This window comes from Xenopus laevis, chromosome 2L (genome assembly GCF_017654675.1).
Source record: "Xenopus laevis strain J_2021 chromosome 2L, Xenopus_laevis_v10.1, whole genome shotgun sequence".
In the NCBI taxonomy this organism is placed as follows: domain Eukaryota; kingdom Metazoa; phylum Chordata; class Amphibia; order Anura; family Pipidae; genus Xenopus; species Xenopus laevis.
In genome coordinates, this window is record NC_054373.1 from 119,331,165 (window position 1) to 119,475,343 (window position 144,179).

General features: G+C 38.9%; 4 protein-coding genes across 7 annotated transcripts in view; all 4 read right to left on the reverse strand.

Annotated features, from left to right (window-relative positions):
* The window catches only part of cyfip1.L (cytoplasmic FMR1 interacting protein 1 L homeolog), a 64,061-nt gene extending 60,357 nt beyond the window's left edge, over positions 1 to 3,704 (reverse strand). The window contains exon 1 of one of the 2 annotated variants that reach the window (XM_018247134.2): positions 3,345 to 3,704. The gene's annotated coding sequence lies outside the window, so the exon portion shown is untranslated. The remainder of the gene's footprint in view (positions 1 to 3,344) is intronic. The other variant, XM_018247133.2, reaches the window with a different exon arrangement.
* A 7,809-nt stretch (positions 3,705 to 11,513) lies between these two features.
* LOC108708438 (gamma-tubulin complex component 5) lies at positions 11,514 to 29,461 on the reverse strand. Of its 2 annotated transcripts, none has more exons than XM_018247138.2 (23): positions 29,189 to 29,461; positions 27,058 to 27,111; positions 26,865 to 26,973; positions 26,451 to 26,547; positions 25,882 to 25,961; positions 25,279 to 25,384; positions 24,916 to 25,033; positions 24,498 to 24,587; positions 22,376 to 22,469; positions 21,359 to 21,605; positions 21,067 to 21,269; positions 20,728 to 20,843; positions 20,189 to 20,454; positions 19,202 to 19,400; positions 18,513 to 18,701; positions 18,157 to 18,339; positions 17,930 to 18,014; positions 17,205 to 17,325; positions 16,649 to 16,827; positions 15,172 to 15,297; positions 14,452 to 14,540; positions 13,512 to 13,612; positions 11,514 to 12,494 (listed from the first exon to the last, which is right to left on the reverse strand). In XM_018247138.2, the coding sequence occupies exons 1-23, from the start codon at positions 29,320 to 29,322 to the stop codon at positions 12,448 to 12,450; spliced, it is 3,033 nt and encodes a 1,010-aa protein (XP_018102627.1). In that variant the 5' UTR covers positions 29,323 to 29,461; the 3' UTR covers positions 11,514 to 12,447. The 2 variants fall into 2 exon arrangements, with proteins under 2 accessions (XP_018102627.1, XP_018102626.1); XM_018247137.2 differs by having other exon boundaries at positions 25,252 to 25,384.
* An 11,172-nt stretch (positions 29,462 to 40,633) lies between these two features.
* chst7.L (carbohydrate (N-acetylglucosamine 6-O) sulfotransferase 7 L homeolog) lies at positions 40,634 to 42,276 on the reverse strand. Its single transcript, NM_001096351.1, is given in 1 exon segment — positions 40,634 to 42,276. A coding segment is annotated over 1 exon segment (1,263 nt). The 5' UTR covers positions 42,189 to 42,276; the 3' UTR covers positions 40,634 to 40,925.
* Positions 42,277 to 55,412: 13,136 nt separating this feature from the next.
* LOC108708439 (sodium/hydrogen exchanger 7) lies at positions 55,413 to 108,738 on the reverse strand. 2 transcript variants are annotated; one of them, XM_041582383.1, is made up of 17 exons: positions 108,222 to 108,738; positions 91,236 to 91,435; positions 85,318 to 85,395; positions 83,672 to 83,748; positions 82,605 to 82,717; positions 80,884 to 80,989; positions 79,531 to 79,672; positions 79,110 to 79,215; positions 77,144 to 77,232; positions 74,410 to 74,523; positions 72,934 to 73,045; positions 70,100 to 70,253; positions 68,418 to 68,477; positions 64,464 to 64,527; positions 63,260 to 63,342; positions 57,259 to 57,364; positions 55,413 to 56,119 (listed from the first exon to the last, which is right to left on the reverse strand). In XM_041582383.1, the coding sequence occupies exons 1-17, from the start codon at positions 108,451 to 108,453 to the stop codon at positions 55,871 to 55,873; spliced, it is 2,085 nt and encodes a 694-aa protein (XP_041438317.1). In that variant the 5' UTR covers positions 108,454 to 108,738; the 3' UTR covers positions 55,413 to 55,870. The 2 variants fall into 2 exon arrangements, with proteins under 2 accessions (XP_041438317.1, XP_018102630.1); XM_018247141.2 differs by lacking the exon at positions 68,418 to 68,477 and having other exon boundaries at positions 108,222 to 108,722.
* Positions 108,739 to 144,179: the final 35,441 nt, after the last annotated feature.

Sequence of the window (144,179 nt, forward strand, 5' to 3'; positions counted from 1 at the left end):
AGATGTTCCAGGACTTTCCTCACTCTCTTGTGATTAAAGGGGATGTTCACCTTCAAAGTACAAATCTTATGAAACCTCTAACAATGCTCTCGATGTGTTAGAAAATAAATTTTCCATAACAAAAAGTAAAAAGGCCATTGTAAAAGATGATTTTTATTAGGGATGCACCGAATCCACTTTTTTGGATTCGGCCGAACCCCCGAATCCTTCACGAAGGATTTGGCCGAATACCGAACCCTAATTTGCATATGCAAATTAGGGGTGGGAAGGGGAAAACATTTTTTACTTCCTTGTTTTCTGACAAAAAGTCACGCAATTTCTCTCCTCGCCCCTAATTTGGGGCATATGCAAATTAGGATTCGGTTCGGCTGGGCAGAAGGATTCGGCCAAATCCGAATCTTGCTGAAAAAGGCCGAATCCTGGCCGAATCCCGAACCTTATCCTGGATTCGGTGCATCCCTAATTTTTATACCTGTTAACTGCTAACCTATTAGTCCCTCTCCTGTCACTCTGATCAGGGATGGGAGTGGCCTATTTTGAACCTGACAAACTGAGAACTTCCTATATGATGACATCATCACTCTCAGGCTTTGCCCTTACTTGTTTCCTTTTGGACATTGATACTGCCCTCCTCCTTGTAATTCATTGGTTGCTTTTGCCCTGTAACCAGTCACATCATTTGAATGGTCATTGGTTGATTACTCAATTGTAATGACATAGGTAAATGGATGCAGCACATAAGAAACCTGCCTTGCAACAAACAGCTATGCAGACAATTACTGCAGAACAGGAGGGTGCCACCTTGTTCTCCCAATTATTGCATTCTCCTTCTGCCTAGGCTAGAACTAACTGAATGGAGTGCCAAAGGGGTGCTACCTATTCAGTCTCTAAACTGTTACAATTTTGCAACATTTAGTTGATACATTTCTCAGCAGCATCTCTGTATCAATTCTAACAGCTGCCTTTAATGAAACTCAGGGATTCTGCTCAACAGTGACAAAGATGAGAAATGTATCAACTAAATGTATCAATTTAAAACAGTCTAGAGACGACCCCCCTCCCAGAGCTGCTTTACAATAGAATATAGAAAGTAATTGGAAAAAGTCGTTATTTTTGGTGATTTATCTGAAACCAACTAGTTGTTTGAAGGTCAACAACCTTTTTAATAACTTTGGCATTAAGCATAATTTCAGTAATGTACAAAATCGCATCAAAACCTGCACTGACTTGCTTAGAAACGTATGTAACTTACATATCAAGCAATGAAAGAGAGAGCAATGTGGCAATGGCAGGTAGGTTTAACCCTTTACATACATTCAGTGCCAGCTGTTTATTGAACATGTTGTGCTCTCTCCCTTTAGAAGCATTGTTTGAGTGTTCCACTTCTGGAACAAGATTTAGAGCTCTAAATACCAAAAAATTTAAAATTCATGATATAGGGATTTATACCAGAAAATATGTTACTTTTAGGGTTGCCACGTCACCCCTTTAAAACACATATGAAATCCACAGCCTGCATGGCTAATTAGCAATTCATTTAGACGCATGCTACAGACTGAACGGATTTATGTGCAGCCATGCATCATGCATCTAAATGAATTGCTAATTAGCCATGCAGGCTGTGGATTTCATATGTGTTCACTTATGAAGGGGTGATAATCCTACCAATACCAGATATGTATAGTTTTATGGAGATTTCGGAGTTCTATAGATGACATGAAGGTAGCACATACAAATGGTCTCGGAAGTCAAGTCAGCTACTGAATAATGATTTTTTTTATAGGGTAAAAACACAAAATAATAAATTGACCCCCCCCCCACCAAAATAATATATTTCTGGAAAGTACACATTCAGCCCCAATGCTTTCCCAAAATTGTCAGTTTTGACAAAATACCTGAAATGGCTTTGAAGCTTCAACAAAAAAAAAGCTATAAAATTGTGGCTTAGGGTGAACTGCGCTTACCCCTAGTTCCCCAGTTAAGTGACAGTTAGTTAGAAAATTTTAGCGTAACATCAGCTGTTTCTATTGGGATCTATGTACTGAATGATAAGTCTCTCCTACATGAACTTTCCAGCAGTGGGAATGACTGGTTATTATCGTCACATCAGCTGTATCTATTGGGATCTATTACTGAGTGACACAATGTCCCCCAGCCCAATATCCCCTCTGCATACCCCTGCACATCTCAACCTCATGTACATCTCAATCACCCCATCTGCGCTACTCGATGCCCATCTGCAAACCTCAAACTTTGGAAAAAGTTGTCTCCTTTGGCATAGATTCTAACAGCATGCTTTCTGGCAGCCCAAATATGTATGTTGATCCTCAGTCCCTGCACAGCAGAAGTTTTTCCAACACACCGCCTGAACTTGTAACAGGATCCTCTCTGCCTGTGCACAGTTGAAGTCTCTGCAGCACATAGCCCACACTCCCCCTCCCTCTCACAAACGTGTAAAGCTGGCCATAGTCGTGCAGATTTACCTTCACATTGGACGAAAGATTGTTCATTTGGTGCCATCTCCTGACCTGCCACTAACCATTCAGATCAAATAAAGTAGAAAAGAACAGATCAGCCAATGTTCTGCCCCTGACAGCAATCGTACGATAGTTATGTCCTACAAACCTAGTGACTGCCACTAAAAACCTAGTCTCCCACTGAAAATCGTACTACCGGCAATACATGCAGAGATATCATCGGCAGCTGATAGAAATTTTCTAACCCTTCCGATCGCTACGGCATGAAAAATGTCAGGACACTCCACAAACGCCAAAGATGAAATATTTGAGTCTATGTCCATCTTACAGTTTCTCTAATCGCCGACCCCCCCCCCCCATGGAACTGAAGGATTAGTACAGGGAAGCTTCTGAGGTGAATATCTCTGCAACTACTTTTTTGTTTACTATTTGTTTGTGAACCATTAGATTTGAGCAATTGTTACAAAGATGAACAACCCCTTTAATATGAAGCTTTACTATTGGGTAGAAACATCAGCACCGACGAGTAAAGGCACATTTCACATACAGACAAAGGGATGGACTATAATATTTCACAGACAGTTATTTACAGGATTGCATACAGAAGCTGCTCAGAAGCAAACTAAACAAAGGCTCTTGCACTAGCAGCGCTAATTGTGACTAGCTCTAGACTGCAGCACTCAGGGATTCTGGGAGTTGTAGTGCAACAGCTGAAGAGCCGCAGTTAAACCATTTCTCGTTCAGTTAAGCCCTATACCAGCAATAAAGTAGTAGCAAGGAAAGAGGCGGATAGACCGGAGTCGCGGAAGTTAATCAGGGAGTGGTGGAACGAGCAGTGATTACAGAAGTGGTTCCGAGGTCTCTTACCCTGGGTGTATGGGAGGTATCCGGCCCCTGTTTCAGGAAATGGACTCTTCCCACGGCGCTGCCTGCTCTTTACTTTGCTTACATGAAGGGCAGCGGGTGGCACCAGGATTAAGGGGTGCGCTTAGTCGCTACTGACTGGTCCTGCAGGCATAAACTTCCAAACACTCGGCCACCACGGAACAAGTTTCAGTAGGAACCACCCTTCCTCCCAGGACAAACTGGGGGCAGGAGCACAGTTCCAGTTCCAGTTCCAGGTCCGGCTCCTCCTCCCTAACCTCAGGGCAGGCCTCCCCTCCTCCAGCTCTGTGGCTGCTGAGCGCTCCCTCCTCACTCCCAGGGCATTGCAGGCAGACAGGGGAGGGGGTGGCACCCACATTGACTATTCTGTCGCTCTGTATTCTGTCAGTGAAGCACCTGGCTAGGAACTTGCGCATAGAAATACTCGCAGTCTGTGCTGAGTTCAGCCTAGGGTTTGAGTTTGTAATCAGAGCAAAGCTCGGAGGAGGCAGTTGCTGGGCGACAGTTACTGAGGAAATATTTGTGCCTTCTAAAACTAGTATTTTTGTAAAAAAGTGAAGTGCCAGGGTGAGGGTCAGTTGGGCCTCTGTTATCATTATTGTGGCTGATATTCTGCATCTAACTGACTGGCCCATAGACCAGAGCTTCATTCATTCTTGAAGGGGATGTTCACCTTTAAAGGGATACTGTCATGGGAAGAAAAAATTTTCAAAACGCATCAGTTAATAGTGCTGCAATGCAATAAGGGAGACTGCGTGCACACTGTTGATGAAAGCCATCAATTGTTTCAGTTGTAACAAACTTTTGATCAAGTGCACGGAACATCGATCTGAGTAGATCCGTAATTAAATGTTCATGAGAAGAGGAAAGCGATACATCATCGCAGCTGTGGTGTAAGTCGCCAGTAAGGTGCCACGGAATTAAGCACCTTACTGGCGACTTACACCACAGCTGCGATGATATATCGCTTTCCTCTTCTCATGAACATTTAATTACGGATCTACTCAGATCGATGTTCCGTGCACTTGATCAAAAGTTTGTTACAACTGAAACAATTGGTGGCTTCCATCAACAGTGTGCACGCAGTCTCCCTTATTGAATTGTATTTAATAGTGAGAAATAATAGGGATAATGGGATCCCCACCCCCCAAGCAGCGCTGCTTATTTGAAATGGTTTTAGTAATTTTGGCATGGTGATAATAAATATTGCTTTTTAATACTATTTTGTATGGCCTTGGTTATCTAGCATTGTTCATTTGCATTTGGAGGCTAAGTCCCATATTGGTGTGGGTAAATATGGTTCCAAAAGTTAGGCACCCCCAAGTGATCGCATGTACTTACCCCAGGCCAGTGTTCCTATCAGCAGAAAACTGCACCAGCACAGGATTGTTCCAGCAAGCACCACAGAGTGATTGTCTTCCAGCTTCTTCTATCTTCAAATTTCCCTAGACAGACGCACGTGTAAATAGCTGACTTTTTCATTAAAGTTCGGCTTTCCACTCTACTGCACAGCCGCAAAAAAAAAGTAGAAGCAAGAAGACAATCACTCTGTGGTGCTTGCTGGAAGGATCCAATTAAATTTTTTTATGGTTTTACTTAGCATTTAATTCAGCAGCTCTCCATTTTGCAGTTTTTTGCTATCTGGTTGCTGGGGTTCCAATTACCCTAGCAACCACTCTTTTGCATAAGAGACCGGAATATGAAAAGGAGAGGGCCTGAATAGAAAAATGAGTAACAGAAAGTACATAAATGTGTAGCCTTACAGAGCATTTGTTTTTTATATGGGGTCTGTGAAATCTGGAAAGATTCAGAATCAAAAGGCAGGTAGTTCAAAACCTATATAAAAAAAAGAAGACCAACTGAAAAGCTGCTTAGAATTAGTCATACTATAAAATTTTTAACCACTCCTTTAATGAATCAGATGAAAGTGAGCGTAGGACTGGCAAGACCAGGGATGACTGATGTAGTTGGCTGGCTTGAATATATTGCAATATATGGACAAACAATTTCTGTTTAGTTTAAAGGGGATGGCATTTTTGGTAGCTTAATGCACAAAATGCCTTACTGACTTTAGCATATTGATTATGATTGAGTTCAGAGCATGTGAAAATACATATTTTGTATTTGTATCTTTTTATAAACATAACCATTAATTTTGAGTTCTGTTGTCTCACGAATATGTGCCAACCGCCAAAAATGCAGCATGTTGCATTCAAAAAACCCCACAAAGAAACGTATAAGACAGTTCTGTACACAGTAGTGCAAACAGCCAGAATATAATTCAAGGGCCATTCTGCCATGAGGCAATGTAAGAAACTTGCCACAGGTGGCAGAGCCCCACAAATTACCAGGGGGTGTCACAAAGCTATTTTATTGCTGTGAGGGCCCCTCTGGCGGTCTAAAGGTAAGCGGGGGCAGCATCACAGAAGCTACTTGAGGCTCAAAGGAGGATGGCCTGAAAACACAAAAGCAAGGATTTTCAGGCCGACCTCCATTCCAATGCAAGTGACTGCATGCAGGCGGAAGCAGTTCAGATGAAAGTAGATGGGACATGGAGCAGATCTGCTTCTCTTAGCCTGACAAAAAAAAAAAATGCAGGTTGAGAGCAGCGGAGCCTACGTTCCGTGTGCCCTTGCCCTAAAGTTGCTGGGTGATTACTGTCATGCAATAGTATGTACTATTGAGTATCAGACAGCTGCTATTTTACGGGACAGCTAATGAAGCCCCAACCCTGCCTCATCTTAAAACGGGATGACCGATCTATCATTTGCTGTTTGTGTTTGATTTCACTTTTATGTTTGTGTTTATTTTATGTCTGTATTTCCTTTACATCCATCCTATCAGGTAGCAGGATAAGCTAATAAAGCTTAAATTAATATAAACATTCATTACACCTTACAACTTAGTATTCTTTTCTCCTCTATTTGCTTTAGTTTCTAGCAAAGTTTTACCGACTGTTGCCCTCTAGGTGTGCCCAAATCTAGATCATCAGGCTCCTTGCTTATATTTAATTCTGTACTTTGGCGCCCCCTGGGATTGACCTATCTTTATTCTTATTCTAACTGGAAAAGCTACAAAAAAATCCACTTTATTTCCCCGTTCCGGCATGCAGAGACTGAAGGCTGCAGCTCTGTTAAAAAGCTAATGAAGTGGGTTCAACATTATCGTTTTTTGGCTCATGTTATGTTTTATATTTTTACACTTAGCCTTCTTTCTCTTTGTTGCATGTCAGGCCATTGGAAGAGGAAGGGAAAGCAGAAACCCAATATCTGGGCTCATTCTTCCTGAGTCTTGCACTCACAACTTATGTGAGAAGCAGTCAGAAAAAAACAGAGGCAACAGTCAACAAATTACTGATTTAAAGGATAAACAAACCCGTAAAATAAAAAAACCCGAACAACTGTGCATGTGCCGAAAGTCACTAAATGACTTTCGGCACATGCGCAATTGTTCGGGATCGGAAAATTACTCCAACTGCGCATGCGCCGAAAACGAAGGTCTGCTTCCAAACTTTAACGAAGAAAAGAAGATGGCTGCCATGAACTGCGGGAACAGAATCTGCACCGAGGGGTAAGTAAAAAGTTAGGGGCATTTGCCTAAGGTGTAGCCAGTGCCTTAAATACACTCATCTGGTGAGCCAAGAAGATGCAGGGGGTTGAAAACTAGGGTTTACATAGGCATAGACATAGGGTTGAAAACTAGGGTTTACATAGGCATAGTGACACATTCTTGTTAAACCTGAAACATGTCACTATCCCTATAGGAATTCAATAAGTATTTCATGTTAATATGAATTGTTGTAATGTGGAGATATTGAAAATGTAACAGAACTATATAAAACAAGTGTGTTGCTCATCCTTCCCAAGCATTTATTTGGACACTATGGATGCACAGGGCAACTTTAAGGCATTGGTGGTCCCACAGCAACAATTCCATTTTTAGGCTCCTGAAGTGAGATTTGCCTAGACTGTATATTAGAACTGTCTTTCAAAATAACTGATCAATGGAGGGCAATCTAATATGGTATATAGTAACAAATCAAAGTAATAGGTTAAAAAAAAAAGTCCAAAAGCAACCCCATAGAAGGTAGCTCACACATAAACCTTTCCCATAATGGACTTGCAAAAATAATTTCTTTGGAGAAAACATCATAAATAGTACAAATAGGAGCCTATTTATCATGCTGTGTAAACCATTGGATGCAAACATGTTGCCCATAGCAACAAATCAGCACTTAGATTTGAACAGTTACCTACAAGTTAGGTAGGTATGAGCAATATCATCAACGACTTTTGTCTCCAATGTTTGTTTTTTTTAACATCTTTTTATTAGTTTTATTACATTACAACAATAAAGAAACAATAAAATAAAAAAAATAAAAAAAAAGAAAGAGAGGGGGGAGGGGGATATCCCTAATACTGCCTAGGCATTAATCCTAATTACGCCAATCTGCTAAATAAATTTAGAAAACATAAGAACTGTTGGTTTCGATATTAAAAAGCCAAAGCATCTAAATATTTCTGAATTTTCCATACATCCTCTAGAGAGATAAGTTGCTTTATAATACGGTATAGCCTAATTAACCGCAGCCTTCCATTCTGCCAAGGATGGTGTGTCACCCCTATTCCATTTGAAAATTATTTGCTTTTTTGCGTAATACATAAGCAGTTGACATAGTATTCTCCCCTCCACTGAAGAAACTATGCCTTTGGTCAGCCCCAATAGTGCCACTGCCAGATCTGGCTGAATTGTAAGCACCAGTACCTTAGAAATAAAGGCAAATACTTGCGACCAGTAATTTACCAGCCTAGGGCACATCCATACAGTGTAAAACCATGAGCCTCGGGACCCACACCCATGAGAACAACAAAAATCCCTTGCAAGGTTCATCCGATGGAGACGCTCAGGGGTCAAATATGATCGATGAATAAATTTAATCTGTATCAATTTATCTCTGGATGATATAGTAAATGTCAACAAGTGCCTCAGTATCTCACCCCACTTGTCCTGGTCTAGGTCCCCAATGTCCTGGGCCCATTTATAATAGCAAGTAAGTTATTTTTTTTCCTCTGTGGACAAAAGCGTTTGGTATATAGTTGACAGTGGCTTAAGGACCATCTGACATTGTAGGCCCATTTCCAGGGTAGTAGCTGCCATCCTAATGTGTGGAGTCGAAAACTAGTGCAGCATGACAGATTTGCAGATATCTAAATTGAGCTGCATATTTCACTTGGAATGAGCATTTTATCTGATCAAAAGTTAGAAGTTCATCCTCTGGATATAAATCCCTAATCAACTTAAGTTCCACCTTGGCCCAAAACTGGGAGTATGTCATGTCCATAAAGTGCCAGAGAGTACTATTGTGCCATAGAGGAGCATGTGGCGAGCAGTACTGTAATCCAGGGGGTGTTAAAAGTTTCTGAGCCGCCTTCCAGGCTCTGAGCGTAGTTTTCATAGATCTATATTACTGGGTGTGCCTCCCTGCCCCTATAAGGTAGCAACCTCAAAGGTTCTCTAGAGCCCAACAAAGCGGCTTCCAGAGTTACTGCCAGATTAGTACAATCTGATTCAAACGGGAACTCACGAATACAGCCACCAAATTATAAAAATACAAATTTGGCAATGCAAGCCCCCCTGTCAAAGCAGATAGCTGCAGGATAGTCGCACTAATCCGGGATTGTTTTCCAGCCCAAATGAATGTGTTTATCACCACACCAGGTTGGTGTATTTCTAAATACAAATAGAAATTTAGGGATATATTTAATTTTTAACAGATTAATTCTGCCCTATAGCGACAGTGGCAAATGAGCCCAGTGTCTAAGCTTAAGTTTCAGATCAGTTAAAATGGGATCAACATTAACAACTTTATATTGAGTAATTTCTTTGGTAATCTGGACCCCGAGATAATCAAAGGAGTCAACCCACTGAAGGGGTGAATCCGGGTATAGACAAGACAGGGCTCCTTGATCAACTGGAAACAAAGTGGACTTATGCCAATTTACCCAAAGGCACAAATATTTCCCATTAGCGTTTATCACATGCAAGAGACTAGTCAAGGCATCACCTGGATTATCAAGATATACTAACATATCGTCCGCATACAGAGAAATTTTTTCAATGAGGTTGCCCTTAACAAGACATACACTATCTCTGTTGTATTCCGTATTGTCTCTGCTAGTGGCTCAATGGCTAGACAAAAAAGAAGAGGGGACAATGGACATCCCTGTCTAGTACCTCGTTCCAAGGCTAAAACTGGAGAAAGCCTGTTATTAGCTCTTATTTGAGCAGTAGGAGTAATATAGTGCCTGTATCCTTCTCAAGTACTGGGGCCCCAAGCCAAACCTCCATAGAGTTTGCAACAGGTAGGGCCATTCAACCGAGTCAAAAGCTTTCTCGGCATCTAACGTAACAATGGCCCTAGTGCCTATATTTTCATCTGCAAATAGGTAAATAGCCTTTGTATATTTATATCCGTATCCCTAGATGAAATAAAACCAATCTGATCTGGATGCACAAGATCTTTCATATATGGTTGCAATCTATTCGCTAAGACCTTGGCCAATATCTTAGCACCACAATTAATAAGGGAAATGGGCCGATACGAGGAACATAGCTGTGGGTCTTTCCCTTTTTTTGGTATTATAGTAATATATGCTTGAGACCTGGTTTCTGACCTCTATTCACAATTTTGTTATAGACAGTAGTCAAAGGGCCTAACAGCAAGGGCAGATGGCGTTTGTAAAATTCGGCCGGTATGCCTTCTGGTCCTGGGGACTTACCAGTAGGAAGAGCCTTAACCACCCCCTCCACCTCCTCTGGTGTAATAGGTTCATCTAACTGGCTTCAGGTTTGATCAGATAGGTAGGGCAACGGAATGGCTCCCAAATAATTTATTAAATCTGCTTCACAGCAGGTAAATTTAGAGGCATATAGATCTTGATAAAAAAAACTTTAAATGTATCTAGAATTTGACTTGGCTGTGTTACCAAGTCTCCTCTTTCTTTTTTTTATACAAGGAATAGTGGCTACCTTCCGGTCATCCCTGACCAACATGGCTAAATATCTATAGGCCTGTCGCTGTATTTGAGCCTGGGCCTTTTCTATGTTGGCCAATGAAAGCTGAGGTGTGGCCTGAAGCCATTCATTCCTGGTATCGTCTGTAGGATCAGCTAAATATGCTAGCTCTTTATCTGATGCTTCTCGCTCAAATGTATTAATTGTATTCCTCAATAACTTCTTAGCCTGGGAAATGCCTGAAATATATCACCACGTGTGATCGCCTTAAAACTATACATGGTTCAGCTGTTCCAGGATTTAACTGCCAGTATTGGGACAACGCCGGTTCTACAACAGACTCGACATTGGTAGAGCCAATCCAGTTGGAGGGTAACCTCCAAATCCTGTTTTGGTGTAAAGCCTTTATCAAGCGGAATTCCAAATATATCTTTTTGTAATACTACCTTGTCTGTTTTATTTAGTGTGCAAGCCCATTATAGGACACAAAGCTGTATGTAGGGAGACAGTCTGCTGAGAGCTAACTTGATTTTTGTATAATTGTAATTGATTTAGTGTGCAAGCCCATTATAAGTGTTTTACCAGTTAATACAAAATAATTACATCTTAAATTGTAGTGGCACTAAACTCTGTAAAATAGTTTATTATTTCCATTGGATGATACAAATCGTAAATGTTTTTTTTTTTTGCAATAATCCTTTCAACAAAACCAAGTGTTGTTTTACCACCAATAACATATTAAATTTGGCATCATACACAGATGAATAAGCTTAATTCAAAAACATATGCATGAAGCTCAAAAACAGCATAAGGGAACAGCTAACGCAAAGCAATATCTTGTTGCCAAATAGTACATGGTGTCTGATCTAAATAAAATATGCAGTTTACAATTTAATATTATGTTCGTTTTCTTAAGGAAAATGATCTAAGAAATTTAAGGCATGCAACTAAAATTGGCTGTTTTAGAGTTTAGCGCCTCTACAATTTAATATATAATTATTTTGTATTAACTAGTAAAACGCTGATCTGATGTAACACTGTTTTCATTAAGAGTGAGAGTTAAAAATCTCTAAACAGGTTTTCTTTCTTTCTGCTGTGGAATCAGGTTTTAAGAAGAGGACACAGAAAAAGGCCAACTTAAAAAATGCAAATCAGTATACATTTATTGCAGTACAAGCACTTTAAACGATTTACATTTACATGAGTATTTACATATGTATAGATGACAGGTCAAAGTGATACAGGATGTAGACAATATACAATTATACTTTTGCTTAAAGAATGTGTCATTTAATGTGAAATGTGAAAAATTCATAAAACTGAAGGAAATGAAAAATGTAATAAATATTTATTATTTATATTTGTGACCTACTTTTTTATTAGCTGTAAACAACACACTTAAGGGGCGTATTTACAAACATCACTGGTGATGTTCCCATAGCAACTTATCAGCAATTAAATTTGAACAGTCACCTACAAGTTAGAAAACAAAGGGAAAGTTTTGATTGGTTGCTATGGGCAACATTACCCATGATGTTTGTCTCCAGTGTTGCTAACTGTTTCCTAGGTGGTTGTCACCTACAGATTTCATGTGGCTTTAGAGGGAAAGTCCAGCATGAGCCAGTGACTTGCAGTCCCTAAAGCTGATGATACATGGGGTGTGTATTATCCACTGCTATATTTCAGCCAAAAGGCATACTGCCCTGCCTCTTCTCCTTTGTGTGAATGGGAAACACCTGACAGCACTAGAACTGGCATTTTTCAGTCTGAAGATACACTTGTGAATGTCTGAAACTGTCAGATATTCCCTACTTAAGAGAATGGGAGGAGGCAGAGGCCCTTTTCCATCCCATGAAATAAGTCAGCAGAGAAAATGCCACCTGCAAAAAGAAAAAGTCAAAGACTAATAATTCATTTATAGGTTTGTGAAAAAAATGAATTATTAAAAATCCATCCCAATCTGGAAGCATCGCTGTAGCACTGACAGTTCTACTTTAATTTGTGTTTTATACACATATATACATTTGTTTGCTCCGAGACAAGCTGATAATAGATTATATCCTGGTTCTTGCTAACTTTGCTCCATTCCAGCCATCAGAGACAACGCAAGAGACTCCACTGTTAAAGCAAAAATTAGAATTTTAAGAGCCATGTACAATACTTTTAAAACCACTTAACTATGATAAAAATATACATAACAGGAAGTTGGAAATGAATGTGGCCAGAGAAAAGAGAATGGAAAATACCCAACTTGTGTAAGTGACAGATTAAAATGTTAATGCACTATATGCCTGAATAACTTATATCATATGTCCTGGGTGCCGGAGGATGTCCCATGGACAATACCAGACTGGCTATTGTAGGGTTTTTATTTTCTCCTTCCTCACTGGATATTTATCTCATGTGACCTGTAGCAAGTCCTACGTGCTGCCTGTATAGATGTTTTCGGCAAGTCCCATGGTTTCCAAGCCCAGCAATGATGGAGGAAAACAAAGACGTTGAATCACTTAGAAGGCCAACATAGCAGTGCCAGTAGAAGGAGAAGGGCAAACCTCTTATAGAAAAGGCTCTAGGCTAATAAAGTCTGCAGCAAGTCATTTCGCTATATATTTTTTTACGACACAACTTTCAATAAATTTTTAAAGTGGAAATGAGTTGAGGCATAATGAAACAAGAGTTGTTATTTTTACACACAAACCCACTTCCGCGTAGGAAAAAACAAAATCATCTATAAAAGGTGCATACACCACAGTAATGGCAAAGGCCACTGACGAGAACTGAAAAAAACAGCCTAAAGGGGAAGTTCATCTTTTTAATTAGCTTTCAGTATGTTACAATCATGTTTTCTAAGCAACTTAACTTATCTTTAATTTATATAGTTTTTTAACTATCGGCACTTCTATTAGGGTCATGGATCCAAGCAAAATTCACACTGACCCTGGCTTCAGTGTTATACTTTTTTTTTTCTCTTTATTTTCCACTTAACTAAAAAATGTACTTTACACAGTGCTTGGTGTTAAAAAATCAGTGCAAGAAAATGTTTGAGCTGCTTTTTACAGCACTTTATAAATATCTATGCTTGTAAGTCTTCCAAACAAGTGATATATATGTGTATAGACTAAGCTGGTTACTTACAGTGGGGAAAGGATCCTCTACATACAGCTTTGTTGAGCACTTTTACAAGAAACTTGTGGCAATTTGTAAAATCGGATTCCATTTTTACAATAGATTCCTTCCTGGATAAAAGAAAAATTTCACATTTAAATAACAGCGTGGATGGGACATTCACCCAATAGCGTAAAGGAGAACTAAACCCTAAAAAATAAATACGGCTATAAATGCCATATTTTATATTATTGAATTACTGTGCCAGCCTAAAGGTTCAGGATCTCTGTATTCGTAGTGATCCTGGCCTTTACAGTTGCCACAGGAACGCCCCACCTTGGATTTTGTTAGAAGTGTGACACGCATATACTCAGTGGGCTCTGAGCAGCTGTGGAGAATTTAAGCTTAGGGATCATAGCACTTGGCTGTCATATAAACTGATAATATAGGGCTGATTATTAAATTATGATGCTAATTGTGCTGGTTTCAAGGCTGCCATGTAATGAGAATTTGAATGAATTACTAATCAGCCTTATATCATGATATTTATATTCTATCTATCTATATCTATATCTATATCTATATCTATATATAGTATTATATTATAGTATATACGATTCGGTGATTGACAGCAGCCCAGAGCATGTGCAGTGAATCAAGAGTTACTGGTGGAACAGATCTTTACTGCTAAAGGGCTGAGGTTGCTTTGAGCTGCTACAGAAGCCCAAAACACAACAAACAGCATTTCTGCCCTAATCTTTTTTCCTTTAAAGCTTTAGTCCTCCTTTAATAATTTGAAAAATACCTATTGGATCTACTACTAAAGCAAAATGCTTTCATGCACTAAAATGCTCAGAACACACATTCATAATGATCCCTGTCAGTATGCAAGTTTCACATTTCATCTTGAGCTTAGAGCAGTAAAAGAATAAGGACTGATCCTCCCCATACATTTTAACATCATACTTACTTCCATGCTCCTAAACCGGCATGCCAGCGATCAGCAAACATCAATACAACATTTAGGACTTTCATGATTGCCTCTTTAACCGAGCTCACCTAAAATGCCCAGAAAAGCACAAGAATAATATTCAGTATAAAGGCCTATTTATCAAAACATCGAATTTGTGTAATGTTTTTAGGTTTTTTCTACTTTTAATAAACTCCAATTCATCAAACTGGAATGTTTGCTTATTTATTAAAAAATCTAAAAAATTTATATGAAAAAATGGTGAACAAAACTTCAAATACCTCCACATTTTTTATTGTATTTATCATTTTCAATTGGTCGAAAAACTTGCACTGGAAAAATGCGTTAAATTTGCCATAGGCGGCTCCCGTTGATTTCTACATGAACTCTGCAGCTTTTAGAGTCTGAAGTGTTACAATCAAGTTTTATAAATGTTTTCATGAAATTTCATACACTGCGCATACATTTCAACAAGAGTTCCTTAATAGCAAAATTTGAATTCAGGCGTTTTCGCCTACACAAAAAAAAAATTGATTCATGCAAAGAAATAGAATTGGCATCTTTATAAATCACCCCTATAGTGGGATACAACCCATCCAAACTGGCTCAACAATTATGAAAAAGTTTGAAAGAACAATTTACATTTCAAAAATGTCCACATACCAGTTACTGTGCTAAGAAATGTTAAAGCACAATGGCGATAGTAAACAAGCAGCCTACCTTTTCCCTCAAAAGACAGCGATCATGAATAGTAGAAAGGTATCTATAATGAATTTTAATTAGCTGATCCAAATCCTTTGCTTCTTCCACTTGATGCTGAAATTCCAGACCTGTACTATGCAGAATCTGTCAAAAATAAAATGACATTCATGACATTTACTCTGATATTAACACAATCATTGAAGGACATTTAAATACCAGTGAAAGTATAGTCTTGAACACAGATGTCCAAGCCTCATTTTTCTCCTATTGGAAGGGAAGTCCGCTAATTTGACAGGGTTTTTCAAATGGTTTAAGGGTAGAATGCTAAATTGCATGTTTAATTTAACTGAAAGTTTCAGGGGGGGAGGGGGCAGTCTTTACATGAATCTGACCTCTTTAGAAAACAGTAGTGCTGGGATCTGGCGAATTCTGAATCGAGTGCTGGATTCATGCATACCTTCCTTTTTATTTTTTGCTTGCTTCAGAAAATGAAACTTATGAATTCCAGTCACTTATCCAGTCACATGTGGCTTAGTGCTAAAGGTCTAGGCTATTTAAAGGAGAAGGAAAGTCTAAAATAAAATAATGCTGTAATTATTGGCCATAAGATGTATATACTTTTACCAGCAGGCATTTCTTCATTCAGTTTCTCATTATTTCTTGAGCTGTAATCCTTTTTCATATAAATGGCAAGCTGCACAGAAACGGATATCTTTGCTGCAGTCCATAAATCCCTCAAATCAGGGCACACGCATGCGCCATTAGTCTCAGCAGTGCCCTGCACATGCGCACTATGACCTCCTGGCTTCCCTTTGAACAGACGACGTTCGGGTCACGTGATCCAATAGTTTGTTCGTTTGTCATCCCTAACGTCTTTGCCGCCACCTGCATTTACAAACCTGTCAATATGACTGATGTTCCCTGCTGTCGGGTAAGAATGGGAAAGCTTTGAAGCTCCTGCGCTTGCTGGTTTTGATTTACAGTTTGCAGCAAGCGGAGAAGCAGAGGAGTGAAACGATCGTTGTAGAACATATTGTGCTTATTCAAAAAATGTGCACTGTTCTAAGCAATATGAATGTGACGGAAATGGGTCCCTGTTTATGCTGACTCTGTAGATACATACACGCGCTTATTTGGTTATGTCATAGGGTCAAGAAGAGGTGCATGCGCACTAGTGGTGAAGCGCAGGGAGGAAGTGATGTGGTGATTTGAAAATGGCGGCGCCAAAGCTTATACTATGCAAAATCTTTGGAATGCAAGTGCACAAATACAGTAATACCATTGCACTTTTCAATGCAGCGTTTCAGGAGGGGGGGTAATGCTGAAGAGAAAGAGGGAGGTTGTTTTTTTTAACTTTCCTTCTCCTTTAAGCCAGAAAGAACGCTACAGTGCAGTGAATTTGTGCCAAGTAAGCAAACATTGACACAAGAAGATATTCTCTTGAAGCAATGTAGTGAACGCTGTGCCTGTCAGTATATTACACACTGTCACTTACCCTAGTCATCAAGTAATTGTGCAAACTGTTAACAAAATGCATCAACTTGACTCGAAGGAGGAACATGCGATGAATTTGTTGTCCCTTTGGCTCAGATGGTGAAGTTAAGGGAGGCAGTGGAAAAGGTTCAACAGTGGCTCCTTCCTTTGTAGATTCATTTTCTGAAGCGTTACCTAGCTCTGAAATACCATAACAAAACAGGATATCAATGAGAACAGAGATGAGTATTTGGTATGCCATCCTGAACTCCCATAATGATCTGCAAAGTTTTATAGAAAGACATCTGAAAAAAGTAGGCCTCTACCTGCACCCAGTACCATAATTAGAAGTTACTGGGCCCCACAGAAAAATCATTGTAGGTCCCCCTAAATGTTGTTAATAAGACACTGTTCATAAATACAGGTATATACTAAATTTGAAGTCAACACCCCAGTATTGCAGAAATGACCTGTGGTGCATCATAAATAAGTTGGTCTAAATTCAACATAAGATTTTCCAGATATTATAACAATAGTAGAGAATTCGGAAATAATGAAATGTTAAAGATATTTCTTACCATTGAACTGTAAGACATCCAAGCTATATTTGGCCCACTTTATCAGTAACAGAAGGAGAAAGACTTGATTGTATATCTTCTGGCATTCTGAGCTGATAACAATATCAACAGGCCAAGGAACCTAGAATAACAGAAAACCAGGTCACTAAACAAGTTTAAGATAACATATTTTTCAGATGAAGGGATGAATAGAAGAATAACTTCCATACAGGTGATTCTGTCATAATCATAACCACATGCTAATTTTTACTATAATGAGCATTGACTGAAGGGAAATCTAATGGTTTTACTTAGCAGGAAAAGATATACAGATACATTAGCAATATGTATCACAGGTAGGGATGCACCAAATCCAGGATTTGGTTCGGGATTCAGCCTTTTTTCAGCAGGATTTCGGATTAGCCCGATTCCTTCTGCCGGGCCGTATCAAATCCGAATTTGCATATGCAAATTAGGGGCAGGGAGGAAAATTGTGTGACTTTTTGTTACAAAACAAGTAAAAAAAGGTTTTCCCCATCCCACCCTTAATTTGCATATGCAAATTCGGATTTGTATTCCGCCGAATCTTTCGCAAAGAATTTGGGGGTTCGGCCTATTCCAAAATACTGGATTCGCTGCATCCATAATTACAGGTTTAACATAGTAAAAATGGTCAAAATTTAAAAGAAAATGAATATTCATTTTGAATGATGGCATTCCTAAATTCCTTTGTTCTCACAAATTACCTTGTAGCTTAGTATAAGGCCATCTAATGTATGCACAGGAAGTTTCTTCTTAGCCAAGTCAACACTTTCGAATGATACTGATAATCTATGGAAATAAGAAAAAAAATACACTACTACTGGTGTCAGTAATGGTCTATTATTGTCAGTACAAAGAATATCAATGTTCACTTGTTTATGCTGCAGGTGGCACTTATAAGTTAATAAACAGGAATGAAGGCATCCCATACCGAGTGCTGTCATCAGGATACCTCTGCCCAACGGCTTCCTGGATCTGCACATTAAGATAAGATAAATTCAGCCATGGTTCTTTTTCTCGGATTTTGTCAAAAATCGGTGTGTAGAAATCATACATAGTGTCTCCAGCCTCAAGGAGGAAGAAATTTCTCATGGCTTGCAGATATTCTACTAGTCTGTCAGAGAGAAAGATAATGACATTACCAGTGAAATAATGTTTACGTGAAGCTCAAACTGCATGAATTACACACAAAGTGTAACCACAAAATTAGCTGGATAATCTGAAGTATGCACTATCCATTCTACAGAATTACAAGCACAAAGTGTTGCTGGAGAATTACCCACTCACCTATAATCTTTCTTTAGTGTATACATGAGGTTACCACAGCACTCCAGGTACTGCTTGCCAATATGAGGGTAGAGACAAGAGCGTAGGGTCAGTTCAAAAGACTGACAAGTAACAGACTCGGACGACCGATCTACACAGACCTCATTACAGGTAAAAGTCTCCAGAAAATCACTCTGCTCCAGATATAACCTGAAATGCAACGTGTGTATTAATAAAATCAAAATAAGGGGATTAAAAGGATGGATTAACTGATGGTTAATCTATCAACTGTACTACCACTCCCATATGTATGCATGTGCCCTAAAGAAACTATTTATCTTTAAGTTAACTTGTAGAAGAGCCTATTCTTAGCACCTGATCTTCATTTTTTATAGTTTCAAAAAGCAGTTGCATTTCTCAAAAAAAACATTATCCTGTGTGGCTACAATTCTATTGTTATTATTACTTTTATGTACTTATCTTTCTATGTAGTCTCTCATTCAAACCACTTATGTAGACACTGCATAATTAGTCTATGGATTTTGACCTTAGCAGAGGTCAAAAAATAAGCAGAAGAATAGGCTCAACCTTTCAACATATGCAAATAAACAATGATTCTGGCATAGAGTAATCTATGCCCCCATCTCTTTTCCAGAAATTAATGATGTGACTGCATGTTAATAATCTTTAATAGATTTACATTTATTTACCGTACAAAGTTGATAGCCAGTAGAGGATCATGAACTTCATCTAGTTCCAAGTGTTTTGCTACTATAGACTGCATCTTTATAAGACTAAGCTTGTTAACTTGCTGTTCTGTAATGATGTCCGGAACTGAATCATTACCATGTTGCAGACGAGATTGCACAGACTCCAGGAATAAGGTGTACAAGCTTTTCCTATCTGAATCTGTTTTTTTCCACGTCATTATAGGAAAGAGAATAAACAGTATCAGTACAGAGACACGGACAATGTAGAAATGTGTGCAGTTCAGGGAACAAAGTTCAAGGACAAGGCAGCAAAACTGAGAGAACTATAGAAATGTATTTGGTAGGCCTCACCCTTTCTCATGACCTTCTACAATTTTGGCCTCAAAACCTTCCTTTCAGAACTGCACTTTTTTTCTGAATGCTGCTGTGGCTTGCAGATGGCAAATCTTGGAATCTCATGCCTATGCACCCCCAGGAATCCTTAATGAGACCAACAAAGAAGTCTGCAATAGCATTCCCGAGCCGGAATTTAGTAAGCAAACTTTTTACTTTTTTTTTTGAAAATAAGAAAAATTCGCTCACAGGGAAAAAAAAAAAAACCAACTAATGCAAGTGAGATTATGATTAAGAACACACCTGAACACAATCTTCAATTGTTATTAAATCTTCCCCAATAGTGATAGTAACAATGGCATTAGTAGCGGATCACAGTAAAGCATCATGCATGTCTGTTTTTGAGGCTCCTACTTATTTTATGCAAGAAACGCATGACACTTTCCTGCAGTCCAGAGCTCAGAGCACTGGACTTAGGAATACACCTATGTGACTTGTTCCTGTTTGTTGGGAATAGGTAAGGTCATTTATAGGTGCAAACTACAAGAAAATATATATAGGTGCAAACATTGAAATATATATTCCAGAATGATTAAATGGTATATGCTATTCATGCCTTCCGTGCAGGCAGCATTCCTGCATGACATTACACACCTCTAGAAGAATCTTGCTGTAGAGCAGTTCTGCACTTCAGGTTCTTTAGCAGCTGCATGGATTTACCAGCCATGATAATCTGTTTCAAAACAGGCTTCAAAAAGGAGACCATAGTGTGCTGCCTGCCTGCTGGAGCCTGGTCACTCCCAGAGCTGGCACTTGCATTGTCACTCATTTTATCCTCGTTCTCGGTTTTTTCTGATACACTGTATAGGGTGTAGGTTGCATACCAAAAGTCTCGATGGTTGAAAGGAACATCTTTATTTCTGCAGAAAAAAAAAGAATGAATATGTAAACCTTTAGAATATATCCTAAGGATATTGAAATAATCCAGGTACAGGGATTTGTTGTCATTCCAGCTACTGTGAAACCATAAAATCCAGTACACCATCCTAACTAGCAGATAGATGCTAATTTTAAGCGTTAGAGATCCGACACTGCCTATCCCCATCATGACCTGTTATTGTAGAATGTAATAACATTCTCTCAGTTAGGTGGTACACTGCCCTTCAATACACCATTGTATTTATAATATTTACCTCTGTATAATGAATTCTTTTGCAGGGTCAAATAGGTTTCCATGAACAATCCATTCATCCACAATTTCTAAATATGGTCTCACTGTTTCAACCCAAAGACAAAAAAGGAGAGAAACCTGTATCCAAAAACAAAAAAACCCACAAAAACATTCAAACACTGCTAATTATATCTTATTTTTATAAAATTAAATAACAACTGACAATTTGCTGTTATTGGGAAAACCAGAGACTAAATGAAATCTCTCACACAATGTAAAATCATCACCCATCTATTGAAAACTACCAAGATTCTGGGATTTGATATAGCTGGCATGATTTTCTTTTAACCCCTAAACCTACCGTTTGCTCTGAGGCCTCTCCTACATTGTCATAATCCAGAATCGCCTTGTACAGAGTATTCAGGAGATGAGAAGCTCTTACAACATTTCTTGTGTCTGGTGGTACTTCTGCTATCCCAGTGCTAAATACTCTGTGAAGCACTTTCAGCTGTGCAAGTCGAGGTGCTAACTTATCCAAAACAATTGCCAAAGTCACGGTTTCATCTAAATAAATACAAAAAAATTTACAAATGGCCACAAAAAAAAGATAAAGCAATGAAAATAAAGCAATCACAAGTAATACATTTCCTTACCTTTGTTTATAATACACTTTTCAATCTCTGTTAGTTCTTCTTTAAAGCTAATAAAGTATTTGTACAATGCCCACATAAAAGCCTGGTATGTCCGAAATGGAGCTTCTGTAGTTTTTTTGGCTGTAGGTAGGGTTCCAGGCAAAGGGACCTCAGAACCATGTCCTGTTATCTCATCAATGAATTTCTGCAGCCTGAAGACAACTTGTCCATATGCTGCAATTTGCTCCAGTACTGACCTCAGGCAGTTCTTCCCGAAAAACAGAAACAAATTTTCTTTTAAAAAATTGACTTTTTTTGATTAATTGGGTTCATCTGCAGAATCAACTAATGTTCTGCTGGTCCTGTATGTAGAATCTATGTTTTTAATTAAAAAAAAAGTGTGCACACCATAAAGAGGTGGGCAATAAAATCAGCTGAAGGGTTAGCAAAAATGCAGGTTTCAGCTTTTTACATCAGTTTCCTGCATCGTTGGGTTAACAGCCAGAACAGATTGAGTTTAACATACTTATGAGTAATTTCTAAACTACTGCTACTCTTTTTTTAAAGGAAATGTCAACCATAAAAATAATGTTTTGCCTAATGAAAGAAAACATAATACATTCATTACAAAATTGCTATGGTTTTTAAGTTATTTGTATATGTACTGTTATCGAAAGCAGTGTTTGTCTGTCCCCTTCTGCCCTGATGGCTCAGACTTTTGAAACCTTTTGAGACAATCCAGCTTGTCTTTGCTGGGGAATGATGACTTTTACAACATTTTTAAAAAGTAACAACCAGGAGTTTAGCAGATGATGCTTTCAATAACAGTTTTTTTTTTTGTTTTTTTACAAATAACACTGACAATTTTGAATAAATGTATATTAGAAAGTTGCCTATAACTATGTCTTCTTTTATAAGGCAAATTTTTATTTAGGGGTTGACTTGTCCTTTAACTGTTAACAGTTATTTAAAATCGTGGGTGGTACTGTGCAACAGCACCGCCTTACTGAGAGAATCAAATAGGTATATTAATCATACCTGAGTCATGTGTGTGACTATGATGTCATTCCTCACATTCACTTTCCCATCATTCAGTTGAAAAATAAGCAATTTTTTTACACCAGAAAGTAACCTGGAAAGCAAAATACAAGGCAATTTTAAAAACTATGGAAAGATTAATTGTATTCATTGTATTTTAAATCAGATCTGGTTAAAAATCTTTGTGCAAATATTGACATAACAGAGTTATTTAACTGTAACGTTACTTAAAAGGGTTGTTCACCTTCCAAACACTTTTTTCAGTGTTCTAAACTGTTACAATTTTGCAACATTGAGTTGATACATTTCTCAGCAGCATCTCTGGAATATTAGCAACTATTGTATCAAGTCTAACAGCTGCCTGTAATGAAACCCAGAGATTCTGCTCAGCAGGGACAAAGATAAGAAATATATCAAGAAAATGAATCAATTTAGAACAGTTTACAAGGTTGGCGACCCCCCCTCCCAGAGCTGCTTTAGAAGGTGAAAAATTACAGTTTACACTTCAATATTTGAAAAACGGTGAAAATAGAAAGTGATTGGAAAAAGTCGTTATTTCTGGTGATCTATCTGAAAACAACTAGTCGTTTGAAGGTATCATGTTCTATACACTGAATCATTATTTGTTGCTTTAGATGCAATACCCTCTGCTGGCCATTAGGAGACGCTACACACATTTGTCTTAAAACAACACAAACAAGAGATTAACGCATTATGTCCCTTTGGCCAATCAACTTGCACTGGTTTAATATCACAAATGTCACATTAAAAAAATATCACATTCAAATGTGCTTATTCCTAATATGTTTTATTGTCTATATTGGGGGCAGAGTCAAACTTGAAGTACCATCTAAAATCTGTTTGACTTTATCAACTTCCTCTTCTGGCTTTGTTTTTAGAAAAAAAGGAGTAATACTACCTCCTCTAAACATCATTGTCTGTTTGTATAAAACCACCTACTGCAACAATGTATTGTTTGTCACATGGAATATCAAAGTCTAGGTTTACTTGCCCCAAAAACATGACTTTTATCCAGCAAGTCATTTTGAAAATGTTACTTTATGGTGGATCAAAGCACAATAATGGAACACCATCTCTTGTAAAAGCATGTGCCAGACATTTACAAGCCCAGATGACATCAAGCAATGACATCATGCATCATGCAATATATAGCTTAATACAATTAGTACTGCACATGTGCCATGGCAGGAATGAAAAATACTACATAGGTCTATGGTCTAGGCCAGAAAAGGCCAGATAAGCGTTGTTACTGATCTTGAAAAAAAAATAAAATATGAATAAAATCTCTCTCTTCAGTAACTCTGCTGTGTGCAGATCTGAGGAGACATTTGTAAGATAAGGGGTGGGAAATTTGAAAAGAGCTTGTTGTTATTACTTTGTTTGTTCTTTAACTAGAAAACTGGATCCCCAAACTTCTCTCTGGCTAACTGAACAAAAAAATAAACATGGTACCATGTACAAAGGTTATAGAGCTCAAGAAGAAGGAAACCCTTTGGGTTTGAAAAGAGGAAATTGAATGACATAGCCCTCTGGTGAAATTTATATTAGGGAGTTTGATGACCATACAACTGAAAAACCACTCATTTGTTGTTGTAGCCAAACTAGTGCCCCATTTACCCGCCTACATTCTGAGCCAAAGTGGACTGATCCAGTCTTTTGGACCCGGCCAGCCAATAATGAGAACCTATGCAGGCCTGTCGGGAAAGGACCACATCAACATGCCTATATGGTCCCTGTCTGATGGGAGTTTCAAACCTGCTAAGATAGATATCTGGCTGATTTTCCACACCCATATTTATCTGGGAGTGTCCATAAACAACCAAAAAAGCGTCTTCCTTTGGATGAATGTAACACTTTGGTTCATGCTAGGACCTTTCTCAAGGAGTTCTTGTCCTTGAGTATGGACCTAGCAAGAACCCAATCATCAGCCATTCTGTACAATGCATTAAATAAATATATTTTACATAGGGAGTGGTGGTCCTGAGATCATTTTTGATAAACGTTATTTTTGATCATGCACCCTAATATGCACAACAATATATGCACTAGTTACGAATAGTTCACCTTATAACATAAATGTATTATGCAGCTTTCTACTTACCAGAGAGTCTCACGAATAACTTGGGTTTCAGTGACAATGGTTTTATCATCAGGTGTATACAGTGGGTCTGTAGTATATAAATGCTGATCCCTAAAATATATAGTTGTTCATTAGGCCATTAGGTATTCAGTACAAGGAAGAGCATTCTGGCTTCTGATCATTAAACATTCAGAAGTTCAGATTAGCAGAAAGCAGGTATTAGTCTTGTGACTCGGCAAGTGTCCGATTTCTATTGGGAACACTGCCTACTTTTATAGAGAAGACAATTTGAGCAAGAAAATAATCAGTATGAAAACTATTTCAAATCTCTCTTAAAATCAGTCCTAAATCACGTGTATACATATATATGTATATATATCTCTATCAGTGACTTGGGCTAATGGAATTATGTGTCCACACCAGTGGAGAGCTTACTTACCAGATGGCTGACAGATTAGAATGAAGATGGGAGCTATGTGAAAATCGGGGAGCTCTGGATGTCCAGTACTGATGCACAATATGCTGCTCTAGCCAACTTCGCGCATCTGGCTCACCAACTGCATAAAACATTTATGACAATTATTAGCTGCATTAAAAGAATGTCTTTACCTTTTACTGAATGTGAGCAATTGTAGCTCAGTAAGATCCGAAGCGCAACAGGCTTTAGTTAATGTACTTTAGTAATGTATTTACATAAAAAGCACATAAAGATAAAGCAACAGGCAATTTATGTCATGAAATGCCAGGGTGGGGTGGGTGGAAAAGATGCACAGACCTTTCCATGATACCAAAGGGGGAGCACCTTTCTTTTCAGGATCCTCCAGTGGGGTTCTATCAACCTGGATTCCAGAGTCTTCCCTGCTAGGAGGCTCTTGAGCATCCTCTTCTTCGCTAGCTTCAGACCATTCCTGAAAATGACAAGAATGCTTTAAAAATATGCAAATAAACAAAAAAATGCTTAAAGAAAAAGGCAAACAGAAATGTGAGCCCTTCTAAAATCTCCACTGCACCCCTTGCCCCCTCTAAAACTTGAATTGCATTTTAAAAATAAATGTGCCCTTATGCTGCCCCTCCCCCGTCACAAGCTGACATACTGTAGCTCACTAAAACACATACAAATTTGAAGGCCTAGTTGTGCATGGTAGCATAGCTACAGACTAGTTGCCCTCCCAGACTGCCCTCCTAGAATTATTAATAGTAGCTCCTATATTCATTTTTGCAGAAGTAAAGATAAGTTCATTCAAATTCCTTTCAGAAACATATGGGACTGTGTAAAGACAAAGTTTAAAATACTGCTGAAATGGGACAAATCAAACTGTTGTAGTGCCATTGACTCATATATATATATATAATGCATATATATCAAATCTTTTCCTAGTAATACAAAGAAGCATGCAATACTCACAGGTGTATCTGCATCAGGGCTGAATTCTATATCTTCACCTTCCCTTAGGTATTTACCCCAATCAAATGGTTCCTGTTCATCTAGGGTAAAGCATTTGGCATAACATTAAACATAAACAAAACATAGGTCTTAAAGACACCGTAAAAAAAACAGTGGCAAATTTTCCACAGCCCCCAGGCAAAATCATAGATGACCCATGATGCACGCAAAATCGCAGATCACATAGCACAATAAAATTGCAGGTGCGATTTCATGCTCTTTGCAGTTCACCCATAGGCCCCCCTATAGAGGAAGCATACCCGGGCCCCACCATGTCCGCATGGTTTGCTTCCTCTTTAGTTATGCCACTGAATAAAACACAATATTCTCTTGATACAAGGTCTACTTTTAAAATTGCCATTAAAAAAGGGGGTTTGTCATAATAAGGGTTTGGCCAGGCACTTGGATTCTGCTGAATCCTGCTAAAAAAGGCAGAATCTTGGCCGAATCCTGACTACACAGAGACACACACACACACACACATATATATATATAGTTACAGTTTTTGTTACTAAATATGCATAGATTACCATTTTCCTTCTTTCTTGGTTTTTCAGTGTAATCATGATTAGAGGGAGAGTCCGACAGACAAAGCAAAAGAGACAGTACAGCAAAATGTGAATCTGTCTGGGGGAAAAAAAAAAAAAAAAAAAAAAAGAGAGAGAGAGATTCAGATTTTCAGTCAAACATTAAAATTCAGATCTTGCCCATTCAAATCGCAATATTAACTTGAGGTGTTACTGGTACTTCACGACATTCACATCAAAATAATAATGATCATACCCCTGAAATCCACAATGGAGCTAAATTAAATGGGGACTGTTTCCAGGCAGTGCTGCACAGTTCTATACAGAGCTAGTCAATGCATCAAGATCTCCTTAATCGTGGTCTCATAAACTGCTATACCTACCCCCCCCACGAGTCAGACAGACAAAATAATGCACCTTAGTTCCTTCTGTGTTTGGAAGAGGCAACAATAGAAACTCTTCTGTCAGTCTTTTCCAGCTTTCAGCTTTCTCTAGGTCTGAATGAACTACCAGCTTTTCAAATATTCTAAAGATAAATCAGAAAAAATGTTTATATTGTTTTGACACAAAAACATTGTTTAGCAAAAAGTAAAAAATAAAATAAAGGTACCCTTCCAATGTTCTGAGGACTGTGTGACTGCTAACATCGAGGTACCGGTGAAATCTGGAAAGAAACATTTCACTACTAAAAGTCAGGTTTGGGATGAAATGTGCAATATGGACGGTACATATGCGGAAATGTAAAGCAATCCCCTTCATCTCCAGCGTTTATTTATATAGCTAGAGTTGCCATCCAGCCGGTATTTTACTGGCCTAGCCGGTAAAACACCTGCTAAGGCCGGGGCCGGTATTACAAATTTATTTATTTGCCGGTAATTTGTAATACCCTTTAAAAAAAGCCCCTGGCCTGCCCCCAATTCGCACAGAACTTACCTTTTTTCCAGCGCTGTGGACATCTCTGCGATGTTGCTCCGCCCCTTTTGCAGCACGCCACGTAGCTCTGCCCCCTTTTTACATCATGGACCGCCCCCTTTTTGTGCCCGCCCCCCACTGGCCGGTAATCTTTTTGAGTAAAGGTGGCAACCCTATATATAGCACCAAAATGGTACATCATGCTTTGCTATAACACAATATACAGGAGACTTGCCATAAAATAACAAACAAGAAAAAAACCATTAGGTGGTAAGATCTTGTGGGAAGGGCCCTCTAATCTTGCTGTTTTATTCCTTTACCCTTCTTTGTCAATTTAATGCAAGTTGCTTTGAAACAAACTGGCTGCTAAAGTTGCTTTGTAACTGGCTGCCAAACAGAGTTGCCAAGTCTAATTTTCAAAACCAGCCAAAGTCAGCTACAAAACCAACCCAAAACTAGCCGAGAGGCACATCAAAAGTAGCCCAAAAATAGCACAATATGCGCAGTGAAAATAAAGCTGGATATTGTATGTAGTCTTACATTAAACTTGGCAAATTGCTAAACAAAAACTACATTATCCAACATGCATTGGGAGACACAGGCTTGGCACATTAGGGTAAGAAAATACTTTATACTCTATATGGTTATCCGCTCCCTCAGCTGAAGGTTCAGGGCGGTGCACATGGACCCCTGATCTAAACTGGTGAGTTCTTCACTTTGAGACCTGAAAGATTTACTGCATTTACCTACCAGTGTTCATGATCCTAATTCAAGAAAATACTTTGGCTGGTTTTCAAAGTACAAACCAGCCAAAGGCCCAAAAAGTAGCCCAAATCTGTACCATGGCTAGTTTCTACTTTCAAACCAGGCTTTAAATAAGTAACCTAATTTGGCTGGAAACCCCCCAATCTGGCAACCCTGCTAAATTAAAGGGGACCCGTCACCCAAAAAAAATTATTCAAAATCCTATTTTATCACATCAGTCAAGCAAAATGAACTTTAATTACACTATATAAATTATTTGAATCTTGTTTCCTTCAGTCTGGGAATTCATAATTATAACAAGCAGGCAGCAGCCATTTTGTGGACACTGTTATTAAGACAAGCCTTGTATCATCTCAGAATCTTGTTTGTGCACCAGAATGGGGGACCTGATGTCCATCCCCATGTCCTGGTTACACAATTAAATGGTAAAGAGAACGGGGGAATGTGGGGAGAGCAGTGACATGTAGGAAGTGCTGAATGGAAAGTGAAAGTAATTGTCTGCCCCGCCTCTATGCCCATGGCATAGAGGCGGGGCAGACAATATTTGATTGACAGCTGAGACTTTTAAATGAGCTTAGAACAGCTATGAATGCTTTAATGAAAAATAGAAATTGGATTTCATGTTTAATTTGAAAAGGACTTTTATTATACAGATTTTTGTGTCTGGGTGACAGGTCCACTTTAATCAGCCTACCATGGGGCACATTTACTAACGGGTATCACATCCAAATTGGCTCCTCTGCCCACTGCTATAACCAAGTTCTACTGGGATCTGTGTATTACATAACACCCCTAACAAATAAAGTGTGTGTGTCTGTCCAAGTATGACCTAGTACAGCACATATTCGCTTTTTAAATGCATGGGGCCAATTAGCTGACAGTATGGAGCACAAAGGCAGGCAGTGTCCATAGGAATACATAGAAGTCCTGCCATGGTTACTAATACCTTACTATTGTAAAGTATACCTTACAAGGAAAAGTATTTTTCTTATAGAAAGCTGCAATAATAAAGTCAAGAAGCTGCACAATGATACAAATGATAAAGATCAGTCCTTGAATCCCACCTGAAGTTGGACCAGGCAAACTGCAGAGCCTGCTGGAAATTGCCGTCCTGATCATCCTGTATACCGCTCATTAGGGACACCAGCTTTTTTATATCGCCCTCTTGATCCCTCTCGAAGCGGGTCCAGTGGGCCATACTTGCAGGTTGTGGAAACACACTGTCAACTCAACCGTCACTTCATCCCGCCTCTCGGCTGCACAACACTACCGCTACACCAATCAACGCAAAGCTTGAGAATTCCACGGGAGATTCTGACGTCCCGGTCAAAGGAAGCGGAAGCATGCTGTCGCCATCTTTAATTAGGGCTAGAGGTAAAACTACGGCGTACTAAGGGTACAGGCTTGAGAAAATGGCCAGATGGGATCAAGGGATTTGTATGTCCCCTGGTGTGCTTAAACTCTCTATAGACTGCATAGACTGCATACTTTGCACAAATCGTTACTTAAAGGGGTGATTCACAATCAAGTTAAATTTCAGTATGCTATATATTGGCTAATTCTAAGGAACTCTTTAGTTGGTCTTCATTTTTTTTTTTTTTAATACTTTTTGAAAAAATGTTCTGACTTTTCCCAGCTTTCTAGTCGCTAAAACCATCTAAAAAACAAGTGGTCAGTAAGGCTACAAATTTGTTATTGCTACTTTTTATTACTGATCTTTATATTCAGACCCTCTCTTATGTAAATCAGTGCATGGTTGCGAGGGTTATTTGGACCCTAGCAACCAGATTTATGAAATTGTAACCTGGAAAGTTGCTATATTACTCAAAAACTACAAATAATAAATCATACCTCCCAACATTTTGGAAGTAAAAAGAGGGACAAAAATTTTTTTTGCAAGTAGCACAGTGACATTTTGACCACGCCCCTTTCTGTGGACACACCCCTTAATTACTATGTTAATTTTTCCAAATTTTGCAGGTTATGAAAGTTTGACAATAATTCTCCTAACTGTTTTTTTGTGTCTCAAAATTGTTACAAAGTATCTTATTTGCACCTGTTAGCTGTTCTGTGCTCTCTGCTAAAAGCCAATTAAGTGAGAAACTTTGTTTCTTTTTATGGCTATTCAGTGCAGAGAAAAGAGGAACTTTCCAGTACAAATGAGGGACTGCAGGTTGAGCTGTCAACAGAGGGACTGTCCCTCCGAAAAAGGGACAGTTGGGAGGTATGAATAAACGATGAAAACAATTGCAAATGGTCTCAAAATATCACTCTCTATGTTTGACCAACAGTCCATTTAAAGGTAACAAACCCTTTAATGCACAAGGGAAGCTAGAATCACTAGGGGTGTCAAGCTGTAAATAGGCCCTGGCATTTCCGGAACACAGAGGCCCAATCAGCCCACACAGAAGCCCAAACAGCTCCCACCAGCCCACTAGATACTGATTTTCTATGGGACCTTATAGCAGCCCCTCTGGCATTTGCCAGAACCCACAGATTGCCAGTCCGGGCCTGCCCTGAGCCAGCAGCCCCCCCTTCTCCTCCCCATCTTGTTCTGTCAGCAGCTTTTATCGGCCCGTATATGGCCACTGTTACAGCTTAAAGGGCACTTCACCATCATTAGCAAAACTGTAATGCATAACACACGACCCTAAAACCCCCAGAAATGTGTTTAAAGTTTTCATAACCTGCCAACCTGTGTGAAATGGAAATGGTATTTAGGGAGTGTGGTCACAAAATGGTTGTGGCTAATAAACCACTGCACATAGAACTTTTTGTCCCTCTTTCCAATTTCCAAATGTTGGGAGGTATGACAATAGCTGGCAATCAGCAGGCCCTGCAGGACTGTGACCCACTAGGATTCTTGCTGGTATAGCGGTGGCCAAGTGCTACCCTGTCCTCACTTTCATCTTTTTTTGCCACGGCTTGCTGGAAATTAAAAGGTGAACAACCCCTTTAAGTATTGCATCTCTGACGCATGATCTCAAAATGGCCAAGGTGGTAAAAACCAAACCAAATCAAGATGGCCTTTGTAGGCTTTGTACATTTTTGCCTAATATATGTAAAACATAAAATACTGATGTAATGGTATTATTTAACATTAATAGGTGTATAATTACTGTAGACATAAAGTCATTTCACATCAGTCCCAATATCCAAAGATTTTTATGCGAAAAGGATCAATATTAGAAATACCTGTACCATATATTGTACCCAGTATTTTTCTGTAAGGTGTTCCAGCTTATGAAGGCAGTGGAATCCATTGTCATATTAGTAACCTGCATCTCTTTGCCTCCTTCTTTTCTCTTTTTTTTCTTACTCGTAGTGAAGCTGGCCTTCATCTGTGCAGGACTTCAAAGGGCTAGTCTTTATTTTAATAATGAATCTTTAATCTATTTCTGCCGCCTTTCTTATTTTAATCTCCAGGTCCTGCTCCATTGTTTTAAAATTTCATTCTATATGTTCTCATTTAGAAAACATTCAAACAATGTAAATAATCATGTAAAATGATTTCTATGCTGAATTCTATAGAATTGTTTATTTATTTTGTTGTCTTTCATGTCAAATGTTTACTGTAATGCTCATGAATACTTCTTTTGCTCCTTATTGAAACACTGTATGTTTATCATATTGTCATATACTTGTATTTTATTGAAAATCTCAATAAAAAGAATTTCAAAAGAAAAGAATTCTATAGAATGATGTGTCCCAGCAGGCGACCATTTGTCTTTCCAGATGTAGAAATTTCCTCCTCAAGGCAGTGTCTAAAATACTTAGAAAGAATGAAGAAATCCAGCCTTTATGATACACAAATGAGTCATGCGAGATAAAATACATGTTTTTTCCCCTGAGCACTACATTTAATGCTATATAAAATATTTTTACTTCCTTATTTAGTTGTGAAATATTTAAGCTATAAAAATATCAAAGTTATTCTCTGTTGCCTTTTTTTTTTACATGAATCAATAGTTGGCTGAAAACAAATTCTGCATATTTAGCAACATTCATCTGTCAAGTGCTTCAGCAAACAGTACTAGTCATTTTACATAGAAAGCAATTTTGGGCATTTGGCACCACCACCTTTTTTGGGCTACTAAGAATAAAGCCTCAGACAAAGCAGCCAAAACCAAACCATGTGCCTTTTCCTTTAAAGGGGTGGTTTACCTTTAAGTTAACTTTTAGAATGTTATAGGATGGCCAATGCTTAGCAACTTTTCGATTGGTCTTCGTTGTTTCTTTTTATAGTTTTTGAATAATTTGCCTTTTTCTTCTGACTCTTTCCAGTTTTCAAATGGGGGTTGCTGACCCCAGGGCAGCCATCAGGGGGGAGAGTTGTAGGGGGCCCCGAGGGTAAGGGGGGCCCGGCCACGCCACACTTCTGACTGACTTCGGGAAGGCATGGATGTTTAAGGGGCCCTTGCCACCAATTTTCTCATAATGTGGGGGGGGGCCTGGACACCAATTTTGGCCACCAATTTTTTTTCTCATGTGGGGTCCTAGCCACCAATATTTTTTAATGGGGGGCCCTGGCCACAAATGGTTTTTTATGGGGGGCCCTGACCACCAATATCTTTTTATTTTTTATTAACATGTGGGAACCCTAGCCACCAATATTTTTTTAGTTTTTTTACTGTGTGGTGGGGGCGGACCTGTGGGGTGGGGAGGGTGGACCTGTAGGTGGGGCTTGCGGTGGGTGCAGCCCAGAGGGCCCAGGAAATTTTGTCGTATGGGGCCCTGCGATTTCTGATGGCGGTCCTGGCTGACCCCATCTACAAACAAATGCTCTGTAAAGCTACAAATCTTTAAGTGCTATTTTTATTACTCCTCTTTCTATTCAGGACCTCTCCTATTCATATTCCAGTCTCTCATTCAGATCAAGGCATGGTTGTTCGGGCAATTTGGACCCTAGCAACCACATTACTGAAATTGCAAATTGGAGAGCTGCTGAATAAAAAGCTAAATAACTCAAAAACCACAAATACTTAAAAAAATTAAACCAATTGAAAATTGTCTTAGAATATCACCCTCTGCATCATACTTAAAGTTAACTCAAAGGTGAACAACCCCTTTAAGCAAACTAAAACTAAAGCACTCAGGCCTTGTGTTTTTATATGGTCATGAAAGTTGCACAATGACTAATAATAATCATATATTTTACAATACAGGGGAACTTGATTTCCTGTATAAACTACAGTAGAAGATACCCATTCCCCTATAAGATAATGATCACAAAAAAGTATTAGATTTGAATGAAAATTCAGTATACAGTATATAGCCATTTGCTATGAAAGCTAAAGTAGACTACTTTAGCTTTCATAGCAAATGGCTTTATACTGTATACTGAATTGAAATAATATGCAAAAGACAGCTTTTTTAGCAAAAGGATATTTACGATTACTGTGTTTTGCTTCCCTTGGTTGATGGTTTGGGGCTTGGCACCCAATCCCAATGTTTGTACTGGCGAGAATCTATCTAAACAATTTGGGATTCATTTTGTATCTTAGTGTACTTTAGCTTCCATCACATACTTACCCTTAAATAGATGGTAAAATACAAGTTTATATAGTAACTACATGCAACATCCTTTTCTTTGTATAAAGTCTTTATAAATAAACATACATTCCTTAGCTTGGAGGCAGTATGTATATACAGTTAAGCTTCCTCTATTTATAGCAGCTGGGAGTGTCTTGTACAGGCTAAAAGGGATGGGAATATAGGAAATTTGCAATTAGTCATTTTTCATGTTTTAATATTTACATTTGCTGTTCATTATTCTCAAGGTAAGAATTTCAACTGCTATACTGTTGCTATGACTTAATTACCCTAGAAACCAAATAATTTGGAAGTCAGGATGAAAGAACAATAGGAGAGGGCACAAAAAGAAAGATAAGCAATAAAACGGAAACCTTCACAGCCAATATTTTTTGTTGCCTGGTTTAATAACCTGCACAAGTTTAGCACTGATAATTAACAAGAAAAAAAGAAAATTAGACCAAATCAATAGTAGCTTGTTCACTTATAAACAATAAAAAGCTCCCACAAATGCAAATATACAAAAAATATGTATCCATGCTTTATGCTGCTTATTTGACTACTGAATGGAACGCAAACAACCCATACTTGAAAACTGGATTTGTATCCCTTTGGGCACTGCTGAATTCAATGATGATTTGCCCAAAAAATATACATAGTTGAGTTTACCCTTAAAGGAAAACTATACCCCAGAATTAATACTTAACCAAAATATAGTTTATATCAAATTAAGTGGCATATTATAGAATCTTACCAAACTGGTATATATATTTAAGTAAATATTTTCCTTTTACATCTCTTGCCTTGAACCACCATTTCATGATGGTCTGTGTGCTGCCTCAGAGATCACCTGACCAGAAATACTACAACTGTAACAGGAAGAAGTGTGGAAGCAAAAGACACACCTCTGTCTGTTAATTGGCTCATGTGACCTAACATGTATGGTTTGTTGGTATGTTTGTGTGCACAGTGAATCTTATGATACCAGTAGGTGGCCCTAATTTTTTAAAATGGCAATTTACTATTTAGGATTAGTCAATGGCACATACTACTAAAAAGTATATTATTCTGAAAATGTGATATTTAAACGAAGCAGGGTTTTACATATGAGTTGTTTTATAAAATGTATTTTTATAGAGACCTACATTGTTTGGGGGGTATAGTTTTCCTTTAATATAGAAACCTTCGCCCACCCTTAGCAGATCTGAGTCATGCTGAAATCCTACTTTTCTCCATGCTCCTCCACAATCTCCTTCATAAAGCTGCTTAGCACATATGAAACACTGTTTATAGCAGCACTGATTCTCCATCTGGTAAGTAAGGATTTAAGTGAATCCAGCAAGCTTATTTCAAAACATGCCACTGCCTTACAAGATTTTGCGAAGATGAGGAAAAATAAACATCATTTATGATGGCTGATGTAAAGGAATGTGTATTGTCAGTTCAGCATGGCACGGAGACTAAAGCTGGCCATAGATGTAAAGATTTTTAAAAGATCCAATCATTATCGTGAGACCACGATTATCTCGAAATGATCATTTAAATGTACGCTTTGTCCATCAGCTAAAAAGACCATTTCAGGCGATATTGCCAGCAAAACTGAAGGAGTAGCTGCCTGCTTGGCCCTGCAAACATAGACATAGATAGATTGCGCTGGGACCGATAAAGATTTTTAAACCTGGGTGATCAATTTTCTGACAGATGTCGGCCGAAAAATCGCAAGATGTACGATCGTTCGAATCCCAATAACCGCACTATAATTTGACGGATTGGTCAACTGCACTGAAATCGGTTGTGCACCAAAGAGGAATCGTCGCGTCTATGGGGACCTTTACAGAATTGTTTGGTATTCTTGTTGGAGTGGCTCAAAGGCTAGTAATGCCTGTATTAAAGCACTCCTTATGCAGTGGCATCAGATGGGAGAGTGCTCCTGCCTGTCAAAAGGTCTGCCAGAGGAAAAATATCCATGACAGTTTTATAACATTTAAAGACTCATTTATGAATGCCAGCATAAACTGTGTGTGTATTAACACTATTAACAAAGGATCTGAACCAGAGTTGCCACTCGGCCGGTATTTTACCGGCCTAGCCAGTAAAAAAAGCCCCTGTCCTGCCCCCAATTCGCACAGAACTTTTTCCAGAGCTGTGGACATCTCTGCGATGTTGCTCCGTCCCTTTTGTGGCACGCCATGTAGCTTCGCCCTGTTTTCAGACCTCCCACTTTTGGTGCCCGCCCCCCACTGGCCGGTAATATTTTTCAGTAAAGGTGGCAACCCTAATCTGAACTGAATTGTTATTTCATTATAAGAGCAAATATAATTCTAGAACTCCACCTTCCCAATGACTGTGTATGTGACAAGACCACAGCTACTGTTTGGCATATGTTCCATTTGAAGAGGACAAGAATCAGTAGCTATGCTGTTTCTGGACCCAACAAAAGCCCCACCTCAAGGCCCCCCATGCCAGTTGTGAACCCACAGCCAAGACCCATATTCCATCACAAACTTGCATCCAAGGTCTATAACCCCATCACAAACTCGTGGCTCACTCCAATGTATGAGTACCTTACTTATACCTCCACCCACGATGACATCCAGAGTCCTGGCAGCCCAGTCTGATGCTGCAGTTATGCTTTAAAGGGGGGGTTTACTCTCTTTTCAACATGAGTATGGGATTTGTGCTGACCATACTTATTGTTTGTTGTTTTAATCAGGAAAAAGCTATGAACTGTTATTTCTTGAGCCAAACATGGAAACTGAAGCTACTCCATATTTGGTCCTTCCAAGGTAGATAGAGTGCAGATTAAAAAAAAAAGTCATTCTGCAGGGGGATTATCTGTGCTTTTCTATTCCAATTATCTACCTTGCAAGGAACAAACAAGAAGTATCTTCAATATATCTGAGTGTCCTGTTTAGCTGAATAAATAAAAAAAAACAATAGGCAAAGGATATGTTTAGCACAATCCATATTTAATTTTTTCATGTTGATGCCCCTTTCATAAAGATGAGCAGTGTTTTTTGCAATGAGATTAAATCACCCATACAAATGTAATTACAAACAGATAAATTAAATCAGAAGCTAAACTGCTAGGACCTCACCATGCATCCTCTAGCAACAAAGTTGCAAGAAAACATGTAACCATCTCCAACCTGAGAATCATTTAGCAGCACATAGCTCATTAACAGTGCACAAATTAATTGTTGTTATTCTCAAAGCAAATATACTTATGTGTAAAACCTTACTCAACATCTTGCTTTGTGCACTAAAGGATTTCTTACAGGAAAGACTTCAGCCTTAAATGAATTAGTTGACTTGAAACAAGGGAGAGATTCCTGAAAACTTATTTCTGAAAGGAAATAAAATTAAGCCTAAGAACAGGATAGACAGACTGCCGGAAGAAGGAAGATCTGTTATTTGACACTTCAGTCTCCTCAGGTTTGGAGGGAGGGGATCCCCAGGCTGATAAATACAACTAACAGTCATGTCTTTTAAAACAAAGCAGTGTGTGTGTGTGTGTGTGTGTTGGGGGTTCACCCTGCATGGATACATTTGGAATCTAGTCTGTCATAAATACTAAGCAATTGCAAGTATCACTTTGAGTTAGAGCGTATACTTTCTTCATTGTTACACAAGACCAAGTATAAACATGTCAAGTTTATAGGATATTTAGCCTGTTTCCAGAGCTACCAATGTATTTTACCTGTATGCAATTCTTTAGCCATTACAGTACCTACTATTCAGAATTAAAAATTCCGTACCGTTTATGAAATAAAGATATTCTTCACTCTTCCCCATTTTGACTTAATGCAGTAGGTGGTCAGTTTTTGATTGACAGGTCTAATATATACTTTGGGGGGTTGCACCCTTAACCTAGGTGCTCACTCTTTCAAATGAACTGGCTCTGATGAAAATCCTGTTTCTCTGTGCCCACAACATGCTTATCGTGGTTCTGGCATGCCTAGGTGCAGCGTCGGTAGTTACACCATTGAGTCAATGGGATACTCAATTTCCCATTTACAACTGCTGGCAGCACTGATTGCTTCTCAGCTGTCAATTTGGGAACCAGTCAGATTGTTTTCCTTCCTGCCCAGGGATACTGATGACTGTAAATGTGGGACCTAGAAGTGTGCTATGGAAGTGTGGAATTTTATAAGACCATGTTTCTTCTATAAAAGGGATGCACATCTTGGGATCCTCCTAAGCTTTGGGGATCTTGGACAACTATAGGGTACATAAACAGAGCTGAAATGGCCCTTAAAAGGCTCAGAAGAATGCATTCCTAGGTTTTTAATAGTTAAAGCATTTCCTGCCAGTGTGTATGCCCTATGTACTTGATAATTAAAGGGTTAATGCACATTGAAATGTTCTTTGAAGACTAAAATACACTTATTGTATTCAGAATTAAGCACAATTCATATAGAAAGATCAACAAAAGGTTAGCACTGTACAACATCTGTATTCAAGAGATCAGGCCACATTCATATGTTCAGTTAGAGTTAGACTATGGTTACAGTGTTATTATTTCTCATAACCTACAGAAAATCAGCTACTTAGCTCCTGCAGAATTCAAATATTGTAACACTTGTAATGTTTCATAAATTGTTTTGCATAATAAAACAGAATGTATTTCAAGAGTCAGAGCCAAAAAACAAGAAAATCCAGCTTCCAGTTGCAATAAATATTACATTGAAAAATATATATATTAACAGTTGTGGTTGGAAATATGCTTTCCATCTGCTTTTTACTGCCAATTAGGTTTTAGAATCAAGTATTTTTCAATATATATCCAGTAAAATATATCATGGGTTAATGTGCCAAATGAGCCTTATAAATCTGCATATGTATATGGATTAATGTGGATTGAAGTGAAGAGCCAGAAGTTAAATTTCAGCCCTAGACTCCCTAAGTGGAATACCAGCCCAAGGCAACCACAACCCTTTAACAGTAAATATCTGTTCCTCCAAAGATACCCCCAGTAACCAGGGATGGGCGAATTTGACCCGTTTCGTTTTGCCAAAAATTCGCCGCCAGCGAAATGTCGCAGACGCCCATTAAAGTCTATGGGCGTCAAAAAAAATTTGTCGCGCGGCGAAATTATTTTGTCGCGTGCCTTTTTTTTTTTTGACGCACGTCTCCATACAAATCTATGGGCGTCATTTTTTCGGCGAAAATATTCGCCCATCCCTACCAGTAACTCCCCATCTTCTTTTCTGCTGATTCACTGCACATGCTCTGTTCTGCTGTCACTAACTCAGCTTAGGGACTGGCGCACAACATACTGTATATAATATAAGTGCCACAATAAATGACTTATTAGTAAATAATTCAGATCATTTGTACATGGCAGCAAAATTAGCTTCAGAATGTATAAATCAGTCCTGTAGTATGAGCTTACACAACAGGCAAACCTCATTTTCTGCTTATATGCAACAACCCCTAAGTTTAGCTTCTCAACAGCTGTTCAAAGCCCACTGAGCATGTGAGTGTCACAGATCCTCCTAACAAAATTTAAGATGGGGAACTCCTGTGACTACTTTGAAGGCCTTGATCATCACTACTTCGATATGCTGAAGCTTTAGACTGGTTCAATAAAATCAATATATATATATAAATTAATATATAAATATGGCATTTCTAGCCATACTAATTTTTAGGGTTTAGTTCTCCTTTAAAGGGAGATATGCATTGTTACTTCAAGACGATGCACAGATAGAGAATAGCATCACTGTGCGTTGCAGATCTGTGGTGCTCCCCAAAAGGCCCTTATCCGGGTTCTAGTGATGTGCTGGTCGAGTTTTTCTAGGGGCTGAGCAAGCACACATATAAAAACAGAATAAGTGTACACACATCACTACTGGGTTTCCTGTAACTGTCATATCACATGATGAGCAGTTTTAATATAGCACTGTGTAATTTGGATCCTCATACAGCATTGAGGCCAATCACTAACTGAAAGCCTGCTGGACATTTGCATAAATGGTTTTGATTAGTCAGTGACAGGTGTAGAATAGTCTAAAGCTGTACAAACTACATCACCAAGCAGCTTCTCTGGACCAGTAAAATCAAAAACATTTTTTAAATTTTTTTTAGTATACATAGAAAAAAAACCCACCAAGACAAATTAAACTTTAAAATCGCAAAGTCTTTATTAAAAATGAACTATACGCCTCTTCGGAAAAGGGGACACGGTGGCAATCCATTGTGCGGTGCTCAATTTCACCTCCCTAGCTATTTCTTATAAGGAAGGCAGGGAGGAGAAATCGAGCGCAGCACCATGGATCGCCCAATCACTTTCTGAAGAGGAGCGCAAGCGGAGTTTCGTTAAGTTATTTTGTAATAAAGTCTTTGCAATTTTAATAACATTAGGGCTATACATTATACAGCTATTTTATCAACTAGCATCTTGAAAAAGAAATAAGTTATGGAAAACCAGTGTTCTGACTGCTGGTACACTTGGTGTGAATAAATAGCACCATAGCTAACAGCAATGTGATACATGTAGCATTGATCAGAAACAGCAAGGCTCCACGGCTCAATAAACAGTTCTGCACAGGCATACATGGATGAAGATATCCAAAAGATGGAATCTGCAACTCTAAGATCACAGGCAATATATAGGATCAATAGTGCAGGTATGGGATCTCTTATCTAAAAACCTGGTATCCAGAAGGCTCCAAATTACCATTTCCCATACTGTATATTAAAAATAGTGAATAAAGTACCCCCTCTTGTAAAACATAAGGATATACATTACGGAGGAGTTCCATGACCATATAAAAACACAAGGCCATAGGAACTTCAAGGTTACTTCTAATATGCTCATATTTAGCAATAGGGGGTACTTTATTTATTATAATAGGCAAGTTTCAGTGAGTCATGTGACAGAAATGACATCACTTAGCTCTGATTATAACAGATGACATCACTAAGCACCGTTTCTAAGGATATCATGGCTCTTGTGTATTATACGCAAATAATTCATTTTTTCAAAATCATTTTCTTTTTCTGTGTGAACAGCACTTGACTAAGCTTTATAAATCCGAACTGGTGGCAAAACAATTATACTGTGTTTATTTTGCATTAAAAGGTTTTTGAGACAAATTACAAAAAGTTCCCTTATCTGGAAAACCCCATGTCCAGAGCATTCCGGATAATAGATGATAGATCTGCATGTGGTTTTTACACTAAAGAGCTGCTAAGAAATAGTTCGTCTGTAATAAATAGTAGAAATGGTAAGTTAGAAGTACATGATCGTCATGTGATTGGGGGTCAGGGGTGCGCCTCTTCCCCCTCAGCCCTGTAGGATAAGACAGTCATGGCCTCCCCACAGGCCTCCTGTACTCTGCGGATCTGCTCGGTGCTCAGCCTCTCTCTCCAGGCGGCCACCAGCTCCCGGGCATCCCGAGCGGACACCACAAAGGGCTGGTCTGAGGAGTAGCTGGGGCCCCTGGTCATGTTCAGTACAAAGTCGTGCAGCTCGGGAATAGCAGACAGTCCGGCAAAGCGCAACAAGCGGCTCAGCTGCTCCTGGGGCTCTTGTATCAAGTCCTCGTAGCGCAGTCTCATGTATCTCGGGCGGAGCCACGCGGGGCCAGGTTCCCGGATGAGAAGCAGGTCCCGCAGCCAGGCCTGACAGATGACCTCCAGGGCCCCGTTCAACAGGTAATCGGTCCCTCCCCTGTGCAGTTGCTGCTGCTGTCGGGCTCTGCTGGCTGGATCCGCCCCGCGCAACTGGCTCCGCAGTACCTGTAGACTCTCGCGCAATAGAGAGCGCTTGGAACGCAAACGGGAGTTGTGTATGGCCCGCGGGTCTCGGAACAACTGAACCACCCGCACATTGAGCCCGGGATCCCGTAGCAGAGGCAGCAGCGCAGAGAGTTCCATCAGCCGCACGTCCTTGATCACCACCACCGGGTAGCGGCGACACTCTCTCTCCAGCTCCCGCAGGGGGCGGCCCGGACACCGCTTCTCACACTCACTGGGCTCCACCAGCCCCACCTTTTCCCGCGCAGCCCCGGCGCTAGAGGCTCCTCCCGTACTGCGACACAACGGGGCGCTGCAGATCACTTTGTTGCTCTTCCAGCCGAACAGCCCCGCGGTGCTAATGTTTCCTCCGGCGTAAAGTGAGAGCGCGGAGAAGTCGCAGCGAAAGAGAGAGCCGAGTAGGTCCCGCAGCGCCCCTTGTAAACTCTCCGCGTCCCCCGGGTACAGCGACTGCCACATGTGCCAGGCCGGCTCGTACAGGTAGAAGACGTGCGGGTGTTGGTTGAAGATCTCCCCTAGGAAGGACGAGCCGCTGCGCCAGGTTGCGTGGATATAGACGTGCGTGCGGGGCTGCGGGGATCCCAGGGCTTCTGCTTCAACTTTCTCCGCCGTCTCCCACAGCGACGGGTTTAGTGATGGGCATCGCCGCGGCTCAGTCCGGCTCCCTCCGCTCCCCAACCATCGCCCTCCGTCATGTAAGAGCAGGGAGAAGAGCAGCAGCACCAGCGCCGAGTAGAGCAGGAGCAGCAGCACACAGCGCTTCCTCATGCCGCGGAGGGCTCTTCGGGCTGTGCAGCGGCGGCGGTACCATGGAGCTGCGGGGGACACTCAAGAAGTAGAGCAACTGGAACAATTCCCACACTCTCGGGTTTGTTTGTCTCCTCATGCCGCTTCTTTCGACCACTTCCTTGGGACACGCCTAGGGGCGGCTTGGGTGGCCTATGGGTGCACAGTTTATAAATCCGGCCCTGTGCTCAGAGTATGGTAGTACTTCACTTCAATATGATTTGTGACTCTGTGTCTTTGTTTTTTAATGAACAAATGTTCTCATAAATATAAGAGGTCGGTTGTTTTACAGTTATATTTTTCCATATTTGATTGAATGGGTTTTCTTTGTTTTATGAAACATATTAGGGCTTGTGTCTCAGATCTAGGGCTTTTTTTTTATATTTGGGCAGGGCCCTCTTTACCTCTTCTATTGGTTATTGGTTGTTTTTGTATGTAGATCTGAATGGTTAATGTATACACCCATTTATTCTACAGTGCTGTGTATGTTGATGCTTTATAAATACTTGGCAGCTCCGTGATCCGGGTGCAGATTCTGAACTGTTACAATTTGCTACATTAGTTTACATTTCTCAGCAGTATCTGGAATATTAGCAACTATTGTATCAATTCTAACAGCTGCTTTTAATAAAACTCTGGGATTCTGCTCAGCAGGGACAAATATAAGAAATGTATTATCTAATGCAGTGCTGTCCATCTTCTGTGGTACCAAGGGCCGGATTATTTCTGGCCTATGTGGTGGAGGGCAGATAATGGAAGCCAGGGTTGACCACTCCCTGTTTTACACCACACCCACTTTAAACCACACCCATTTTATCACAAGAAATTTTAAGACCATGTTCACATAGGGCAGGCAGAGTATGGCACACACAGGGAGCATGTGCAAGGCAGAATAGAGTAAGAGACAAACATATGAAGACCTCTCTAAGATAAACAGTTCATACTGTGCTACATACAGTTAAACAATGCTGGTGCCCTCCCAGCAGCTTGTATGAGATGTTAACAGGTGAACAATGTGGACACTTTCGGTCTGGATCGGGGGTGCATCACAGGGCTTTATGGGTGTGAACAATAGAGGTGTTACAAGCGTAAACAATGCAAGGAGGTTAGAGGTGTAAACAATTACAGTCTGAATGCAATGCAAGGTCCAGTTGCAGGCAGGAGATTCAAAGCAAGCACCTACCATCACAACAGGTGGCTTATACATGTATGGGTAAGAGCAGTCACGGCAGGCAGATTTTCATGTGGAGGCCACATAAGATGGTGAAAAATGAACCTTTATACTTCAATATTACAAAAACAGTCACAAATAGTTAATAGAAAGCAATTGAAAAAAAGTCTTTATTTGCGGTGAACTATCTGACACCAACTGAACTGAAAACATTGTTAGAAGGTTGAATAACTCTCCAAGCAAAAATGGATTAACTATAAAATGAAAGAAAAATGCAATTTTGATCTACAACTCTCCCAAGTACCATTCATTACAAATTTTCAATAGTTTTAAAGTTATTTGTAAATGTAATTCCAGGTGTTTATCCTTTTCTGTTCTCTGTATCTGATTCTTAAATCAATTTAACAGGAGTCTTGTTTGTGTGTTCATGCATTTATAATCAATCCATTTGATGTATAATCTCACTGTGCCTTTAAGAACCAAAAGCACAAAACATTGTTACAGCTCTCATAAGCTTTGTAAAGTGAACTTGTAGAAACAATGAGTTTCTGTTATTTTCAGTTAGTCTTGTCAAGGGGAGGTGCACATTCTGTAAATGCAACAAGTCAGCTTTTTGTTGTGCTGCTAAAGCTCTTGTGGCCCTTATCTAGAAGGCCTCATATTCACCATCACATTCTCATGAGAATTCTTGCCCTCTTTTGCCTCACTTACTTGCACATCTAGCTAAGAAACCTATATAACCCTAGCTTTGGTCAACTTTTGTATTCACTCCCATTACACGTGAACGAGAAAGCTCTCTCTTAAAACAAAATCAGCGTGTATGAGGGGTCCAGTAAAGATTCTGTAAACAAGCATAAAAATACAGCTTTTAATAGTGATGCATATACATCTTTAAAGGGATTCTGTCATAATGTTTGTGGTTTACTTTTTATTTCTAAATTACACTGTTTACATTGCAAATATTTCACTCGACCATTCTAAATTCTAAAAATGTTATTCTTGAACCATTTTTTTTTGCTGTAATATTGGTGTGGAAGCAGCCAACTCAGTGCAATGTGCTTTATTCTGATCTTTGAGAAGCACTTCCAGATGGAACTGCTTTGAGACATCTATTGTTTCTCCCCTTTTCATTGTGCTCTTATCTTTGGCCCTGCTGAGTAGAATCCTCTGTTATAATTCAAACTTGGTTGCTAGCATCCCACTACATTCTGCTGAGAAAAATATCAACTAATGTAGCAAATTGTTGAATCTGAACCTGAATCACTGAGCTGCCAGACTGAAACACCAGGAACAATAAAGGGGTAGTTTACCTGCAAATTAACTTTTAGTATGATGTAGAGAGTGATATTAGCAGATAATTAGCATTTCTTTTTAATTTAAAATTTTTTCATTAATTAGCAGCTCTCCAGTTGGCATTTTTAGCAATCTGGTAGCTAGATCCAAAGTACCCTAGCAACCATACATTGATTTGAATAAGGGACTGAAATATAAGTATAAGAGTGCATGGATAGAAAAATGAGTAATAAAAAGTAGCAATAACAATACACTTGTAGCCTTAAGGTCACCAGAGACGCAAAGATTTCTCTTGCCAAACAACCGATTTTAGCCAAGTCCGACCGATCCTTCGAAATTATCATGCGGTTAGTGGGATTCGAACGATCGTACATCTTACGATTTTTAGGCCGACATCTGTCAGGAAATTGATCGGCCAGGTTAAAAAATCTTTGTCGGTCCCAGTGCAATCTATCTATGTTTGCAGGGCCAAGCAGGCAGCTCCCCTTTGTTTTCCTGGCAAGTTGGTCTTTTTAGTTGATGGACAATTTGTACGATCATGCGATCGTTCCGAGATAATCGTGGTCTCACGATGAGGATCTGATCTTTTAAAAATCTCAACATCTATGGCCAGCTTTACAGAGTATTTGTTCTTTAGATGCAGTCAGTGACCCCCAATTAAAACATAGAAAGAGTCAGAGGAAGAAGGCAAATAATTCAAAAACTATAAAAAAATGAAGGCCAACTGAAAGAATGCTTAGAATTAGCCAGTCTATAACATACTAAAAGTTAACTGCCCCTTTTAACCTCGATTTTGGAAAAATGTTAAAAAAAATAAAACATGGAAAGCAATTGAAAAAGGTCTTTATATCTGGAGAACAATCTGAAAACAACTGAACTGAAAAAAGTTTTGGAAGGTGAACAATCCCTTTAATGTATTACTTATACAATTTAAAGTAAGTTTAAATGATACTATTTGATGGTAGTAGCCCTTTAAATTGATTTTATTTTTGCAAAAGGCCAAGCCAATTACATAATCTAAAAACCCCCTTCCTTATAAAACGATCCCTCTTGAGTCCTCCTTTTATTATTTTGTTCCTGCAAGGTCCAGCAGTCAAACTAAAACCAGCCTGTTCTATCGGCCGTTGTTCTTGCTGTCTGACTGAACAGCATTAATGGATGCAGGTGTTTCCAGTAATATTATGCTGCTGAGAACTTCAATGCAACACAGCTTTCTTTGTCACCACTCATATGATGGGGATTCAGTGGAATCCATGAAAAGCCATTTTGTCTTCCCTTTCTGCATAATTTAAGCTTGGGGTTTTATACGGTGATGTTTTCAATATAAAATGAACAAGCAATGAGAAAAAGTAACAGCAGAGTGAGTGAATCTTCTTGAGGCTTAGAGTGTTCCAAATAACAATACACAGGTACACAGAATAACAGAAACACCCAAGGTTCTATATGCATTAATGCAGCAGTAAACTGCATTTGCCTTCAGCTAGTACTGACCCTTCTTGCATTATTACTACACAAGTTTAGACTTTTTTAGTGACCTCTCTCTCTCTCTCTCTATATATATTTATATATATTATAGGGTCAGGGCTGCCTAATGGGGGGGGGGGACTCATGCTCCTATTCCCAAACACTTCCCTGATCTGCCCCTAAACCCTGCCCTATTAGAAGCAACCTCTGCAGAAGTTCCTTTGATGGGATCAAGTCCTTCATGACTTTTAGCCTTCATGATTTTTTTTAGGTGGTTTGTGCTCGAAAACTCTAACAATTAGAGTAATGAGTGTATTTTTCGCTGATAACTTGATCAATTCTAGTATTCAAGTTTATCCCTCAATTGCATTCATTCCAGTTTTTTACATTTAGGTTTTTTTTCATAAATAATAACATAGTGTGAGTTGTGAGTTTATTCAAGGTAGAAAAAACCTCACAAACTCAACCTTTGATAAATACCCCCCATAATATTTTCATTAGGCAAATGTAGAGATAATAAAACAAAGGTATTTGATAAGTCTATGGCCTAGGCCCAAGGATATATTGCTCATAGTTACCACTTCTGCATTTAGATAACAGGAATACATTTGTTCATCTGTAATTTCGGAATAACTAAAACATCTGAACAATGCACACTGATCTAAGCACGAGCTCCTTTCACTTTGCAGTTTGCCTCCAGCTATTTCCAGATCAGTCATTCCTGTAGATGCCAACACTGAAGAAAAATAGATTTCAAGGAGACCATGGGCGTCCACATATATGGGCCCCCCTGGACTTGTACTTTATAATAAAGCATATTCTCTTGCCACATGTGTACATATGACTCCAGCTGCACTTTGGAGAGAAGTGGTGGCAGTGTATTAGTGACTGGCAGGGTGATATGACTCTGTGGCAAGTAGCTGTTTTAGGGAATATCTTCCTGTCCTTCTATCTCTCACCGTCCCTCGGTGTGTCCTCCCGCTTGTACGGGGAGCTGCAGGGCCGGGAGGAGCTGCTGGGTGCAAAGACAAAATTGACTGTAGCCAAGGACTTGCCTTACGGTCCACTGTGGCTGCTGCCTCAGAAAGTGATTATCTCAGACCACACCTTCCGCCGTTCGCCTTCAGCATTGTGCATGGCTCAGGCTCCAGCGTGGGCACTTCCTGTCATCGTGTGTGATGCTGCAGGATTCCTTCCGCAGGTGAGACTGCTGCCTTCTACATCCACAGCCACTTCACAGCGATACTTTACTTACTGACTGGTGTGTGTTTTACTACTGTCATTGCTAGGGGCGCTATTCCACCAACCAGTTGTGCAGGGGAAATGATGTGCCACAGCTGGTGTATGTAGCTGGGCTATACCCACACCCTGCTCACTACCTGCAACTTATAAAGCAACAGACATGAGCTGGCTGAATTGCTTCTGTGCAGTTGGTCAATTTTGGTAGAAACATTTCCTGTGTCGGAGGAAGAAAAGCTGGGACTGTGGCTAGATATTATGGATGGTTGGCAAGTGTGTGGTGGCACGGCTGTGGGCAGAACACCCCGGTGTGAGGGCAGCTCTTCAGCTGGACAACACCCACACGCTTGTACCGAGCTACTGCTCCTGCTGTGCCAGGGATTCAAGTTTGCTTGCTGCATCCCTACCCCTTTCCTCTGTGAGAGTATCAGAGAATCAGCTTCATCCTCTTTATGTATAGTAGAACCCCCATTTTACATATATCAGCGGACCAGAAAAAATGATGTACAGTCAGGGAAATGTATAATGCATTATATATGGATGGGGCCACAAACAATGGTATAACACATGGAAAACCATAAAATTAGGGTAAGTAAAATGGAGGTTTCACTGTATGTATCCAGCTGTTACTAGGACTCTAGAAGGAATAACATTCTACAAACTGCTGGCTAGTAATTGTGCTAAGAAAGTAGAAAATACCAAGTGCTGTCCTGGCAAACAAGGAGTTTGTGTCACTAATAGAATGGCAATGCTATACATGTGCAACAGTTTTATACATTTATAGAAAAGCTGTTGTTAGATTTGTGTAGAAAGAAAAATATGGGTACAAGTCATTTGTGTAATATGTTCTCTTTCTTGCCCCCCCTGGAAAATTTTCTGCAGACACCCATGAAGGAGACACTATACATTAGGCAATTACTAAGGGGCAGATTTATGAAGGTTCGAATTCTCAAATTCTTTTGTGGTCAAAACTCACAAATTTTAATTCACCAACTCGAATTTGAATGTGAGAGTTATCACACCTCGACCCAGTTCTAATTCGAATATTCGCCACCGAAAACCTGCCGAGTTAATTTACAAGTCAGTGGCAGAGGTCCGTTGAACCATTTGAATATGTTATTTGAATATGACAGTCAAGTTTTTTTCCGGAGGAAAACTTTATTTGAATTTTCGGGTTGTTCGTATTTGATCACATTTTTTTTTACAAAGAACCTCCCATTCGAGTTGTGAGTACATTCAAATTTATTAGAAAAAAAATTCTGATAACTTCGAAATTCGACCTTTAATAAATCTGCCCCTTAGCATAGTAAATTAGAAGTGCTTAATGGAAATTATACTGGTTTAAAGGATCAGCAATAACAGCAGATTAAAACTTTTCATTTAAAGGGGGGGTGTGACAATTATAAAAATCCACTATGCTGTTTTAGTTGGTGTTTCAAAAATCAAAGAGAGGATATAAGAACATTCTTTAGTACCAGTGACATAGATTCTACAACCCGCAGCAGTAAATGGGTTACTAAATCTCAAAAAAATTCATTTTCTTACAGTAGTTTATTTATCAAAGAAAACTATACTCTGAAAATAAATGTTTTCCCTGGCTGCCAATCAGGGCCTGAACTAGGGGCAGGCAGAAGTGCCTGTTGAAGGACCTCTCCCTAGTCTCAGAGGGCTGAGGAGGGAGGGCTGAGGATGGAGAGCTTCAGCACTGAGGGCTAAGGAGGGAGGACAGAGAAATGAGACATGAGGGGGGAGATTGCAACATTATATGTGGCCAGCACCGAGTTCTCGAGTGGATGTCCTAAAATGCTTTCCGTACGGGTTGACTAGGGTGCCCGGTCAGCATGTCCCACCCCTGCTGCCAATACACTCATGCTGTGAGGTTACCGACAGATTTCAGCTGCTCCAAGAAGCTTGAAGAAGAGTCCTGAGCTCTGGTCTCTGAAGACATTTAATAGTCAGCTTGACCTCCACCATAATTATTGCGTAGAATATATAAAAATGCAGACAGTCTATGAGTGATACTTGTATACCTACTGATCTTAAATACCAGCAATGCCCTTGACCTCGTTTTATTGTTTCAACTAACAATTTCTTCATTTGTTACTGATCAATTTTTCCACTTCAATATAACTATATAAGGCTCATTTAGAAACACAATACAGTGTACAAAGTGCAGTTTTCATATGCAATTCACTATTTTTAAATGCAACCTGCTGTGGAAGTTATTTCCAGTGTTTCTAGCAGATTTGGCAGGCACATTGGTGCTCACTGTAAGTACAGGGAAGTGCAATCGTTTTTGACATAGGTAGCTAAGGACAGGGATAGATCCAAAGCTCTGAATTACAGGTAGGCCACCTCCCATAGGGTCCATTTAAAGGCCAAAAATTCAGATTTTTAAAAATGATTTTTTTTTTAAGTCTCAGCAGACAAAGTACGGAGATCCAAATTATGGAAACATCAATTATGCTGAAAACTCCAGGTCCCAATCATTCCTGATAATTATAGCTTCTATCCCTGTATCAGTCTGATTAAATGTCATCATTATTATAAGTGGCACAGTATATGTAGCTACTGTATATAAGACAGCAATCAGAGAAACTGAAAAATAAATCATCCCTAGATGATTAGCTGACCGATAGACAACTAGAATCTTATTACAGTTGGGAGAAGACTTGATGTAATATTGCTTCATGATGGCAGTTAGTTACTTGGAATTATACTGCAGTGAATCTTGAAGCATAACATCTGGAATTTAGAGACTCAATGAAGTATTGAAGAGAGAGAGAGAGAGAAGGGGACAGTTCCTAGTGTATGCTCAAATACATATAATTCTCACCTACGACTTAAGAACATTTCATCTTGAATAGCACTTTTCATTAGGAAAGTGTGTGTGGGCCTTCCCAGCATGGGTGATAGAAGCAGTACATGGGTGGTTCTAATTAAATCAGAAAACATTTTTACTAACCAGATCTTGGAGTTCTGACTACTGTAGAGCAGTAGTTAATTCCTCACTTAAAGACCGCCGGGTGAAAGCTACTATTCATTTTAGAAAATTATGATGGGACTTGCGAATGAAGGGCATATATGCAGTGCAAATGATGCCGTTCACGTGCCCAACTTATATACATGGCAGGAAAGTGAAGTGTTTACATGTCCTTTAATATCACATCAAACCATTTAATTCAGGGCTATGGACCCTGATCAGGTTGCTGGTCGGGTGTTAAAGGAATGTGCAGATCAATTGGAAGGCATTTTTACTGATATTTTTAATATATCTCTTGGTCAGGCTACGGTTCTTGAGTGTTTTAATAGAGGAACTAAGCCCTAAAAATTAATATGGCTGAAAAAGCCATATTTTATATACTGAACTTATTGCATCAGCCTGTTTCAGCTTCGTGATAGCAGGAATGATCCAGGACTTCAAACTTGTCACAGGGGGTCACAATCTTGCAAAATGCCTGAAACACTCACATGCTCAGTGGGCTCTGAGCAGCTGTAATATAAGCTGATGCTACAGGGCTGATTATTAAATTATGATGGTAGTTGTACTGGTTTCTGTGCTGCCATGTAGTAATTATCTGTATTAATTATGAATCAGCCTTATATTGTGGCATTTATATTCTATGTGTACTGTATATTGTGAGTGGGTCCCTAAGCTCAGTCAGTGACAGCAGCACAGAGAATGTGCAGTGAATCAACAGAAAAAAAGATTAGGAGCTACAGGGGCATCTTTGGAGGCACAGATCTTCCCTGCTAAAGGGCTTTGGTGCCTTGGGCTGGTTCAGAAACCCAAAACATAATGTACAACATTTTTACCTACTTCTTTAGTTGAGCTTTAGTTCTCCTTTAAGGCCACCCTATTGTACCAGTTCCAAAAACACGATTAAAATCGTACTTACTCCAATTGTCATGAAGTGCTTTGAGTGGGTGGTCATGCCACATATTAAAAACATGCTTCCAAATTCATTAGACCCTCTAGCTTGTCGGTCAACTGATGATGGAATTTTAACAGCTCTCCACCTGTAGTTGTCACATTTGGAGAACAATAATACTTATGTGAGAATTCTACAAAAGTTCATTGTCAAGCTTGAGGAACTTGGATTAAGCATATCACTCTGCAACTGGATTTTAGATTTTCTTACAGCATGGCCACAGTCGGTTAAAATTGGTAAAAGGAATTCAATTTTGATAAAAGTTTAAGTGTCTCGCTGCAGGGGTGTGTACTTTCCCCATTGCTTTTTACACTAATGACATACAATTGCATTGCCCAGTTTGATTCCAACCATATTATTAACTTTTCCAATGATACAACTGTTATAGGTTTGGGACAATAACGCATCAGAATATAGAGAGGAGGTCGATCAGCTGGTAAACTTGTGTGCTGAAAATAATCTAGCTCTTTGTTGGAAAACACACCCAGCTCATAAGGCTCTTTACATAAATGGTTGTAGAGCATGTCAGTAATATTACATTTCTTGGGGTTCCCATCTCAGATGACCTTTGCTCTGGTTAGTAAAGCACAACAATGGCTTTTCTTTCTAAGAAGATTGAATGAAGTAAATCTCCCTAGATCTGTACTGGTGCCATTTTATAGAGGAATCATTGAGAGAGTGTAAATAAATTATATTATGGTGTGGGATGGAAACTGCAGTGTTACTGATTGCAAGAGGCTGCAAAAGATTGTGAGAACAGCAGGTGAGATTATCTGAGAGATTTTATCAATCCAAGATATTTTTAATAAACAATGGGCTTGAAAAGTATCCAGCATAGTGGATGATCCTTCACATCCTTTCTGTAGTCTGGCAGAAGGTACCACAGAACGCTCAGCCAGACTCTGTAATAGATTCATCACCCATGCTGTGAGATTTTAATTCCTTGGTTTTTAAAATGGTTGGGTCCTGCATAGAAATTTAAAATTACAGTTCTCAATCCAGGACCTTTTAGATTAGACAAAGGGGTGTGTATGGGAATAGAAGGTAAAATGGGATGGTTATGGAAGGGAATTAGCTTATTTTGCACATACATTATGGTTTAAGCACAATATATGTACTTAATTGATTGGTTCTGGGAAGGAGCTTAATAGTTACGTTTTATTGCACAAAATAGTAATGGTATAGAATAACATATTATGTAATTTTTTTTGTGAATATATACAAGTACAATAGTATGCACTTTATAGTAGTCTGGTAAGAGACTATCAGACAGGGTTTTCTTTTTTTCACAAATAATTTGAATAAAACATGTTTGAGATACACTGGAAAATTGGAATTTGAATATTCATTAGCTTTTCTTGGCACATTGTTTATTCTTTGTTGTATAGTGTCATTTGTGTGCATGTGGTTTGGGACAGAAAAGGAAAACATAATTTGGTCTCACTGTGTGTGCAGAATAGATGAGAATAAACAAGTAAGCCACTCCCATGTAAAGCTGGCCATGCTCGCAAGATCTGCTCATCCGGAGAATGCATCTTTACCTGACTTGATCAACAACACACCAGGATGATCTCATTGCTTGGCCCCAGGATCAAACATTGAATCATAACGTGGCCTTACATTGGGAGAGGACCACATCAACCTGCCATATTTTCAAACCTGGCTATTCATGATCTGGAAATTCTTCAGCCCAGCCAGGTATCAGAAGGGCCAGAGTACAGCCAGCTATGACGAGGTGAACTTTTTCACCCATGGTGTTTTTTTTTTCATTCAATAAATAATGACAAAATAAAATCTGTTGGGTGTTGTCATATGACATTTGATTTATCTACTTTTAGGATTTGTACAAGATATATCACAATATGTAAAACCAAAGTTTTGAAAGAGGGCATTTTCTTTTTCACACGAGATATGCTACATCTTCAGAGATAAGACAATATGTCATTTTAGACACAACATGAAAAAAATGTAGTTTTAGTTGCCATATCTAAATAGCAAACATTGCTTTAACCATTATGAAAGAATGTTTTTCTTGCAATAGTCATTATCGAAATTATATTGAGAACATACAGTCCTATGAAAAAGTTTGGGAACCCCCCTCTGCCTGCATAATAATTTACTGCACTTTCAACAAAAAACAGTGGTATGTCTTTCATTTCCCAGGAACATCGGAGTACTGGGAGGTTTGAACTGTCAGTTTTAACTGTAAAGAATGTAATCAGGAAATGGAAGGCCACAGGCACAGTTGCTGTAAAACCCAGGTCTGGCAGGCCAAGAAAAATACAGGAGCAGCATATGCGGAGGATTGTGAGAATGGTTACAGACAACCCAAAGATCACCTCCAAAGACCTGCAAGAACATATTGCTGTAGATGGTGTATCTGTACATCGTTCTACTATTCAGCACAATTTGCACAAAGAACATCTGTATGGCAGGTTGATGAGAAAGAAGCCCTTTCTGCACTCACGCCACAACCAGAGTCGCTTGTTGTATGCAAAAGCTCATTTAGATAAGCCACAGTCATTTTGGAACAAAGTGCTTTGGACTGATGAGACAAAATGTAGTTATTTGATCATAACAAAAAGAGCTTTGCATGGCAGAAGAAAAGCACGTCATTCCAAGAAAAACACCTGCTACCTACTGTCAAATTTGGTGGAGGTTCCATCATGCTGTGGGGCTATGTGGCTAGTTCAGGGACTGGGCCCTTATTACAATCAGGGGTCGGCTGAATTCAACCAAATATCAACAAATTCTTCAGGATAATGTTCAAGCATCAGTCACAAAGTTGAAGTTACGTAGGGGTTGGATATTCCAAAAGACAATGATCCTTACCACACTTCGAAATCTACAGCAGACTGTCCATGCTCGGCAGCCATCAAATTTAAATGAACTGGAGAGATTTTGTATGGACGAATGGTCAAAAATACCGCAATCCAGACACTCATCAAAGGCTATAGGAGGCGTCTGGAGGCTATTTTGCAAAAGGAGGCTCAACTAAGTATTGATGTAATATCTCTGTTGGGGTTCCCAAAGTTATGCACTTGTCTAATTTTGTTATGATGCATATTGCATATTTTCTGTTAATCCAATAAACTTTAGGTCACTGCAGAAATACTACGGTTTCCATAAGGCATGTTATATATTAAAAGTAAGTTGCTACGTTTAAAGCTCAGCCAAATAATTAAGAGGGGTTCCCAAAATTTTTCATATGACTGTAGCATTCTGGGACTGCTGCACAAATCTGTGAAATGTAAGAAGGAGCTGCAAACATTGCATATTGATAGAAGCCCCAGGGGGGTCCTGAGTCATGGACCTCCTAGCTCCAAACGAAACAAATTATGTAAATGTTCAGCACAGCCTTAGTTCAGGTTAAAGAGAACTGTTGCACATATATCTTTCATTAAATGTGCTACTGTTTTCTATTCATATTTTGTGCAAATGCAGAAGCTGTTGGTTTCCAGAGACTTATGAAAATATTTTAAGAACAACATTTTGATGTATCCCCCTTGTGCTCAGATAGAAGTATTGTCTCTGCTAGAAGATACTTGTTGCCAGCAAGAAGCAACTGCACATCATAAAGGGGAAGTCTGGATTGGATAGGTCTTCCTGCTAAATACAAGCTGGACATTTCTGGGACATGCTTCATTGAATTGTCAATGTTCTATAGTAGCATAAATGAATGTGGTTCTTTTGCAATCTATGCCACTATTCACTAGTATATGTAAACAGTGGTACTACAAGTAACAGTCCTATCATGATTTTTGAATGAAGCATCTGCCAGCAATGATTATTTACTTTAATCAGCAAGAAGAGCTCTGCAACATCTGAATTTGTAAAGAGTGTAAGAGGTGCTTTATCCCCTTCAAGAAATTGCAATGCAAATTCAATGGTGAATATATTCAGAAAAAAGCAATGTCCCTCTTTCTACAGATCAGTAAACGTTGGCCATGCTCTGAAGTGGAATTCAAATTGACATGTTTCCAGAGAACAGTAAAATGCCAGCTAGTAACTTGCACTTGGCCATGCTTATGGCAAACCATATTTTCCCCCACAACTTGACAAAATGGAAAGGCAATTTTTTGGATAAAACATTGATTTCATGCATTATAGAAGTAACGTGGACGTGTAATATGTAAGGTAGAAAAATGCATTTAACACTTCTCCCAAAGGATTGCCTTTTGGTATTAAATAACAGGCACTTTCAAACAGAGAATGATCCTTGCTCCAAAGTTAAAAGGCTGCATATGTGGGCATAGCAAAGCAGTCAGACTGGCCTCACACACAGGGTGTTCACTAGACAGTTCCAGAATTATAACCCAGTAGTTAGGCAAAAGGAAGGCTTCTGCAATTCTGTGTGCATTACTCTATCACATCTAAACCACAAAACTGCCTCATCAAAGAAAGAGAAATGATTGTAGCCTGAAAAATGTACCACTCTCAGTACCACAAGGATTATGTTTTAATGTCTGAACTGCACCCAGCTCTTCACTGCACTGGGCCGGAGATGCCCTGGCACCACTTCCTGGCTTGCATTGACTTTCCCTAATGATTGCTGGTTTCCCAGGTCATGCATTCTCCTCAAGTGGAAACACTAGCCGAGTGCCTCTGTTGGAAATCTCATAGTCTCCCCCAGCTAGTTCATGTTCCAGTGCTTCGTCGGAGCTCATTTTTGTTCTCCTGCCATCAAGGCTTGTGGTTGCTGTGTGAGAACCGGAGGAGCCATTAGCCGTTATGGTGGTGTCTCCGTAAGTTAATGTAAGGTCGCCATCATTTAGAATAAAGTCTGCATCATCCTCTCTTAACTGCTCCACATTCTGTCAAGACAAATATAGATGCTGTGAATTCGATTTGAGGGCATTAATGCACACTTTCATGTGCTGCACAGAAGGATCTATTGTATTGCTATACAACAAATATCAGATATTTCTGTATCTGAGCTTTTAATGTCGTTTTATAGCATCTTTATCCCATCTTACATACATATTTCATGCTTTATAAATATTGTTTGTCTCCTGGATTACACACATTTCTATTGATCTATAAAGAGCCTTCTATAATGCTTTCGCCTACAGGGCAGGCATAAACACAACTTCCATATTATTGATGCCGTGGTAGTCAAGGTGTTAAGAAGGGTACTACACCCAAATAATTTATATATTTGGCACAATGAATGAAAATATAATTCTAAGCAACCTTCCTGCAGTTAAAGTTATCAGTAAATGTAATTACTATACTACCAGTATTCAGTACAACCCCTACCTTTCACCCCCTTGTTGCAGCTTTTTTGTTACATATTCATTGAATTTATATATGAGCAGTGCACCCACTTGTTCACAAATTGCAAAATCAGTCTTGTTACCCAAAAACCAGCATAAAGCCATATATGTGTTAAATGTTAAAAAACCAGTTCACATTTAGGAGGATCAAGGCCTCCCACCCAAGTTAAGAATCCCTGCTTTATAAAATGCAATTGAATCCACATAATCAAGTAATATTTAAAAAAATATAAAGCAGATACTGCTGATGCAAATAGAAACAATTTGCATTCCAGATGTTTTTGGGGAGAGATATGGGCTGCATAAATCTATTATCTAAAGGGATTTTATTTTTAGTGATGAGCGGTTAAATAAAAAGCATGTTTTTTCTGGTTGTCTATTGAGAATATCTAAGCAAATATTTCCTAGGGAAGTTCTATTTTTAGGCTTTTCCTTTTTTTATTAAGAACATGTGCTATTTGATTGAAATAAAGGGTAATTTAAGAAATGGAATATGATAATATAAATCTTTTGCATTGTGGCAGACCAATTCATAAACTACAAAACAAATAGAATACAAACAAGTTTTGTGAAATTGTTATTAATTTCCAGAATATATCCCTAAATCATTACACATTTGATTTTCCTTTCTAGATCTGCCAAAGTAGTTCCAAGTCTGTAGCTAATGAAATACTTACATCATAGACCTGGGGGCTTGTGAAACACCTGGCTATCAGCCCGCACCAGCTGGGGAGAGTTGTTGATAATAGAGGGCCACTGTGGGTCAGCATCGGTTTCAGATAGCTAGTTTCATTTAAGGAAAATTCTGCGTTCATTAAACGGCTTAAATATTTCATGTACACGGTGCAGCAAAAGCAAATAGATAAATTTATTAGACATACATGAGATTGTGCTTTTTTTCCATTATCTCCAAATTTTACCCCATAACATCACAGTGATCCCAGAAATCAACATTCTAAAAATAAATAAAATTCAGCACTAAAAAAAAAAGTTGAATAAGTGCCCAGCCCTCATATTAAAAACATGCCAAATTCAATAACTGTGAAGCAACATTTATTGTCCATGGCACATACAGCTATTTCCGGGCATTATGCCTGCTGTATTTTTTTACTGCATCCAGTAACTAAAGATGGCCATACATGCAGAAACGGAACTAGAGGGGGGCGGGCCCTGGCGCAGGACGCACAGCCGGGCCCCCGTCCCCCTCCATACACCCGGAACTGGCCCGGGAATATGCGCCGTGAAGCGGCGCGCGGACTGCCGGGGGGCCCTGAGGGGGTGCGGGCCTTGGCCCGCTCGCACCCCCTGCTCCCCCGGTAGTTCCGCCCCTGCATACATGGGCCGATAAAAGCTGCCGACAGAGCGAGTCGGCAGCTTATTGGCTCGTGTATGGGGCCCCCCCAACGGGCTTCCCCGATCGAGATAGATCTCGATCTGATGGGACTAAAAATCCCGTCGGATCGCGGCCGCATCTTTTCGTTGATGCGGTCCCGCGATCCAACTGCCCGTTCCCATTCGTTAGGATCCAATCGTTGGGCCTTAGAGCCCACAATCGGATCAGCCCGATGTTGCCCACCTCAAGGTGGGCATTTCAGAGAGAGATCAGCTCGTTTGGCGACATCGCCAAACAAGCGGATCTCTCCGTGTATGGCCACCTCAAGGCTTTATCACATTTCAAACTGCAAAATAAAGGAAATGCAGTCAATGAACATACAAAAATCCTTTAGGATACTGCCAAATGGGGGAAGGCAGTCACATGACCTGGACCAAGTCAGGCTGTAAAATGCAAGACTAAAAAGCCAGTGACAATATGAGGCATTAGGTCACAATAAGGGATGACATTTTTCTGTTATATGCCTTTCATAATAATAATACCAATATCAAATATAATGTTTAATGATGGTACAAGAGATGTTTCTAGTCATAGCAGAAATAACAAAAATATCCAATAAGTCAGTAAATCTTTTGTATAGTTATGAGATCCCTTATCTGAAAAGCTGCTATACAGAAAACTCAGAATTACAGGGAGGCTATCTCCCATTGAAGTCATTTGAAGCAAATCATTCTAATTTTTATGAAAGAATAAAGTGATTTCCTTTTTCTCTGTAATGATAAACCATAATCTTGTACTAGATGCTAACTAAACTGCATAAATCCATATTGGTGGCAAAACCATCCTATTGAGTTTATTTCATGTTTAAATAATTTGCAGCATGGTGATCCAAATTAAGTTAAAGAGCCCTCATCTCTAAAAGGTTAGGTCCCAAGCATTTTGGATAATAGATCCTATAGGTGAATATAGTTGGGTGTTAGGAAATAAGCCATTCCTCATTTAAACCCTCCCAGGATCCTTTTCAAACGAAGGAGCGAGAGATTTTCTCACACAGGAGTTTCCTTGTATACCAGTGTTTTATACCTTACCAAAGGTTCTTAAAAACCTGCAATCCCCCACAGGACGTCCCATAGTGGTGGGAGTAAATTCCATCTTTGCCCCTTTATCAATTTTCCTAGATAGAGTATTGGCCCCCCTTTATACCTTTGGGTGATTCGTACATTAAGGATACTTCCCACTTCCTAAGGGAAATTCATGGTTTGGAACTGGGTGATGATCGTGTTTTACTGGCTGCTTTTGATGTGTGTAGTTTGTACACGGCAATACCACACGCCCTAGGGATGGATGCTGTACGTATTACACTTGAGAACTCACACTATAATTCAGCACAGGTGGATTTCTTTATGGAGCTTCTGGCATTGGTCCTACACAATAATTATTTTTTGTTTCAGGACACTTTTTTTCCCCAACTACAAGGGACAGCGATGGGGTCCAATGTCGCTCCTACTTATGACAACATTTTCATGAACCACTTTGAAAAAGAACACGTTTACACATGTACTGTTTAAGAAACATTGTGTGTCCAATGGTGGCGCTATATCGATGATTTGTTGGTAGTGTGGAGGGGTGACATTGGATCCCTGCTACAATTTAAGTGCACTTACATAAGAGCATCCCCATGATAAAGTTTACGCTTGAGTACAGTGAGGAAACTATTACGTTCTTGGATACAAGAGTATATCGTAAAACAAAAAACAATACCGGATTTACATGTCAATTCTACTGATCGCAATAATTTGTTGTGGCAGATGCAACCAATGCTCGAGTGTTATACGCACTGATACATTTACACACCCATATTCAGGGAAGAAGTTTGGAATAAAGGGTCATTATACATGTGACTCAAGAGTATGTGGTTTATATGCTCAAATGCCCATGCGTCTTGCATATATTGGTGAAACCATACAAACCATACAAGACAGAATTAGCCAACACAAATCTACCATAAGGAAGGAGGTAGTGAAATGACTGGTACCAGCACATTTTAGCATTGCACAAAATTCTGCTGCATTCCTTTAGGTTTCTTGCGATAGAGTCTGTTGCCGCCGCCCCCCCCCCATGACGAGGAGGCAGCAGACTCTTATTACTCCAAAAAAGAGAAAAGTCCTGGATACATACATTGCAGACAATGTACCCGAAGGGCCTCAATAGAGAGTACGACCTTCATTCATGCCTTTACAGAATATGAGTTGATTAGTATGTTCTGTTATATCAAGGAGGCGGTTAAATTGGGACTTAGACTATTATGATGCACAACCCTCAAAATGTCTTTTTGACCGTGTATGTTTGATCGCTTATGTATCACGTAGGTGATTTGCTAGCCAAGTAATACAAAGTTTTAGGGATGTACAAGTAAAAGGACCTCATGGTCAAAGACATCTTTTATATATTTAGTACAGATCAGCTTATATCAGCTTCAGATATATTATTCCAACATCCCTTTTTAGCCAAGTGACTCACAGACTCATTCACTCTGCACATGTGCTTATTTGAACTATGAATGAAGTGGTTATTTCCTGGCCTTTGGTGTTCTTTTGTATTCACTGGCAAGGCAGAATAATCAGCTGATTCCACTTACAAAAGTGTTCTGCAACTCCCTATCCCTGCATCATCTGCAAAGAATTCAACAACCATAGCAACAAGAGCTGCATTTTGGCCAAGGGGCTTTGAAACTTGATGCAAGCAAGCACAGTATTGACCAGCTACAGTTACAATAAAAGAATAGCATTAACAAGTCCCAGGGGAAAACTTAATTTAGTCTAAACCTAAAACAACCAGCCTTCATTTTAACTGTTTTATGATTTATTAACTTTTTTTTTTTTATGACCCTCTCTGTTTGGCATGGAAACTGCAGTCTAGTTAGGAGACTGACAACTCCGGGAATCTATTTTAAAGGCGCACTACCACAGTCAGGCTGATTTTAGAATATATTGAAAATGATTTTTGAAGGGATGCTGTTATGATTTTTATGGTGTAGTTTTTGATTTCTAAATTATATTGTTTACATTGCAAATAATTCACTTTACCATATAAAATGTTATTACTGAACCAAGTGTATTTTTTTAGTTGTAATACTGGTGTGTAGACGGCCATCTCAGGTCATTTTGCCTGGCCATGTGCTTTCAGAAGAAGCCAGCACTTGATGGAACTGTTTTCAGGTAAGATGTTGTTTCTCCTACTCAATGTAACTGAAGGTGACGCAGTGGGACTTGGATTTGATTATTGAGTACTATTATCATATCTACCAGGGAGCTGAAGCAAAAATTTTTGATACCTTGGTTGTCTAATTTAATAACCACAAGGTCAAGGCAGGGATGTAACTTTGATAGATATAATACTCTGTAAGGAGGTAAAATAAAAGTACCCCGTTTGACCTTTAATAATAGAATTTCCAAATTATAATCAGTCTATAATAATCTATAGTTGAGGAATCAACAATCTCCACTTATCACCAACTAAACCCTCAAGCATATAAAGTGCAAGTGCTTGGGGTCCAACAACCCAATAAAGAAGGTACTACACAGATTATTTACAATAGATTATTTATAACCATAAAAACACAATTAATTAAAAATCCAATCAATTGTATTTCATAAATTAATAAGGCGCACACGCCTTGAGAAAGCTATTATAGCGAAACGCTTTGGCGTTCTGGGTTCTCTTTGATTCTAATCAATTTGGCACGATACCTTCTTTAAAAAAAACAGTTTGGTCCAGTCATAGATTTGCAAACAGGTGGTAATTAGGTGCTGCTTGCTCAGTTCTTTCTTTCTTCTACTCTAATCTATTTTGCATTTTAAGGGACCATTGGTTTGTGGTTTTTTAGGCTTAGTCAGCTCTTAGGGTTAGTTTAAAATTCAAGACCACAGTCACGGTTACCCTGCCTGCCTCCATCTTTGTGGTGTCCCAGGGATATAAAAAACAATAGGTAGCAGCTTTTGGGACAACTCCACCATTCTCCATTTTTCCATTTCCTTCCCTTCTTCTGAACTGGAGCAAGTGGCCTTTTTTAACTAATTCAATATTTTTTTTTAATTCTGGAATCCAGATCCATCATGTCTTACCACAGTTTTTAATTTTTTGAGGAATCGTATTTATTCTATCTCCGCATTAACACTTTATATCAATCAATTTTTAATTAATTCATTGGTAACTCAATTTATTTAATGTAATGGTGTCTTACTCTAACTTATGGAATGAATTGGGAATTATAATTAATTTATAAATTATTAGAATTCATACCACCTTATTAATTAATTTATGAAATACAATTGATTGGATTTTTAATTAATTGTGTTTTTATGGTTATAAATAATCTATTCGAAGTAATTAATCTGAGTAGTACCGTCTTTATTGGGTTGTTGGACCCCAAGCACTTGCACTTTATATACTTGATTGAGGGTTTAGTTGGTGATAAGTGGAGATTGTTGATTCCTCAACTATAGGTTATTATAGACTGATTATAATTTGGAAATTCTATTATTAAAGGTCAAACGGGGTACTTTCTTTACCTCCTTACCGAGTATTATATCTACCAGGGAGCTGTTATCTTGTATCAGGGAGCGGTTATCTGGTTACCTTACAATTGTTATGTTGATAGGCTGCTGGGGGTGATATCACTCCAAAATACAGTACAGCACTAAGTCATGTTTTTCAGAGCACAATTCACATAACTGGGGGCTCCCGGGAAACTGACAATATGTCTAGCCCCATGTCAGATTTTTCCTTTTGAAAAATGGATTTCAATGCAGAATTCTGCTGGAGGAGCACTTTAATAGATACATTTTGAAAAAACAAAACATGTTTTCCTGTGACAGAATCCCTTTAACTTTTCCTCAATCTTGCAAAACAAATATGGCCAGGAAGCTCACGGCTACAGTAATCCTCAAGCAATTGCTGGGCTTCTGATCCCACATTATTATACATTCAATGAAACATGTTGCCTCTCTTTTGATGCACTTGCACATATTTTGAAACTTGTCATTTACAAAGTGCAAATATTTTTCGATTAGTATTATTAGAATGGTCATGTTGTATAACATTATTTTGCCATTGGAACACGTTAGATTGGGTTTGGTTGCAGCGATACAGCAGTACAGATGGCAACAGGCAATCTCATGAGCAGGTAACCCAAAGGTGATATGGACTTATGGTGTTTTGGGATCGCCAGTGAGACCATAAACAATGAATGTGTTTATTAATGCTAGTTGAAATGCAGGTTGCAGAAGCCATCTAAAATTTAAATAAAAGTCATCATTCTGTTCATTCACTTTAAAAAAGGATACTTGTGATCAAAGGTATACCACAGCCTAAACACCCAGGCACTTTCCTGCTTTGTACGACTGCGACCATTTAAGCCAGTGCCATCCTAAAGATAAAAACACAAAAATAACATTATTTCTTCCATGCAAAAAATTAAATAAAACAGAGACAAACAGAACCCAAGAATGTTCACAGTAGAGTTAACATTTTTTAAATTAAAGTGGTGGTTCACCTTTCATATAAGTTTTAGTATGTTATAAAATGGCCAATTCTAAGCAACTTTTCAATTGGTTGTTATTATTTATTTTTTATTGTTTTCAAACTAAATTGCTTTCTTCTTCTGACTCTTTCCAGCTTTCAAATGGAGGTCACTGACCCCATCTAAAAACATATGCCCTGTAAGGCTACAAATGTATTGTTATTGCTACTTTTTATTACTCGTCATTCTATTCAGGCCTCTCCTATTCATATTCCAGTCTCTTATTCAAGTCAATGCATGGTTGCTAGGGTAATTTGGACCCTAGCAACATGTAAACTGGAGAGCTGCTGAATAAACAGCTAAATAACTCAAAAATCACAAATAAAAAAAAATGAAAACCAATTGCAAATGGTCTTAGAATATCACTCTCTACAGTCTACACCATACTAAAAGTTTACTCAAAGGTGAACAACCCCTTTAAGGATTTTTTCCCCACATGTATATATATATTACATTATTAAGAATAACCTTGGGCAAAATTAAGATCTCCAGCAGCATCACACCAACATCTTCAGCTAGATGAGGCTTAAAATGTGTTTTAAATATGTCTCCGTATTTTCATGGTTCGGTCAGGCCTACAGTAGACAGATTTTTGACCACCGCATCTTATCATTGGAAATTATAGATGTTGAAATGCACTCCCTGTTCATGCAGCTGCCTCCTTTTCATATAAATGACAAGCATGGCCTATAGCAGATGTTGGCAGCATTAAACCAAAAGCCAGAATTCATTGTGATTTTCCTTGATGAAGACTAAAATCGAGATGGGCCAGCTTGGAAGACTGGCAGAGAGCTCACTAAACAATACAGTAGCAATGGAAATGCATGTACAGCGCATCAGTTATAAAAAATATTTACAGGGAGAATCAAATGTTCATTTAAAATGATGCCCAGAGATAAAGCAGTGCAAAAAGCCTGTACAAAATTTTAGCAAAGAAGCAGATTTCTGCAATAGAAGTTGGCACTTACTGCATGAAGTACTTGAAAGCTGTCATTTGTTGGTTCTGGATCTTGATCTGGGTCAACGCCGACTCTGTTACATAGACAAAAAAGTAGAAATTAGAATATAAAATTTATTCTAAACAGGCATTTGGGATTAAGCAAGGATTCCCAGCTCAGAGACAAATAGGTGTTGTTGAAATAATAAAATCAACCTCAAATTAAATACTGTATACACATTTTTAAGAAGAGTGAAAAACATAGCCATGGTTAGTGGTGCCCAGCACAGCAACAAGAAGTGCAACAAAGCTCGTTATTACAGTAGTGAATTCACACCAGCACAAACATAGTAAAGGCTCACAGGACTCCATGCTTGGGGAAAAAAATAAATTTCAAAACCTAACATATGCTCAAATAAAACCTGCTTTGACAAAAATAGTTCTTTGCCTATATGTTTGTGAAGATTCTTATTCATCCAGGTCTCAATTGAGAAAGCCAGTTGGATGACTGGTGAAACATCTTCAAGAAAAACACAGCAAGTCTAGTTGATTCGACTTATTTCTACAGATATTTTCTGTCTATATCCATATTTTGACAGGAGTATGTTTTCTAGCCATTGCATTCATTGTGTGCCCCAGTACCAATGGCTTGTTTACAGTTATGCGATGGTTCATAATTATCCTGTGTGTGGATAACATGTACAGATATATCACAAACCACAATATACATTTCTTTTGCTCAAGTACAGTATTACTCTATATGTAAAAGTAAAAAACCCTCAGGAAAGTGACATAAAAACAAGAGTAAAGATTAAATTTACATTACTTTGGAAAGGTGCTCAGTCCCCTGACCAATTCTGATTTTACTGAATAACTAATCTTATACTATTTTTTTTTATTTCAAAATACTCAAGACTAAAATCAATTTTAAGTCTGGGGTTTTTAGAATGTTCATGTCTAAAACCCCCACAGTTAAGGAATTCAGGGTGTGAATCAGGACATCTATGAAAATGAAAACATTTCACACTGATAAAATAAGGGGTACAAAACAAAACCAATATCTCAGAATGTTGATGTCACAATGAGCACTGTTGGTTTAGTAACAGGGAAAGCAAACGACTCATTCTGCCTGGAAGAACTATTAGAAAGCATGTCTGCCATACCTAAAGTATATTGGCAGCAGGAATCAAAATTAACTTCAGGTACGGGACCTGGGGTTTTCCGGATAACGGATCTTTCCATAATTTAGATCTTCATACCTTAAGTCTACTAGAAAATCATGTAAACGTTAAATAAACCCAATAGGCTAGGTTTGCTTCCAATAATGATTGGTACAAGGTACTGTTTTATTATTACAAAATAGTTTGTACTGAAAATTGTGACTGAACATTGGATGGCACCTTACAATAAGACAGTGTGTCACTTTTCTGGCATGTCAGAGTTGAGCTGGTCAACTTTTAAGTGAAGTGATTGGATTGTAAAGTGGATACGCCTTGGAGCAACAATTCAGTTGCAAAGCGGTAGGGCTCAGATGTTTTCTGGAGTGACAAATGACACGTCACTATCTGGTGGAAAACTCTGGCCTTGGCAGACAACAGGAAAATGCTACTTGTCTGAATATGTAATACCAACTGGGAAATTTGGAGAAATAATGGATTGGAGCCACCACATTCCAGTGAAAACAATACCATTCCTCACACTTCATGGCAACATTTTGGGGAAGGGCAATATAATGTTCCCCATGCACAAACTGTTTAATTGGTTTGCTAAAATAAGTATGGTAGAACTCAACTAGCCTGCACAAAGAGCTGTACTCAACCCAAATTAACACAATGGTCTAACATTTATTGAAACAGACTTTCCAGCATAGTAAAGGCACTAGAGGAGCAAAGGAATTACCAACTTTATTAATATTTTGTTTTGAAATTGTGATATTGGGTGGTGTCCACTGGTGAAATCACCGTCTTAAAAGAAATGTATATTTTGCAAAGAAAAAGGAATCCAGTGTTCAACGTTGAAATGAACACTCACCAAAAATATAAGCAATACATTTGATATCTGTTAATAAAGGAAAGGTAACTAATTCTACACTAATACCACAAGCCTGTAAATGCATTCTTCTACAGACATTAGACTCATCTGAAACCGCTTGCTGGAACATTAGAAAAACAATCAATTCTTCATCTAACCACAGAGTGCCCATTGTTCTGCCATCAGAAGAGTATGTGATGTGAAGGGTATATCATGGGATTCCAGCCAAAGCCTGAACAGCTCAGGACAGTGCAGTAGCTATTTGCTCTGCAGTTTTGAAGCACTGTTAAATGGAGAAACCAGAGCTAAAAAGGAAATCTTGTACTTATTCAAGAGTATATGGCCCATCAGCATATGATTAATTTGCAGCTCTCCCTTGAACATTTCACTTAAAGGGACAGTAATACCAAAAAACGTATTAAAGTAATTAAAATCAAAATGTACTGTTGTTTTGCACTGGTAAAACTCAGGTGTTTGCTTCAGAAAGACTACTCTAGTTTTTATAAATAATCTGCTGTGTAGCCATGGGGGCAGCCATTCAAGCTGAAAAAATGGAGAAAAGACACAGGTTACATAGAACATAACAGAGAAGTCCTGCTATATAACCTGTGCCTTTCCTCCTTTTTTTCCAGCTTGAATGGCTGCCTCCATGGCAAAACAGCAGCTTGTTTATATAAACTATAGTAGTCTTTCTGAAGCAAACACACCAGTTTCACCAGTGCAAAGCAACAGTACATTATATTTTAATTGCTTTGATAAATGTTCAGTTTTTGTTGTTACTGTTCCTTTAACACTATCACTTGTGAGGCCAAGAGCACTAACATCATAAACAAATAAGTAAAACAAAATGTATTATTATTATTTATCTAATAATCTATACTGAAGCCTTTTCATATTTTTGTCATTACTTGGCTGTTAAGGAACGTGGCTGATTCTGTTCTCATGTCAGCCGAAGCAACATTCATAAAGAATATAAATAAAAAAGTAAAAATAGACCTCTGTTTAAGTGGGGCTTAACTTTCACTTTCATTTTATCTATGTTTAGGATGGGCAGTGCGAAGTATAGGAAAACAAATAAGCTTAACTAGTCAAGCAGTATAAGCTCCAAGGATATTGAGAAGGGTGGGCAATACCCACCAGCCTAGTTTTATGCTCAGCAGGGCCTATAAAGATCCACTTTTTGGTGAGGTTGTCAAACAAGAGGATCCCACTCATGTGTCCACCCTGAAGTCAATTGATTGGATTGCATACTGTCAGGGTGAGGACTACATAAACAAGCCATGTTCCCTACACCAATGAGATTTTTTTTAAACCTGCCTGCTAGATATCTGCCAGATTTTCGGGTAAAGGCAGGACAGTCTGCGGACATTATACATGGGCCAATATGCTTTCTGGAAAAAGTTGGCAGATTTTTTTCAGCCCATGTACAGTCAATTGAATGAGCACATGGGGAAGAAAGCCTGATGCATCCAGCTTCTGTCAATATTAGTGGGCTCCAAGGTGGAGCTTGAGTCTGCAGACGTTATACATGGGCCAATTTGCTTTCTGGATCAAGTTGGCAGCTTTTTTTAGCCCATGTACAGTCAACTGAATGAACACAGGGGGGAAAAAAGCCTGATACATCCCCCTTTTTTCAATATAAATGGGCTCCAGGGTGGAGCTTGAGGCTAGAATTATTCAAACATAAATAGAACACCAGCAGATTTTGTAGATTTTTACTGAGATTATACATCATCCACATCACATCTGGAAAGAGAGCAGTGGTTATAGGGTGATCAAGTAAACAGGACATGAAAGTTATAACCAAGGATAAAAATTGCTTGAGCACAGAGATTATTTGCAGAAGAGATAGTGTATGCTGGGCAGTGCAAGCCAAATGTAAGTAGTGTAAGGTTAAAGTACGTCAGGCAACAAGCTCAGAGTTAACATACAAGGCTGCTGTAGGCGGTTTCACCTGACATACTGCCAACGTCTAACAGTCGCATCTTCCAGCGATGGCACATGGTCACCAACTCTGGACAGCACAAGAAAGTTAACCCCGTTATCGAATATACATATTTTTAATTTGAAATTAAGTTTAAAAATGGCTGACCAGCCTACTTATCACTTAAATACCCTTACATCATACCACAATTTATATCCCATGAAAACCACCATAGACTCAAGAGACTCAGAGCAGCACTACTTTGGGGGTTTACTGGTGTATTGAGGTGGACCTTTCTGATAAGGCTTACTTGGTTTTAACTTTTCCTTCTCCTTTAAAATATGGTTTACATTGCTGCAATATCCCCAGTGGGCCCTGGTGCAGACACATCTCCAGCCTTTACTGCAGACCTGAGTGGCACTTTAAATGCACTTTGTGTTGCATAATAGTTTTTTTTTTAATAAAACTGTACCAGTGAGTACAAGTTAGAAATTATTGGAATTTGACACCACAGAACAGAATACCACAGTACAAGTCTTATACAAAAAGTAGAAGATATATTTATAGGATATAGCTCTGCAATGTTAAAAATCAACCAATTTGCTCTTCAAATGACCTTTCCTCCTTCCTAGTAACCACCTCATATGCATTCCTATAGGACTTTACTAGAACAGATCCCTACCTTTGGAACTCATTACCTCACAGCGACAGAAACTCCCCTACCATGCAGAGTTTTAAAACTCACCTCTTCTGTAAAGGTTACAGACTTGCCTAATAACCTTTAAAGGGGGCCTGTCATCAAGAAATAATTGCAAATCCAATTTTATCAAGCAAAATAAAATTTATTTACACTATAAAATATTTAAATCTTTTTTTTAGTCTTGAAATTCACAAACACAGCAAGCAGGTAGGTGCCATTTAGTGGACACTATTATTAGGCAAGCTTTCCATCATGCCAAAATCTTGTTTATGTGCCAGAATGGGGCACCTGATGCCCCTGACCATGCACTGGCTTCCCAATTAGATGGTGAGGAGGGAGGGGGAATGAGAATGAGAGGAGTGCAGTGACTTCTAGGAAGGGCAGAATGGAAAGTGAAAGCAATTGCCTGCCCTATCTATGCCTCAGGCAGGCAAAATATGATTGACACCTGAGACTTTTACAGGTTTACGAGTTTATAACAGGTATGGTTGTTTTAATAATAATAATAATAATAATAATAATAATAATAATAAATAAAAAAGAATTTGGGTTTCATTTTTAATTTCAAAAGGACTTTTTTATACAGCTTTTTATGTCTGGGTGACAAGGACATGTCTTTGAAATCTTTAAATACCTGCCACCCAGTTCGTTCAAATGTTAATAGTAAGGTTACAGCAGTCACATAGTATTCTTTCTCCTCCGCTAACCCACTTGGCCTCCTCAATCTGGAATGTACTTTGGCTGTTGGCTACAGAGCATGTTGAGTTCTCCTCAACTCAGATAACTAAACATTCTCTCCAGTCTAGCAGCCAATGAAGTTATGGCATTTTCAGGTTCCCACAGAAACTCTGCTCTAGCTGTGTCTTACTTATCCCCACCCCTATATATTGTAAGCCCTTGCAGGCAGAGCCTCATTATTATGCACATCGCTATAGAATATGCTGGAGCTTTATAAATGAATGTAATATTAGTAAAAACATATTTATTACTGTTATTCATGTCAATTACTTACCTGATATTCAGCCAGGACAGCATAGGGGTTGTGCCCCCACCAATAAACCACACTGTGAAGAAGACAATGAGAAGGGTGGTGGAAAACATCATCTGATGAGAGTATGTAGCTGTATCTCGGATGGACAGAGCAAATGCCATAGCACCTCGAAGACCTTAAAAAAAAACAAAAAAAAAACATACTTTGTTATCTAGGCAGTTATTTGTATTTTTACAATAAATTTTTCAGCTGTAATGAGTGCAAACAAGAGGTCAAAGAAAATAAAAGGAGAACCCAAATAAAGGGGTTACTCACAAAGGTGGAGTAAAGAAAGACTGAGTACAATTGTTTTGAAAAGAACATCAAATCCACAAAAATCACATTTTTGTGAATGCTGTGTATTTCGGTCTACACAGTTGTTTGTTTCATTAACAAATCATCAAACAGTTTTCTCAATTTTAATTCAAATTTCCTGCATACTCCACTTTTGTGAAATATTTCCACACACTACACCCTGAGCTGTAATAACCTAATGTACAGTCATATGAAAACGTTTGGGAACCCCTCTCAGCCTGCAAAATAATTTACTCCACTTTAAACAAAAAAGAGAACAGTGATTTGTCTTTCATTTCCCAGGAACATCGGAGTACTGGGGTGTTTTCTAAACAAAGATTTTTAGTGAAGCAGTATTCAGTTGTATGAAATTAAATCAAATGTGAAAGATTGGCTGTGCAAAAATGTTGGTAATTTTGCTAATTTGAATGCATGTAACTGCTCAATACTAATTACTGGCAACACCAAATTGGTTGGATTAGTTTGTTAAGCCTTGAACTTCATAGGCAGATGTGTCCAATCATAAGAAAAGGTATTTAAGCCAATTGCAAGTTGTGCTTCGGTTTGTCTCTCCTCTAAAGAGCATGGGATCCTCAAAGCAACTCTCAAAAGATCTGAAAACAAAGATTGTTCAGTATCATGGTTTAGGGGAAGGCTACAAAAAGCTATCTCAGAGGTTTGAATGGTCAGTTTCAACTGTAAAGAATGTAATCAGGAAATGGAAGTCCACAGGCACAGTTGCTGTAAAACCCAGGTCTGGCAGGCCAAGAAAACTACAGGAGCAGCATATGCTGAGGATTGTGAGAATGGCTACAGACAACCCAACAATCACCTCCAAAGACCTGCAAGAACATCTTGCTGCAGATGGTGTATCTGTACATTGTTCTACAATTCAGCAAAATTTGCACTAAGAAAATCTGTATGGCAGGGGGATGAGAAAGAAGCCCTTTCTGCACTCACGCCACAAACAGAGTCACTTGTTGTATGCAAAAGCTCATTTAGATAAGCCACAGTCATTTTGGAACAAAGTGATATGGACTGATGAGACAAATTTAGTTATTTGGTCATAACCAAAAAAAAAACAAAAACAAAAAAAAACACTTTGCATGGCGGAAGAAGAACAAGGCATTAAAAGAAAAACATCTGCTACCTACTCAATATTGGTGGAGGTTCCATCATGCTGTGGGGCTGTGTGGCTAGTTCAGGGACTGGGGCCCTTGTTAAAGTTGAGGGTCTGATGAATTCAACCCAATATCAATAAATTCTTCAGGATAACGTTCAAGCATCAGTCACAAAGTTGAAGTTACGCAGGGGTTGGATATTCCAACAAGACAATGACCCTAAACACACTTCGAAATCTACAAAGGCATTTATGCAGAGGGAGAAGTACAATATTTTGGAATGACCGTCATAGCCCCCCTCCCCCGAATATCATCAAAAATCTATAGGTTGATTTAAAGCAGGCTGTCCATGCTTGGCAGCCATCAACTCCAAAGAATTAAGAGGGGTTCCCAAACGGTTTCATATGACTGTATATTACTATTAGCATTGCAGGACAAACTAAGCAAAATGAAAATCTGTTCTGACTTGCATGGCAATTTGAACATGCTCCATGGAATTGTTATGCAGTGGTAGGTTATATTTTTAACCCATATTAAAATGAAACGCACATAAAACCTGACAAATCACTTATGACTTCCATGAAAATTCTGCTGTTACTGTGAGGCTAACTATATATATTTCAATATCTTAATACTCGTTCAGGTAGTGGAGCCATACATGTAAAGGGACGTCCTATAAACTTTCTGAATTAAAGTTCACTGATAGATAATTGCCTACTTTTCGACTACGTGTTGTACTACAACAGACAGAGGGACTTGCCTAATCATACCTGCCAAAACACAATAAACAACCATAAAGGAAATGTGTCTCTACTAGATAATTTGTAGAATCCTTTTGTGAAAGTGCATCTCCGATCTGTATTGTCAAGTGATGGTTAATATACAGCAATGAAACCTTAGAAGCAACTCAGTGGTTCCAGCTGTTACTGAGAGACTAAAAGCTAATGGCTCACATGGGATTTTGTATTTTAAATAAAGAAAAAAAGCTGTGCATATGTCAGAATTGCTTAAGATTATGGTTAATGTGAATCTATGGGCTTATGGTTCGTTCATACAAATGGTTACCTTAAAGACACAGATGTCGCTATACTGGGAAGATAGCTGCCACAATCACAACAATTCACATTATCGATAACAGGAAGAAATTAAAGTCAATTCTGTTTGTTTTGATCCCATGGTTTTTAGATGAAAAACAAAGCTGCAAATTACCCTGTGAGCCATTAGAGAACCTATCAGAAGTCAATTGTGTTTGTTTTCCAAAAAGGTGCTGAATTGGCACGGATATCTGCCTGGGCACACAAACTCAAACATCGGTTTGTATCTTAAATGATCACTGCCTCACAATACAGTTGAACTTAACTAGGTTTCATGAAACAGAGCAGATAACATGGGACAACCTACCTGAGAACATCAACATGTGCTGAAAGTTCCACCCAATTTTGTGCCTCCTTCCCAAATTCAGGAAAAACGAGAGAGGATAAATATGTGCAGCTCTGCCAACAAAAATAGCAACCTAGGAGAAGGCATTTGTCAAGGAATCAATCTTGAAGGAGCTGCGGATAATGAATGTTCCTGGCTCAGACTGTACTAATGGAATAAATCTCATACCAATAATGAACTTATTTTTAAGATTAATGCAAGCCAGGACCGGTTATCAAGAATGCTTGGCACCTGTGGTTTTACAGATAACGAATCTTTCCTAATTTGGATCTTCATACCTCAAGTCTACTTACTAGAAAATCATGTCAACATTAAATAACCCCAATAGGCTGGGGTTGCTTCCAGTAAAAAATAATTATATCTTAGTTTGGATCAAGTACAAGGTACTGTTTTTAATATTACAGTGAAAAATGAAATAATTTTTAAAAATATGGATTATTTGCATAAAAAGGAGTCTGTGGTAGATGGCCTTTCGATAATTTGGAGTTTCCAGATAATGGGTCCCTTACATGTAACATACAATATAAACACATATTACAGGAAGTTATATGAAGTAAAGGATCAGACATGCAATAATCTTGTAGCCCTTAAATGAAGTGGGGCAGCTGACAAAACAGAGTACTCTGTATCTCCTTGGTACCAGACAAATTTGTATTATATGAGATACTTGCGGCCTAGCAGTCAGCAGAGATGATATTTCACACAGCACAGACAGTATTTCCCTGAATCTATGTTCCGTCTCTACTCCTATATCTATGAGAAAGTGAGTTAGCAGAGCAGTTTGCAAGCGTTGCAATGAAGTCACATCCATTCAGTTAGCAAAAAAGAACAATGCACATCTGTTTGTGTTTAAAGTTTAAAGTATATCTTATAGGGGGGGGCTCATTTTGCGTAGAAGATGTATTAGAGCTCACTCTTTTAAAAATCACCAGAAATCCTACATGCTCTCTACATGCAAAATTTGTAAAAAATAAATAAATAAATTAAAAAAAAAAAAAGGGCAATTATTTTGTTAGATTTTGTTTGTACTGGAATCAGTTAGTTGAGTGAGCTGTAATACATCTGATATGAAAGGAAGCCCCCCTATAAGATATATTCGATCATTCAGAATGAAGAGAAACAGATGGTGTGAGAGAGGGATAGTGAATATAAACTTGATTATTTAAGAAACGCAGAATTTTTAATTAATTGTATTTAGAAAGTTTCTTACTTCAGTATGAGGAAGCTTACATTTGGTTTTCATTTTCACGATAGCTCCCCTCTAAGTATTAAGCCAATTGCTTAGTCATCTAATTATTCCTTTGTACCACAAGCTATTTAAATATACTATTCTCTGATTTCCGATAGAAAAGAGTACTCTTGACAGGGCACCTGGCAGGTCTGCTGGCAGTGCTGGGAATTGTTAATTACACATTTGAGCAAACAAGAAAAGGATACAAAAGCCCCTACAATAAAAATGGGGCTAAACACGTGCTTCTGGAAGGTGAAAAGTGCCAAGCCCATGTATGAAAAGATAAAGTTCTCCGCCAGAAAGTGCAGGACTTCAAACAGCTGCAAGGAGGGAAGAGAGAGAAGGTAAGAGACACATGGACATACAGTCACAAAATGGTTCCCATGCATCAGCTTTGGGCAGTGCCGGGGAGATAGCATACCTGTTAATACACACATATGACATGACATTGTAGGAGGCCAAATACTGTAAGTGGGCAAAGAGACCATTTTTTGTGACATTTGCCAAAGCATGAGGAACCTCTGGGATTCCAGTAAAAATAATCCACTAATTAGTATTTCCCCTAGACTCTCTGCATGATTTAGCTGAAATTAACTCTTATAAGCCTTCTGTATATAACTGTAGCTGACAGACTAATGAACCATGATAAATGTTGGTGCTGTAAATTTGATGAGATGTTATTTCAAGGCTGTGAAAGTCCTGGATTTGCCTGTCCAAAAACATAAGCTGTACATGGAATAAATAAAACGGGCAATAACAATGTAGCGGATCACTGACATTTGTATAGTTACATAAGCTGATGCGAACTGACAGGTATGAGCAGTTGAATAGAAAGGGTTACAGGAAAGTACCTTAAAGCCGAAAATATACAGTAGGAGGAAGATGACTCACAATTTAAAATAAATCTAAGTATAGTTTCCTAAATGTATTTTTAGTGCTAGGAACTTTGTAATGCCTGCCTGTATGTCTCATCTCTTCCCTACTTGAGATCCTCTTTGAAGGTTAGCAGCCAGCAGCTGTTCTATTGACAGGTGCTCTAAGGTAGCAGTTGCTGCAACTGGTATCAAACCATCCTTGAGCTGCATCTCTCAGGTAAACATAAGATGGACAGCCCTTCAAGCACCAGCAAGAAGGACAGCTAGAAGTTGCTGAACTTTAATGGCATTCAGAGCAGGGGAGAGAAGAAAAAAACTGCAGAAATGATCCCATGTACCTCAAAGCTGGTATAACGTTTTTAACAAACGTACATTACAAAGTTGTTAATTTAGTGCTAGGGACCTATACTTACATTTTAAAAATAAAATTACTTTAAATTCCCTTTAAGGAAAAGCCTGCGCTTGCATGTGTTTCCTCTGTGTACTCCCACACTCCAAAAACATCCAGGCATGTTAATTGGCTCCTAATAAAATGGACCATTGTGTGTGTGTGTGAATGTAATAGGGACTTCAGATTGTAGGCTCTGCTGGGACAGGGACTGATGGATGCTGTGAAATCATCAGGGCTGTGGAATATGTTGGCACTATATTATGATAATACAATTTGTAGAATTAAAGCTATGTATAAAGAAGAAATGCAACCTGACTGGAATAAATAACAGTCATAGAGGTTAGAACTTAAATTACTTATAAAAATGCTGGACACCCTTAATTAATGGAATACAGTTCACAGCACACCAGTATCATACAGAGTAGAGCTGGATTCGAGCAGGAAGTATCTCACCCTTACACACTGGTGGGTGCACAGCTCATATCTTACACCTGGGAGAGGTTGTATATTTTAAAATATAAGTGTAGTTTTGGTAGCAGTGAAATTAAGTGCAACACATGGTTATGGATTTTTTGCATTTGTAAAACCCTCTACACTGGGGCACCAAAACATATAGCAGGTGATCGGGGGTGATTTTAGTTTAAAAGCTGCCTGAGGCAACGTTCAAGATACGCCCACCCCCCACTTACTTTTCCATAATTGCCGGGAGTCATGGGGGGCTGCCTCGCTAGCACAGAGAGTGCAACTGCAGAATTTTGTGTGTAATGACCGGAAATTTGGCTCTTAAAGTTAGCAGGATTTGCAGGTGATGCTCACAGGACTGAAGTATCTGGGGTAAGTGAGAAGCACTGTATCATAGTACTAAGGAATGTTGTAACTAAAGGGTAGGGACAGACCCAGACTAAAAATCTGAATTCTGTAAAATGCCAGAGGGGCTGCTGTAAAATGCCATAGACAGTCACTATACAGTGGGCCTGTGGGAGGCTGATTGAGCCTCTTTGTTCTTGAAATGCCAAGGCCTATTTTGAATCCCAGTCCAGACCTGGGTGGGGGTGGCCTACATCTCTATAGATGTTGCTGAACTGTAGCTCTTGGGGGAGTTGTAGTTCAACAAAATCTGGAAGGTTGCCTATCTATGCTGCGGTGCTTAAAATACTGGCTACACAATGACTAATTCTGTACAAGCCACAACCCTGTTTCATGTAAACTCAAGAAAGTTTCTCATGTATATAGTATGTATAAACATGGTTGTTTAACCACAAACACAAAGCAACATCTTGTATAAATATATGTTAAAATGAATAAGACTGAATGCAGCCCATTCTCATACATTCATTAACAAAAGAACACAAAAAAAAACTTTTAAAATGTTTATTTCCAGATAAAAGCTGGACTGAACTGGCTTTAAAAACGCAAATTAGGAAAACATGCTGCCTAATGGGCTGTTAAATTAAATTTAGTATTGCATGCAAAAGAATTTAGTATAGTATGCAAAAGAAACTAATTAAATAAACTTTGTAGGATTTTGGTAGATCTAGAATCAGTAACCTTATTAAATAGAGAGTCCAGTATCACACACACACTCCTATTTCATTCCAAACGAATGCCTGGTTTCTGTGGCCACAAAGACTACCAATGGAGGGGGTGAATCACAGTTTAATAGAGTACTCTTACCTGTTTGGTTCTGTTCCTTGACTCAGAAGATAAATTATTAAACGAGTAATGAGCTTGTGTGATGCCACAGAAAAGAACAGCCACTACACCTATTAACAGATATACATATGTAAGTAGGCTTTGATACTGATGGAGATGAACATTCAGCACCATATGATAATTGGCCTGAGCAACAATAAATGAAACAGCTTGCAATGTTAGCAACAAATATTACACAGTCTACTATGGATCATTTCCTAAGACAAACAAATATTTTACACATACTGTACAGGTATGGGATCCATTATGTGAAAAACCAATTACCGCAGTTGTTTTCAGACTTTTGGGGTTCAAGACCCTTTATGTGGTCTACAATTTGTTCAGGGTCCCATTTAACTCATAAGAAGGGGTGCAATTTAATATATTTAATGGAAATAGAACATATGGAGCTAGATCTGAAGAACAGTGTTCCATTTCATTTTTCAGCTGAAAAACCCCATCACTGCCAGTAACTTATTCTTTTTGAACACTCATTCCTGGATCAACTATATTTTCTGTTCACACTTACTAGCATGACCAAATGCAGATCTACAAAAACAATCTTTTAATAGTCATCCTAATTCTTCCCATGAATATCTAGAGCAGTAAATAAGAGTTGATCCGATATCTTACCCCATCTGGCCATAAGGCCAGGCTTAAAATCTAAAAGGTGTGATATAAGTGAGACCAAAGGGGAGGGGGGGGGGAATAAATATATAACCATATATGGAAGTTTATAATGGAGGAATAGTTTGATGGTAATTAAAGGGATACTGTCACAGGAAAAAATATTTTTTTCAAAACGCATCAGTTAATAGTGCTGCTCCAGAAGAATTCTTCATTGAAATCTGTTTCTCAAAAGGGCAAACAGATTTTTTTATATTTAATTTTAAAATCTGACATGGAGCTAGACATGTTGTCAATTTTCCAGCTGCCCCTATTCATGTGACTTGTGCTCTGATAAACTTCAGTCACTCTTTACTGCTGTACTGCAAGTGGGAGTGATATCATCCTCCTCCCTTCCCCGCCTCCCAGCAGCCTAACAACAGAACAATGGGAAGGTAACTAGATAGCAGCTCCTTAACTAGGGTTGCTGCCTTTTCTGGAAAAAAATACCGGCCTTCCTTTATGCTTGCAATTTTTTCCTATTAATAACATTGGCATCAAGCATCATTTTTTACCGGCCAGGCCTGTAAAATACCGACCCGGTGGCAACCCTATCCCTAACACAAGATAACAGATCTAAGAACAGCACTCAATAGTAAAATCCAGTTCCCACTGAGACACATTCAGTTACATTGAGTAGGAGAAACAACAGTCTGCCAGAAAGCAGTCCCATCCTTAAGTGCTGGCATGACCAGACAAAATGACCTGAGATGGCTGCTTACACACCAATATTACAACTAAAAAAAAAAAATACAATTGCTGGTGCAGGAATTAAATTTTATATTGCAGAGTGAATTGTTTGCAGTGTAAACAGTGAAATTTAGAAATAAAAACTACACCATAAAAATCATGACAGAATCCCTTTAAAGTGCATGGTTGCTAATAAGCTGAAAGCCTGGTATTGGCAAATATCTCAGAAACCACTAAAAACAAAAAATAGATGCAAAATGCCAAAAAGTGTTCAGAGAACAAAGTGTTCCAGTTTACATAAATTCATTTTATGGGTTAGATCCCCTGTAATGTCTAGGTTAGGGAAGGGGAGCCTTAATCAATGTCTAGGGGTCTGGACCCATGTACCACTTGAGATGAATGGCTTTGATATAAAGTTTGACAACCACTAGGTTAATGTTGGGGGACAAATGTATTAATTTTCAAGAAAAATCCCAGTAAGTTCACTCTCGCAATATATTGCATTTGTGTTGCAGCAATTGCTTTTTGTTTACAACTACATTTTTTTCTAAAATGGTGTTTAGTGCCACTAACGTTATGGCTATTCTCTTACCTGTAAAGCCGCAAGCCTCTGCCAAGAGGAAGGTACTCCAAGAGAGCAGGAAGAAGAGCGCTGTCTCCAGTAAGGGGAAGCAATGGAGCTTTGTAAACTTGGTCACGTTACCAACCAGTTAAGAAAACCAACTGTAGAAGGCCGCTTTAGCAATTTTATGGTGAGAAAACACAAAATATGCAGATCACTGACTGTATTGCCATCTACTGTAACAATGGAGTGATTAAAGACAAAGAAGATGGTAAAAAAGAAAATGGAGATGTATGGGAAATACTGGGGTTTGACATAGTAAAAGACATGAAAATATCGGAGATGGAATGTGTGTAAAATTGTAGCAGAACTAGCTGTAACCTATGAAATGTATAATTATGATATTATTTAAAAAAACAAATTAAAAAAACCACTTAATCAGAAAGGATATAAGAGCTGTTGAAACACCAGTACAAACTCCCATAGCAAAAGAGCCACTAAATATCCCAACAAATACGCCAACAGACTTGAAAAATGCAGAAGCATCAAATGTGTGCATGTTCTCCGCAGTGGGCTGGTAAGCAACAATTGACCTAAAGAGAAGCAAACAGGGCTATTCAGTTACAGGTCTTCAAGGGAAACAAAAAGGAGCATTGACACATGTATAAAGAAGCCTGGCTCCCAAGACGGACTTCATAGTAATGCAAAAAAATATATTTTTTCCAGTCATTCATAACAGCCAACATAGACAGCACTAAACTGATTAGCTGGCAACATGATACAATCTTAATGGCCAGAGCCCAGCAATTTACTTAAAGATGTAGGGTCACATGAAATCATGAGTGTTGAAACATTATTTACTTTATATTAAAAGAAACCAAAATGCTGGTCATTTTAAAATCAAAATGCTGATTTTACTAGTGACTAGTAGTGCTGTACAATCACTATCTACAAATACAAATAGCATGTATTCTATGAATGGTGAATACGTTCTGAAAATGCATACGAAAGTGAATGTCAGACAGGAGGGGTCATTTGTTTATGTGAAGGCAGTGTGCAAAGTGCAAAAATTAAATAAATAGATAAAAAAAATGAAGTCGGCCATTGTTTTGCCTTTTGCTTATGGACTTTCTCTGTTCGTAAATTACTGCAGCTTTCTGTGCTCACATTCGGAATTCATAGACCTGTGAATGCCTGCATTGCTGCCCATCGTATGGCAGATGATAAGGACAGAACTGATATGGGCCTTACCGGTGATGTTGCTCAGAGCAACCAATCAGATCTTTGCCTTTGTTCTCCAACTGTTGAAATCTAATTGCTGATTGGTTGTCCTGGGCAACATCACCGGTAATACTTCACTTCACTTTTTACACAGCATGATAAATAGGCCCCTTGTTGTGCTTGCATGCTGTGCAGCCTGTGTATAAAGCACATGTAGTGCTGACTTCGGTTTAAAATGTCTCAAGAAAGTTTTGCAGCCACTGGTTAGTGAACATTATGTGAAAATGCCTGTATAGTATATTCATATCCTAATGTTAATGGTTCTTTAATCTGGGTCATGCAGAGATCCCTGATTTCTTTGAAAAAATATATTGAATTCATGCATATTGATTTTAAGTTTCTTCTGGGACTCCATAATAGCTGGAAACTAAGGTGCACTTCTACATGGCGAAAAAAGCAGGTGGGTTTTTTTGGGTTTTTTTTGTAGCTGGGTTTTGAATTATCGTGATCATTTAGATTGACTGACATTTTTATAAAAGCCTTTAAGAATATTTGTGTAAAATGCATTTTGGTTGGTACTTACGAAGACAATACAAGGGCTACAGCATCATTAAGGACACTTTCCCCAAAAAGAAGAGCATACAAATCTACATCTGCCCTCAGATCATTAAATATGGCAAGGACAGTTACTGTAAAAGAAGCATAATAAAATATAATTAATTATTTTGCCACTGCAGAGTTTATATATACATTTCTGGCAGTTACCAGTCTACTCATTATTCATCTTATGCCTTGGTGTTATCTTTATTGCATGAGCCATAGAGAAAGAGAAAACACTTTCAGCCTTTTATCAGTTACAGTTATACATCAAGAGGTTTGTAAGAAGCATCACAATTTATTATTTTTAGAACTAAACAATATAATTTCACAATACTATTTTTATGCAGATGATTTGTAGTATATTCAAATGGTGCCTGATGTAAAGGATACATTTCGTAACTTACATGTAAATTTATACTAGAACGCTATTATATTCATATATAAATATTTCATGGAGAATTAATTGACTCCAGCTTCAGTAGCAGCTGCTGAAAACCAATATGTGTGAAATTATTTTGTAATCAAAATGTCTCCATCTAGCAACTCTTTGGGGTACTGAGGGATACCTCCACTACAAAGTCATTTGGCCACCTCCATTTAATTGCTCCTTAATGCAATATCTGAAATCCGCATAATGCCTTTTTGTCTGTGGAACACAAGGTGCTGAGTGTAGTGTTACAAAGGATGGGAAATAAGCAATAAACACACTTGAAAGTTATAAACTCATGTAAACGATCTCCGGCATTTCCTTTTCTCAAGATATGTTCCACAATAAAATGACATGTGAAATATATTGTTTACACTAAAGCTGAGGAAATAATCATTCTCCATGCTTATAAAAAATTCAAGAGTGATCCTGGACTTTTTTCCCCCCCAGAATTCCTGCTGCTTTCCACATGAATAAGGCTGATATCAACACAACCATTATGCTTTTCTTGTGGTTTGACCATTGCTTTTAGGGGTTAAAAATAGACAAATAGCTAACAGTGTAATCCTGCACTGTCACAGAGGATTGTTGCAAGACAGATAATTGTAGTACTAAACTAAACTACTTCATTCTTGTGCTGACTCTGTGTAAATCAGTGTAAAGGGCTTACTACTTCTTGGCATCTATCTGGGCATCGCAGCAGAATTCATTCCAACAGTATATCATGTTTACCTCTATTGTGCTACAAGCTCTTGTAAAGGCTTTACTCCAGGGTTTAGATATAAATACAAGGCAACATCTTTAAGTAATTACACATTTGAGTTTTTATACCTAGATGATTAGTGGTATTAATACAGTGAATTTTTATAAAGTAGGTTAAAAAATACTACTCTGGCTTTTGCACAAACACAACCAAATCGACTCTAACAACAAAACAAAAATCATACATTTCCTTAATAAAAGCAGTTAAGAAGGGCTCAGTAGGCTTCTGGCCTTGAGATATGGCCCTCTGAGGATGATAAATTGGAGCTCAAAAGACTTACAACATGACAGTTTTAAAGCATTACTGCCACAAATATGTTGTATGCCAGATTATAACCCTCTAGAGGCCAGAGACTCACTGTGCCTGAAATATTATGTTTGTGGGCATCAATGGTAATATATTTTACAGAGGATAGATAACAAGTGACGTGAAATATAAACTGTTGTTACTTATTTTCATTACAATTGACAGTATCCACTCTGATACACCATATCATAAATAAAATTATTAGTACCTGGATCTGTAGCAGAGATTATGGCTCCAAAAAACAGACAGTCAGTGTAGTAAAACTTGCCATTCAGTTGTCCCACAAGCTTCATTAACTTTACTACCCCATACATAAGATTCCTAAAAAAGTAAGAAAGCATGCATCATTTCCACATATAGCACTATATTTGCAAATTACACTGCAGATGTATGGCAATGAACTACAACTATTACAAGTTGCACTGAATATTCAGCTAGAAATATTGATATCACCTTTAGGTCATATTAACACTTCTTTCTGGCCCAGTTGGAGGGAATGTCTGTAGTGTAAATGGGATTGCCCAGATTGGTACGGAGGTACATGCACACACATTAATCAGCTACAAGCCTCAAGAACCCAAACTATTGTCTCTCGTCTTTCAAGCAAATCAGAGGGTGTGGCATTGGAACTTGCATTCAGCTTCAATAGAAGTCAACATATTAAGCGACACTGGGGTTCAATGGACAGTAACTCATAGCAACCAATCAGCGATTAGCTTTTTTTTCAGCCAGCTGCAGGTTAAACAATGAAAGCAAATCTTTGGTTATCATGGGTTACTGCCTAGGTGAATATTTGCCCGGTCTTTATAAATGAGCCCCACTGTCATCAATCATCTTAGCATTCTCAAGCGATATATAATAAATCCAGTTTTGTAGCTGCAACTGCATAGTCTGAAGTGTGAGCTAGCCCTTGAGCTGGCCATACCCAGGTGTTTTCCAACAAGCAGGTCAGACAGTCAGAAGTTGCCAGATTTGGTTGTCCACATAGATGGCCAAATAGCACTAATCTGTACATTCAGTGGATGAGCAGATGTGAAATAAGTGAGAGGAAACTGGTTCCTCTTACTATTGGATTTGCCACAGCCTCATACTTGTGCTGATAAGTTGAGGAATGTTGCAACCAAATTGTTGTCCTTCACACTGGCTTCTCCAGACTCAATGTGACTTTGTGCAACAACAACAACATCAAACAGAGCTCCTAAGTCTCTCCACTGTTGCAGCAGAACGGTTTTGTATAAAATAAACATCGCAGCAGGCATTGCATCCGTGACTCACCCGATAATGAAGCAGGAGAGTGCCGTACCAAAGAATGCATAAGTGAGAATGGATCCAAGGTTTCGGAAAAAGTGCCTCTGTATGAGATAGACACAATAAAACAAATGCAAGGATCAGATTTTAAAAGGAAGGCATTGGTTCAGACAGACAGGAAAACAAACAAATATTGATCATTGCATCTAAATTATACATTCCTTATATAACAAAGTAACAGATTTGTATAGCCATTTATCGGCATGATATTTTTTAATTTCATTACGCAATCATAGGAGCCTGAAAAAGTTAATGTTTCTGTAATTGTACTTTTGTATTGTTTTGCCAAATGAATGAAATATATAAAAAATATAAACTTGATCTTTTTAAAGGAATATGGTTCTATTTGAGCTTGTCATTGACATTAGAAATGGGCATGAGCGGGTGGTGACATCCTGTGGCCAGTCTACATTGCTACATTAATAATAGCACAGGAAACACAAAAAAGTTATCATCTGAATGGGATTATCTGAAGTAGACATAATTGGTAGTGTAAGACATTATACATCATTAAATTACACAGTAAATGGAACCAATAGAATGTCTGCCAAATGTGCTAGGGCTAAAAATACAAAAGACGACAAGCAAAGCTTAAACAGCTAACCCATGAAGAGAATAGCATTTCTACTTATTTGACAGCCTCCCCAGGGAACTAGGAAGTCAGTGAGCCAATAACCTGGGTACCCCTGTTAGTATGGGACCTCATGATTTCTGAAGGCACCGCTGTTTAAAGGTCAGAAGACCAGAATTGTAAAAAAAAAAATAAGCAAATAAAAAAATAGATACAATAAGAAATAGGTGTTAATTAAAAGGGATGATGAAACCAAAATTTAATACAAGCTTTAGCACACAGAAATAAGAATCTAACCCCATATGTAATATAAGGTACTAAGTTTGCCCAAGAGCAGTAACCCATGGCAACTGATAGAATACTTGCATTTAAACAGGTGTCCAGTAAATTCGACCTGCTTATTGGTTGCTATGGGCTACTGCCCTTGGGCAAACTTAGTGCCTTTTATTACATAACCCCATAAATATATTAAGACTTTCTCAAATTATCATGTTATTCCTCAGCAATCCGTCTCTCTGCATGAAGTCTTTGGGTCAGAATATTTTTTGGTGGACAGTAAGTTCTTATCAATTATTGGTCTCTGCCCTAGAGGCCTCAACGATGTATTTCAGTTGTCTTTGTGTCAGTTGGGTTTTGCAAATGTCTGCATATGTTGAGGAATATAGTAATTATTGGAAATGAGATGTACACTAAACCAAAGAGAATAGATTACACTCAGCAAGAATTTACTCCATTGCAATACCTACACCATTAGAAATATAGACCCCAAGTAAGTTCCCTTATTACATCTCTTGTTAACCATGTGTGCCTAGATATATATCGACAAATTTTGGAAAAAAATGGGTACATTAAAGCTCACGTTCTTTTGATTGTAAAAATGAACGGTTCGTTTTGGTTTAGGTATGCCAGTACCACATAAGTGGTCTGCATTTAAATATGTATGATTTGTCCTGCTTGTCAATATGAGAAATAAACTGTATCAAATGAAGAGGCCCTGAATTCTTATTTTAAAAGCATGTTTTACATGTGAATCCAGGCTTACCTTTTTTAAGCTATATCCAGCATGAAATATAATAGGTGGTAACAAAATATTGAAGAAGACTTCAGGATCAAAGGTTACCTGTAAGGAAAAAAAAAAGTCAGGTGTTAATACACAGTGACACCCATGTACAGTAATGTTCTTGCCAAAAGCACATCAGGTTAATGGCCAGAGCCAAGGAAAGTTGGGATCTCTGAAGTATTTAGACCAAATACACATGGAACACTGGCTCCGCTGCTGCAGCTCCGTTTATCTGCATTTAAAAGCTACTAAAGATGTATAGGTATCGGATTAGAAAATTATGATTACCACTGGATTTTGCATTAAAAATAGTTCAATTTATCTGTATGCAAAAGAAAATATTAGAAATATTGTGCCATTAAATGGAAGGTAGTAGTCATACCGCAGTACAGTAGTCATACAGTGCAGTAGTAGTTTCAAATTTTTTTTTCTATAATTTTTGAATTATTTGCCTTCTTCTTCTGACACTTTCCAGCTTTCTAACGGGGGGGTCACTGACCCTATCTAAAAATCAAATGCTAAGTAAGGCTACATATTTATTGTTATTGCTACTTTTATCACTCATCTTTCTAATAAGGCCTTCTGCTTTTTATATTCCAGATTCTTATTCAAAGCATTGTATGGTTGAAAGGGCAACTTGAACCCTAGCAACCAGAATCCTGAAACTGCAAACTGGAGAGCTGCTGAATAAAAAGCTAAATAACTCAAAAATCACATTAAAAAAAAATGAAAACTAAATGCAAATTGTCTGTTAACATCACTCTTAATCATACTAAAAGGTGAACAACCCCTTCAATGCTTATGTTTGCCTGATATCCAGTTCAGTTTCGATGCCACCATTCCCAATATGTGTATTTGGGATATTTAAAGGCACAGCAAGCTAGAATATAGCACTGCAATCATTCATTTATTTTCATTTAGCACATTAAAGTTATTATTTTGACATTTGCATGCTCCTTTTTTACTTTCGAGAACAGGTAGAACAAATGAAAAAACAAAAAGAGAATAAAATATATAGACTTATTTATGCTTTGTGAGGATGTATTTCAAAAGGCAAGCATTCGGCAGTGAATGACATACTCAAAAATACGCAGGATATGAAATCACCTATCCAGAAACCATTTATCCAGAAAGCTCTAAATATTGTAAGGCATCACCCATTGAGTCCATTTTAAGCAAATAATTAAAATATTTAAAAAATTATTTCCTTTATTACTTAACAATAATAATAAAACAGTACTTTGTACGGAGACTATTATTTCATATTAGTGGCAACACAACCATATGGGTTAATTTAAAGTATAAATTATTTTTAAGTACCGTAGATTTAAGATATGGTGATCCAAATTACAGAAAGAACGCTTATACAGAAAACCCCAGGTCCCCAGCATTCTGGAAAATAGGTCCCATGCCTGTAATTTAGCAGAAAATAAAAAAAAGATATTCCTAATAGTTGCCTTTTAAACAAGAAAAAGGACACTATACTTAAAAGAAGAAAGTCCTAGAGAACAGGCTGCAAGAGGGATCACTTTGCAACATGGATCTACAGTAGCTTTAAACTGCTTATTTGGCCAATCTGTAAAAGCCAAAAAAGTGCAAAAGCACAAGAATAAAAAGCTGTTTTAGTCTCAGTGGTTTGCCTTTTCTCTTTGTTGTCCATTTTATAAAGAGGTCAGATATTTTGATGTTCATATTGGCTATTCAAGTGGCTCTGGAAGTGCTCTGAAGCCTGCTACTCATGTGAAGACTTTCAAGTAATCCAATAGTAACAGACTGAGATTCAAATAGCTGGACTGTGTTCAGAATGCCCACACGTGGATAAGGGACTCGGACAGTGTCAAAAGTACATACAAAGATACACGTGGTTTTTTTAAGGGTAAAAAATAATAATAATAATAATGTTACAGGCTTAATCCCACCTCAAACCAGCACCAAAAGTAAAATGTCCATGTGTGATCCACCACTTCAACACATTAATATTGCAGTAAAGAGTGTTCAGTCTTGAAGCTATATTAGGGCGGACACCTTAGGGGAAGTGGCTGATGGGAAGATTAGTTGCCTGTGATAAATATGGATGACCACTGGCGACTTATTTCATTCTTTTCCACCAGCATAATTTGCCAGTGGGAAAAATAATTGTGTTGCTTCATTCTTTCAAAGTCAGGCCAAAGTTGCCTCTTCTCACACCATTAGCCTCATCAGCAGAACTTACCCACTTGCACTGAAGAGTGGAAATGGGACAGCTCAAATGCTAGTTGGGTGCTGGAAAAAGGGAGAATTACAAGTTTACAAGTACAATGTCTATATATAATTTCCCTGATAGGAGAAAGAGGCACTCAAAAGGAGAGAACACTATGCTAACGAACACTAAGGTGGCCATAGATGTAATGATAATATCACACAAAACAAATTTTCACAAGATATTCGATGTGTATATGGTATCAGATCGATATTGGAAGAAGACTTGGATATTGGTCAGCTCGTCGATTGTGCTAGCCCGAAAATTTTGATCAGGCACCTTTGAAGGCACCTGAACAAAGGACACGGTTAGTGCTGGATCATCAGATACAGGTAGAATTCTATTGTTTCTACCTGTATATCTGACAATTCAGCTCTACACGTGTATTGAAAGAACAATCTTTCCTGGAAAGATCTTTTCCAGGAATGATCGTAATTGTAAATCCTATGGCCACCTTTAGAGAGATTTGTATGGCATCCAGACTGCTCAATAGCTTCAGAAACCTATTAGAGGAGATGGTTGGACAACACTGCACTAGCAGATGGCCAAGGATCTCTCACATGCAACAATAGAGATCTTAAGCTCCTTATCAACAGTTCTTTTTCATACAGAGAGATCTTTATCATTTGGAATGATTTTCCGTGAGCAATGCTTTGCCATGCTTACTAAAACCATCTAATTTCCCACGTGCAGACAGCTTTAGGCACTACAATATAACAAAACTTAAAACCACCAGTTTGCATCAAGACCATAGAAATAACAGGAGATCAGGCTTTTTAGAATTAATACAAGGACTTTTAGTAATGGAAGCCAAGTGTACCAGATCTATGCACAGTTCATTAAAGGAGAAGGAAAGCTACGGAGGCATTTTATTGCCAATAGAGTAGCTGCAATAGTGCAAGCTAGAATGCTATATTTATTCTGTAGAATATTTTACCATACCTGAGTAAAAAGCTCTAGAAACTCTCTGTTTGTTTAGAATAGGAGCTGCAGTATTAATGTGGTGTGACATCACTTCCTGCCTGAGTCTCTCCCTGCTCTGGGCTCAGATTACAGTAGAGAAGGGAGGGGGGTGGGGAAGAGGAGCAAACTGAGCATGCTCTTGCCCAGGGCAATGAGGTTTAAGCTGAAGGCAGGAAGTCTGATACAGAAGCCCATTTGTACACAATAGAAGGAAAGAATTGCAGTGTTTCTTTTGACAGGGGACTCAGAGCAGCATTACTTTGAGGGTTTACTGGTATATTTAGATGGACCTTTCTGATAAGGCTTACTTAGTTTTAACCTTTCCTTCTCCTTTAAACAACTAACTCAGCTCTTACTGAAATTATCTGCCAAGTTTTAGTTGTTATAATTCCCACAAATTTAAAAAAAAGTCAACTTATTCCACAGTGCTATACAATAGATGGGTGTGTACATTGAACATACAGATTACATACAAACACAACAATACAAAAGGTAAAAGGCCCTGTAAAGTCTAATAGTTAATGGCAATGATATTACTAAAAAATATTTTCCATTTGGAAATATATCTGTTTTATTTTTTTTTACAACCAAAACTTGCCTTCAAGCCTGAAATTCAAAAATAAGCACCTGCTTTGAGGCCACTGAGAGTAACATCCAAGGTGTTGGGGAGCAACATGTTGCTCACAAGCTACTGGTTGGGGATCACTGGTGTAAAGAATGATATTCCGAGACAATTTGCATTCATTTTTTATTATTGAAAGTTTGAGTTATTTAGCTTTTTATTTGGAGGGGTTGAACTTGGACTGTCTTTTTTCAACCCAATTTAACTATGTAACTATGTAACTAACTATGTATTCAGCAGCTCTTCAATTTGCATCTTAAGCAATCTGGTAACTAGGGTCCAAATTACCCTAGCAACCATATATTGATTTGAATAAGAGACTGGAATATGAATAGGAGAGGGCCTGAATAGAAGGACCAGTGATAAAAAGTAACATTAACAATACATTTGTAGCCTTAGCGCATTTGTTTTTTTAAAGGGAGTCAGCGACGCCCATTTGAAAGCTGCAAAGAGTCAGAAGAAAAAGGCAAATAACTATAAAAAAATAAATAATGAAAACTAATTGAAACGTTGCTTATAATTAGAATAATAACATTATAAAAAGTTACCTTAAAGGTGAACCACCCCTTTAACAAACCTTTCAGGGGTTATATGCATGGCTTTAACAATGCAAGGATTATTTAATATTATCCTATGCATAACTCTTCCAGCTAAGTTTGGCTTCATTAGTGATCCATTTCCATCTGCCTGCACTATTCACTTTGCTTTTGTATAACTGCTGCTATGATGATCTGTGATGGGATAAAGGTTTAACGCCATTTTTACTGTATAGACTAGAGGGTTCAAGATGTTTGGTTTCACTGGCTGCCAGTCCCTGACAATCAATGCAGTTGCATTGTGCAAACAAATTGTTGAAACACTGAATAAACCACTTTCAGTTGTTATAGGGTCATGGTCTCCTTTGGGGATGGGGGCAAAATGCCTAAAAATACCTTCAGTTCAATAGCACTTGAATTCCTACCAACGGTTCTTTTGTTACACAACTGTTAATGTATTGTCTGTGTTGTTTCGACTTTACAACATTAGGCTGCACCTCATAAGACAACATTTTTATAAACAGCTTATAGTTTTAGCACAGGGCCTACAAAAGAATAGTTTGATTGCATGTCTCCATTAAGCTAATCAAACAGATGCTGCTTTAATGTACTTCTGCCACCAGAGGGTGACAAGAGCTATAGCAGAATTTTAGCAAGGACTATTTATTAAAATTTACAGAGCAGGCACAATAAATACAATTTGTTTATTCTTGCTATGCTCCAACGTAAATGCAATCATTCCCCTCCAGAATCAGCTGAAAGTCTTGCTGTAATACAACAAGGGAAAATTGTGGAACTGTGAAATTTGCATGACATGCTAGAGATATGTGCTAAGTTAATATAAATAAAAGTTAAGATTAAAAAAATAATAATAATAATAATAATAATAATAATGGAAGGCTTTGCCAATCTGTAGATATTATTTTATCTCTAGGTTTATCATTAATGGGAATTTTAAAAAGTCACAGGTTACCAGCAGAGATGTGGCATGCTTGGCTGTAAATGCTAATTCCTTTTGCCTGTTTTTGAAAATTTATTTTTATAGTAAAAGCTTTCTTATGTTTCTGCCCACAGAAATGCACAGTGAGGCACGGACACTATAAGCACCAATAAGTCACCTCCAACACTGGGAAAACAAGAAGTCACCTCGCACACCCTGGCCGTCCGAATTTTGCGAAACCTGGTGCTCGATGAAGGAGGTATTGGCAGCCTCCACAACAGACAAAGAAGTAGAAAATCACCGGCACAACAGGATATTTCTGGCAGGGAAACCCTTGCTCATTTATTTGTGGATGCAACGTTTCGGGGGCGTACACAAAGGGGGGGGGGCTTGACAAAGGGGTACACTCCAAAACGTTGCATCCACAAATAAACAAGCAAGGGTTTCCCTGCCAGAAATATCCTGTTGTGCCGGTGTATCACATATTATATACACATATATATCTGTATGTGGGCTATACTTTTCCCCTCAGAACAGCAATATCTGCTAAAAATGAGGAATTATAAATCAATGTAAGTTACAAAACGTAGCTATACCTACTTTTCTTAACATATCATTCTGCTCCACGTTATTTATCTTCTCAGGGATAATTTCACCTTTCAACGTATATTCAAAGAACTTGCCGCTGACGTTGACTAATATTGTGGTAAAAGCTCTTTGTTCTTGAGAGCAGCTGATGGGTTTATCGTAGCCACTGCTAGAAGGTGTGCCATATCTTAGTATCACCCCAACAATCAGTCCTTACAAGTAAGAGAGAGAGAGAGAGGAGTTGGATGAATGTAGGTTATAGGAGACATGCAGTACATTCTAAAGAGATATTCACGTGGATTGAAGAGTTACTTTTTTGCATTCCCTAAATGATTCACCATATAATTGTTTCCACACTATTCTGTGCAACATATTCATTAGCAAAATTGTTTCAATTGTCATTAGACCAGAGAGAAACCACCAGGCAGAAGTAAAGTTGTGTATATATAATTTGTCCCAAGGGCACAAGGACAGAAGGCGGTCCTAAGCGGAACTTCGTGCAGACACTGACCCCCACAAACAGTTGACATTTGAAGATACGGGAGTAAACTCACTTGGTTTACATTGATGGAGTGGCTAGGGTGGGGATGGGGTAGGGAACAGGTTACAATTGTTTTATAAGTTAGTAGTTAGGATGGTGTCACATAGAATGGTAAACTGTATAATGATAACAGAGAGGAAAAAGGTAAATACAATATGTTGTTTTACACATATACAGAAACATGGTTAGCAAACAACAATGGCTATGGTTAAGATCTTATCTTGGAATGAAAGAGGTCTAGGCAATGCAATTAAAAGATTATTGTTTGATTTTGTCCGCAGGAATAAACCCCAGTTGATCCTACTACAGGAGACCCATCTGGTGGGAGGGAAAGTTTTAGCACTGAAAAAAAACCTAGATTAGTTCAATGTATCATTCCCTCCACTAAGCAAACTTCTATTGGTGTTTCTATGTTGGTATGTAAGACATGCTCGCTTACTGTGGAATCAACTATCTCGGATAAACAAGGGAGATATGTTATCATACAAGGGGCACTTCAAGGCAGGAAAATCACCCTAGTGAATATTTATGCTCCTCCCCCACTCACGGAAATTTTCCTAGATGAAGTTATGGTAAAAGTACTAACCCTCCCTATGGCTCCCTTACTGTTTATGGGGGATTTTAATGCGGTAGCCAATGCAGATCTAGACAAGCTACATCCCCCCAAGAACCTCTTCAGCAGCCTTAAATAGATGGTTAAATGCATTTCAATTAGTGGATTTATGGTGGGCCTGTAACCCGGGAGTGAAACAATTTACGTGCTACTCCCCAGGGTACAACAATATATCTAGAATAGACCTGGCCCTAGGATGCAGTAAAATTAAATGGGTGCACTTGGAGATTGGAGATTAAAGGAGAAGGAAACCCCCAGGGCGCTAAACCCCTCCCCCCCTCCCCTGTGCTGCCCCCCCTCCCTCCTCCCCCCTGGCCTACCTGTCCCCCTGGGCAAATGCCCCTAACTTTTTACTCACCCCTCTGCGCAGGTCCTGTCCACGGAGTACGCAGTCACCATCTTCTCCCACGCGCGTCTTCTTCCTGCTCTGATCGGCGTTTTCTGGCGCATGCGCAGTAGGAACAGGTACCGGTACGGCTCTACTGCGCATGCGCCGAATGTCACAAAGTTTTCCGATTTCACTTCGTGACATTCGGCGCATGCGCAGTAGAGCCGTACCGGTACCTGTTCCTACTGCGCATGCACCAGAAAACGCAGATCAGAGCAGGAAGAAGACGCGCGTGGGAGAAGATGGCGACTGCGTACTCCGTGGACAGGACCTGCGCAGAGGGGTGAGTAAAAAGTTAGGGGCATTTGCCCAGGGGGACAGGTAGGCCAGGGGGGAGGAGGGAGGGGGGGCAGCACAGGGGAGGGGGGGAGGGGTTTAGCGCCCTGGGGGTTTCCTTCTCCTTTAAGCCCATACTGGGCGAAACACACCCAACTGAATGAATCTATTCAGACTAGTTAAAGGAAAAATATACCCCCAAAATGAACACTTAAGCAACAGATAGTTCATATCATATTAAGTGGCATATTAAAGAATCTCACCAAACTGGAATATATATTTAAGTAAATATATCCCTTTTACATCTTTTGCCTTGAGCCACCATTTCATGATGGTCTGTGTGCTGCCTCAGAGATCACCTGACCAGAAATACTACAACTCTAACTGTAACAGGAAGAAGCGTGGAAGCAAAAGACACAACTCTGTCTGTTAATTGGCTCATGTGACCTAACATGTATGTTTGTTGGTATGTTTTTGAGTACAGTGAATCCTACGATCCCAGGGGGCGGCCCTTATTTTTTAAACCCAATGGCACATACTACTAGAAAATTATACTATTATGAAAATGGTTTATTTACATGAAGCAGGGTTTTACATATGAGCTGTTTTATGCAATATCTTTTTAGAGAGACCTACATTGTTTGGGGGGTATTGTTTTCCTTTAAGATGTCTTTCTTGAAGTAAACAGAGAAGAAGTACCCCCACATTGTACATCGGATGCCTTTAAGGCCTATACAAGGGGTGCGTTTATTAGTAATATCAAAGCCATAACGAATAATTTACAGGCAGATTTAAAATTTAAATCCCAAAGAGTACAAGAAGCAGAGGAAGCATATGTCACTTGTCCATCAGATCAAACCCATCAAGAATGGCAGGAAAAGCAAAGGACACTAAATCTAGCAGAGGTAGAGCTTACCAGAAAACACATACTTTATCAGAGAGCCAATATCTTTGAAAATGTGGAAAAAAAAGGGAAACTTTGGCTCACTTATTGAAGGATAATAACACATCTATGGCAATACCAGCAATAAAAATGTCTTTGGTGGTGTCGGCCCCAGAGGACATAAACAAAAGATCTACATCCTACTATTCAGAATTATACAGCTCTACTTGAGGAGGTACAAGCATACTTAAAGGAAAACTATACCCCCCAAACAATGTAGGTCTCTATTAAAAGATACTGAATAAAACAGCTCATGTGTAAAACCCTGCTTCATGTAAATGAACCATTATCATAATAATATACTTTTTTAGTAGTATGTTCCATTGGGTAATCATAAATAGAAAATTGCCATTTTAAAAAATAAGGGCCGCCCCCTGAGATCGTAAGATTCACTGTGCACACATACAAACCACATGTAAGGTCACATGAGCCAATTAACAGACAGAGTTCTGCCTTTTGCTTCCTCACTTCTTCCTGTTACAGTTAGTGTTGTAGTATTTCTGGTCAGGTGATCTCTGAGGCAGCACAGATAGAGTCACGAAATGGTGGTTCAAGGCAAGAGATGTAAAAGGGCAATATTTATGTAAATATATATTCCAATTTCGTAAGATTCTTTAATATGTCATTCAATTTGATATAAACTATCTGTTGCTTATGTATTCATTTTGGGGGTATAGTTTTCCTTTAAGGGATACCGACATGCCAGAACTAGAGGAGTTAGCTATCACAGAACTAGCAGCAGTTATTACCCAAGAGGAAGTGGAGGCAGCCATAGGGGCCTTCCCAGCTGGGAAAACACCAGGTACTGATGGCCTGCCAATGGAGTGGTACAAGCAACATGTTAAAAAGATAGCACCACTTCTGGTGACTCTATCTATACAATGGTGTTAGGGAAGGGAAACCCTTGCCAGACTCTATGAGGGAAACGCTCATAATATTACTTCACAAATCAGGTAAGGACCCTCTGGAGTGTGCCCCAAATAGAACAATCTCTCTCTCATAAATGCAGACGCAAACATTTTCGCCAAGGTCCTGGCTACTCTACTAGCACCCGCATCTGGCCACGGTTATCTCCCCAGACCAAACAGGTTTCATGCTCGGCCGTACAATAGATATCAACATTAGAAGGGTCTTCCCCTACATATCGGTGCCTCATGCCATGCCAAATTTGATTGCCTTTTATGATGAGGTAAGTAAGATTCTGGACAGTGGGGGGCAGTAGATGTGATCTATTTGGGTTTTGCCAAAGCGTTTGATACTGTGCCCCACAAACAAATGCTTTCTAAACTAAGGTCTGTTGGGCTTAATGAAGTCGTTTGCACATGGATAGGAAACTGGTTACAGGATCGGGTACAGAGGGTGGTTGTTAATGGTAAATTCTTTACTTGGAGTAAGGTTCTCAGTGGGGTCCCTCAGAGTATTGGGTCCACTTTTATTTATTTTATTTAACTTTAACGTAACTTTATTTAACTTTTATTTAACGTGTTCATTAATGACTTAGGGGAAGGTGTTGTAAGTAATGTATCAGTGTTTGCAGATGACACAAAACTATCCAGCCCAATTAATTCCATCCAGGATGTGGCATCCTTGCAGCAGGATCTTTACAAACTGGCAATCTGGGCAGCTAAGTGGTAAATGAGATTCAATGTTGATAAATGTAAAGTCCTGCACCTGGAATGTAAAAATATCCAAGCCACTTGTACCCTTAATGGGATGGCACTAGGCAAATCCATTATGGAAAAGGACCTTGGAGTCCTTGTAGATGATAAACTTGGCTGTAGCAAGCAATGCCAGTCAGCAGCATCAAGGGCAAATAAGATCTTGAGCTGTATTAAATGGGGCATAGAGTCACGGGAGGAGGGGGTCATTCTTCCATTGTGCTGAGCACTTGTAAGGCCCCATCTAAAATATGTCGTACAGTTTTGGTCTGCATCACTCAAACAGGACATTATTGTATTAGAGAGGGTACAGAGAAGGTTAACTAAGCTTGTAAAATGTATGGAAAATCTTATATAAGAATAGAGAGGGGATGCACACTCAATAAAGAAAATAATACTTAATAAACAAAGGTGGTATTTTACAATTCTCTTTTATATAGTGTATAGTAAACAAATATACATCAGACAAACTGGTATATTATGCACAACAGTATTAGCACAAATATATACATACCACCAAGTTACAAGATCAAGGCAAATAAGGGAGAAACCACAGGGAGCAGAATTCCCCTTGACAAAGGCTATAGTGCCGAAACGTTGGGGTGTTCTCATCATTGGCTAGTGTATCTGCTCCCTGTGGTTTGTCCCGGATACATTAGATAGCTTTAAGAAGGGGTTGGATTGCTTTTTAGCAAGTGAGGGAATACAGGGTTATAGGGGATAGCTCATAGTACAAGTTGATCCAGGGAATAGTCCAATTGTCATTTTGGAGTCAGGAAGGATTTTTTCCCCCCCTGAGGCAAATTGCAGAGGCTTCAGATGGGTTTTTTTTTTACCTTCCTCTGGATCAACTAGCAGTTAGGCAGATTAAAAAAAAAAAAAAAAAAAACTAAAAAGGTTGAACTTGATGGACGTGTGTCTTTTTTAAAAAAAAAAAGACACATGGCTAGCTCTAGGAAATACAAGAAATGAACTGCAGTAAAGAGCAGTTAATACTTCAAATGTTACAGGAGGTGCAGGAATATCAATTATTAACTTATGGATGCCACTGCAAGCAAAATAAAGGAGCAATACAATGAGACTGAGAATGACTAAAGGTGTCGGAAAGAGATTTTTTGTCTGGGGCATCCTACTACTACTGAATCAGATTTAAATCCAAACTCAAAGAAGACTAGAGAAAGATTGCAGAGCATATTGGGTCAATAAGGAACAACTTTGATATTGCATCATGTATATGGGGTACGTAATAAAAGGTGCAAAGCTTGCTACTAGTCTAATTACCTATAGCAACCAATCAAGCAAGCGTGTTATTGTTGTTTTGGGTTACTGCACCTCAACAAACTTTTTTTTTTTTTATTACATGTGATGGGTAATCTTGACCCTCTCCTATTCATATTCCAGTCTCTTATTCAAATCAGTGTGTGGTTGCTAGGGTAATTTGGATCCTAACAACCAGACGTATGATGTATTAGTGGCCCTTCTTTGAACTTATGATGGCAAAAAACTGAAGACGTTCATTTTCTTTTCCAGTTTGAACTTGAAGTAGCCAGACCATAAAGCTACTTCTGTTTTAACAAGTGCATATTTTAATTGTGCTATAAATCAGTGAAATCTTCATTATCCTGCCCTTGAGGATATTAAAAGGATGATATCACACAGACACACACTGTTGTACAGAACAGGCAGCTGACTCATAATGAAATTATAAGTATTAATAAAAATAAGCCTTACAAATGCTTAGATAAATTGACGTGTCATCGTTATGCAGTTGTAATCTCTGTAATGTCATGTGAATCCTATGGAAATATGTAAATAAACCTGTAACTCTGCAAACACACATATTTGAAACCATTACAGATTTAGCAGAAGAGACAATGGGGCTCATTTATAAACACTGGGCAAATCTGCACTAGGTCAGCAACCTATGGCAACCAATCAAATGTTTGATTTCATTGTTCAACCTGCAGCTGTCTGTAAAAAGCCAGTCACCGATTGGTCGGTATGGGTTACTGCCCAGGTGCAAATTTGACCAGTGTTTATAAATGAGCCACAATGTGAGGTAAGGGCTGCATAGTGGAACATCCTTAAAAACCCCATGGGGGGGGGGGGAAGCACTCAGATCACAGGAAGAGGCACGGCACACAAACCAGCAGAAAGACTGACTCAAAGTCTGACCTATGTCATGAAGGACGGATTACCCTTATAGATCATGCCTAGGACATGTAAAATAGTTATGAAAAAAATGTAGACCTAAAAAGCCTTCACTCCTCGTGAATAAAGTTCTTTGCTCTAAATACAGGATAAAGTTAGTAATAGTAAAGATTTAGCAGATTAATTGTGCAAGCACATTTGTCAAATTATAGATAAAACACACAACATTAGAGGTCACTGGTGAAGTAAGTACAATCATGCAATGGGGAATAAAATCCCTCAAACAGAAAGGGGCAGATCTATTAAAAGTCTAATTGAAAATTCAAATTCGAATTTTTGATTTTTTTTTTTAATGTTCAAAACTCTCAAATTTGAATTGTAAATAATCCAAACTCGATTCAAATTTGAAATTTCATTTTGAGATTTATCAAACCTTGCCCCTTTAAAAATTTGAATTTGACTATTGGCTACGTAAAACCTGCCGAGTTCATGTATACGTCAATTGGAGAGGTCCAGTGACCAATTTGAAGATGTTACTAGCCTTCCTGACATTCAAGTTTTTCTCAGAGTTTTCGGGTCGGTAATATTTGTTCGAGTTTTAGATATTCAATTTTTTTTATTACATAAAACCCCAATTGAATTTTGAGTATATTCAAATTTATTTGAGTTAAAAAAAATTCACATGAATTCGAAATTCAACCTTTGATAAATGTGCCTCAAAATGTTATACATTTTTGCTAGGTTTTCTTTAAAAAAAAGTTTATGCCCTATTAACTTTAAAAAAGCTAACTAGTCGCTAGGGTGATTTATTTTAGTGCTAATCATTTGTCTTTCTATTAAATGCATTGTTCACATTCCAACACTATTTTCAATTCAGTGGTCTATGAAGATTATCATGACCTAGATACATGAGAATCTTCATAGACCACTGAATTGAAAATAGTGTTAGAGCTAATGAAAGACAACTGGACATTTAGAGTTTTTCTTGAAAACATTTAACCACTCATCCAAGTGGCTTCTTCAGGGTAGTAAAGTCACAGATATCATGATGGTTCCATTGAACTTCAGTAAGGTGTTGGCTGAAACTCACAAATGTGTGAAAGTATGATCCAGTCACAATGTTACCATGATTTTCATTGAGGCAGGTTTAAATAGTTCAATGTGCATGACTTAATCAGAGGTGCACCCTAAAGACACAACGCCAAAACACCTGAAGAGCAATGTGGTCTATGCTGTCCAGTGTTTGAAAATCTATATATCTATATATAAACAACCACTTTGTAAGAGAATGGTCCAGAGAACAGATGACTTGAAAGAGATGTGAAATAGGTTATTTATGCTGAAGTGGAGAAACCATCCCTGAACAGAGGAGGGGGCCAGCAACACCACTTGTCATCAACCTAGGATGCCGCTTTGATATCCTTATCCTGATGGCTTCACAACAATTCACATTACAGTACATTGAAAGATTAACACCTGCCTCAATGAAAATCATGGTACCATTGTGACTGGATCACACATCTGTGAGTTTCAGCCAACACCTTACTGAACTTCAATGGAACCATTGTGATTGGATATCTGTGACTTTACTACCCTCAAGGGTTAAAATGCCGGGGGAATTCCCTACCAATTCAGTTGAAATGAAGAAGCCACCCGAGTGCAACTATGCAGAGCGGGGATTGACCCAAAAAACTATGAAAGCAGGGATTTCCAGGCGGATCTCTGCTCTTTTTTTGCTTTATCCTCTGACACATTTGTATTTGCAACAGTTTTGTGCCTTGATAATACAGTATTTAGTATAGGATATATTATCCAGAAAGCTTGGGACCTTGAGTTTTCGGAATAAGGCATGTTTCTGTAATTTGGATCTCCATAGTCTGGTGAAAATTAAATAAACCAGATTAGGATTGTTTTGCCACCAGTATGTTTTATGCATCTTTGTTACCATCAAGTACAAAGTACTGTTTTATTACAGAGAAAAAGCAAATCATTTATAAAAACTAGAATCATTTGCTTAAATTGTTCTGTATGGGAGATGGCTTTATGGATAATGGGGTTCGGGATAAAAGATCCTATTCTTCCCATACCATGACGAATGATGAACGAGAAAGAAATAAAGGTTTTCTCACCTTCCAAACACTTTCTTCAGTTCATTCGTTTTCAGATTGTTCACCAGAAATAATTATTTTTTTTCTTCTTCAATCTCTTTCCATGTTTTATTTATTTATTTTTTACAATTTTTCCAAAATTGAAGTATAAAGTTTAATGGGGAACTCCACAAAAACATAATTTAAGCTTTTTGAAAAGTAAACATAATTTCAAGCAACTTAGCAATATACATCAATTAAAAAATATGCAGACTTTTCATGATTTTTAAAGGTTTCTGACAGTTCCCTAAGCCTAGCCCACTGTTCTACTGTCAAGCTGGCTGACTGACTACTGTTACTTTGTATAAACAGCCAGCTGTCCTTAGCCTGCATCCTCTAAACCCCACAATTCCCTGCACACATGATTTCAATAAGGAAAGGAACATCACAGTGCAATGCACTGTGGGTTATGTTATTCCTGCATGCTGTCTGTAAACTGTGGAGAAGTTGTTACAATATGTAACATCAGTGTTTTCGTGCCTTCCCTGCCAGGATTTCAAATGATGCAGAAAGAGAACTGTTAAACAGCTGGATTTCAGCATAGAAAATGGAATTTATTCATACTTTTTTAAGAAATAGATAACTCTGATGGGTATATTAGGGGTTTCTGGGCCTCTTTATCAAATTTTAGTTTGGAAGCCAGAGTTCCCCTTTAATGTTTCTGACTCTGGTGTTTCAGTCCTGCAGCTCAGTAAACCAGGTGCAGATTTTGAACTGTTACAATTTGCTTTACTTGGATACATTTTTCAAAATAATCTATGGAACATTAGCAACTATTTTATCAATTATAAAAGCTGCCTTAAATGAAATTCGGGAGATCTGCTCAGCAGGGCAAAAGATAAGAAATGTATCAACAACAGTGTACATAATTCGGCGACCCCCCTCCCAGAGCTGCTTTAGAAAGACAATCAGGCCAAAGCTGTGCTTGTCAATGCAGACACAGGGAGCTGCTGAACAGAGCCAATTACAAAATGCAGGCAGAGAGAAGCAGAGGATATACAGGGCAGATTTATTAAGAGTGGAAGTGAAAACTTTTTTTTTTTTTTTTTTTTTTTTGGGTGGGTTGAAACCCAAATTTGAATTATTCAAACTGGATTTGAGTTTAATTAGAATATCGACATTTATCATACTCTGGCCCTTTTAAGAACTTGGATTTGACTAAAACCACCTTAAACCTGCCGAATTGCTGTATAAGTCAATGGGAGAGGTCCAGGGATCAATTTGGTGAGGTTTGCAGCCTTCCTGACATTCAAGTTTTTTTGGAGAAAAAAAACCTCAAATAGAGTATTCGAGTTTTTCTAATTTGAATTGAATTAGATTCGAGTTTTCGGATCTATTCAATTTGGCCGAGCTGAGGAAATTTGATTTTATTGATAAATTTGAATTGGTCGAATTTCGAGTTTATGGGAGTTTTAATAACCTCACATAAATTCGAAATTTGACCCTTGATAAATGTGCCTGCCCGTGTGACTGTGGCCTTATGCTTACTTGGCAATGGTGCTCTGTAGCACTTTTGTCTCTTATTTGGTATGTATACAAGAAGATGAAAAGGTCATATTTAATCTGTATACACCACACCTCGTTCCTTTCATAATTATTTCATTTTCACAACACAAGCTTTAACAAGGCTACAGCATATTTAGGATTAGCCTTGTTTATAATCCAATGACGTTAAATTGTTAAAATGTCTATTGCAAAGTGCAAATAGATTATTTTCAATAGATTGCTAGGACCTCTGACTTCCTCAGTGATAAAGGTATTCAGCTGGTATTTGTGTCAAGAATGTTGTCTTGGTTGATCAAAGTTTTAGTTACTTTTGTGGTGCACAGGGAATCATAGTCTCATTAGTCTATAATGAACACATTAGGTGCTTAAACATTGTAAAAGCAAGCATGCACCACCATAGGACCGGTAACCTCAAAATGTTTTTTAAAAAATTCATTAGTTTACCACAAAAAAAAAAAAACCACCAAGACTAATTAAACTTTAAAATCGCACAGCCTTTATTAAGAAATAACTTACCGAATTCTTCTCCCTGCCTTCCTTATAATAAGATAGCAAGGGAGAAGAAATCGAGCTCTGCACGATGGATCGTCGCTGTGTTGCCTTTTTTGAAGAGGAGTGCACGCGGAGTTTCGGCAAGTTATTAAGTTTCTTAATAAAGGCTGTGCGGTTTTAAAGTTTAATTAGTCTTGGTGGGGGTTTTTTTTTCATGGTATACTAACAATTTTTTTTTTTTAAAAAAATGTTGATGTGCTCCTTTAAGGTTGTTTTAGCCCGAAAAAACATCCACAACTATTCACAGCAAATACACAGGTTTATATGCATTCAATATGGTACCTAAATAGGTACAGATCTAGGCCCATCATTGCACACATCCATTGTTCCTAGACTATTTTAAGCAATCCTTGCAAACATCTATCGTAGCCCATCATGGAACAAGTGAATTTGATGTCACAGTTATGGTCACAAATTATATTGGGGAGCTAGAGAAAAAGAGGCGGATTAGGCAGCATACAGGAAGTAAGGCTTTTAGCAGATGATAGTTTGTGCAGTGTCATGTTCATGATGGAGTGCACAAAGTCTTTACTCAAAATATTTCTGTAACCACACCAGTCTAACATAATATATATCAATACTGTTTTTGATAGTACCCAACAGGTGTAGCAATCATATAGCAGTACAAAGAAGAAAAGCCCACATTAGCAACATTTCTTGTGTGCACCATTAGTCCCTTATCTAGGTCAGTCTCAGCTAAAAACAATTAAAAATAAAGCAGCCAAACGGAACACACATTCGAGCACCTTTCCCAAGACAGTTCTGTTGTTTCCTTTCACCTTACACCAGCATACCTTCTCATTGGCTGCAGATGTTTTACAACCCATGTGTTAAAATGGGCTAAAAATATTGCATATGCAAGACGTGTGACAGAGTCCTGCAGTGAATGAAGGTGTATTTTAAGCCATGGAGATGCTCTTGAAAAAACAGATACAGTGCAGTATTCACAATGGCAGAAGGGTGTTGGAACTGACAAAGTTCAGTACTGCAAAAATAAGCATATATTTTTGCTTTGCAAGGGAAAATGTAAAGTTTACCAACAGTAATCTCTATCAGACCTAAAGATAAATGTTAGAATTTAGGGACCTCTTTCATGACTTTTAAAACACCAAAGTGTTTGTTAAAACTTGTAAAAGGTGTGATATGAAATGTAATAAAAGCGGTATAACCGTGATACCTTTATTGGCTAAAAAGATTATAATTGCAGAAAGCTTTCAGAACATTTTACTTTCTTTATTAAAGTGGATAGATTCAGAAAATAGAATAATATAACAGAGCAAGCATATTCCACTTTGACTATGGCTAAGGAGGGGGAAAATATTCATTAGATAGAACTACTTAAAAACTTAGGGTTACGGAAATATGTCTGCTCCTAAACAGCTTTAAAAGAGATTTTATATTATATTGTCTCCTAAGAAAATCTGCATGTGTTTCCTTACTAAAAATTATTAATTTGAGGTCAAACTTAACCCAGTCCTAGGCTACTACAGTCTACCATTTGTCTCTTTTATACATAGTAAAACATGCATCCTCTGCTACTGTATGGAACATGTGCTGAACGGTTATATTGCAAAGTCTTACTAAATATAGAACAATACATTTTGTATAAAAGAGGTGATAACATGATCGGACAACTTTTACAGGTCTATTTGCTCAGTTCCTGTAAGGAATAATCACCTTCCACCCCTAACTATAATTGGTATGCACTACATAGGGAACACATTAATTGTGTAAATTAAAGCTTAAAAATAAGGGAAGCAGAAGGAGCTGATCCTTTTCTATGAATTCTGAATACCAGATTTGTAAATAAAGTTAAAATAAATGTATGGGAAGCCTAGCATGTCTTTTATGCAATTTCTGGATGAGGTCTGTAATATTTTCCATCTTTATGGCTAGTTTGTGAGTAGCAGAGCCTTCGGGTATTAAATGAAGAAGGCCACATTCATAGGAAAGGAAAAATTACAAAAGAAAGCCTCAGCCAGATGCATAAATCAAATATAGAGCCTCATTTAAGTGAAGAGAACTTAGTTAGTCAATGGCTTTAAGGGAACCAAGTAAAATGAAAAGGGAATAGGTAATTAGAGCTGCTTCTGTAGATACAATCCTTTAAAATTCAGTTCAGTATAAATATTTTAAAATAGCTTTATAATGCTAATAAAAGGAGATTTGAGCCGTCTTGGGTTTTAATTTAACCCCAAGATGGGGTAAGAGGGTTGTCTAACACTTTAATGTGAACCCCTGTGGCTAATGAAGTAGCACAAGTAGTCTTTAGGCCCTGCACTGACACCTCCTGTACTTAACAACAGTCTTGCTATGGAAAAAGAGTAGGACTAACCCAGAAATGAGCAGGGTTTTGAAAGAGCCAGTTGTTCACCTTGTTTCAGTTCCACCTGAAAGTGGTAGGATGTTGCAAAAATACTTTGTTAATGAGCGTCATTTGATCATGCTGCTTGCTTGGTATTGTCCGGTTGTACAGTTTCACTTCAGCCCGTAACACCTGTTTTTCAAGCATTACTGCAGATCAATTGAAAGGTATTTGTATCCATCATAAACACAGAATTAGATACAGGTGTTTACTCATGTAGAGGTAGATTTCTTCAGTAAGTTGCACAAAAAAACTCCATTCCTTAAATTGTGTTAAATCTGGATCATCGGCCACAGTTGTGTAACGTGCAAGTCCACCTGGAGACCACAACTATGTTGAAATTTAGGGTGCAGGGGGGTTTGAAGTCCTAGTCTGGGAGGACTATTTATAAAAATTTGACATGGTGTAGATTTCTATATATTTTTTTTTTTTATCATCCATAAACTCACAATTTTCACAAAAAAAAAAAAAAAAAAAATAGTGTGTGTGTGTGTGTGTGTGTGTGTGTGTGTGTGTGTGTGTGTGTGTGTGTGTGTGTGTGTGTGTGTGTGTGTGTGTGTGTGTGTGTGTGTGTGTGTGTGTGTGTGTGTGTGTGTGTGTGTGTGTGTGTGTGTGTGTGTGTGTGTGTGTGTGTGTGTGTGTGTGTATAAAAAATAAAAAAAAACAAACCAGATGCTGCCCCCGGTGCTTACCTTTGCAGTGCTTGAGGGGGTCTGTGTGGGGGGGGCCGCATTGCTAGTGCAGAGAGCACAACTGCACTAGAAGAGCTGAATTTCCGGTTTAATAAACTGGAAATTCAGCTATTAAAGTTACCAAAGTTAAAAAAATTGCTGTATAAATTTGAATTCAAATGCTGATAAATAAGCCATATGGAGTGGAAGAGCACTTGAAATATAAGTAAGGGGCTTGCAAGAGGGTTCTACTATAAGAGGCATATCACTACTGTCCACTGGAAGTGACAGAACAGTCCTATACCATTGGAATATGTAAAATAATCTGACTTTAGCCTTTTTTTCTTCTGGTTTTTATTTTGCTGAACGCTATTTTCTCAAGCTTATGTCTGCAAACAGCTTTTAGGGCAGCCAAACTACAATTCTTCTGATATTTGCTGTTGAATAAAAGTAAGTCATAAAAACAAACTACACACAAGCTTGTATAAAAAAAAAAAAAAAAAAAGATAATAAGGACTAAGAAATAACACCAATAAGCAGGCCTGTTATATGTTTTTGGATTGCAGTGAAACCTTGGTGCAAAGTGGCACTTGCCTGTTAAGCAGAATGATACTATGATGCTATCCAACCAGCTAAGGGCTGGTGATGTGCGGTTGACCCGAAACCCATGATAACTACGGGTTGACAATGGATTGGGTCGGTTTGGGATAAAATTTGGCTAACTATTGCAGTTGAGTGCAGGTCAGACATGGGAAAGTACACTCCTCCTCTGCTCCAGAATATTTCCAGTCTTAGAACCAGAGGCCGGCACAGAAGTAGTGTACAGAGTGAGAAACCTCTGGTATGGGTGCGAGTCCTACAATTACAACATTTTGCGGATTAGGATCGGGTGCAGGTAATAGTTTTTGTGAGTTAGGGTTAGGTATGGGTTGAGTTTTTCTCGTACATCAATACTATAGGACTAACAGTTCTAACATAAATGATGTTTTGATGTCCACAGTAATCCCCGAGAAAAGGTTAGTGCTAACCATTCCCTTACATGTAAAACACACAGTCCATGGCAGATACTTTTGTCAGCTTGGGATTGTGGAAATTCCCCAAAAATGCCACCTTACCGTAAACTTCCTTCATAGACATTGTATTTGGCAGTCAAATGAAAGGGCTGTGGCTATCACTGAACACTATACAGCCCCCTGCATGCATTGTGCATCTAAAGCATAAGAATGAACAAATGCAGTAATAGGTGTCCCAAGTATCTCGGTCACAAGTCTGAACAGAAGTCCCTAGCACATGCTTACACAGCCATGAGAATGAAACGGTCTCTCTCTTTTAGCAAGTAAGGTCCTGTACAGAAGAACTGGGCATTCTAAAGGCATTCTGACATGAGGAATAACAATACTTTTAGGGTAGAACTACACGGTTGGTTTCGGCGCTGCACGCTGAGTTATCATCCGACAGTCGTGTCGCTCCGGATTAACGACGCAACTTCATCCGACATTTCTATCTCTTACCTTATTTCCGTCGCATGTGATTTGTCGCAGCGTGTCTGATCGCACCGAAAACGTCCGTGTAGTCCTACCCTAAAATGGATTTGTGCCTGCATATCATCTATACTAGCATGGCTCTAACATATGAAAACGGAGTCATTCAAGCGACAGGATCATCTGAGCTAAAGCACTGCTCATTAGAGATTCTGGGGGTTTTTTTCTCCATACCCAGCGGAACTATATGACCAGAGCTGCCCTATACTTTTATTCTGCAGTCACAGCAAAATGGGCCAACTGTTACAGCAGAGCTCTATAGTCAGATATGAATGGGGTAAAGAATGCAGTCACATGCAATCCATCACAAACAGTACATTTACAACAAGATTACATTTGGCAGGCAGAGTCAGTGGGCGAGAGATTTACTATTCTGATGCATGCAGGCCGATTAGAATACATGCACAGTAGGAACAAAGGCTTCCAGCCCAATAGGCACAGTGAATATTCTGCTAACACACCATTATCATTAACTTGCTTGAACATAGGAGCATCTCAGAAGAGACTTGTGTTCTAAAGTATACAAATATACAGTGTATGTGCATTTATACTACCAGTACCATATGTAGCTAATTACATCCGCACAAGGCTAGACCACAGCAGATCACGTTCCAGAATGTACTGTGACCCTGAGTGTGCTGTTCAAGGCAAACCACTTTTATGGGGAAATGCAGACTGAAATAAGACACTATCATGAATACTTAAAGTCACCAGCACTTAGCAGTCTCAAGTTCTTTTAACGCCTCCTCTTTCAGTTAAATGAGCAATCCTTTGTTTGAGTTAGGGTAAGGCCAGATGAGGAGATTTGGGGAGATTTTGTCGCCTGGCGATTTATCGCCACGTCTTTTGTGCGACTATCTCCCCGAACTGCCTTAGCGTTTTTCCCCATAGGCTACAGCGCAAAATCGCCTGCGCTAATGCACATGCAAATAGTCGCCCAAAGTTGCCTTAAAATACTGATGATACAGATCAACTCCTATATACGCAGCTGCAGTTTATCTTTATAAATTCAATGGTTCCTTATTTGCAATAACATTGCCCAAAATATAAATAAATAGTCTTCTCATGCACGTTCTTTCCAATCAGACAGTGTGCAAGGGGTACTGGTCTGGCATAACAGAATGATTGGCAGGACTTGCTTTGGGGTGAGAAGAAGGGAGATGTTTGGAGGCGGAACTCCAATGAATGACACTGGAGAGCTTTGCCAATAAAGCCATCTGCTTATGAGGATAAAGTGACAAAACAAAATGCTAATTTGGTCCAGCCTCAACCTTACCATGGGGCAAATTGTACAGCAGAATGATTAACCCCCCCCTGATAGAGATGTATAGGTTGGATAAGTACTGAATATGCTCCTCATGATCACTGACCAAGTATCTCACAACCAAGGGTTATTTCCCCAAGGCCTTGTTTGTCAGTCAGAGCAATGCCCATTCAGGAGAGATGGATGGTGAGCGATATGTTCATTATAGCACAGCTGAGGTCATTCCCCTCCTATAACCCACCCCCATCTGCACAACTACAACCCGCAGCAGTTGCACATTTAGGGATAACTACAGGGCTACATTAAGGAGATCACACACACACAATCCAGGCTTTGTCAGTACAGGAGGGGCACAAGGGGTCTGACCCAGTTCGTCACTCACCATATATCATGGCCAGGCCGGTCTCATGCAAGAATCGTGCCCGCCGGTGCTTGAAGAGCCAGATGGTGAGGATAGTGAGTGTGAGTAAGAGGATGAAGGTCAGCAGACTAACACTGTCCTGCCGGTGGCTCTCCTCTGCCTCCTTCTCTGTGGCGATTTCCTCCATTGCGCTGTCTTCGGCATATGCCCAAGGAATCCAAGGAAGCAGCAGCAGCCACAGCTGCCTGTACATGGCAAGGGCACAATCAGCGCCTTCCTCCTGACAACTCTCCTGCGACACAACCCCCGGCAACTGTCACTGCAGCCACCCCGAATGTCCCCCGCACTTCCTCCAGCCGGTAACGCGAGTGATAGAGCCAATGCGCAGAATCCCCATAGCACAAACAACACAAGTGCTCAGCACAGGAGCTAATGCAATTCTGCCTCTCACTTCCACGCCCACACCCGTTGCCGACCCTCTGCGCATGCTCCTGAGAGCCGCTGAGACGGCAAATGTGGGCAACGCTGACTGAAACAGGGGCGGGGCTTATGACGATAGGGCGGGAGTCGAAATGTGCTCTGTAGAACAGAGGCAGTCAGGTGTGTGCGATGTAAAGCGTTCTTCTGCAGTACAATTTCAGACATTCACTTTAGGAGAGGTACCAAGCACAGCAGAAAATGGCGAAATGATGTAATATCAAGGAATACTTTGTGGCAGGACTTTTGTGCTGCATCACGTGAGCGCGTCATTGCGCAGCTGCCGCTTGTGTGAGAGCAGGCCCTGAGAATCGATCTCTGCTCATAAGAGCATTGGATTCAATCAGTGCAAATTGCAGACTGCAGATGCATTTGTCACGCTCACTGCTCTTGTATAGGAGTTAACCCTATTAGCTGCTGCTTTAAAGGTGTAATTCACCTTTGAGTTAACTTTTAGTATGTCACACAATGGGCAATTCTAAGCAACTTTTCAATTGGTCTTTATTATTTATATGTTATGAAATATTTGTCTTTTCCTTTTTCTGACTCCAGCTTACCAATAAAAACACATGCTCTGTAAGGCTACACATTTATTGTTATTGATACTTTTTATTACTCGTCTTTGCAGGGCAGCCATCAGGGGGGAGAGTTTTAGGGGGCCCGAGGGTAAGGGGGGCCCTGCCACACCACACTTACTTGATTAGCCGGGTCCCCCAACTTTCTGAGAGCTGCTGACTTCGGGAAGGCATGTACGTTTAAGGGGCCCTGGCCACCACTTTTCTCATAATGTGGGTGGGGCCCTGGGCACCAATTTTTCTTTTCTCATGTGGGGTCCTAGCCATCAATATTTTTTAATGGGGGGGCCCTGGCCACAAATGTTTTTTATGGGGGGCCCTGACCACCAATATCTTTTTAGTTTTTATTAACATGTAGGAACCCTAGCCACCAATATTTCTTTGTTTTTTTACTGTGTGGTGGGGGGCGGACCTGTGGGGGTGGGGAGGGCGGACCTGTAGGTGGGGCTTGTGGTGGGTGCAGCCCAGGGGGCCCAGGAAATTTTGTCGTATGGGGCCCTGCAATTTCTGATGGCGGTCCTGCGTCTTTCTATTCAGAACCTCTACTATGTATAGTCCAGTCTCTTATTCAAATCAATGCATGGCTGCTGGGGTAATGTGGGCACTAGCAACCAAATTTCTGGATTTGCAAAATGGAGAGCTTCTGAATAAAAAATTAAATAACGTGAATAGCACAAGTAATAAAAGATGAAACTCAATTGCAAATTGTCTCAGAAAATCACTCTCTACACCATCCTAGATTTACTTTAATTTAAAGGTGAACAACCCCTTTAATGGGTGTTATAAATTATCAGTCCCAGGCAGGCTGACTGTACAGCAGTTAGCTAGGCTGAGGCCATAGCAAGGTGCCTAACTGACCTAGAACAACTAAAATCTCTGGGACTGCCAAGCTGCTTGGACCCTCAAGAGATACTAGGCGATGCCTGACAGAATGGTCTACCACTCATATAGCTGATGTCTCACTAGCTTGTGGATAGTAATGGGAATCAACTTGCGTATGTAGAGTTGCTACCCAAGGCTGGTATACACCCATTACAGTGAGAAGCATATGAACGGCCCAGGTCTGGACTGGGAGTCAACATAGGCCCTGGCATTACAAGTACAGAGAGGCCTAATCAGACCCCACCAGCCCACTAAATATTGACTGTCTCTGGCATCTTATGGCAGCCCCTCTGGCATTTGCCAAAACCCACAGATTGCCAGTCCGGGTCTAGAATAGTCTTTAGTACAAGAATCTGGCATGGTACACAACATTGTGAAGAACCAGGACAAACTTTTATTGGACAGATTCTTGCTGAGGCAGGTTACAGACTGGGGCTGTGGTTTCTGACAAAGTAGATACATTGCACAGTCAGTAAACACTATTTCCAAGGATTCTCTCCTATCCTTTCACACACACACACACACACACACACACACCTTTCCTCTCACAAAGCCTCCAGTACCCCTGTCATGCGGAAATACAGTAGCAGAGTGCCATTAGCTGCTGAGGGGGCCTCCTCTCCAGCAATGTATTCTGGTCTGATGCCGCCCTAGGCAGTGGACCTCTTTGCGAATGTGTGTGATGTCAGGATGTCAAGATGCACTGCACACGTGTATGATGTCACTCTCTCTCTCTGCGACCCAACCCCCCCCCCCCAAGGATTTCAAGAAAATATATCTGCAGCATGGGAAAAGGTATTTTTGTTTTATTTTAAAAAAACATTTATCATAAAGGCATTCCGAGGGCCATCCCCTTAAAGCTGCCACCCTAGGCGGAGTAGGCGCAGACCCTCAAGTGTCTATATCCAATGAGTGGTCCAGGCTCTATATAAACAGTGTGAGGCAGTGAATACTGGTACACAAGTATGTTATATACAGTGGGAGGAAGCTGGTACTTCATGAAGAGAGGCATGAGAGATCATAGGATCTATAGGTATAGAGGGGATAGTTTTGCTTGTTTCTGATAAAACCATCAGATGGTAACATAAGGGCAAAATAACCTTTATTAAACTTTATTAAAACAGAGCTAAAACGGAGATACAGAATAGTATTGTGATATTTTGTATGGTGTGTATGGTGCACCATGACAGCTTTTAGTGCAAAGTTCAAATGATGTAATGACCCAGACCCATATTTTTAAATATACATATCTATGAATATTATTATCACATTGGCCCCTCTATTTGTGCAGTGCCATTTACCTTTTTTTTTAATTAGAGCTGGAAAATTGCCTACAATTTAAGAAGTCTTGTTTTCATATATTTCATTTTATATCAAGTATATGACAGTACTGGTGTGTGTGCTTGACCGTCTTAACTTTCCTATATGTTTTACACATATATTGACTGTTACGGGAGTGCAAATATTGTTGTCAGGATCCTCTATGGTTGCAAAGGAAATAGTTATACTTTATTGCTGGCCTTTCTCATAAAAGTGGGTTGCCTGTTTTCTAATACAGGCTACCAGAACACTGCGGTAGCTATACTAGATGGATCACTAGGTTTAACTGGTCCTACTTAATGGTGCCATAACACTGGCCATGGCACTATTGGTACCAACCTCTAATGTTGTTGGTCTACAACTTGAATTATCCAGTGCTAGAGCCTTAAAGCAAGTTCCCTCTTGTTTTTTTATTTTAATTGTCAGCAACTTTCCAATATACATTAATTAAAAAGGTTTAATTACTGTAAAGTTATTTCAAATGTACAGGCAAAGATGTAAAACATGAAAGTATGCATTTCACACCAAAATCCGCTCATCTGTGCACTAACAGGCTTGATGTGTTGCTTGTCAGTGGTTGCTAATGTAAGTACTTCTCTTGATTATTCAAACAATTTAAACATTGTATCTGTAGTCAGCTCTCCTGAAGCCAACTCTTTACTTTAAGAAGGAAAATGGCAAAAGTGCGCAAGACGCTATGCAAATAAGAATCTTGACCAGAGGAAAGCTGATTGGTGCTATTCTGTTTCTGAATTTAAGAGCAGTTATTCCAATAGCAATTATATTCACAAACAACTTGAAAATCATTGAGATTTAACTGACATTTACATTTATAATTTAATGTACAGTGGGAAGATGCTTATAATAACATTTTCTTTCATAAGGTAATAAAATAAATCGTTATTTGGACAAACATCCTATTTAATTTGTTTAGATTTATAGCACTGTACTATAGATGGGAGTATACTTTACACATTCAATAAACACACAAATATTGATCTATACAAAATGCAACAAGGGCTCACAATTATAAAATGGTGCACATGTTAGTTGGTAGCATGTTCTTTTCTTCAAACACTGAATCGTGACACAGACCCTCGAAGAAGAAACTCAGCCTTAAAAAAATTAGATGCCAACTTTAAAGGGATTCTGTGAAGATTTGTATTCTGTAGTTTTTATTTCTAAATAACACTGTTTACACTGCAAGTAATTCACTTTATCATATAAAATTTAATTTCTGAACCAACCAGTGTAAATTTTTGCAGTTGTAATATTGGTGTGTAGACAGTCATCTCAGGTCATTTTGCCTTTTCATGTGCTTTCAGAAAAAGCCAGTGCTGCACTATGGAACTGCTTTCTGACAGGCTATTGTTTCTCCTACTCAATGTAACTGAAGGTGTTGCAGTGGGACCTGGATTTTTACTATTGAGGGTTGTTCTTATATCTACCAGGGAGCTGTTATCCGGTTACCTTCCCATTGTTCTGTTGTTAGGCTGCTGGGGGGGGGAGGGAGGGGGGCGATTTCACTCCAACTTGCAGTGTAGCAGTAAAGAGTGACTGAAGTTTATCAGAGCACAAGTCATGACTTGGGGCACCTGGGAAACTGACAATATGTCTAGCCCCATGTCGAATTTCAAAATTAAATATAAAAAAATCAGTTTGCTCTTTTGAAAAATAGATTGCAGTGCAGAAGTCTGCTGGATCATCACTATTCACTGATGTGTTTTGAAAAAAAAACATGTTTTCACATGACAATATGCTTTTAAACAGGTTTTCATTAGGGCTTGTTTATAATACTGTCATATTTATAACACTCACTGTAGCAGACAGCAGGAATATCTTTTTAAAAAGCCTTTATTTTGCTTTTCTTAGGCTTAATGATCAGGACAGTTAAGCCTAAGAAAAGCAAAATAAAGGCTTTTTAAACAGATATTCCTGTTGGTGCTGTCTGCTACAGTGTGTGTGGATTTTCAGAGTCGGTTGGAGTGGACACCGAATGACGTGCACCTAACTACTAAATGGGAGATTTGATTTCCTGGTGAGTGCTGGCTGAATTGTATTTTGCATATAACACCAACAGCAAAACATTAAGCTTACTTCAAAAGATTACCAGTTATGTTATCAGTAATGGGACATGGTGAAAGCTCTGCAAAACATACGGGCGTCATTTATCAACACTGGGCAAATTTGCTCATGGGCAGTAACCAATGGCAACCAATCAGATTGCTGCATTCCTTGTTCTACTTGCAGCTGGCTTCAAAAAGCTAACCACTGATTGGTTGCTATAGGTAACTGCCCATGGGCAAATTTGCCCAGTGTTGATAAATGAGCCCCTTTAAAATGTAATAATTTAAAAATATGTATCCTAATAGTGACATAGTTCTGAATGAAATGTGCTTTGACCCTGCAGGATGAAACATTACACAGCTCTGGGTAGTGCAAAGTTATGCAAATTGAGTAACTTATGTTAAAACTTACACAATTTACGCAAAACCCTGTATTACTTAATTAGAAGCTTATGTAATTTGCACAGAAACTTGCTCATCTTACCCCCAATGAATTAAAACACTAAAGCTGGCCATAGACACAAAGATAAAGTCACACGAAAATTTGTTTTGCACGATTTTCGGACTGTGTGTTGATTGCCCGACATTATTCGTACAATGGCCATTAGTCATTTAGTCAATCAGACAGGTTAGAAGATTTCTGTCAGCTAAAGATAATATCTCTGCATGTATTGCCTATCTGAAGATACCAATGGGTAACTTTCATACGATTGCTGTCATGGCCAGAACATTATCTGATTTGTTCTTTTACTACTTTATTTAATCTGAATGATCAGTTCCAGATTGGAAGATTGTGACATACGATCGTTCTTCGGATATGAGGCTAAAATCTATGGCCAGCTTTAGTGGCCTATTTATCATACTGTGCAAAATTAACACCAGAACAACGATGTAAAAAGCTGTGTGAAATAAATGGTGAATTTTTAAGGTGTGGGTTTTATTTTCTGCCACACGTCAGCAGATTTGACCGTTTTTTACACCGCTAGAAACCTCATGTAAGCCATTAAAGTCAAAGGGAAAAATTTAACTGCAAGTAAGTTCTGGAGCAAAAAAAAGCATTAAAAAAAACCTGATCATATTTTCACATAGGATTTTCAAATGGTTGCTTACGTTTACTATTATTAAAATGACAATTTTCTATCCATGATTACCCAATGGCACGTACTACTAAAAAAGCATATTATAATGAAAATGGTTTATTTACATAAAGCAGGGTTTTACATATGAGCTGTTTTATGCAATATAGCTTTATAGAGACCTATAGTCAGTCAAATTAATTGACTGACTTTTTCACCCGTTAATTAATTACTTTAACTCATTATACAAACTACTTACCATAGAGTAAGTCAACTTTTAATATTTGGAGCTATCGTCTGTATGAACTTTTCAGCAGTGGAATGGATAGCTATTGGACCCTACAGCTAGATCACTGGGCCACCTAAATTTTGCTAAGAAGATATGTTCCAAAACATATTGCAGCAGCTTATCAGTTAACTTATCTCTGGAACTTTTAGTTACTAGCCAGCCCCCCCCCCTCCCCAGCGGTTGCAAGTTCAACATTTTGTCCTGGCAAAACCTACAATTACTGCTAGTCTTTTGTCTAGTGTATAAAAAAGGTGCAGGCAAAAATGCTGGTACTACTTGCTTGTGTTCATGCAAAGGACTCGGACAAATAACTTGTATGGAGCTCCAAGGTTTCTAATGGCGGCTGTGGCTCCAGATATATGGAACAAGGGCCCTAGTGCCATGTGGGACTGGCACTAGGGCCCTGGTCAGAATTTTATCTCTTGCTGGCTGCTGCCATCCGAGGCAAGTTTCTCAACTCGCCTCATGGCAGTTGAGTAAGTTACAAATGCTGGAAATGATACTAGGGCCCTGGTAAAGAGCTTTCTCTATAGTTGCACTAGTGGTTTTTTTTTCTTATATGACACATATTTACTAGCTCATTGTAAAATGTCAAGAGCTCCATAAATGTAAAGAGCACAGGCTAAGTGGTTTTAGATATATAACAGGAGTACCTTGTTTTTTTTTTTGTAATACTCAAGTCTCGTTGAATTGTGTGACACACATGGGACATTCTTAAAACAAATGTAAACTGTTGACACCCATTAGTACCATATATAAAAGCAAAAGTGCACAGATCCTGAGTGATTCTTAATTTTCTGTATCTCTTTTATAAAGCTACATTTAGTCCAGTAAGGTATTACCTACAAAACAAAAATGGAACAAAAAAAGAGAGAAAAGGGAGAAGAAATCCCCAGTAGCGAAATATTGTTTGATTCACAGTGAGCTTGTAGACCTGTATCCAGCCTGTGACCTGGGGTTTTCCAGATAAGGGATCTATCTGTAATATGGATTTCCATATCTTAAGTCTACTAAAAATCATTTAAACATTAATTAAACTCAAAAGGACTGCTCTGCTTCCAATAATGAATCTTAGTTGGGATAAGGCCCAAACTGAAAATCTGTGGATACTGGCAAAAGTTAGAGGGGCTGTTATAAGATTCCATAGACAGTCATTATTTAGTGGGCTGGTGGGGGGCTGTTTGGCCCTATTTTGACTCCCAGCCCAGACCTGGTTGGGATAAAGTACAAGGTACTGTTTTATTATTACAGAAAAAAAACAAATTATAAAAAAATATATATTTAATTAAAACTGAGTCTGTGGGAGATCACCTTCCTGTAATTCTGAACGTTTTCTTTCCGAATAATGGATCCCATACCTGTTTATGCAAATCCTCCTTTGCTTACACCCTGTAACTGGCCTGGTTATGGTGTAACACACAGGTATTTAATATTGAATACAGGCAAAATGTCACTGATCTAGGAGCTCAAAAGACCGTGGGTCTGATCAACAGGCAGATGTGCTGGACCATGTGGGTCTAGGCACGTGCAAAAAGAGGTTAGTGTTCCATTTGCTTCTCTGGATTCCTGGTTAACATGGTTAACAGAGACAGTAGACAAAGCAGCCTATGGTGGTACAGAAGTATAAAAAACTTCATATTATTACTGATTATTAAAAAACACACGTCTTTGACAACCTGTTTCTATGGTGGGGATATGATAACACACCTATACAGTTCATAGCAAGTGCTTTTGGTTAATCTGCATCTGTGTTATAGAAAATCCTCTTACATAACAAAATCTGCCCTCAAACAAGCTTAGCCTGAATCATCTTCACCCTTTCATTCAATATAGTCACCAAAGTACAAGTGTTAAACAGCAAAATATTTAAAAATGTAAGCACCCTACTTTTACATCAGATGGAGAGAATATGCTTAACCAACAATTCAGCTAGTAGACATAAAATATGGAGTATAGAGTTTTTATGCTGTGTTCTTTTATAGAATATAGAGTTGTTATGCTGTGTACTTTTACCATAATAGCCAGGAGATCAAATTACTAGGAAACTTTTACCTCGAGAAAGCAAAAGTTTTAGCACCCCTTTTCAAAATGACATATCTAGTAAATGCTGTAAGTGAAAAATAGTAATTGTGGCATGTACAAAGTTTGGACACCCAAGCAGGTCAGTATTTAGCTCCACTCCCTTTGGCACAGATCACAGCTTGTAAATGCTCTGTATACCTGTTCTTTTAAGGATTTTTGCTTACATGTCCTTGCAGATCACTTCTAATTCTGAGATCTTCTTGGGACAATTGCATGTTTCCGTTCTACACACAGCATAACTGTGAGGGCCGTTCCCAAACATTCAGCTTGTTTTTCTTCAATTAGCTCCTGGTGGCCTTTGAAGTATTTTTAGGATTATTGTTGAAAGGGCCATGCCATTTTCAACTTCTTGACTGACTGTTTCACATTGGCATCTAGAATTTGCTAACATTAAGGTTCCCTCTACACTTACAATATTTCATGTGTGACTGGCTGCCACACAATCTCCAAAGCATAATGGACAAACCCCCATGTTAAACAGTTGGCAAGGTGTTTTTTCATTATATGCTGTTCATTTTTTGTCCTAAACAAATGTTTAGTGATTGTGACCAAAGTGTTACATTTTTGCTTCATCAACCCACAGCACTTCTTTCCAAAAGGCTGCTGACTTGTCTATATGCTGTTTTAGATACCTCAGACATTTGTGACAAGGTAAGTCTTAATCAGAGGGATAAAGCCTACTCCACAATGCACCCACACCACAAGGTGTTGTGCTGGTCTATTATTAAACAATCTTTTTGTTCTTAAGTCACACTATTGTTACTTTTGCTTTGTGTTTGGCTCACCAGAAAGCTAAAAGAAGAACACCCAATATTCAGGTTTTTGCAGACTGAAACAAATTCTCTGGCTTTTTTTTTTGTATATTTCCCCTTTTTTCTCCAATTATTACAAGAACTTTGAACATAGGCATTATGCAGATCTCTTTTTGAGACTTACATCAGGGATAGGAAGTGAGTGATTTTTATTCAGCAGCTCATCATGATAAAACTGTGTCATTGTAAAAAACACACACATTATTGCTTCTTAAAACAAGCAACAATTCCACAGGTCCCTGGCTATTAATTATAACAGTTTAATGGCAGAAAAGGTCCCTTCCAAAGAGATGCTTGCAGCCAATGAAGAGGAAGTGGAATTGTGCCTGGGCAGACATAGACATGATCTGTACAACCAGTGTATTCAAACATCTGCAAGCTGTCTCTAAAAGGACTCTGAAACTAGTGGGGAGAAGCATGAATGCAGTTCATTAGTCTTTGGTGAAGCAGTGAAAGAGGTCAGTGTTCCTTTCTGGCTGCTTCACTGGTTTTGCTTGTGCTGAACTTGCATATTTATTTAAGGAGCCAGGAATAGGACCATTCAGGCTACTTAAGCATTTTTCAGGGTCATTCTTGTTGCTGACCTTGTGAAGGAAGCACAACACAATCAGCCCTGCGTTGTTTAGAATAATAGATATCTGTATTCTTTAAAATAATGTTATGTTAACTTTCTCTGTGAACAATCTGAAGATATATGAAAAGTATACCCCTTTTAATTAAATAACTTTCTAATGTTATTTTGACCCACACATACCCTTTTAGTATTACAATAGCAGAGTGTGGGTTATTTAGAGATGAGTTTTTATTAATTGACAAAAAGTGTCATGGTGGTGTAGTTCACTTAAAATGGTTGCTGGTTGTTCTTTAGCAATCAGAATTGGACAAGTCAGTGCTGCAGTAGAAATATATTCTATTCTCATTCTATAAAAAGTATTCGGCTGAATTCGAATCATAGGAATTGAAGGAATATCGCAATAGATTGAATTCTTCTAAGTTTTTCACCAAGTCCACCAATTGACTCCAAATTGGTTCTAGGATGTCCCCCATAGGCTAAAACAGCAATTTGTTTTAGATGGCGAATGGTCGAAGTTGAATTTTTAAAGCGACAGTACATGATAAATTTCAATATTGGAATTTTTTAAAAAATTTTCAAATTCAAATCGAATTTGGACTATTCCCTAGTCGAAGTACACAAAAAATAACTCGAAATTCTAATTTTTTTCATTCGAAAATTCACCTTGACCTTTTATAAATCTGCCCCTAAATGTTTTGTTTGCAGTACAAAGTTGCAGGGGTCAAAGTCATTGTCTCTTTTCTGTTTTAACTTATTGAAAAAAAATAACCTTACAGCAAAACTGGTTTGAAGAGGTAAATTAAAACAACTAAGCTAGTCAGTACTAATTTCATATGTGATTAATTTAGTGATTAACTTAGACCAATTGCTTTAACAGGTTGAAAGAGATTTTGAACATTTTACATGACAAAGTGAATGTTAAAGTACAGTACCACACATTTGAGTAGGCCCTATCTCTGATATCAATGTTAGTGTCAGAAAGAAATCATTTTAAAACCTGTGAAGGTTTCTAGAGGGTTGAGAAGGCAACATGATGACCTTGTGTATATTTCTTTCTACATAACTGTTATCTGTGATTATACCCTGTAGTTTTCAAAAATGTAATTGTTATGGTGGGTTCTGAGTATGTCTTAAAATGAATGGTATAAGGCTAAGAATCAGTCCCTCTGCTGATGTGCGTGCACCTGGAGAGACTGAGTTGACCTGGGTGCAGGAACATGGAAAAGATTTCAGTGCCGAAATACTCAGTGGCTCTGGGTGCAGGTACATGAGAGGGCTGATGCGAGCGAAGGTGCCATAGGCAGAGGGTGTTTTTTTGGAAGGCTAATTGTAATATTACATGAATAGTTTCTTCAGCAATTGGCAGAAGAAACTGGCAGAGAAACAGCTGATTCAGGCCAATATTATGAGCATTGACAATAGTTGTAATTCACATGTCACTAAGAACACAGTGTAGGGATCTGTGCCGGCCGGGCGCCCAATGCAACCCAGCCGACTACATCGCACCCTTCTGACGTGTGCACACGCACAGCGGTGCGTGCACTTGGGAGCTGAAGTGCACAAGTCAAGCTGAAGTGCACAAGTCAAGAACTAGGGGTAAGGCGGCAAAAGAGGTACGGTGCTTGGCGCCCCTCCACATTTGCGCCCTAGGCACGTGCCTGTCCCATACATGAGAACACGAGCTTCATGCTAAGTAATTTTGCATGTGACATGGACAAAGCAAGTCCAGTTGTTTTAGAATTATTTATACTAGGCATACCTGAAAAAAAGCTATTGTGATTGGATATTGATGACTGTTTCATTAAAGGAGAACTCAACCCCCAAATTATAAAGCCCCTACCTAGTAAGCAAGATAGTTCCCCCTCCCTGCTTCCCCTCGCATAGTTCAATAGGTCTGAAAATGTCCATAAAATTCTTCCCACCTAACAGTTCAGAGTAAGGGCACCTAAGAAGTGTGCAGGTGGGATCCAGTGATTATGGTGCCACTGTGAGTAGATCACACTTTTACACCTAACGCCTACCTGAATATGGCAAATGGAGGGGTATACAAATTAATTGGCTTGGGTGAGAAAGATATGGCCAACTTATATACATGGTAGAACAATGTAGGCTTTCCATGTCCTTTAGTATCCTTAAAAAAATGGCTAAAGTGGCTTTCCCCATTATTTCTAAAGAAATACATCTTACCAAAATACTTCAGATAAAGGAGTTTCAAGGAAAATGGTCAGAGCAAGACAATGAAGGTTGCAGATTATATACTCCTCCATTAGGTTCAGTCTTAATTATTTGATTCCATTTCTTTGTGAATATAAACATCTACTATACACTTACCTAATACATATTTCATACTGTATTTGCCACGCTGAGTTGTCAATAATGAAAAGAGTCAGTCATTCATTCAGTTTGAACATGAAATGTATAAGGCATGCAAAACACACCCTTCATTTTGTTACTGTACATTGTTTATCTCTGCAACGCCACCTACAGCATATTTATATAAACGCATTTCTTTTTCTAGTGTTCATTGCAACATATAGTGAAACCTCAATTCTACATACACTATTTTTTAAGTTTTGCCACATTTAACATTGATTTTTTGTGGTCTCACTAGTTTATAATATAATACTGCTTTCTGATTTTACATTTTTACGATTTTTTACACATTTTTTTCCGATCACCTGAAAAATGTAAAATGGCGGTTCTACTTTAAAATTATCCTTATATGGGTATGGATCTCTCATCTGGAAACTGGTTATCCCAAAAGCTTTGAATTATGGGAGGCCAATTTGGTGCCAAAACAATCCTACTGAGTTTATTTAATGTTTAAATGTTTTTTAGCTGACATAAGGTATGGGTAATCCAAATTATGGAAAGTTTCCTTTATTGGAAAACCCCTGACCTCAAGTAGCTGCAATTTTTTAAAAAATAAGTTCAAAATTAATGTGCCTGCTTTTTATAGGAAGTCTGTTTTGGGTGCAAACATAGGCAGATGTGATTATTTGGTTGAAATTGACAATGCTCTAAAGAAATGGCCTTGTGTCCTTTATTCCTGCTATTTGTGCTATTTTATGCCGTCAAACATGTTCATAAAGAGTGATCATGTCCTCTTGAAAGTCTCTCTTATTCAGAAATTCAAACTTGACAGTCTTTTATCATATTTGAATTGCTCTATACCTCTTCTCAGTCTCTTTGCATGTCTCTGCACTTTTTCTAGTTCATTAATATCCTTCTTATGGTCTGTTGAATACTCAAACTGAGGTTTTATCAGGGATTTAAAAAGAGCCACATATGGTTTCGCCCTTTAAAGGGGTTGTTCACCTTCAAACAACTTGTTGTTTTCAGATAGATCACCAGAAATAACGACTTTTTCCAATTACTTTCTATTTTCTATGTCACCATTTTTCTAATATTGAAGTGAAGAGTGTAATTTTTCACCTTCTAAAGCAGCTTTGGGAGGGGTGGGTCGCCGACCCTGTAAATTGTTCTAAATTGATACATTTAGTTGATACATTTGTTATCTTTGTCCCTGCTGAGCAGAATCTCTGGGTTTCATTACAGGCAGCTGTTAGAATTGATACAATAGTTGCTAAAACTCCAGAGATACAGCTGAGAAATATATCAACCAAATGTTGCAAAATTGTAACAGTTCAGAACCTGCAACTGAATTCCAAGCTGCTAGCTGCTCAAACACCAGAGACCAGAACATTCAAATTTAAACCTAGATTTTGGAAAAACAGTAAAAAATAAATAATGGAATAAGTGGAAAAAAAGTCTTTATTTCTGGGTAACAAACTGAAAACAACTGAACATAAAAAGTTTTGGAAGGTGAACAACCCCTTTAAATATGTTTTTTTTTTTTTTACAAGAGTGTACGTTAATAACTTTTGTAGACAATAGGTATAACCATAACCTTGGACACTACTGCTAGATCATTAAGAGGTACAAGTACACATCTTACTGTTCATTCGTGAATAGGGTTGCCACCTGGCCAGTATTTTACTGGCATGGCCAGTAAAAATGATGGTTGATCGCAATGTTATTAATAGGGAAAAAAGATAAATATATAGGAAGGCCGATAATTTTTTCCAGAAAAGGTGGCAACCTTATTCATGAAGCACTTGCACCTGGGATCTTGCTGTGCTCTGCAGTGTGCAGCACTGGTGGGTGCAACCAGGGGTGATTCTTGCCATTATGCCGCCTGAGACGGCCTTCTTTTGCCGCCCCCATCTCTCCCCACGGCGCTCACCTTTACAGCGCCGGAGAGGGCAGGGGCGGTCCACGTCGCTTAGTGCAGAGAGCGCAGTTACACTCTCTGCACTAGAAGAGACAAATTTCTGGGTTGAAAACCAGAAATTTGGCTCTTAGTTACCAGGAGCGGCATTTTTGCTGCCCCTTGCAACCAGGGGGGTGCTGCCACCTGAGGCAAGTGTCTCAACTCGCCTCATTGGTGGAGCGCCCCTGGGTGCAACATATGAGTTAGAGAGGTAACCTCCAAATATAAATTACTCGGACATTCTAACACAGGTTCACAATGAATTAAAAGGAGAAACTGCAGCTCCAATGTCACCTGTCAGGATTAGGGTTGTGTTGTGAGAGTCAATAATACATTTACATCCTGCACTGAGCCTATAACTCACATGGTATCCCTTGCCTTTTTATGCCTTTAGTGTGAGTCTCATAATCCTTTAGATTACTTTTCTCTGCTCCAGACCCTTTAGCCCTTTAATCCAGCACTTAGTCCACACAAGCTGTCTTTGCAATCTGTTAAATCACTATGGACTCCTACGCAGCAAGCTAAGTGCTGTTTTGGGGATGCAAATACATTGCCCATAGCAACCAATCAGCAATTTGTTTTGATGAGTCTACTATTGGTTAGGAAATGAAGGGGAAGATCGGATTAGTTGTTATAGGCAACAGCAGTGTGTAAAGTGCAAAAAAAGTTTCACTTTTGAATCTTGCTACACACTTTGTACCCTGAGCTCAGTTTTTGCGTTCAGAATGGAGCATTAAAACTTGCTGCACCTATGAAGATATCGTTGCCTGCATTTGGCAGCAGGGCTTAGAACCAGGGGTAGGCAGAAGAGGCACGTGCCTAGGGCCCAAAGGTAGAGAGGTGCCTCTTCTGATGCCCGAAGAGGGTCGACATAGTCAACCAGGTTGCCTAGGGCCAGCTAGGCCAAGCACTGTATTCATGAGGGGTAGGCTGGGGGCAGTATGTAGGCATCCCCCATTCTGTCACCTAACTTGCACATCATTTCAACACAAACATTAGCAAGTGCTACTGAGCAATGCCCTGGATACAGCTGTCTTTTAAATTCAGTGCTGGAATTGGGAAGGGATGCACAGGGATGCCATCCCTTCACTTCTGTATTTCTGTGAAATAGCATCCCCTCAGTGGGAATGCGAGAGTTTTAAATCCCAAAACTGTCTTTTACTACTCTCCACTTCTGCATGCAAATACAATGCAGAGGTAAAATATAATATAGTTAAATATATAGAGGATTAAAGGAGAGAAAAAATTGCTAGGAAAGAAGTGGAAAAAATAGAAAAGGGTTAAACAGATAAAGAAGGTGGAGGTATCAGAGAGGGTTATAGAGAAAAGGAGAGAAGAAGAAAACAGGGGAAACAAAAAGAGAAAATAAAGGTATTAAAAAGTAGTAGATTAAGGAATAGTGACAGAATGATATATATATATATATATATATATATATATATATATATAAATAAAGTTTATCGCGTGTATGCACTCTTACCAGATTTGTAGTTACTTCGGGTGCGTAGGTCAATATTGGTTATACAGAAAGATAGAAGGACTCGCACACCATTCTTCAGTGAATAAAACTGTGTTATTTTATTCTTTTATGCATTTCCAACGTTTCGGCCCCCATTTGGGCCTTTATCAAGGATAAAGGCCCAAATGGGGGCCGAAACGTTGGAAATGCATAAAAGAATAAAATAATAGTTTTATTCACTGAGAATGGTGTGCGAGTCCTTCTATCTTCTATATATATATATATATATATATATATATATATATATATATTATATATATATATAATATATATATATATATATATATATATTATATATATATCCAACCAACCTGGGGTACTCACGACCCTCACATTTCAAATGCCCGGGTGCAGGTCAAAGGTATACATAAATTCAGTCAAAAAAGACCGCACACCAAGGACTTTCTGAGTGGAAAAAAAAAATGATGATTTATTTCAACGTTTCGGCGCTACTACTTAGGCCGTCATCAGGAAGTGAGTAACCTAACACAAGACTTCTATTTTAAAACAGAAAAATTGGCGCCAAACACACTTGTATGACGTCATCAGTTAGTGACCCGCATCTTTAAACACACCCCTAGTGTAAAATGCAAAGAAATAACTAAATTGTTGCTTTTGATCCCATAATATGTGCCATATCTATAATTCGTGGTCCAATATCCCAGATACTTCAAAGTACTCTAGTGATCCAGTAATATAAGGTATTAAAGTGAATAGAAATAAAATTTCTTAAAACCGTAAGGGTAATGCACCAAAAGCTTTACCCCTACTCAAGGATCGCAAGCACCATCGGCGCTTACCCTGAGAATAGAGATGTTGCGGCTCGTCATGCCCTTCTGTCCCTTCCTGCTGCTCCCCGCGCCAGTATTGAGTGGCCAGTCCCCCTCTGTGAGCTCCGTGATGTGCCTTTCAACCAATGCAGACAAACAACCCAGCTCGCTATTATTATTATTATTATTACCCGTCTCGCACTGTCAAACTGGAGCTCCGTGCCGTTTCAGCCAATGTGCGCTCCTCCTGCGTGTGTGTACTTTTAGAGTATTAAAGCCGTTGTGGGGGTATACACTGGTAGTATCCTCCAGTGTCTCCTCCACGTAGCTTACAACCGCTCAATATTCCTTCTTGGATGTCCATCTTACGTATCCAGCTCCTGGTATCTCGGGTCCGCTTTGTTAGCAACAAGCTTCCTCCTGCTGGTGGAATATTGAGCGGTTGTAAGCTATGTAAGGTCCCAAATAAGGATAGACTCTAGTCTGTTCTAACAGAGCTAGCTATTTCTCATCCTTATAAAGGCCCTCACAATATATTAACCTTATGGTATGTTAAATAGAAAGAAAACTATTTGCAACTCATTAAAGGACATATTTCACATAAGATGTGTGAAATCCATCTTCTGTGTTAGACCGTTTTACTGCTATTTCATCAGTCAGTTCATACAAGCTAATTCCCATCCTTTCTATGGACCTTCTATAACAGTACAGGGACCATCTGTATTGGGCAAATACCTGACAGGTCCAGTAAAGGGATAGAAACTAGTCAGTTCATATTTGAATAAGCTAATTCCTATCCTATCTAAGGACCTTCTCTAACAGTACAAGGACCATCTGCATTAGGCAAAAACCTGACAGGTCCAGTAAAGGGATAGGAACTAAGAGTAAAATAACTAGAGTCTTCCAGGCCAGGGCGCAGGATGTGCACCCGGGCCCCTCCTCCACCCCTCTAGATGCACAGATTACTTACCACCGCAATTTTTGGCGGGACTACCACACTGCAGTGCGATCTCCGGCAGGACCCTGGTGCAATTGCATCCTTTGTTCCCCCGGTAGTTATGCCACTGGAAACTAGACAGTTCATATGAGAACAAGCTAATTCCTATCCTGTCTAAGGACCTTCTCTAACAGTACAGGAACCATTTGTATTAGGCAAATACCTGACAGGTCCAGTAAAGGGATAGAAACTAGGGTAATTCTAGGTAATTCCTATCCTGTCTAAGGACCTTCTCTAACAGAGCCATTGACATACATCATAGGACTGCTCCTAGGTACCAGAGTTTAGCAGTCTACTAAAAATATCCAATTCCAGGTTCCCTCTGCCCAGTTATGATGACCTAAGTTTATTGGTCCATACAAAATCCTTGAAATTTAGAGCTGCCAATGGATGAATACTTTGATTCACATTTCTTTAAGTTGCTCCAAGACACCAACTATAGGGTCCAGAGGCAGCCCTTTGGGGGTAACATAACATCCTTCCTATGATCTGGTGTTTTAATGTTGATTCCATAAACGCTACTCTAAATGAGCAGACAGCTATGGTACTGGTTCACTTATATTGCTATCCCTGAATTTGCAAGTAGGTATGGCCTGTTTCCCCTGTACCTTACCTGGCCAAAGGTGACCAGTGGAAGCCATTAGTCTGGCTATTTAATTTTTACATGATTTTCTAGTAGACTTAAGGTATGAAGATCCAAATTACAGAAAGATGCATTATCCGGAAAATCCCAGGTCCCGAGCATTCTGGATATCAGGTCCCATACCTGTACTATCAACTAAGGCTGACTTTGACAAGTGTAACATTATGCAGGGTCTATTTCAAGCCAAGTAGGTAAAGTTACCTTTAAACTTCTAAAAATTAACTGAAAAGGTCATTTTATTTATAATTGTATTGAAAAATAAACATGTAGCAGGATCAGACAACAAATCTTTGACACAGTAGCATGGTATAATATAGTATAGTAAGTTAGGCTGAAAAAAGACACACGTCCATCAAGTTGAACCTTTTAAGTCTATATATAACCTGCCTAACATGCCAGTTGATCCAGAGGAAGGTGAAAAACCCTTTTGATCAAAGCCTTTCAATTTGCTTCAGAGGGGAAAAAAATTCCTTCCTGACTCCAAAATGGAGTCTAGTCCCTGGATCAACTTGTACTATGAGCTATCTTCCATAACCCTGTATTCCCTCACTTGCTAAAAAGCTATCCAACCCCTTCTTAATCTAATGTATTAGCCTGTACAACTGATTCAGGGAGAGAATTCCACATGTTCACAGCTCTCAATGTAAAAAAACCCTTCCAAATATTTAGCCGGAACCTCTTTCTTCTGTCAGCTGGAAAGACCTACTTGTAAATAAAGCATTACAGAGACTATTATATGATCTCCTTATATATTTATACAGTACATAGTATCATATCACCCCTTAAAGCGATACTGACAAGTTCCTATAAAAATCATAGGAATGTGTCAGTATCAAGTAGTTGCTGCACCCGGAATAGTTCCCCTCAAAGCAGACGACCCTCTGACACTACTAATGGATCTTCTGCCTTGCTTCTGTGATGCTGTGCTGGGGGTGGAGTGATCCTTCCATAGGCTGAAGTTCTGTTTTCATTTGTAATTAGCCTATGGAAGGATTGTTCCGCCCCCAGACCAGTGTCACTGAAACAGCACAGAAGATCTTTTAGCAGTGTCAAAGGGTCGGGTTAACACAGGTTTGCGGGGCTGGCGGTGGCTTTGAGGGGAACTATTGGGGGTGCAGCACCTGATACTGACATGTTCCTATGATTTTTAAAGGATTGTGTCAGTATCGATTTTAGCGCCTCTTCTCCAGTGTGAACATCCCCAACTTGGCCAGTCTTTCCTCATAGTTAAGATTTTCCATACCTTTTACCAGCTTAGAAGCCCATCTCTGTACCCTCTCTAATTCAATAATGTCCTGTTTGAGTGATGGAGACCAAAACTGTACGGCATATTCTAGATGGGGCATTACCAGTGCTCTATAAAGTGGAAGAATGACCCCTCCTCCAGTGACTCTATGCCCCTTTTAATAAAGTTCAAGACCTTATTTGCCCTTGATGCTGCTGACCTGCATTGTTTGCTACAGCCAAGTTTATTATATTTTTTTAACATATGTTTTTGTTTATTTTCCAAATCAAATAAATAAAGTAATAAAATGGAAATTTGGAGGTACATAAATTATACAAAGAGAAAAGATTCCATTGTCAATACAAGCTTAGCGATTTATCTGAAAATCTGTCAAATTGTGAGTTAATGTAGATAGCTTGAATATGGGATTAATTAAAACAACAATATTTCCTTACATCATAGTTTGAAAATAATTAACAATTTGAATGTAAAATCCGGTTTATCTGGCGACTCCTGGGGGGTGATCGATGGCTCTGTTCCCGTGAATGAAAAAGGTTCTGGATGTATAGATCTGTTTCCTGTACAGTGGGATTGTTAGATAGTAATTCTGTGTCAAACCAGGTAGTGTGTCTAAATGAGTAAATAGTTAGGTGTGTAATGTGTGGGGGAAGGAAGGCTATGTAACTCATCCAAGTTAAGAACATTTTTTCTGTATGCTGTTCTTTATTTGCCATAGATTCCAGCCAATCCATATGAAAAATGTCATGGAGTTTTTGTTTGACTAATAAGAGCGGGGAGGCAGATGAAGAAAGCCAGTGATGTAAAATAGTTTTCCTGGCTGCAGCAGTTAATCTTTCTCCGAACGTGTAAGTTTTAATTGTGGGGGGGGGGTTCCAAAAATTGCCCATGTTAATGTAAAGGGTGCAGTTTGTAGATGTCCAATATCCCTGAACTTCTCCCCATAATTTTTGGATACTAGGGCAAAGTCATAGACAGTGTATGAGGTCAGCTCTAGGTTGTTGGCATCTTAGGCATTTGTCTGTATTTGTAGTACCTATATGATGTCTCCGAAGTGGTGTCAGATACGATTGATGTAGTGTGATCTGTAGAGACATTTCCTGATATTTACTAGTAGAAAGCATTTGCATAGTCTTTGTATGACATTGGAGTATCTTAGCATCTTCTGTCTGCGGAATTACTGAGGTCCATTTGCTTATAAAATTATTTGGAGTTTCAATTAATAATGTGGTCCTAATTGTACAATAGATTTGAGATGTAGTCTTAACTGTGTGCCTCTGGGCCATAATGTATTTATTGGGTTATTTTTATTGATCTGAGAAAGATGTTGTAGAGCTTTTGTAGCAAAATGTAGAATTTGAATAGAGTAGGGAAATGGGAATTTCTGACTTAAGTTACATTTGGTAATTATGGTGAATTTGTCAGTAGCAACATCTTTGATCAATCTCAAGTTTTGATTTTGCCAGTTCAGTAATGTTCTATTATTTTTCCCCATTGGAAATGTTGGGTTACCCATCCATGTGAGATAGATGGATTTGCCTGATGTGAGTTTAAATCTGTGCCTTACTGTATTCCAAGTTTTGTATGTGTCTATGATTAGGGAATGTTCTTGCATATCTTGAGGAATGTCTTTTAGCTGAGATTGGAGTAAGAAATTTAGAGACAGGCCTCCTGTCAGTACTTGATCAAGTTCTGTTGAGGTATATACATTTCTATTGTAGATTCAATAACCTGTGAAACGTAAGAGTGATGCCTCATTGTATTCACGTATGTTTGGGAAATTTACCCCATCCATCTCTTTAGTTTGTTGCAACTTAAACAGTCTTATGCTAGGTCTTTTTTGTTTCCATATAAAGGTGCGAAGTTGTTTTGAGTAATCTTTTATAATCTGAGGGTTTTATGCTGTACGGTAACATCTGCAGTTGATATAGTATTTTGGGGAAAACAATAATTTTTATTAAATTAATTCTACCTAGAAATGTTAAGTTCTAGGTGAGTTCTTGTTGTGTATTATCTATAGTATGGCGAATGTTCAGAGAGTATAATTCTGTATGTTTTATTGGTAGTTTAACATCCAAATATGTTATATGTGATCTTGCTAATGTAAATGGAATGTCATTCCTGTTATTTGTTCCTTCGACACCAATATCCAGTGCTTCTGATTTAGTCAGATTTATTCAGAAGCCTGCGAATGTACTAAAGAGTTGGATGGTATCTAAAATTGCGGGCAATTCTGTTTGGGGATGTTGAATAAATAATAAGATATCATCTGCGAAAGCTGTTATTTTTTGTTTTAAGTGTCCCAGAGGGATTCCTTGAAAGGTTTTATTAAGAAGGAGATGTTGTATTAAAGGGTCTAATTCTATGTTAAATAATAGAAGGGAGAGGGGCAACCCTTCTGAGGAAGCTGATTGGACCAGCGAAATGCGTCAGGCAGTGGGGACGGAACGGCAGCTTGCAACGGAACAGCCATGAGGGAGAAGGGGAAGCCGGCTCTTCAACTCCCATTACGGAAACAACTGGGCAACCTGCGCAAAACAGCCTTTTTACTTTGGATATGTGTATAAAGGACATTGAAAATGTGAGTGAACCTTTTTAAATAAATGTTATATATTTTAGTAAAGCAATATTACACAATACAAGTCTTTTTTATATATATATGGGAGTGGACAAGAAGCAACGGAGGAGGAACGGAGCGTGGACACCATTACGGGCAAACTAACAATCAGGGTCTTGTAAGTAGGCATTGCTACAGGTTATCGGTGGAAGGATTCACACTGGGAAAACCTAAAGGGCACAGGAGGAGTGGTTTAAGCACGATATAGAAACACGCGAAACACCTGAGTTTAAAGGGAAGTAACATAATAGAAACATTTCCCGAAAATAACACGTGGTGTTGAAATATAATTTTACAAAAATACTACACTATATATTTTTTTTCTCTCTCTCTTTTTTCCTGATGTTTATTTGTCTCCGATGCCAGGGGCGCTGATCTATTTTTCTATACAGAGGGGCAACCCTGCCTGGTTCCTTGTTGAATTTAAAATTTTTCTGAGTTATACCCATTAACTGTCAGGAAGGTTTGAGATGAGTCATATAAAGCTTTGAAAGGATTAAACATGTGTATCCCAAAGTGTTGGAATCTCAGAAGAGGTCGTATATGTGTGGGCGAGATCCTATCAAATGCTTTATCTGCATCTAAGTTGATTAATAAACCTTGTCTTCTTTTTTCCAGGTTACATTGATAGATTATGGCTATAGCTTTCCTGATCGCTTGTACAGAGTGCCTGTTCTGGGGAAAGCCCATCTGATTAGATTATTCTTTATTAAGTGGAGATTTTTACATCCCAGGTGCATGACTTTACATTTATCAACATTGAATCTCATTTGCCACTTAGCTGCCCAGATTGCCAGTTTGTCAAGATCCTGTTGCAAGTGCCACATCCTGGATGGAATTAATTGGGCTGGATTGTACAAACATTGATACATTACTTAAATATACCCCCCCCAAGTCATTCATTAATGAACAAGTTAAATAAAAGTGGACCCAATACCGAGTCCTGATGGACCCCACTAAGAACCTTACTCCAAGTAGAGAATGTACCATTAACAACCACCCTCTGTACCCTATCCTGTAGCCAGTTTCCTATCCATGTGGAAACTACTTCATTAAGCCCAACAGACCTTAGTTTAGAAAGCAGTAGTTTGTGGGGCACGGTATCAAATGCTTTGGCAAAATCCAAATAGTTGACATCTACTGCCCCCACTGTCTGGCATCTTACTTACCTCATCATAAAAAGCAATTAAATTTGTATTAAATGACCTTTCCTTAATTAAGCCATGCTGATTGCTGCTAATAATGCCATTCACTAGGACATTTTGAACATGATCCCTTAACAAGCGTTCAAATAACCTGCATCTTTTTACTATTAATATACTTAAAAAACTTTTTGGGGTTAGTCTTAGCATCAGCTGCAATGCTCTCTTCATTTCCTTTCTTTGCCTTCTGGATTGCTGTTTTATAACTAGGGATGTAGCGAACGTCGGAAAAAAAGTTCGCGAACATGTTCGCGAACGTCCGGACAAAAATGCGAACGGTTCGCGAACGTTGCGAACCCCATAGACTTCAATGGGAAGGCGAATTTTAAAAGCTAGAAAAGACATTTCTGGCCAGAAAAATGATTTAAAAGTTGTTTAAAGGGTGCAACGACCTGGACAGTGGCATGCCAGAGGGGGATCAAGGGCAAATATGTTTCTAAAAAATCCATTGTTGACACAGCGCTGCATTTTGTGCTGTAAAGGGCAGAAATCACACTACGTCACTCAGGTGGTGTTTCTGGAGACGGTATTATTATTGATATTTAGACAGAATGTGAAAAAACTCACACAGCTAGGTGGCAGTGGTTTGAAGAACAGATGCAGATGAGAGATCAGCAGCAGGACAGACAGCTGCCCACAGCAGCTACATACAGAGCACTGCAGTAGAAGGTAGATTACTAGCCAGCAAAGCTACCTAACCTGAAATGTCCCTCAAATCCCTGCAGAGTTCTGTCCCTACAATACAGAGCAGTATCAAGTAGATTACTAGCCAGCAAACTTACTATCAACTGTCCCTCAAATCACTAACAGCTCTCTCCCTACACTAGCTCTTGCAAACACACACAGGCAGAATGAAAAAACGCTGCAGGGCTTCAGTTTATATATGGAAGGGGAGTGGTCCAGGGGGTGTGGGGGTGGTCCAGGAGGGAGAGCTTCCTGATTGGCTGCCATGTATCTGCTGGTCTGGGGTGAGAGGTCAAAAAAAAGCGCCAGGTAAGGCGAACCCGAAATGGCGAACGTCGCGCAGCGTTCGCGAACATTCGGCGAGCGCGAACAGCCGATGTTCGCGCGAACAAGTTCGCCGGCGAACAGTCCGCGACATCCCTATTTATAACATTTATTATAGTGTTTATATTCATTTTGCCCCAACAGACTTGTATTTTTTAACCCTGCCAGCCGATTTGTCCTAAATGCAAACATGTGCTATATAAATAAATGATGATGATGATGATGTACTGCAAAGCAGTTTTTAGACCATTTCTACTCTTTGACTTTAAGGGCCTTTCCTGTGGGGGTCTTTTAGTTTACCCAGGGAAACAATACATTGGTTTTTTTTCAGGACAGCCTGAACTTTCAAAAAATGCTAGAATTTTGGTTTAATTCCACTTCTGTAAAACAATATAGGCTTCTAAGTGTCTAATAAAATGAAAAATCATGTTTCATATAGTACAATCACATATATCAGAAACATAATTTATTTTATGTAAGAGAACACAGCAGATTTGTAAAGTTCTGTGTCTCCTGAACGCGCAAATACCAAATAAGGAGATTTTGTGGACTCACCATTAAATCTCTTTTTCTGAAGTGACTGAAGAGAAAGAGATTTAACAGTGAGTCCACAAAATCTTTTTTTCTCCATTGTCTGTTTCAGTGACACAGGAAACAGCTGTCCCCAACATAGGGTGGGCTAGAGGTCCTATGTAGAAGAGATCACTGCGGCTTGTAAAACCTTCCTGCCAAAGTGTGTGTCAAGTGCCAAAAAGGTGTCAAAGTGGTAAAATTTTGCTTTGAGTAGTTATTCTGCCGAGGCTTGGTTACTGAACACCCACGATGTACAGAAATTCATAGGCACAGTGATCCCCCCCTCATCCCACAGAAATCCCAACCCTCACCCACTGTCCCTGACGCGCAGGGACCCTCATCCACTATCTACTATGAGGAAGGATCCCCGAGTCCATAGCAGGACCTCGCCTCTTCCGTACATTATCTGCATCTGACAGCTCGGGACACTTTGAAGAGTGGTTTCCTTTTGGCCCCCCCAAGCTGTCTCAGTTCTTCTCTACACCGCCTCAGCCCCATTCTGCCCAGCAGCATCATGGGAGTGCAAGGCTTCCAGGAGTTCCTGGAGAAGTTTTGCCCAGGGGCTGTGGTGCCCGTGGACTTGTTGAAGTTGGCCAGGACCATAGCCAGACAACAGCACAGGGCCCAGGGGTTCCCTAGCACTGGATTTAGTCGGCGGTCCTGGTGCCTGGCCGCGCAGTCCTAGCGCCCACATACCCCCCCCCCTCTGGTGCGAGCGCAAATGCGAGCCCCCTGGAGCACTGGGGAGCTATGCTCCCCGGTTAATGGCTGGGCGACATGCCACCCTTAATATTCTGCTGCCCTAGGCCCGGGCCTTTGTGGCCTCACCACTCACACAGGGCCCCAAACCCACCCTCACACAGGACGCCAAACCAGCCTTCACACAGGACCCCAAACCCACCCTCACACAGGGCCCTCACTCTCTAGTACCGCCCTCACACAGGGCCCTCACTCTCTAGTACCCACCACCAGCCTCCCTATAGATCCCTTTATTGGTTACCATGAGCCCCGGAGGGAGGCCGTGCTGGGTAACATGTAGGGGCTCATAGGAAAGAAATAGGTCCGTAGGGGAATGGGACAAAACCTTAGATCTGCCCCCTGTCATGAGACTGACTGATGCCAGGCCCTGGTTGTCATATTGTATTGACAAATCTCACAGGATCATCTGTAAGGAGCAAGCAACTTCTGCACAGCGGTGTCTTCCAAGGGGTGGTTCACCATTAAATTAACTTTCAGTATATTATAGAATGGCTAATTCTAAGCAACTTTTCATTTGGCTTCCATTTATTCTTTTATATAGTTTTTGATTTATTTGCCTCTATTTTTTTTTTCAATCAAATTTGAAAAATTAAAATAACTAAAAAAAACCCATAAATCATAAAAAATTAAAACCAAATTCAAATTGTTTCAGAATATCTCTCTTCATCATACTAATAATTAATTTAAAGGCGAACAATACCTTTAAATGCTGGGGCCAGAAATGGGCTGCCAGATCAATTCTGTGCACCTTTTATAACCACGGCAGGGCATACTGGGTGCTAGTAAGGCCTGCTTGTAATTGATCTGGCAACCTCTTATTCTGTTGTTGCTGTCCTCATGCTCTGCAGAGACTCAAAGTTGGGGCCTGTCAGCCTTGCTGCAACCCTCTTCAGTTTTGAGTTGTAGTTCCATAAGAATTGATTGGGGAAGGGTTAATCTGAGTGGCAATCATAATTTTTTTTAAATTTATTTAACCTCTTAGTGACCAATCTGCACTTGGCATTGTTATGTAACCCCCCAAATGAAATGAAATGTGCTCTGCTCCACATATTTTATATTATATTTTATTCCCCCTTTATTCATTTCATAATCACTGCTGAGTGCTTTTTCTAACCAGGCCAGCACCCTGCAGCGCGACTTATCCTACATGGGTCATATAAAAAACTATTAGGGGCAGATTAATCGAGGGATGAAGTGAATTTGAGGGAATTTTCTACCGTATATACTCGAGTATAAACCGTCCCGAGTATAAGCCGAGGTACCTAATTTTAAAAATTTCAAAATTCGAAGTAATTTTTTTGGATACTTCGACCATCGAATAGGATACTACAACTTCGAATTTACTTCAACTTTGTTTCAAAGTAAAAATCGTTAGAATATTTGACCATTCGATAATCGAACTACTGTCTGTTTAAAAAAACTTCGACTTCAATACTTCGCCAAATTAAACCTGCCGAAGTGCTACGTTAGCCTATGGGGACCTTCTACAACATTTTTAGAGGTTGAAGTAAAATCCTTCGATGGATCACTGAAATTGTTCGAATTGAAGTATTTTAATTCGATGGTCGAATTTTGAAGTATTTTACACTTCGAAATTTGACCCTTGATAAATCTGCCCCTTAAAGCACATTATTGTGACCAGCTTATAGATTTAGGCAATAATACATGGTTTATAGGCCAGTTTCATGCCTGAGAGACCTGAGTGCTGCTTTTTGCTAAAGGTAAAACATAGATATTCTGTTTCATATGAGTTTTCTGATGAGTCTCTTATCACTGGCACTAGCAGCTGTCCCTTGTAACCATGAATATGGCCTCCTGAGTAGAATACCCAGTACAACCCTCTGTATTCCTGCGGGCCCTATGCATATTTTTTTTTAAAACTATACCCGCAGAGCAAGTGCATACAATATTTAGTGTTTCACAATTCATTGTGTTGGTGTTCTAAAGAGAAAATATAGGTATGGGACATGTTATCCAGAATGCTCAGGACCTGGGGTTTTCCGGATAAGGGATCTTTCCCTAATTTGGGTCTTCGTACCTTAAGTCTACTAGAAAATCACGTAAACATTAAATAAACCCAGTAGGCTGGTGTTGCTTCCAATAAGGATTAATTATATCTTAGTTTGGATCAAGTGCAAGGTACAGGTATGGGACCTGTTATCCAGAATGGTCGAGACCTGATGTTTTCCGGATAGCGGATCTTTTCTTAATTTGGATCTTCATACCTTAGGTCTAGAAGAAAATCATGTAAACATTAAATAAACTCAATAGACTGGCTTTGCTTCCAATAAGGATTAATTGTATCTTAGTTGAGATCAAGTACAAGCTACTGTTTTATTATTAAAGAAAAAAAAGGAACTCCCTTTTTAAAATGTGGATTATTTGGATAAAATGGAGTCTATGGTAGATGGCCTCTCTGTTATTCAGAGCTTTCTGGATAATGGGTTTCCGGATAATGGATCCCATACCTGTACTGTTTTATTATTACAGAGAAAAAGGAAATAATTTTTGGGTGATTTGGATAAAATTGAGTCTGTGGGAGACCTCCTTTCTGTAATTCATAGCTTTCTGGATAATGTGCTTCTGGATAACGGATCCCATACCTGTTCATCCTGATTTAAAGTGGCTATAATTTGCTGTTGCACAAGGTGACCTGGAACCCCATGAAAACTGCGGTAGAAATTTCTGATGTTCCCATAAGCTTATGCTTTAATACGAATGAAGCAAAGTCATCCCTGTACAGTGAAACGGAATGTATTTGCTACATATGCCTGGTGTTGTACAGTAATGCAGTCTCTAGTTTGTGTAGGTTTAGGCCTGGTCTTTTGGGTTATACCTGGGTATTCGTGAGGTTTCAAATTGCATTTGGGGGGGCTTCTGCAGATATAATATCAAGTTACAGATAATAGTAAGTAAGTAATGTACATGCTCCATTAAATTGTAAGTTACTATAATTATGGTACAGTTATGGGATCCGTTATCCGGAAAACCATTCTCCAGAAAGATTCAAATTACGGAAAAGGCCATTTTAAATAGACTCCATTTTATACAAATTATCCAGATTTTTTTAATGGATTCCCTTTTCTCTGTAATAATAAAACAGTAGCTTGTACTTGATCCAAACTAAGATATAATTAATCCTTATTGGAAGCAATACCAGCCTTTTGGATTTATTTACGGTAATGTTTACATGGTTTTCTAGTAGGTATTAAGATCCAAATGATGTACAGGTATGGGACCTGTTATCCACCTGTGATCCAGTACGGGTATGGGACCTGTTACCAGTTCAGATACACAGCAGCCCTAATGCAGTAAAGGCCCATGTTTCCTTGTGAAGCTCCATATGTCTTATCTTGACCAGCCTTTTCCTTGGTGCCACCTGAGCTCCACATTCTCCACTTGTACAGGGCCGCTGGTGCTTTCTGGGAAACATGTCAATCATGTGCATGAAGGCTTATGTCTTGAGTGGGGAGAGGGTCAGAGACTACTTTCTAGCTGCATTCCAGGTATTTCAGAGCTTGGAGGACCATCACCTGGAGGTAGTATTCTTCTTTCATGAGAATAGTTTTCATGGACTAATTGCTCATGACTCTGAGTAAACCCTCTGTAACATCCCTTCACACTACAGCTCCCATGCCCTCAAACTCAGTTGGAATGGGAAGAATTTGACCACCAATCAGTTGGCCTAAAAGATGAGCCACTTTCCAATTTTTTCAGCTCTCTTAGGTAAGTAGATGAAGTAGCAGCAGTGTGAAGAACACGTCTGGTAGTGCCCTAGACCACAAGCTTCCAATTTAAGTCAATGGGAAATTGCAACAAATTCTTCAGCCTTTTGATTAGCCTAAAGAATGAAATATATCCTATACACATACTAGCCTCTTTTAATGGAAGAGTCATTGATGTGTGGACCCCGCATTTTGCCACTTAAGTGTTTTCAGTGCTGTTAACATACACCAAACCACTCCAAATTGCCACCCCCACCAAATTCATTTCTGTAGAAATTGCTTGTGCCTGTAAATACATTATTGCATTAGCTAGCACTTGCAAGCTGTTCCCATAAGAATGAATTGACAAACATTTTGCTCAACAAAACCTTTGGTGTTCCATTACACTTATAGGAGGGAAAAGATACCATGCTATCTCACATACATTCACTTTATCCTTTCCCTTCAGTTTTCTTAGTCTATAATTTGCCTTCATCTCCCTTGTGCAGCTAAGTTTTAAACATATCCTGTCCTGTGTAGTAACCCTTTCCTACAATAAATTCTACCCACTTATTGAAATAGATTTTGCATATAAATGTAGCTGCAACCTACAAGTGTTTACCAGCCCTGTCAAGCCTCTATAGCAAAGACACTGGGATGACAGAACTTATCTTTAAAGGAACAGTAACACCAACATTTTTTAACACTTAATTCATCCTCAAATAGCTATAGTACTAGGTCAGGTTTACTCTATTTTTTTTTTTAAATCTTGAGCTTGAATCTGACTTCCAGAGTGCTCCATAGCAGAAAGGTGACAGCAGCTTGAATTCCTCTGCTATGCTGAGCTTAAAGGAATTGTTCAATATAAAAATATAAACTGGGTAAATAGATAGGCTGTGCAAAAAAACATGTTTCTAATATGTTAGTTAGCCAAAAATGTAATGTACAAAGACTGGAGTGACTGCATGTTTAACAGAACAGAAAACTACATCCTGATTTGAAGCTCGCTTGGTTTCCACTGATTGGGTTTCTTATAAAACAAGAACATGAGTAGATTTCACTTTCATTCTTCTAAAAAATGAATTTTAGCATATGAATGTACATTAAATGTTACCTATAGGTCATGTTGATCATTTTTTGCTGAGAGGTTTGTTTTTGTATATAATTGTTAGTTGAAGTTCCTAAGCCTGACTCTCTGACACTCTGACTTTGCCAACCAGACTGTCCCATCTCAGCCTGTTAGTTACAGTTTCTAATGCTAACGGACTCCTGCTGCACAAATATGGCAGCCCCCTCATACAGTAACATGGGGGATCAGACAGGTAATGTAAAAGCATCATGCAAATACTTTATGGCAAAGTTAGAAGTAGCTTGCAAAGCCAATATTATAATAGATGTAAAAAAAAGTTTAATTTCAGGTGTCAGTATCTCTTTAACTTTTTACCTTTTCTTATTTGTTCCATTCTCTTTAACTTTTTACCTTTTCTTATTTGTTCCATTCCCCACCTACCCCATCTATATGTTACCCCTCCCAAATGTGACCAATACCCAGAATAAAGACACACACAAAGGAACTTGATGTTAAATCTGTGTAAGTCACAGTTTTATTTATAATAATTAGATAAACTGCGCTATTTGATCCAGAGGAAGGCAAAAAACCTCTGGCAAGCTTGAGACAATCTGCTTACTAAAGGGAAAAATTCCTTCCTGACCCCTTAACGGCGATCGGATTTGCTCCCAGGATCAATGCACCAGATTAAATCAAGCAGGGTGAGGGAAACAGAAGGGAATATGGCAGCATACACATGAGGGCCTTTAAGCTACAAGGTGAACACTACATTCCATTCTATTGGACCCCAGGCAGCCTGTAGACCCGGCTTCTGCAGTCTGAGGGATGGAGTGGACAGGAATGCAGGGTCTACTGAGTGGCTTAAAGGTGCTCCTGTCTATGGAACCATATTTAGGGGGAAAGAAGGGACACTGTGGTTGGAATTGCGATGGAGGGAATGGAAATAGAAGGTAATATGGCAGCATACACACGAGCACCTTTAAGCTACAAGGTGAACACTGCATTCCTCTCCATTCCATTGGACTCAGGCAGCCTGCAGAACCCAGCTTCAGCAGTCTTAAAGGAATGGAAAGGAATGCAGGGTCTACTGAGTGGCTTAAGGGTGCTCTTGTCTATGAAACCATATTTTAGGTGTAAGGGGGCAGCGCTGGTGAAATTACAGTGGAGGGAATTGAAACAGAGGGGAATATGGCTACATATACATGGGAGTGCCTTTAAGCTGCTAGGTGAACACTGCATTCCTCTCCATTCCATTGGACCCAAGGCAGCCTGCAGACCCGGCTTCTGCAGTCTGAGGGATGGAGTGAAAAGGAATGCAGGGTCTACCGAGTGGCTTGAGGGTGCTCCTGTCTATGGAACCATATTTTAGGTGTAAGTGTTGCACCGCTGGTGGAATTACGGTAGAAATAATTGGGGAAATAAGGGACACTGTGGTTGGAATTACGGTGGAGGGAACTAAAATAGAAGGGAATATGGCTGCATATACATGAGCACCATTAAGCTACAAAGTGAACCCTGCATTCCTTGTCATTCCATTGGGCCCCAGGCAGCCTGCAGACCCGGCTTCTGCAGTTTGAGGGATGGATTGAAAAGGAATGCAGGGTCTACCAAGTGGCCTAAGGGTGCTCCTGTCTATGGAACCATATTTTAGGTGTAAGGGGGGAGCACCACTGGTGGAATCATGGTGTATTGGAGTGGAAGCACTGCTGGTGGAATTGAGAATGGCTCACTCACCTCTGTGTCATGAAGATCTACAGAGGTGCATCGATACGTGGTACCGTGTACACTGCGATGGTGCTGGTGGCTGGTGGGCTCTCTGCAAAACCAAACGAAATAACGTTAAACTTGTACCCAAGGGTTTTACCTTAGCAAGTGATATCTCTGTAGAAATTCTATAACATTTTGGGGGATTTTAATCAGAAATATGGCAGTTATGAAAATTAAAATTACTAAATGCTAATGTACCATTCCCCTCTGTGATTATTGGACAAGTTGCAAATCGCAGGTTTCTCTGCATTTTCAAGACATTTGATCACAACCCCAATTCCTTGCCAAAATGATGAAGATACAGTTCCTATTAGTTTCTATGGCATCTCAATAGGTTTCAGCTGTGCAGGATTTATATGTTCTTTTTGTGGTTGTTTTACACAAAATCGCAGCATTGCAATGGCTTTCAATACATCAGCCAATAGTCAAATAGTAATAATTGAACAAATATATTCGTTAGATACTGCACCTGGATATGTATCGATGAACTTCCTGAAAATTGCCCAGTTTATCGCCTCTAGTTGTTTGTAGAGGGATTTCAGTTGGGCTTTGGCCTTCCTCTTATCCTGCCGGACCTCAGCCAACCATCTAATTTTCCACCACCTGGTGAATTCCAGGCAGTCTCTGGCCATACAGTAATCATAGCTTGTCCATTTGATTTTGCCTATGATTTCCTTCCTCGTGCGCTCCAAATCCGTCATCTCACAGATCCCCTCCTCCTTCCTGTAGAGCCACTGTGAGCCCTAGAGAAATGTAAGAAACAAGAAGACATTAAGGTTTCCAGCAGTTTGTGTTTAATCCCCAGTAATAATGAAAGTGACAATTTCTTCCCATAGGCACAATCAGCAAAACAATATGTATTTATTTGTGCGGTATAGGGTTGAGGTTTGCGCGGTCAGCCTTCAAATTGAAACCAATGCTCAACACACACTGAACACAGGCTACCTTTGCCGAAAAGTTTGTCCCCAAACATTCTGGACCACTGAACCTGCAAAGCGGAGAAATCCAAGAACGGCACGAACGCCAACATACGTGGAGAGACGCCGCAAATATCCGGTCTAGCAGTCGCTCTGAATAGGCGATAATACTTTTTGTTCGCCAACAAGGAAGCGCAACCCTGGACGACAGGGCACCTTGAGGAACACACGCTACACTCTAAGTCCCCTTCTCACCACGATCCGGTAAGTGGAAAACATCTCGCAGGGTGATACCGGCAGCCCTTAAGATATAACACCATTTGAAGCCTCTGTATTGCAGGAACACATCGGAGACGATATACGTTCATTCAAAACACCAAATCTGTGAGTAGTTCCATAGAAAATCTGTAAAGGTTCTCTTCTGGGCATACTACTCTATATATTGTCTCCCTATACAGGTCCCTGGGAATTAATCTATCAGCAATCGATAGCGCACTCTACCTTTTAAAAAAAAAAACTAATATGTATTTATTACCACTAGGGGAGCTGTTACATTGATTGTCGTTGCAAAGCAAAAGCTTTTTGGTTCAATAGAAGTGTTGGTGTTGAGGTGGGTAAGAAAATACATACTTTTAAGGCTTTCAAGTTAGCTGGGACAGCCAAATCATTTATAAGGTACAAGGAGGCCAATAAATCATGCAAAGAAGCAATAAGGCAAGCTTAAATTGATATGGAAAAGGATATTTTTTAAAAATAATCCAAAATTATTTTTTAAATATGTTAATAGTAAAAAAATGAAGCAGGAAGGTGTGGTACCTTTAGTATCAGAGGGTGGTCAGCTGGTTGATGAAAACAAAATAAATGCACAGATTCTGAACTCATATTTTTCGTCTGTCTACACAAATGAGGAACCAGTTAATGAAGTTTTCCTTCTTAATAGTCCCAATTTTAGTAATACAACTAATGATACATGGTTCACACATGAGGAAATTCAAAAGAGATTAGAACATGTTAAGATTAACAAAGGTCCGGGCCCAGATGGTATTCATCCCAGGGTACTTAGCGAGTTTAGCTCTGTGATTGCCAAACCTCTTTACTTAATTTTTCAGGATTCATTGAGGTCTAATCTCAATGCTCACAGAAGGAAACAAAAAAAGAAGGAGTATACAGCGTTGCACCATCTATTTGTAAATTTAAGTAAATGATTGTGTCTTCAAAAACTGGTGATCAACTAGTTCATTGTGAACAAACGAGTAAATTGATTATGTTGATAGGTGAAAAATGCTTTAGTAATTAATAAAGTTAAATAAATAAAGTGAAAAATCTTCTGAAATTCATTGTGAGGTGAAAACTTTTAAAGTGCAAAGTGCTTATTGTGGACATGAAACATGATTAGACCCACGACTTATGACCCATGGATAAGGAACCTGATAAAATATAACTTTTATTAACTCCTAAAATTCATCAGTGGTGAGGGGGAATAATTCATAAAATCACTTAAAAACAATTAAGAGAAAGGGTGGAAATTCGATCTGAGTTATGTGTAAATGGGGATTACAGCATAATTAATTCATTAGACTGTTCCCTTCCAGATCCTACGTCAACCAATAACCCTATAATGAATCGATGGGGTACATAGAGAACAATGCTGAGCAATCGTAATGGTGGTAGGTAAGAGGAGAATGAGGATTAAATGGTATGGTGAGAGTTAACTTTTGGGTCAAACCCTTAAACTCTCTCTTGGGGGTGAGTTTGAGAATGGAACTGTTCAATAAGAGTATTCATTGAGCACAAATGTGATCCAAATTGCGCTGTGTATACACTCAGCACACAAACGCCCTGTATATGATATAGGCGAAATGATCCACCACTGTACAGTACGGTGTGCAAAATTTGTTTTAAACTAACACTGTGTCCTCTCAGAGGCACCTATGTATTATGGCCTATTCCCTAGACGCTAAGAAAAGCAACACCTTGTACTGACAGAGTGGCTAAACAGGTGCTCATTGGAATTCCAGACCCCCTATTAATGACCGGTTTCCTCCGTTCCACCTCCCCAGATTTTTAATCCCACTAATGAGCTTTCGTTGCGGTTCTCTTTTCCCCTGTCTAAACCGCTAAAGAACTTAGCGGCAGAGCTGCAGTGCCTGACGCACGTTTCGCCGATTATAGGCTTTTTCAAAGGCAAATGGCGGCGTATTCTCGCGATATTTACGTACTCACGAGCGCACCGATAGGTTCTCATGTGTCATGTGGTCCGCGGACGTTTCTTTGTATGTGTCAATGGAAGAAAAGCACGTATATTATCAATATTGGTTGTAACAAATTGTAACAGTACTGTTCCAAATGGTAACACATCCACGCATTTGAATATGTAGCACTTGACAAAAGCAACAGTTTCACATTATAACTAATTCAGTATTTCAATGTTGCATGTTGTGTGTTATTTGATACTATATGAAAAGACAACTTTATATTTGTCAGAAAAGGACCTGCTTATATTCAGTATACCACACATTTTACTTTTTCCACCAAGAAAGTATTGCTCGAGGCCCGAACAGTAGGATCAACTACTGCAGATGGAGAATCAGATAAACCCAAAAAAGTCAGTCCATTGGGAAAACACTTCTACTTATGCCACAATGGTTTAACAGATCGTTTAACTGTTTCAGTCCTCGAAAAAGTGTCTCTGGGAATTATAAGAGGAGATTTAGATCATAGACTTCTTTCAATAGAAAGCAGATGGATCTATGAACTTAATACTC

Bases quoted from the DNA above. Each gene is read 5' to 3' on its own strand.
- LOC108708438 (XM_018247137.2), bottom strand. From the start codon at position 29,322: ATGGCCCACTGGACCCGCTTCGAGAGGGATCAAGAGGGCGATATAAAA. The intron at 25,385-25,881 runs GTGAGTATTGCA...TGTCATTTTCAG, and splicing joins GCCCTGATGCAGATACACCT to GAATGGTCTGAAGCTAGCGA. The intron at 20,455-20,727 runs GTAAATATTATA...TTTTTTCTGCAG, and splicing joins AAAGAATTCATTATACAGAG to AAATAAAGATGTTCCTTTCA.
- LOC108708439 (XM_041582383.1), bottom strand. From the start codon at position 108,453: ATGTACAGGCAGCTGTGGCTGCTGCTGCTTCCTTGGATTCCTTGGGCA. The intron at 91,436-108,221 runs GTGAGTGACGAA...CTTACTTGTAAG, and splicing joins CGGCCTGGCCATGATATATG to GACTGATTGTTGGGGTGATA. The intron at 74,524-77,143 runs GTAAGAGTACTC...CCCTCCTTGCAG, and splicing joins CAAGGAACAGAACCAAACAG to CTGTTTGAAGTCCTGCACTT.